Consider the following 139,965-nt stretch of genomic DNA (forward strand, 5'->3'; position numbering starts at 1 on the left):
TTTTCTTTCTTCTTTTTTAATATATTTTATTGATTTTTTATAGAGAGGAAGGGAGAGGGATAGAGAGTTAGAAACATTGATCAGCTGCCTCCTGCACACCTCCTACTGGGGATGTGCCCGCAACCAAGGTACATGCTCTTGACCGGAATCGAACCTGGGACCCTTCAGTCCGCAGGCTGACGCTCTATCCATTGAGCCAAACCGGTTAGGGCTGTTTTTCTTAATATATACTTTTTATTGACCTGAGAGAGAGAGAGAGAGAGAGAGAGAGAGAGAGAGAGAGAGAGATACATCAACAATGAGAATCATTGATTGGCTGCCTCCTGCATACCCCACACTGCAACCCAGGCATGTGCCTTGACCTGGAATCGAGTGCATAGGTCATAGGTCAACGCTCAACCACTGAGCCACACTAGCCAGGCTGTCTGTTATTTCTTACCATATCCTCCATCTCTGAATGGGCCTATGCCACTCTCTCTCTCCCTGCCTGTTTTTCTGTGTGTCTATCGCTTTGTCTTCATCTCTCTCCCTCTGCTTCCCTTCCCAGCCCTCTGCCCCCCACGCTCACTCACTGTCTATCCATCCCTGCAGGTACAGGCTGTGGGTGGATAGCTGCTCAGAAATGTTTGGCGGCCTGGACATCTGCGCGGTCAAGGCCGTCCACAGCAAGGATGGCAGAGATTACATCATCGAGGTGAGGGCGGCAGCAGAGGTGCTCCTGGCCCGGCCCAGCCGCCCGGCAGGCTGCGGAGCGGAGGGCTCCAGGTGTGCTCCCGGCATGGCCAGCCCCGTCCGACTCAGGCCTGGGCACCTGCAGCCTCACACATCCCCACCCCCACCCCCAGCTGCATCTCCAGCCGGTGCCCGGGGCCTCTGAGCTGGGCCCCCACAGCCCCCGGCATGCGGTCTGCCGGCACCGCCGACCGTGGGCCCACGGGAGGCGAGAACATCAGCCTACGGGGGCAGGTTCTCTCCCATCGGGCCGCTGACATGTTCTCGGTGTCCAGCTGTGTAGTCGCCATGCAGAGTTCCCATCGCCTGTTCACTCGGTAAACATATACTCGGGGGTCAGGGGCCAGGCACGGCGGCTCTGGGGACAGACAGACACCGGGTGTGCGGCTGGCAGGGAAGGAGGATGATAAACAAGCGGCGGGGCGTTGACGGGTAGGAAAGGGGACACCGCTGTGCAAGCGTGTGAACGGAGGGAAAGCTGTTGGGACATTAATTGTAAAACAGAAGTCCGAGAGGGGCCGTGGGTCCTAGAATCCCTCCCACAAACCCCTGCGGTCCTCTAAGACCATCACTCCACGCCTTCCCCCAGCTTCCCCTCCGTGCTTCTCCCATCCCACAATCCCCTTTACCACCCACAATCCCACAATCCTCCTCTCTCCTGACTCCTCCCACGTCTCTCGTGCTCCCACAATCCCCCTCTACCACCCACAATCCCACAATCCCCCTCTCCTCCGACTCCTCCCCTGGCTCTCCTGCTCCCACAATCCCCCTCTACCATCCACAATCCCACAATCCTCCTTCACCACCCACAATCCCCCTTCACCACCCACAGTCCCACAATCCTTCTCTCTCCTGACTCCTCCCACGTCTCTCATCCTCCTACAATCCTCCTCTACCATCCACAATCCCACAATCCCCCTCTCCTCCGACTCCCCCCCTGGCTCTCCTGCTCCCACAGTGTTTCTCTGCCCCCCACTCCCCTGCCCGGTGCCCCTCCCCACCAGAGCTCATGCCTCCACTGCTTTCCCCTGAGAATGCCCTTTGGCCTCAGCTCTCCCTTCTCTCCCACTTCATGCCGCGCTCGCCCCTCCTTTGAAAGCACCTTCGCAGACGCCCACTCCTGGGGCTGCTCACCGGGCAGCAGGGAGGCCCGAGCTGACCCAAGGCCAGGACAGGAGAGGGAGCCCCGCCCCGCCCGCCCAACTGGGCGCTGCGGCTGCTGATGGGAAGCACGTGGCCAGGAGACCGCGGGAGCGGCTGGTCCTCCAGGCCTGGCGTCCGCCACTCCCTGGGCCCACAGCGAGCAGGACTAGGTCGGGGCCTGATGCGTGGGAGCCCTGCTGCTCTCCCCCAGCTGTGCCGGATGTCGGATGTCGGATGTCGCAGCCCTGCCCAGGGAGTGGCTGCCCTCGGAGGTGAGGGGAGGAAGCGCCCACGAGGAGCTGCGTGTGTAAGTGCAGGCCTCCCCTGGGAAACAGCTCCCCTCGGGTCCAGGAACGGCTTCCCTCTGGCTGTCTCCACACCTGACAGCCCCCCAGTGGCGCCTCTCGGGGCGGGGGGGGGGACATTGAAGGTGCACAAGTACTGGCCTGCACACTGGCTCCCAGGCCAGAGCCACGCGGCTCCAGGGGCAGCGGGTCCCCTGCCTGCTGAGGTGCCCGGCGAGCTTCAGACCCAGGTTGGCCCCCGGACCCTCCTGCATCTCTTGAGACCCCCTCCTGGCCCTCCAGCTTCTGCATCTCCTCCCGGGGCCACCAGACATGAACTCAGGTTTGGCGCACACAGTGTTCATGCCTTCACCACTGAACCCCGATCCTGGGTGCCAGCCCTGAGCCAGGTGGTGGGGACACAGCGGGGAGCGCTGCCCCCTGAGCTCCCATCCAGACAGGGGTGAGGACTCCTGGCCTGCGCTCCCCTCCACCCTGTGAGTTAGTCCCTTCGCTGCCTTAGCATTCTCTCTGCCCTAAAGCACCTGCCTCTCTGTGTTTCCTCAACTTCCACCCTTAGGGGGAAAAACCTGCACTCTGGGCCCAGGCTCCCAGCCTCCGGGCATTCAGGCTGGTCAGAGATGAAGGACCTTTCCCATTTACCCAAAAAATCACAATAGTGAGTTTGGACTTAAAAAGAAAACCAAGAAAACAACTTTTCAAAAAATGTTCCAAAAGGGAAAAAAGATGGCTTTTCAGATTGTTGTTTTTTTCTCTGAGAAACATTATATGGTTGTTTCCCTTGCTCTGAGTTTAGGGTGGGGTCAAGGGAGATGGGGAGTCTGCTACCAGGAAGATAAAAGGTGTTTTTCCCCAGATCCAAAAATACGGTTCCCTTCAGCCACCTCTGTGGTGAGAACATAAGATCTGTGTGGTGCGTTTTGTGAAGATCCTCACAGTGGAATACTCGAGGGAAAGACCCTTGAACTTGTCCCCCGTGACCTGTCCAGGGAATGACATTGCTCACTGGAAAAATGCTTCCCCTGGGAGGCCAGTGTCCACTTCCTTTGGCTGTGTCCACCCTGGGGATTCCAGAATGTTCTGATCCCAGGTTCCTGTGGGGGCTGTTTTCCACTACAGGGAATGTAGGAAACAGAAACAGGTGGGCAGGGCAGGGGGAGAAGGGACAGGCCTGTGCCCATTTAGACAGACTTCACAGTTAAAACTCAGCTCGACCCACGCCGACCGAGACACTGTCCGCGTGCCAGGCATTGAATCTGGGGTACCAAGGACCCACGCCCAACCGGGAGGAGCTCACTCACAACCAGGTTAGAATCAGCACGCACAACTGTGAGCTTCCCAGCTTCCAACTGCAGTGGGTGCTTTAGACGCACAGACCTCGACAAGCCTCAGCTGCAAGGGTCTTCACAGCTGCCCAGGCCCCGCAGTTTACAGGTGACTAGATCAGTGGGCCACAGCCAGTCCGGAGCAGGACCTAAGCCTGGAACTCGGGTTTCCTGTTCCCAGTTTTTACCACCGAGAGCTGTTCCAGTGCTTAGGGAGAGAGAAAAGGACCTCGGTTTGCTGGCCATGTGTCCTTGAACTTGCCACATCTTTGACCCTCAGTTTCCTCATGCTTAAGATGGGATAATAGTAGTACCTGCCTCACAGAGCTATTCTGAGGTTTGTGTGAGATCATCCACACCCAGTGCTGAGTACAGTGCCTGGCACATAGTAAGGGCTCAATAAATTATAACACTTATTAGTGCCCTTATCATTATGAGCTGGACTTTTCATGCCTCCATCAACAGGTAAGTAGTGAGGGTGTGCCTGTGTAGCAGGACACAGGGCCCAACCCTGACGTTACTGTGGAGACACCAGTAAACAGGACATGACATGCTGTGGGGTAAGCTCTCCAGTGGGATGACCGAAGCGAGGATAGCAGGAGGACATGGGATAGGGGGCTTCTCGGAGCTCGCTCGCTCAGAAAAGGCTTCCCAGAGGAAGGCTAGGCAGGTGTTTCCTGAAGGTGAGAACCAGGGGAAGAGTGAGCTGAGGGAATGACGGGCACAAGGACTCGGATAGGAGAGAGAACCTGGTGAGTCCAGAGCTTGGGAAAAGGGGAAACGAGACAGTGATTTTGATGGAGGTTCGGTGGGTGAAGAGGGCTGGACAGGAGTGGAGGAGTAGAGAGGACCTACCAAGGCCTCACTCCCCTTCCAGACCTTCCACAGCTGCTCATGCCTGGGGAGCCACCTGGATGTTGGGCCTGCTGGTATGTGACTTTGGGCAAGTCCCTGTGCACTTCCCGGCCTTGGTTTCACAGCTTCAAAAATAGCAGGATGGGTAAATCTGATCTCACAGGCCCCTCCAAAAATACGTGCTTCGTCTCCTTTGAGAAACAGCCCACTCCCTGCGGGATGAGTTTCACTCCAGGCTTCTGTTCCTCCAGAGCCCAGAGAAAAGGCCTTTCCTCTTCCCTCTTCTTCCTGAACCCGGGGTCAGCTCAACCCGTGTCATTTTTTTTATTTTTTGGTCATACTCGAACCCGCACTTCACTGCTTCTGGCTTTGTGGAAAGCCTTGACCTTGGGCCAAAGTTCAGGAAGCCAGCCCTGACCTTGGGAAAAGAGGGGGTGGAGACCAGTTCCCCAAAGAAAAGAGCAGAAAAGGTCAGCGAAGGCTCCGGGCCCTCAGTCACGCTTCTGTAGTCCAGCGAATGTAGGCTGAACTGAACTGAATGCAGGGAGTTGGTTTACCAAACATGTTTAGGCAACTGCATGTTTCCAGGGGGTGGCTCCCAGCTGGAGGCGCTGGGCTGGGTGTTTGCATGGAGAACATCGCCATCTAGTGGTCAATTCTGTTTTGCGCGCTGAGCCCGCTCTCCTTCCTGCTACTCTGGCATGGGTGTCCCTCAGGTGTCATTTCTCCTGCAGGTGATGGACAGCTCAATGCCTCTGATTGGAGAGCATGTGGAAGAGGACAAGCAGCTGATGGCCGACCTTGTTGTCTCCAAAATGAGCCAATTCCTGATGCCAGGGGCCACAGTGCCCTCACCCCTGAGGCCTTGGGTAAGGTCCGCAGAAACAAAGGAGACTGTGTTGCCATCAGAAATGCCAGTCTGTCTGAGAATGGGAGGCCTCTGGATCCAAAGGAGATACCCCCAGGAAGGAACCAGCATAGGGAGAAAGGAATGGGTTGTGGACGGAGGCTGGACATGGGGCACAGCTTCTACACCCTGCTCCTGACGGGGGGGGGGGGGGCGGCGGGGGCGGGTTGGGGCGCTCCAAGGGGCCCTTCGTCCCTCCATCCTGGGGAGAAAAACCTCGCCTCAAATGGGCTTGGGGGTCTGTGGGCAGAGATTATTGTGAGAAGTCAGTTGCCCCTTCTGTGCCCTCCATCCTGGACCTGAGCAAGGGGCAGGGTGTGTGTGTGTGTGCAAGTGGGTGTACACACATGCCCTTTGTGTGATCTCAGCACACTCAATAGAGACTATTGTGTCTTCCGTTTCCCCATCCCCCAACCTGACAAGCTCCCACAGAGCTCCCCTCCACAGTCCTCACCATGGATTACCAGGTCATTCTCCAAAGAATTTGCTAGTTTCCCAGCTTTCTGGAAAAACAAGTGTCGAAACCAGCTCCCCCCTTTGCCCACAAAATCTTGAATCTGTGATAACAGGCATGGGAATCATGGTTATCCTTGAAGGGGTTGCTGGCTGGGAGGGGCTCAAGCAGCCTTCTCCACAAACGTTCTGTCCTGACCTGGGTGGTGGTCACGTGGTTGTCGACACATGTAAAAATTCACTGTGCTGCACACTTGAAAATTGCACACTTTATGTAAGTTTGACCTCAGTGATGAAAAGATCTTTGTAAACTCTGTCCTCCCACCCAGGAAGTAAATGGCTATGGTGATCACAACAGGCTTCTCTTCTCTTCTCCTGCTCTAGGCTCCACAGACTAAACCAGCAAAATCCCCTGGGACAGCCCAGCTGGGACCTCCACTGGGACAGCCCCAGCCACGCCCACCCACGCAAGGTAGGACCACTGACAAGCCACCCAGAGAAAGCGTCCAGCAAGGATGTGGAAAGGCACTGAGGGGTCTGTGCATGATGGCCAGGGGACAGGCTGGAAAAACCATCTAATCCTCTAGCCCAGACTCTGTGCCCTTACTCTGTATGTGGAATGAATGAGACTGTGAGGTTTGCCACCCCAGAGTCAGGAGAGAAGGATGGAAAGACAAGGTAAGTTTATTAAGTGCCTAGTATGTGCCAGGCACTGTGCTAGGGACTCCCCCATCTATTTTCTCATTGTTGGCCTCCCAGTCACTCCAAGGGGAAAACATCAGTGTTTTCTATTTGCAGAGGTAGATTTTGAGACCTTGTCCAAGGACAGATCTCAAGAAAGTGGCAGGTTGACAAGTCTGCGGTTTCAGATCTTCTAGAAAGTGTCTTGTTTCCCAGCCACCAGTGGTGCCTGACCATAGATACATGAGCCAACCAGCCAGCGTGAGAAAGAAAGAAAAAGGGAACATTATATATAACCTTGTCGGCTGAAATTGTTCTCAGAAAATAGTGCAGCGTTACTGTTTAAATGACACCATGTATTAAGGAATGGAAAAACTACTGATGGCACGATGAAAAGAAATCATAGCAGTAACTTCCCTCCAGAATGCCAGCTGCTGGGTGTCCTCACCCACTGGCCCGGGAGGAAATCTGCCCCAGGTCCCTCTTGGCACACTTGCTGCACTGGTGCCGGCTTGGGGCTCCAGAGCAGTGTTGCATCAAGAAGCCAGGTCAGGCAGTTTTACAACCATCTTTGAAGGCCCTGCTGTAAAACCTATTGGAAAGAAAGCATTACCTCCCTGGCCAGGGTCCCAGTTGATTGGAGCATCAGCCCCCACACCAAAAGGTTGTGGGTTTGATTCTCAGTCAGGACACATACCTAGGTTTTAGGTTCAATCCCTGGTCAGGGCACATAGGAGAGGCCACCAGTCGATGTGTCTCTCTCACATCAGTGTTTCTCTTTCTCTCTCTCTCTCTTTCCCAGAAAAACAAACAAACAAAAAAACAATAAAAACATATCCTTGGGTGAGGATTAAAAAAAAAAAAAGAAGAATCCTTCTTTAGGCAAGTTACATCCCCCCTCGGAGCCTCAGTTTCCCCAATGTTAAAGGAGGATATTACAGCTGCCCTGTTTAGTGATGGGGAGTTGTCCATGAGATGATGCAGGTGAAGCAGTTAGCAAGGCCTCCTGGTTCAGCACAGAGGTGGTGCTTGGTAGGTGTTCCCGCCTAATAGCTGACTACTAATAACAATTTATATAACTTTTACTTCTAAAAACTTACTATTAATAACTTGTATCTTACAAACAATTGTAATATACATGTTGTTCTTAAAGATTATCATTAACAATCCTTATAATTAAAGCAGCCCAGCCTGGCGATAGGTTCTAAGTTATAAATGTTCAGAAACGTCATCTTCGTCACCCTGCCAGGCTCCTGGCTGTGCCTGCCCTACCCTCTCCGTTTCCCACCCGGCCTCGGGGCTGACGTTTTACAACACATTTGAACAGAGCACTTTTAAAACAGTGAGCCACTGTACTCTGGTTTCCTCCTGGGCCCAGAGTAGAGACATGCTCAATAAAGAGAGATTATTTTAAGGGACATGAGGCTAAACACACTTTTAGTGAATTGAAAAACTGTCCATTTAAAACCAATTAAGATAATTAAAGAAAATGCTCATTGAATTAGCATTCAGATTAAAAATAACAAGGCTAATTTAAAAACAATGCTTTCATTGAGTTCCCGAAATAACAAGATCACATTATTAACTTGTTTTTGAACTCGTGTGTTTTCAACGCGGTAAAAGTGAAGTTTTCTTCTAATAAGCCTTATCATTTTTTAGCAGCAATCCTGTGCTTAGGAAAATATTTTATATATGTAAGATAATATTTTTTGTGTAGGTGCAAATAAAAATAGTGAATTGTTTGCTTTGCCAAGAAGCTGAAAGAAATAACTATAGTGTCTCTTGATGTGTCCCAGGAGTATAATAGAGACTCAACAAATACTTAATAAATGAATCAGCAAGCATCCAGATTTCCCAAGATATTATCAGCGGGGGTGGAGGGCAGGAGACTGAAGATAAAAGTAGAAAACAGATGTTTTCTTTGAGCTGCAGTAGGTCTAACACAAAAAACAGCATTTTACAATCAGGAGCTTTTACATCAACGTGTAGATTTGCAGCTTCTCTTGATTGCAGGAGCCTTAGGAACAATGGGGCTGGATTCCTCAGAGCAGCCGCCCTGACCGTTAGTCACGGCTACTCCCTGGGCAGGGCAGGGGCTCACCGTGAGCCTCAAGTCCTCCTTCTCCCTGTTGTCACTGCACCTCTTTAGAGAACTGGGTCTCTGGACGATATTTCTACCTAAAGTGGAAAAAAATGTAAAGCCACATGATTTTTCTGACGCTCTCCAGCTTTATGTACCTGCCCGGCCCTGAAGGTGTTAGTTTTGAGATCAATGGGTCTTCCAATCTGCTGGGACAGAGAGTGGTGAAAGAGGTCAAGACTGAATCAAAGCCACGTGGACCCGTTGCTAGATTGTTGCTGCCATTCCATTCAACTTAGAACGTGTTGTGCAGACTCACAGAAGAGTTCCAGTTGGGAGGGATGTTGGTGGCCAGTCCAATGACCTCGTTTTATAAAGGAGGCTCCGACGCCCAGAGAGATGTGACTGACACAGTTACACAGCAAATTAATGGCAAGGCTTGACTCAGGACCTGGGGCCCCTGAGGCCAGTATGATGTCAGGGCCACCAGACATGCAGGCCTTGCCCTCTGCAAAGGTGACCAGCTGAGATGACATCTGAGGGGGAGGTCAGCTGAAATCTAGTCCTTGCTCCCCATGAACCTGGCTCAGAGCTGCCTCCACTGGAGGAAGCCACCTTTTCTCAATTTGTACAAAGATATGAGGACTTAAGGCAGCCTGTGTGGTATAAGTAAAAATAACAATAAAAAAAAGAAAGGACGGGAGGGAAGGAGGATGCAAAACAGGACTTTTGAGTTGAGTCAAAAAGACTCAAAAGTTTGAATCTTGGCTCTTCCCTTGACTCTGATACCTTGAGCAAGTCAGAGTATATCTGGGACTCCGTTTCTTTGTAAAAATGGGGGTGTTAGTAATACCTAACATGCCCTGACTGCTGTGGCTGAGTGGGTTGAGCATCATCCCATGCACTGAAAGGTCCCCAGGTCGATTCCCAGTCAGGGCACCAGAATTTGCAGTGTGTAGCAACAAAAAATAATAATGCCTACTCCTCAGAGCTGTTGTGAGGATGCCCACGGCCAGAGACACAATTGGTGGTCAGTAGAGTAGAAGCCATGTTTTGAAAGGGCCACAGAGATGGGCTGCAGGCCCTTTTAACTCTCCATCTCCTGCCCTCACAAAGTGTGGTGAGCATCACAAGGGGCAGCCCCTCTCCCAGAGCAGGTGGAGCCAGGGAGAGGAGCAGCAGGCAGCCAGCACACACAGTGGTCCTCACGCCCCGGGCTGGAGGTGAGGAGAGTGCACCTGGCGTGGGGCCTTCAAATGCCAAAGTCACCTCTGGGTGCCTGAGACATCCCCCAGCTTGTAGGTGACTATATGCTCTGTACGGTAACAGGGAGAAGTCAGGATTCCCTGTGAGCTCTGTGGCTACTCCTCCTAGTTATGACACCTAATGAGCCTTGGTTTCCACCTGGATGGGGTGAAAAGAATGGTCCCTTTCCCACTCCCGGGATGGTATCTACAGGCATTCACAATGGTCCAGTGTCTACATCAGGGGTCCTCAAACTTTTTAAACGGGGGGCCAGTTCACTGTCCCTCAGACCATTGGAGGGCCAGACTATAGTTTAAAAAAAAAACTATGAACAAATTCCTATGCACACTGCACATATCTTATTTTGAAGTAAAAAAACAAAACGGGAACAAATACAATATTTGTATTTGCATGTGGCCCGCGGGCCATAGTTTGAGGACCCCTGGTCTACATACTGTTGGAGGCTGTGCTGCAATACAGCCTCTGACAAAATTAGGCACCCATGCCCCTGGTACCAGTAACAGAATTATTCACCTTCGTACCAAAAAGGTTGGGAAATACCAGAGTCTGCATGTGGCCTGTACCCAGACAACTCCAGGAAGTCGTGCTGTAGGATGTAACGTTGTAGTGAATTTGTCTAACACGAAAAACATGTCAGTTGGGCCTACTGTGGACCCAGGTGCTAAATGTGTCCCCAACAGGGGACAGGGGCAGGCGTGCTTTCTTAGGAGCAGAAAATCATCAAAGTGTTAAAGGCACAAGCACAGACTCAACTGAATTTTAACAATGAAACTCTTTTTGAGTAATAAAAAGAATGAAAAGGCTTATTCTGTTAAAAATAATAATAATAATAATAATAATAATAATGGCATCTTCCCTACCAGCCTCCCTAGAGCAAATGCTACATTGCTTTTCAAAGTCCTTGGAAAAGTAGAGAGAGCTGTTCAAAAGAAAGGGATCATTATTTCATTTCCAAAGTGACCCACCTTCAGTGTGGAAAATATCAGTGAGCAAAGGAAGAGAATTAAACCCCTTCACAACCCCAGCACTTTTGTAATCACAGACCCTGCCTGTTCAATCGGCTCGGCTGCCATAACAGAATACCCGAGACTGAGTGGCTTCAACAGCAGACGCGTATTTTCTCAGGCTGAAGTCCAAGGCCAAGGTGCCCACCGGGTTGAAACGTCTCTCCATGGCTTGCAGACAGCTGCCTCTCACTGTCTTTACATGGCCTTTCCTGTGTGTTTCTGCCCCTGGTGTCTCTTCTTGAAGGACGCCGGTCCTGTTGGGTTAGGGCCCCACCCTTATGGCCTCATTTAACAATAATGACTTCCTTTGAAGTCCCTATCTCCAAAAACAGTCACATTGAGTATAGGACTTCAAAATATGAGTTTGGAGGGGACACAGTTCAGAATCTTCATTTTGACAGGATCCCTCCAGGAATTCATGTACACATTAAGGCTTGAGATGCCCTAGTTTTAGTGTTTAACCTTCCCATCTTTCTTTTTTACATAGCTTTACATATATACCAAAATGCAATAAATCTGTATGTACTGTTTCATCAATTGCTTGTTCAGCTTAGCAGTATTTATTTGCATGTATCAACAGTATCCCATTTAATGTCATATTATTATGTAACATCATACATTATGACCAGAGAATATTCCATTACATGGATGTATCTTAATGTTCCTAATCAATTAGGCATTTATGTTGTTTTCCACTTTTTACTGTTATTTTTTAAAAAAACTGTAATGACCATCCTTGAAACAGCATTTGTGCACAGCCATGTTATCCTAAGAAAAACTTCAATGTAATAACTTTTGTACCCTGTAGGGGGCCCTCGCCAAGCTCAGTCTCCTCAGCCCTCGAGATCTGGAAGCCCCTCCCAGCAGAGGCTCTCCCCACAAGGTCAGCAGCCCCTGAGCCCCCAGTCAGGATCCCCACAGCAGCAGAGATCACCAGGTTCTCCACAGCTGCCCCGGGCATCCAGCGGCGGCTCTCCAAACCAGGCCTCCAAGCCAGGTGCCACCCTCCCCTCACAGCCCCGGCCCCCTGTGCAAGGGCGCAGCACCTCCCAACAGGGTGAAGAGTCCAAGAAGCCAGCACCACCCCACCCCCATCTCAAGTAAGTACCTCCGGATCTGATCAGGAAGGGTATACGGTGGGGATGGGTGTGGGAGCACTCAGACAAAGGAAGACCCGCTGAGGCCTCACCCAGATTTGAATTGGGAATGAGGAGGCCTAGAGGATGGAACATGGAGGGCAGGTAGGGCCCTGCAAGGTGAGAGTATAGATTAGGCCCTACCATGACCCTTCAGATATATACATGTATCCGTTAGCTCATGCTGCATAACAAGCCACCCCAAAACTTAGAGGCTTAAGGTAAAACCATTTTCTTGGTTCAAAATTCCTCAGTTCAGCAGTTTGTTCGGAGTTTGGCTCAGCTGGGAGGTTCTTCTGCAGGTGCCTCCTAGAGAGTTGCCAGATAAAATACAGGATGCCCAGTTAGATTTGAATTTCAGATAAACCACGAGTAATCTTGAGTATAAGTATGCCCTCACATATTGCATGGGATGTAGCTATACTAAAAAAGTATTTGTTTTTCATCGGAAATTCCGATTTAAGCCTGTATTTTTGCCTACTAAATCTAGTAACCCTACCCCTGGGATCACTCATAATGCTGTAGGCATCTGACAGCGTCGCCGGGGCTGGACAGTCACCAGGGCCTCATGCACACATCTGGCACCTGCTGGTTGGTGCTGGCTGCCAGCTGGGCCTCACTTTCCCCACCGGCCGCCTCCAGCGGTCAGGCCGAGCTTCCTCATACGGTAGAATTACATTCCAAAAGGGCACAAGCAGCTCAGGGCCTCCTGAGGAGCAGTCTTAGAAGCTTCACAGTGTCACTTCATTCCATCCCATGCTGTTGGTCAAGGCCAGTCGCTGGCCATGCCGACTCAAAAGGCAGCAAAACAGGCTCTTGATGGGAGGACCTGCAAGTCATAGGGCAGAAGGGTGGGTCGCAGGGATGGAGGAATCTGTGCCGTTGTTTCTCGGTCACAGTACACTGTACATTCCCTCTCCTCTCAAGCCCATCTCTTGGCTTGAGGTCAGAAAGAGGGACTCCAAATGTGGGGGTCTTTTGCAAAGTGGCTCCCTTCAACTCCAAACACTAGCATTGATTATCATAGTTGTACACTAGTGTCTACTACCTCCTTAGTATGTGCCAAGCACTTCAGCTGGTTGGGTGTGTTTTTTAATTCTCACAAGTTCCAACAGGAAGCACCAGGAGCATTCCAAAGGGGGCTGGAATCAGCAGGAAGGGCTTCAGGGATGAGATGGGAATGGAATCCCAGACACAGGCCTCCCAATTCTCCAAGCGCTGGTTAGTATAGGGGAGCAACCACAGCCTGGAGTGGCGACAGCACTTTACAGTTTGCCAGATGGGTTTGCACACACGGGTGGAGAGCAGTGACTGTCTGGTGACGCCTGCTGTCTGAGCAGCCTGGGCTGGTGGACAGACTGTGAGCCTCGGGTGCTCACCACTAACCACCTTGCAGGCTAAGTCATGTGGGTGTCATATCCAGGATCACACAAGCCTTGGAATGACTTGTGACAATGGGGCTCACCCACCTGGCTTCCAGGCAAGCCCCCCCCCCTCCAACACATTTCCTCAGGAGCCCAGGCCTGGTCGTCCCCAAACTCCCTGCCTTTGTTTCAGCAAATCCCAGTCCCTGACTAACAGCCTCAGCACATCGGACACTTCCCAGCGTGGAACCCCAAGCGAAGACGAGGCCAAGGCCGAAACCATCCGCAACCTGAGGAAGTCTTTTGCCAGCCTGTTCTCTGACTAACGGGGTCCAGCCTGGGAGAGGGTGCTGTTACACTCTCCCCTCTCCCCACTCATCTTCCTTCTCAGCCTCGATTTCTAATGGGAACAGAATGGAGGGCCTGAGACTATACTTTCTAATGCCTCTGACCCAGGAACTGGGTCTGTATGTGTCCCCTTCCCTTCTCCACGACATTCAAGCTTTGTCCGGCTGAGACTGGGCCTTTGAGAGCCTCCAGGTTCCTCAAAACGAGCCTCAATGGTGGACATCCATCACCCCTCTCCCCCACAGATGCTTGCTTCCTGGCCACAGATAACCCCGTGAGGTTTGTGTGTGGCTAGTTTTCATACCTGTTAGTGTTTTGCTTGCCTTTGGGCAAAGGCCCCCCTAGGCCTGCCCACCTCCATCAAATGCAGACACTGTAGTCGGACCTCAGCAGTATCGGAGGCAATAATCTACTGACAGTGTTTTGCAAACAAAAGGAGAAAAGCCGGGCTAGGGGAGCCTCTCATCCATCTTCCATGCTAGTTTCATCGGAGACCTCACCTGACTTGCAGGCAAGGGCCCATCACAACTGGCCACCGGTGGGATCTTGATGACGAGGGAAAGCCACGTCCTGTGAGACACGTGGGGCCATGGGGCCTTTCAAGTCACAGCAGAGACCCGAGGGGAGACGGTAGGGCTGCTGCTCCCACTAGAACAGACAGCCAAGAGCAGAGCACAGGTTCTTTCAGGAATGGTTTCTAGTTCCCAGATGAGGACGACGCCCTCACTTCCCGAAGAAGGAGTTAGGTTAGGGCTTCTCCACCCACTATTACTAGCATACCACCAGGAATTCTCTGTGAATTCCCACCAGGAATGTTGTTTACTCCTCAAGGATTTATGAGGAACCAGAGAGAATCAGATTAATGTCACAGGCTCAGAAAGTTGGGAGGAGGATAACCTCCAGTCGGCATTTCACAAACTGCACAGCAAGATGCTGGCAGGTTTCTCCATTACAAAAGGGTCCCATGGCCAACCATGTTGGGGAAACACTGTCTATATTTCTTTTTGAGGTTGGTCATACACATTATACGTCGACTCTTGAAATTCCTATGTAAAGACATCAGACTTCGCTGTTTAACCCAAACCTATTTGAACAAGTCGACTGCAGAGATGAGAACACAGCCCTCATGCCCATCCCAGGCTCCTTCCCGTACAGCACACGACCTCCCGTGATCACCGGTCAGGGCTGTCCCACATCACCAAGCACCTGGTGCTAGAAACACTCCTGGTCCAGAACAGAGCCTTGTGATCCCTTTGCAGTCCCCTTTGTGACTTGAAACATGCCTTCCCCTCACTATTCACAGGGAAGGGACAGAGGAGGTAAAAATGAAAGTGTCCGTGGCCTAGCCTGCATTCTAAATAAAAGATAGAAAACTTGAGGGCAAGTGTAACACCGCAAAGCCCACCCCCACCATTTTAGGAGCTTAAGAACACAGAAAATACCTGAGGCAATCATCACGCTTATACAGACAAACATTGAAAGAAGTCAATCAATCTCACCCACTTCTCAGTAATAAAATACAGCTTGAAACACACAGCAAAGGGACACTAGGCTAGTTTCTCAAAGTGTGGGCCGTGGCTGTGCACAGCTAGCTTCATCTCAGACCAACGGGGTCAGAATTTCTGGTCGAGACCCAAACCTCTCTTTGTCATCTCCCTGCATGCATGTGGGAGTTAGACTGGCACCCTGAGCTGAGATGTCTGGGAAAGCTGCTATTGAAAGCAGGATTGTGTGGATTCATAACAGACCCAGGTCCCACTCTCGGTGAGCAAAATTAGTGGCTCCATAAACAATGACTGTGGCTTAATTTTCCCATTTTCCTTTATTCTGTCCCTTGTCCATAAAAACATCTCAACATTCAAACTATATCTCCCAGATAGTCCAAGTAGAGTAGCACAAACTCCTTTGTATAGCCATACACAGATGCTCCATGACACAGCACTAGTTTATAACCAACACCTAAGGTTCCTGCTGGCCTGTGTATGAAAGTTGAGACCAACAATGGTCTTGTGGAGACCAGAGACTCCCCCAAATGGACTGTTTTCTCACTTTTAACTTTAATAACTGACATTTTTTTTAAATGGGAAAGGACAAAAAGCAGGGGTGAAGGTAGTCACTGTGGCAATTCTAAAAAGTGGTTGGTTGGTTGGCTTTGTTTCACCGTTTTGATCCAAAGAAAGGCTTGCATTCCCCCTCCAAGCTGACTTGGTGAGGCTGAAACATGCCAGATGCATGTGTATTGTGGTGAAGTACAGCACAAGGAGCAGGGATTTAAACAGCCTCAACAGACCGCTCCACCAGCCAGACAAAATACCTTCTTCCAGATTGTCCTCGAAGTGTGTGCAAACAGTCCTGTTTGATTAAATGTCAAGTCAGCCTTTCCGGGACATCGACTATACATCGTTTCTCCTCCATTAATTCCCTGTGTTCTCTGTCATTCGACATTCGCTGCCAACCTTCAGTTCCTGCTCAGGGGCACTTAGTTCTACCTCTCCAACATTTCAGGGGTGACGAGCCTTCACACACGGTAACAAATACAATAGCAAACCCCAAGAGCCCGAACATCAACCACCTGCTGGCAGTTCTCACTTGAATTTGCTATGAAAGGTTTACAAGGGGAAAGCAAGTTAGTGTAGGTATCTCATCGTGAACGACTAGGTGAATAAAACACAGAGCACTGCTTGATACACAGTAGGTGGTCAGGACATGTTCAGGTTGGAATTAATAAAATGTAAACATATGTTAAGACTGAAGAAAAAGTCTGTTTTATTTTTAAGTGTATCAATGTGAGGAAGTCATTTGCCCAGGAACAGAATCAAACCAGCATAGGGATTAGTAAACTGAGATAAGCTAAAGAAAATCTGTAGCAGTTTTTTACCCTCAGGAAGAGGTTGCAGACTCTAAACTGAGTCTGAAAAGGAATGGGAGCAAGCAGGCTCAGGGGTCACAAGACCACCCCCTGGTGAGCACAGCCCAAAGAGGTGAGTTCCTGGGGGTGGGGGTGGGGGAGATGAGGTGCCATTGTCAGCATCAGTCAGAAGAGGCTGGGGCGAGCAGACCAGGACAACACCAGAGTTTGCACAGAGAAGACCCAGGACCTGGACTCCCATCCTGACCACACCCTGCACAGAGGCCCACAGCAGGGCAGAGCTTTCCATAGCAGAGCCCACTGTAGCCCTGCCCCTCCCTGCACTGGAGCAGCGGAGCTCCCAAAGCAGGTGGTAGCTCGTTCTGTTTTAGAGTTAGCTCAGCATTACAGATAACGCCAGGATTTCTATTGGAGGACTAGGCCATGGCCTAGGAGCACTTCCACATGTTCCAAATGTTTTATCCTGGAGCGCAGGCTGGCTGGTTACTAACCTAGCAAGTGTCAAAGCTATCTTTGACTCCTAAGCAGCCACTGATTAAATTCAGGGTTTCACCAATATTTAGGTTCTCAGAGAAGGCGGCACTTGTGGGTTTGGTCAGTGACAAAATGGAAGGTTAGACAAAAAGCAATCAAATCAGTTCATTAATCCAACACAATGCACACAGGGCACAGAAGCTCCCTGTTTCCAGGCAAACACGCAGCCAAACTGATGACACCTCGACACTAGTCCTGTGCCCAGGGCTCTCAAGCAGCAGGCCAAGAAAGGGACATGGCTAGAAACAGTGAGGCATTCCTTAAGGGAAAACCAATCTACAACTAACACTCCTCCTACAATGTTTTCCTTTAGAATTTTAAATACCCTTCAATTTTATTCTGATCGGTCCTCCCATTTTTAATTTCAATTTCCAAACTCTCATATTTTATGTATCTACTCTTCATGGTCTTTCACTGAGTCTAGAGAAGAAAGTTAACATTGTCTTGCCTCTCAATATTTCGCTATGGAATAGCAGAAATTTAAGTGCCAGGACCTATTGGGGGATCCCAGGAGACACTGAGATTAAATCTTGATTTCAGGTGACTTACCTAGTACTTCCCAATAATCGTATCCACTCCACATCTAGTCAGCTGGAGACTGTGAAGGAGCATGAACCATGCTTACGGCCCAGCAGAGAAGTGGGACCTGCCGGCGCCTCCTCAAGGAGCTACTGCCCCGGGCAGGAGGGAGGCAAACCTTGACACTGGGCCCTGTGTATAGAGAGCAAAGGGAAACGTGTCCAGCTCCGTCAGAATAAGAATTAGAGATAGATATTCGACTAAGCGGTGATCTCAGGAATTAGAGGCAAGAGTAAGAGGGCAGAACTCAACTGTCTTCCTTAAGGAATTATAAAATCTTAAGCTGGAAAGAGAGGATACATTCCATGATTGATTTCCAGTCATGCCAAACCTTATCTTTCATCTGGAACAAAGAAAGGGGTAGGAGGGGAGCAAGCTCCTGTTAAAAATAACTAAAGAGGGTCACAGAAAGTCGTTCAGACTACAAGCCAATGATATAGAACAGCATCGTACTAAAATGTGTAACCGCAGTACTCTCAACTGTCTTGTTTCCATTACAATATATCAAAGTGATGTCAGAAAATCAGGGACTGGGCTACCGCCAAACCATGATTTCCTTCTCATTACACACCAGCAATATATAAAGCTCAACAGCCCAGGCTAATGAAAAGAACATAGATTTTACAAGCTTCTAACTATAAATTTAGCTATTCAAGAGGAAAAGCTTTGGGAGTTGTTTTAAGAATAAACTATTGTGAGAGGACTGCAAATTTAGGCATATGGCACATTGCCCATACCTAAACTGAGAGGGGCTGTAACTCGGGCCGGTGAGGCCGAGGTGAGGCTGGAAAGCAGCGCCATCTCTCTGGGACATCAGCACCGGCACAGACCTCTCAAGGAACATTCAAAAACTCTGGATTTGAAAAACTCATTGTTTTATAGTATCTGGTGCTTCACTGTGTCCTCCCACGCCAGCTACACACATACACACCACGTGCAACCTAACATCACAAGGGCAGAGAGGAGAACTAGGGTATATTTGGACCCATCAACGCTTCAAGGTGACTCTTTCAGCCCAGATCCAATTAAAGCCATATGGCGTCCAGTGGACACTTATTTTTAAAAAGCTGTCCTAGAGCTACCATTGCCCAGTACCATGGAAATGTCAACAGCCCCAATCCTTTGCCTACACATTAAGCTATTAACGGTGACATGGCTCTGGATAATTGCATTAGTGACTGAATTTTCTTCACTGTGATGAAAAAACAACACTATTATGTGTAGCAAAACATAAAAATAAAAATATTTTCACATGTATGTAGGACTCAAAATATTCTTGCAGCACATAACATTTCAAACCATTTCCTTATATGCAAAACAGATTTTTAAAATCACGAAGACAGTGGCAATATTCCAGTATACTTTCTGCAGATACTAATAATGTTTAGTTCCTGTGTTGTGATTCAGATTTTGTCACTATAGCATGTTTCACAGTTGTTTGTATGATAAAACATTTCTGTTTGACCTTTTTCTTGTAGGAAAAATAAACCTTGAATTTTGTGTATTTTAACTCTTAAAAAAAAAATAAATGTTCTTCAAATAAGAGTCTATCTTTGAAAAACAAGTACCTGACCAGCATTCAAAGCAGTAACACTTTGTTGTTAAAAGAGGTCATCTAGTTAGATTACAAATTAGGCACCAAGTGTCAAAACACAAGGGAAAAAAATCATAATTCCACTCCAGAAGAAGCCCCAAACAAAACAAGAGTCCCTATAACCCAATGGCCGCCAGCAGTGTTGCTGCAGGGCCCAGAAGTTCACCCCACACTCCGAGTCCCTATAACCCAATGGCCGCCAGCAGTGCTGCTGCAGGGCCCAGAAGTTCACCCCACACTCTGAGGAAGAGCTGCAGGGCCAGGGAGGAGGTGGACTGAGCTGGTGGGTGTCCAAAGTTCAGTTCAACCAAACTAGCTCTGCTTTAGTCATTTTATAAATCAGCTTCTGCAAATGATTTCATTTGGAAAAAGGGGCCATGAAAATGTTTAAAATCCCTTGCAACAATTTGATGACACTGAATAGGTTCTCTGATCATTTTTAAATGTCCAAGTAATGTTGTAAAGCTGTTCTGAATATTTATTACATATCTTTCTGTAATAAAAGTCGAGACGGCCATGTAATTTATACTTAATTTTTAAAAATCTGGTACAGAACATTATCGGTGAACAACCTTCATTCTAGAGGGAAGTCAGCAGCCAACTATTCCCAAGGCCAACCTTGTCATGAAGTAACCTTTGGGCCTCACCACCCCTGGAGCTTTAAATACATCTACTGAAAGGCTTGTGTGAGTACATTCCTCACCACCACAATCGGAAAACACTAGAGGTCAACAACCCGACAAGATGACAGCTGTAGTTTTAAGAAACAAAACCAAACAAGCTCCAGAGTGGGGTTACAAGTCAATCACATGAATGGTAGCCGGCTATCAGTTGGCCGACCCCTGTTGGGTCTGAAGGGAAATCTGTCATTGGGGCCACCGCGCCCTGGCAGGATGGGGTTAGGTCCTGGAAGTGGGCCAATTGGATCAAAACGTGGTCTGAGTGGAGGGAACTGGCCGGGTGCCGCCCCCGGCCCAGGGATGAGTGAATTGATTGGGTTCCCAACATAGGGAAGTGTTAGTCTTTCATCAAATTCACCACCAATAATTCCTGGAGGAAGGAGCGAGCTGGGAGGGAAAGGTCTGGGGTGGAAGGGATTGGGGTAGAATGGGTTGGGGTGGGGTGACGACGGCGGCAGGAACATCATATGCCGAATTCTCTGAGCTTCTTTTCTTTGTTTGTGCTTCTTCTTGTACAACTGAAGAAAAACAAGAACAGGATCTGGTAAGTGATTGGGATGTCTCCCCAAAGTTCCAACCTGCTTTCACTGTACAGAGCTGTCCTTTCCTTTTCCCACACTATCAAGCAGACCAAAAACCAGTGCACAGAAACGAACTTTCACCATTTCTTTGTAAGCGAATAAGGTAGTGGCTCTGAATACAATACCGATGAGCTCTAGTCTTTACACTGCAACCGAGCAATTGTGCCAACCTGGAGCAACAATACATCCAAAGGAGGGCTAGCTGAGTGGCATGTACTTTCAAGACTGCAACCCAGAGTGCCCAAGCTAACATGCAATCTTAAGTCAGCCTTTTTTAAAGTAGCAAAGTTAAATATTTGTTGAAAATATCATGCCATAAAATATAAAGGTGTTGGGGGGTGAGGTTATTATTTTTCACTTAAATTGTGTCCCTAATAGATCTCAATTTAAACAAGATGAAACAGATGCCCATTTTAGAGGATGGAGCATATTTTGTACATATTTGAATACTTTCATTGAATTTTATTCTTCTCTAGTCCTTCCTCCCAAGTTTTTCTCAGTCCTATCAACGTCTTTTATAGTAGGCATCAGCAAATAAAATAACATCACTTTTTCTTTTCTTAATGTACTATTCTAACTAGCAGAACAGCTAAACACTATTCCAGCACAAAAGCAACTCACTTTAAAAAAATCTTCTTTGAAACAGAAGAAGGGAGAATGTTTTATTAAGGTGAAAAATAATCATTGTGTTAAAACTTACTTCCTGTGTAATTACAAGAAAACGGACTGAGTTTAAAGTAAAAGTTGAAAACATTTCCATTTACTGAAAATGAGCAATAAATTTAATGAAAACAGATTACTTCATAAAAAAGTGAAAACTGCCCATAATATACTAGTCCACTAGTTATTTCTGTGTTGTGAACATTAGCCTTGATATTTGCAAACACTTACTTCTTTCCAATCTGTGTCTCGAACTCTAACAGTACCATCTACAAAGGAAAAACAAAAAATAAGGGTTTAAAATGCTTCATTCATCCAGCATGAAACAGCAAGTTTGCTTCTGTCCTAAGGAAACGAATCCATCCTTGGTTTAACACACACTACCATTTATACTTTCTTGAACCTAACTCAGATCCTCTCTGGACGGCTGAGGGCAGCCGGCACTGCTCTGTACTACGTGGCTCAATGCAGTGACTCCCTCAGGGATGCAGAGGGCTGCACAGCTGTTCTCTCCTGTGCTAACTGACCCACACTACACCGTCTCCCACTAACTCCATCTAGTGTGTCAGCTGCTTCTGACCCCAAGTCTCATGTCACACTAACCCAGGTGACAACCTGAGTGTCTGTATTACAGCTCATGGTCATTACTGGAGGTCAAGCTGGTAAGGTTTTCTTCCAGAATTGGGTTAGATTTTCTCCCAAACATGTTCTGAATGATTCGACTCTCAGAAATTTGATCATAACTAAGTAATTTTCAATGTACTTACTTAAAATCTGTGAAATGAGGAAAAGAACTCCTTTTAGTGACGAGTTTGGATAAAAGATAGTGATGTCTTCTCTAGATGTTATTACATTGGCATGGAAGAAAAAGTTATAAAAGCTCCAGCCCCATAACATTGTATGTACAGGGAAATTCAAGAAAAAAATATGGGCCGAAACCGGTTTGGCTCAGTGGATAGAGCGTCGGCCTGCGGACTGAAAGGTCCCAGGTTCGATTCCGGTCAAGGGCATGTACCTGGGTTGCGGGCATATCCCCAGTAGGAGATGTGCAGGAGGCAGCTGATCGATGTTTCTCTCTCATCGATGTTTCTAACTCTCTATCTCTCTCCCTTCCTCTCTGTAAAAAAATCAATAAAATATATTTAAAAAAAAAAAAAAGAAAGAAAAAAATATGAACACTCAGCTTACAAATGAGCTTGTAGACCACAATCTGGAAATGAGGTAGAGACTGATTGTATTTTAAACCTGAACTCAAATATACAAGTAAAAAGTATTTGTTCCTTTCATGGGTATTTTTATCATAGCCTGCTTTTTTTTGGTTGGATCTTCCATATATGTTGGTCATTTTGTCTTTTCATTTTGACTATAATTTTTTAAATTTCTGAGATGACATTTCCTGCCTCCAGGGACAAAATAACATTTTAAACTTTGGATTCAGGAGCAGAAACAAAGAATGAGGACCTCAGGAATCAAGAAGGAAGACAAGGAAAAACCAGGTCATTTGCACTTTCTACATTTTGAAGCTTTAAAAGAAAAAAATTTTGACAATCCAAATGACTCTACATGTACTTTTAATTTTAAAAAAAAAAGAGGAAGGGAACCTACCCATACATGTTTACTAGAGTGGTATATTATCATATATAGCACCATCATTCAAACTTTTTTATTTTACACTGTAAGATGTAAGATTTTTTTACATTTATGTATCTATATAACTAAAATATAAGTTTACTCCTATTTTATAAAGTGCTGCTGACTTTCCTGTCTTTTTTTTGTAAAATGACCCCTTAAATTGATTTTGTGACCCACCCAGAGTCAAACCACAGTTTAACACTGATAGGTAGTAAAATGGTGGTGACCGAAAAGAAGTTCCACACTCAGGCTTCCAGCCTTGTATCTGGAAACCCTGTGACATTTTGGAGAATTCTCCCCAGCCCCAAGTTCCAGTCATCACTGCTGCAATGATGACCAGGTCACCTTAAATGTGACAATGCAGAAATACAGCTTCCCCAGCAACACGCCTGCCACAGCAGAGCAAGACTCTGTCCACTTGTACTCTGGTCACAACCTGGAAGTAGTTAGAAATGCAGTGGATTTCTAAGTCAGACACTGAGGGTGGCCGATAGAGAATAAGCCTATCTCACGTCCATTTTTCTATCCTGACGGTCTACTTAGTCTAAGTGGCTATTTGAGGAGAGTTTTCAGGACATAGGCAAAGGTTTATGAAGCTTAGAATTTCTTTACTATAGGCTGTATGTTATGATTATTTGCTACCCTAAAAAAGAAAACCTATAACTAAAAACTTCTGGCAAGCTGAATCATTAAGAACTAAGAACTCAGTAAGAAAGAGCCCCTTTCTTGTTAACATGTCATCATGGAAATCACCTCGAAAGTCCCGCAGATATAAACACCTCCACAGAAGTTGGTCATTTGACGCGATAAAGAGGTCACGACAAACTGCAGACAAAGACAGGACAGAACGAACGTCCAGAAGTCGGAAGATCCGTAGTTTCAGCTCCAATGGAAGGACTACCAACCCAAATACATCTGGGAGGTTCAGTGCTAAAAGGAGAAAAAGAACAAGTGTCTCTGAGTAAAGAACATCCAGCTTTCCCCACACATTGAACAAAAGCGGGCAACTCGTTCCTTTATAGAGAGGTAACAAACTGGGTGGTGGTCTCAATTATCCAAGCACACACATCTACAACAAATGTTTAACCCCAGGTTAACTAGATTACTACTACTAAGCCCCTTCCTTGTTCCCGTTTTAGTGGAAAGACAAATACTGTTTAATACAGATAGAAAAAATAATTCTGAAAATTTGTAGATATTAGTCAATGGCTTCTTTTAATTCTCTTCTCAACTACAGAAAATGGATAATTCACTGGCTTTTATAACTGGCTCCCAATGCTGCCACTTATTAGCTGTGTGCTTTTGGACAAGTTACTTAAAGTCTGCCTAACTCAATTTCCTCATCTGTAAAATGGGTTAATAACATTATCTACCTCACTAAGTTGGGAATTAAATTTATTAATACATATAGTGCTTAGAACAGGGGTGGGCAAACTTTTTGACTCGAGGGCCACAATGGGTTCTTAAACTGGACCGGAGGGCCGGAACAAAAGCATGGATGGAGTGTTTGTGTGAACTAATATAAATTCAAAGTAAACATCATTACATAAAAGGGTACGGTCTTTTTTTTTTTTAGTTTTATTCATTTCAAACAGGCTGGATCCGGCCCGCAGGCCGTAGTTTGCCCACGGCTGGCTTAGAACAATGTTTGGCACACAATAAGCACTCAGGTGTTAGCCATTACTATTAGGCAGGCTTAAAAAAAGGAGGTAGAGCCCTGACGGTATGGTTCAGTGGTTGAGCGTCAACCTATGAACCTTTTGGTGTACAGGGCAATGCTCCAACCAACTGAGCCACACTGGCCAGGGCAAGTCACTGCGATTTTTAAGTATTTTTTACTACAACACAAATAAGAGAAAGCTGACTATACAAGAATCTTGAGTGAATATAAACCTCACTGAATTATTCAGTTTCACCATCTATAAAATGAGAATAAAAGCTACTTCAAAGTTGTTAGCATTAAGAACACATGTGAAATATACAAAGTACCTAGCATAGAGCCCCAATAAATATTATTAAAAAAAAAACTTAGATGCAATTTACAGGCTATACATTATTTATTTATGTGTTATTGAACGTATTATGGGCCAGACCCTGTGCTAGGCCATGAGAATACAAAAGTGAATAAGGCATATTCCCTGCTTTCAAGTATTCACAACCTTGGGTGGAAAGAAATTATATCAACAATTATTATACACTGAATAAAGAGCTACAATAAAGATATGTACACAATGCTATGGAACTACCAAGAGGGAGTGAATAACATTTAAGGAATTAACATTTAAGCTTAGTCTTAAAATCAGAGCAGAATTTCACTGGGAGGAGAAAGGAGGGAAGAGTCATGAGCACAGTGCTTTAAAGTTACTATTCTCTCTAGCCATGTGACCTGGGATCATTTATCACCTCTCACCTTGTCGGGTAAAAGCCAGAAGAGGATACACCAGCTGGTCTTTGAAGAGGCGAGAGAGTTTCTGAAGATCTTTGTAGATGTTGGCTACATTTTCCCCTAGAATATTTAAAATAAAAAATCAAATAGAAAATCAAGTGGAAAAACTTGAAATGGTATCCTCTACTTCAGCCAAACCAATCAAAGAGGTAAATAAATTTTCACAAATAATTCCAACACAGATATAAATCAAAATCTCCAATAGATTAGGGAGTATATAGCGTGAGACTCTGAAAGCTAAGATCCCGTATCAAATGAAGTGAGCTGTACCCATCTATACAGCTCATAGGCTATCATTTGGTAGGGAACACTAGATATACTGAACTAGAGGCCCATGCACGAAATTCGTGCCAAGAGTAGGCCTTCCTTCCCCCGCTGCCGGCACCGGCTTCCCTCTGGCACCTGGGACCCGGGCTTCCCTCCTCTGGCTGCCAGTAGGCACCTGGGACCCGGGCTGGCTTCCTTCAGGCCACCTGCAGGCACCTAGGACCCGGGATGGCTTCCCTCCACCCCGGCTTCATCAGGAAGGATGTCTGGAATGACTTCCGATCTAATTAGCATATTACCCTTTTATTATTATAGACTAGAGGCCCGGTGCACAAAAATTTGTGCACTCGGGGAGGGAGGGGGGGTCCCTCAGCCCGGCCTGTGCCCTCTCCCAGTCTGGGACCCCTCGGGAGATAACGACCTGCTGGCTTAGGCCTGCTGCCGGGTGGCAGAGGGCAGGCCCAATCCCTAGGTGCAGCCCCTGGTCGGGCTCAGAGCAGGGCCATTTGGGGAGTTGGGGCACCGCCCCATGTCATGCACAGAGCAGGGAGGATCAGGAGGTTGCGATGCCACCCTCAGTCACGCTCAGGGTAGGGCCGATTGGGGGGTTGGGGCACCGCCCCCTGTCACACTCAAGGCAGGGTCGATGGGGAGGTTGCGGCGCAACCCCCTGTCACGCACAGAGCAGGGCCAATCAGAGGGGTTGGGGTGCCGCCACTCTCACACTCAGGGCAGGGCCAAAGGGGAGGTTATGGCTCTACCCCGTCACACACAGAGCAGGACCCCTTGGGGGGGGGGGGGGGAAGGGGTTGGGGCACCACACCCTGTCACACACAGAGCAGGGCCGATCAGGGGGTTGGGGCACTGCACCCTGTCACACACAGAGCCGCAGAGTGATCAGGGGGTTGGGGAGCTCCCCCCTATCAGGCACAGAGCAGGGCTGATCAGGGGGTTGGGGCGCCTTCCCCTGTCCCGAACAGAGCAGGGCGGATAGGGAGGTTGTGGCCCCGCCACCTGTCGCACACAGAGCCGCAGGGCGATCAGGGGGTTCAGGGGGTTTGGGCACTGCCCCCTGTCACACTGATGCCGGTGCCGGGAGGCCTCGCGGCTCCGCTGATCCCCGTGCACTGGGTGTGTGTGGGGGGGGAGTGTCCCTCAGCCCAGCCTGCCCCCTCTCACATACTGGGAGCCCTCAGGCGTTGACCCCCATCACCCTCCAATCACAGGATCGGCCCCTTGCCCAGGCCTGACGCCTCTGGCTGAGGCGTCCGGCCCGGGCAGCGGGGACCCGCAGCTGCAGCGGCCCCACGATCGTGGGCTTCGCTTTAGGCCCAGGCAAGGGACCCCTAGCTCCTGGGACTGCCAGCTTCGACAGTGCCCAGCTCCCATCACTGGCTCCACCCCTACTTCCTGCTATCACTGGCCAGGGCGGAAAAGGCACCTGATTCTCTGATCATGGCTGGGGGGCAGGGCCAAGGCGGCCCCAGGGCCGCCTTGGCCCTGCCCCCCAGCTCTTAGCTCCCCCCTGGGTTTCTGATCACTATCAGTGGCAGGGGGCTTCTTCCTGCTTTCCCTTTGGCCTCCCTGCATTGTGCCTACATATGCAAATTAACCGCCATCTTGTTGGCAGTTAACTGATTAGCCAATGAAAAGGGTAGCTCGTACGCCAATTACCATTTTTCTCTTTTATTAGTGTTGATATCTACCAATCTGCTCTGAGCACTGGGAATGCAGTGGGGCACTGCTCTTGTGGAGCTTAGATTTAGTAACAAACAGTGTTTATAACATGACTACAACCGTGTCGAGCAGTTTTCAAGCCTTCTTTAGAATCAGCAATTCTCCCTCAGAGATAAATACTATTATTCCCACTTTAAAGACAGGACAAGATATAGAGCCCATCCAAGGTCTTAGAGTAAGTGGCAGAGCAGGGTATAAGGCTAAGTAGGGCTCCTAAGCACTCACATTAGCCACTAAACTGCTACCAAAGTGTGGTCCATGGATCACCTGTATTGAAATCACCTGGGAAATGTTTCTACATATTGAATCTCAGGACCCACCACAGACCTACTTAATCAGAACCTGCATTTTAATAAAATCCCCAGGTGATTTTCATGCACATTACAGCATGTACACTGTCAAATTGTGCCTAGAGTTCCCACTTCAGTTTTGCTATAAATTTACCAAGTGTATAACCTTGAACCTTCTGATCTGTACCTGTTTGCTCACCTGTTTAAAGAAGACATCACCACTGCACCAGTTAAGTGTAGTTAAAATTTAAAGCTATATACACAGTGCCTAGTATTTATCAGTAGATAATCAATTTATGCTTGCTCCCTCCCCAGTCCATATGTATGCAACTCACTATTCTATATAATAAAAGCATAGTATGCAAATTGTCCCCTCAACCGGGAGTTCCTCCAGGAGTTCACCAGGGAACTAGGGGGCAGGACCAGCTGGGGGAAGGGAGGGAGGACCTGGCCGGCAGCCGCTAAGGACCCTACCAGTGCACAAATTTCATGCACTGGGCCTCTAGTCTATAATAAAACATGCATAACTTGATAATGAATAAAAAAAATATGCAGCTAAACTCTACATCTTTATTGCATGAATTACAATCTTGAGTTTAAATCAAATTTCAAGATATTTTTTTAATATATTTTATTGATTTTTTACAGAGAGGAAGAGAGAGAGTTAGAAACACCGATCAGCTGCCTCCTGCACACCTCCTATGGGGATGTGCCCGCAACCAAGGTACGTGCCCGCAACCAAGGTACATGCCCTTGACCGGAATCGAACTTGATACCTTTCAGTCCCCAGGTCAATGCTCTATCCACTGAGCTAAACTGGTTAGGGCAAATTTCAAGATATTTAAAAAATAAATTTGGTTTAATGTGAAAACTGATTTTCTATAAAAAGAAAATTTCCTTCAGTGATCTATAATAAATATAATTAGGGACTTAGAACAAAAGGATAAATAACAGTACCTAGTATATACGGATACTATAAGCCACAGTAAACATTTAAATGACTTGTCAAATGAACAGCATATTCCTAACATAAAAAGTGCTACATTAGAAATATTCGATTAATATAGTCCATAAACTTGTAATAAAACTGTATTAACTTTTTCCCTCCCTTTCATTTCCTTTTTTCCTTTCCTTTCATTTCCTTTTTAACAGAAAGCAAATAAAGAAAATGAACTGAGCTACATTTCTATAAAAGTTGTTTTTAAAAAAAGGCATAGGAGTCAAATCTATACGGATCCTAAATTCCACCATTTATTAGCTCTGTGACCTTGAAGTAATTTAACCTCCTCTAGACCTATTTCCTGATCTATAAAATGGGCATAATAACCTCTACTGCTATAAAGTGTAGAGTATTTCTACTCCCCATAGCATAGAAGTGAATATACAGTGTTGTAGCCAAGGAATTTCTGGCCCTAATGGTAAGATCATCTTTAAAGATTTAATGAGTCAGTTCATGCATTCGCAACAGGACCAAGATTGCCCCCAACAGGGCAAAAATTGGTTCTTGGGAGGGCAAAAAAATAAAATCCTAGTTATGACATTGGTTTGGCCCCTCGCAAGGGTCACAGTATACAAATACAGATATCTATGGTATTAAATTTTCATGGGGGAGAATGACTAGGGGGGTAAATGTGTAAATGGCTCTTTCGGGGACTGATAAGGGAAAAAAGGTTAGGAAACACTGGTCTACTATGACATTATATGTTCAGAGACCATTATAAATATGTACAGTTGACCCTTGGGCAACACAGGTTTTAACTGCACGGGTCCACTGATATACAGATTTTTTTTAATAAACCACAATCAGCCCTCCATATCCCTGGTTCTGCATCCTCAGATTCAACCAACAGCAGATAGAAAATAGTGTTTTCCATCCGCAGTTGGGAATCTGGATGCAGAGGGCCAATTGTATGCATTGGTCTATATCATTTTATAAAAGGGACTTGAGCATCCGTGGGTTTTTGGTATCTGCAGGGAATGTTGGAACCCATCCCCCTTGGATACCAAAGGTCAACTGTAGTTAAGTTTCAGGGGAGTCAAAAGTTCTATGTGTATTTTTGACTACATGGGGGATCAGCACCCTAACTCCAGTTTTCCAATGGTCAACTGTATTCTGATGTCTGCTTTCTCTATCAGTTTCAGTTCATATACGTCAGTCTCTCAAGGCTTGATCTCCCCTGGGAACTAACAAGACTAAGTTAGGCCTTCACAGCAAAGATCTAGATCTACATGGTCTTCCCTTAAAAGACACTGCTTTAAATGTCATCTCCCCCCTATACCACACCACTCTCCTGGATTTTAAACCCTCAAGTTTACTATGAGGATGAAATGGAATAACATCTGTAAAGGCACAAAACAGTACTTAAATATGATACTTCCCTCTCTACCCCATCTCTTCTCCTTCAACCACCTACCCACATCTCATCCTTTGACTTAAGTTAAAAAAATAAAAACTTAATTTCTTTGTGTCTACTAATAATTTTATAGAACATAAATGAAACCATGCATAGAATGCAAACTTCTGGTAAAGGTCCAATCTACATCAAATTTATATAGGTTTAAGCAAATATCTTCAATAATGAGGTTCCATTATACTAGTATGGTTCCCACAAAACATAGCTCCTCTCCGTACTGGCTAACCACAATGCCAGAAAAATCCACAAAGATTAATTCAGAAATTATGAAGCATCAATAATGTGCAAAAAATTACATACTAGTGTCATTACATAATGGCAATGTAAACATAATCCAGCATTCCAAGATCTTAAGAATAACAGGAAACAGAAACTGCATCATGGTCTTGAATTTGCTTTAATCTCATTCAGAAACTCAGTCTTTTGAACATTACCTTTCAGGTTTTTAAAAGTGAAGCTCTCAAAATGTCATCCCAAAAGTTACATTACCTAGTTCCTCTTTGCAAATAAAAGATTCTGGCAGCAGCTGCAATCTTTTCACACTTCTAATCTCACTGTTGATTTTTAGTGTAGCTGTAAATAAGCAAAAGAAAGATGAAAATTTGTCACTTCATCAATTGCCTTCATTTTCCAGTATGGGACTGTATTTCCTTGCCCCCATATACAAAGGACACATTATACAAAACAAACTGCTCTATGCTTACATCCTTCCCTCACAGCGAAGTCCAAAGTATAAACATGCCATCGCATGAATTAAAAATCACTCTAAAACACCCCTTAAAAACTACAGTAAGCACCTTTATATAATACCTATATAAAAAGTATTACCAATAGCAGCTCATTAGTAACTGGAAGATATGCAACAAGGTTAATAGAAGACAGTTAAACACAATAAAATCATTATTTCTACCAGTATCACCAAAACTCCATTTATTTTTTATTTAACCCTTGGCAATGAGTCTTCCCCATGTTTGTTAAATGAATCCTCAGACCCAAAAGACCAATATTCTTGACATCACCAGAGAGTTCAATTTCATTCACATACACAAAGACATACTTCATCTCATTCTATGAAAGAGCCAGTGATGTGCTTATGCACATGTGCACCGAACAGGATGTCTTCGGTGAAGGAGAGATTTAAGGACACACTACTCCTTTCAAAGAATCAATCCTGGAATGGCTGTCTGCCATGCAAGTCTGCAAGCAGGTGACTTGCCAAGAATGGTAAATAAACGAAGTATCGGAAATCATTAGACATTTAACAGCTATTCTCTAAGTATCTTGAAACTCTAGTAAATAGAGGTTATTATACAGATGTTGTTAAAGAGTTTTAGTAAGAAACTGAGACAAAAATTACAACCTCACATTTACCATTTGGTAACTTCCACCTTGCAAGTTATGCTTAAATGGAGGCAGCAACTGCTGATCTGGGTGGAACATCCAACTAAAAGTTACATTTGTAATTGTCATGAATTGCTGAAAGGCATTACTAGGTCCTCGTGCCGTCAGATAGTCGCGTCCAGACAAATGTGGAATACCACCAAAGCTATTAAAGCTGAAATTTTGAGACTTTTAAGTAACATGTCAAAGAATCGAGTCATTAAAAGTAAATAGCAGAAATTACACAAAAGGGCACCTAGAACTGTCTTTCAGCAGAAAAAAAAAACATTTTAAAATCTTGTAGGGACCCCAATAAGTGAAATAGACAAACATGTTGCTGCTCAAGATTTAAGTGGAGATAGTTCTACTAAGCCTCCTCCTTGCTTCGTCTCAGCAGAAACTAGGAGCTGCAGAACAAGTTGAAAACCACTGAGCTAAGACACATCAAAGCACCTGCTGCCTTTGTTATACAAAGATGAGCTGTACTGAAAAAGGAAAAATGCAGTCATTCCAATATTATCCTTAACACTAGATTGCCCAAGGAAGTCATTTTGACTGCTTTTTAATTTCAATTAGAAAAACAATTATGTATATAAGGACACAATGTCTTAGAATTTTGTGACTTTTTGTACAACATATAAATGCGTTTATTAATAATTGTAGTTACCTCCCCCTCCTTCATTTCCAGTATATATATATGTGTTATACCTATATTGCCCAAAAGCAGTCATTTTGACTGCTTGGGGAAATTTTAACTCTTATTACTGAATTGAGTAAATTTCTTATATGACCAGTTCGGCTCTGTATTGAAATAACAGTTTTCATTTTTTTTCGATTACCATCACATGATAACATACAAGTACATGATAAATTGTCGATACTTGATAAGTTGTAGTTGCTCAATAAGCTAAACTAGTACTTGTTATTCGAATCTTTATGCAGTGATACTTGTTCTAATAAGTTGTTTATTTTATTTCTTTTGCGCCCTAAATTCATGAAAGAAATGTCGAATAGAAGTGAGTTATTGGAAAAGCTAAGGAACATAAGTGAAGAGTGCTCCGATATTATTCTTTCACAATGCAGTCATTTTTACTGCTTTTGGGCAATATAGGTATATACTAAATTTCAGTCTTTCTAGTGTTAAGAGGATAAACCTCAAAAATCAAAATGCAGCCCTAACCGGTTTGGCTCAGTGGATAGAGTGTCGACCTGCGGACTCAAGGGTGCCAGGTTCAATTCCAGTCAAGGGCATGTATCTTGGTTGCAGGCACATCCCCAGTAGGGGGTGTGCAGGAGGCAGCTGATCGATGTTTTTCTCTCATCAATGTTTCTAACTCTCTATCCCTCTCCCTTCCTGTCTGCAAAAAATCAATAAAATATATTTTTAATTTTAAAAAATCAAAATGCAACAAAAATGCAAGATTCTAGTCACTCAAATGGATCTCCAGAATGTTATGAAACTGTTCCAAACACCACTGATAGTTGGTATGGACATGCAGGTGGCATCTGAGCTAAAATGAAATTGGGATGTATTGCTATCCCAGTGAAATTTTCTTAATACTGAAGACAACTAGGAAAGAAACCATTAAGAGCGACTTTCTCAGGGTGCGGGAGAAAACACACACAGATTAAAGCCTCAGAACCCTTAGTGTTTGTGGGCATTTACATATTGTTCAGTGGTGCTAAACTGAATACAAAGGGACCCAGCTCAATCTCACCTCTTACCATCTCTCAGTTCGAGACCTTGATTTAAAAAAAAAAAAAAAAAGCCATTTATAGTCACAAAGAAACGTATATTCTTCAAAGAGTTCATCTCACTCCTATTATAACAACTCCCACGGGAGCAAAAAATAAATTATAAGGTTAAAACAGCAAAAGAGTAGAGTTGCTCAAAGAATGAAGGCTGCTAGCCTAAAACAACCCGTAATTCTCTTTTTTCATATAAATATATTCTTATTGATTTCAGAGAGGAATGGAGAGGGAGAGACAGAAATATCAATAATGAGAGAATCATTGATTGGCTGTCTCCTACACGCCCCACACTGGAGACTAAACCCTGACCTCCTTGTTCATAGGTTGATGCTCAACCACAGAGCCACACTGGTAGGGCCAACCCATAATTCTATAACCTTTCAGACTCATGTTATCAGCGGTACAGGGATTAAACAAAGTTGAAAAAAGACTCATAACTATATCATAATGGGCAATTAATGAACTGGCTATAAAACATTTGGAGAGAAAGATGTCAGTATTCGTAAACTATTGACTGCAACTATGCCATCCAATTACCATTTATGACGACTAGGTTTCCCAAAGGCACACAGGTGAGAGCAGCAAAGCCGCCCTCACAGAGAGGATGTGTGTACTGCAGCTTATACACTCCTCCTGATTTCCAGTTCTCTGGCATGGAAATAGCTTTGGTTTCAGTCCCCTGGGGAAGGAAATTAAAGGGAAACAAATATAGAAATATATTACTCTCAAAAAGATTAACCATCCAGGAAGTCCCTAACTTGTCTAGAAATAAGCATTCCTTACAATCCCCTTAATAAAATTTGTCAAATCATTAACATTGCTATGAATAAAATTTTGATAGAAAAAAAGTTTCCATATATTATCCTCCATCAAAATTTTTGTTCAAATAGATAAAATAATATCAGAGATGGAGTTAATTTCTCTCTTCAAAGACTCACTTCTCTGGTTACCAAGGTCATTATTCAAGAACCCAACGTAAATATCACTTTATTTGGAAATCCCTTTTAAAAGAAAATATACATAAATACATGCTAAGCGAAGTCAGTCAGAAAAAGCTAAGAGTTACATGATTTCACTCATATGTGGGATATAAAACTGAAACTCAGAGACACAGACAGATAACAGTATGGTCCCTACCAGACGGAAGGAGGTGGAGGAGTGGCAGAGAGTAAAGGAGGCCAAATATATGGTGATGGAAGATGACTGACTTTGGGTGGTGGGCACACAATGCAATATACAGTAAGGTACACTTGAAACCTATTAACCAATGTCACCCCAATAAATTTATTTTTTAAATCCTGCCCTGGCCATGGCTCACTTGGTGGGAGCTTCGTCCCAAACACCAAAAGGCTGTGAGTCTGATTCCCAGTCGCAGCACATAACTAGGATGCTGGTCGGGGCAAATATGGGAGGCAACCAATTGATAGTTCTCTCTCACATCAATGTTTTTTCACTCTCTCTCTCTCCCTTCCTCTCTAAAATCAATAAAAACATATCCTTGGGTGAGGATAACAAGAAAAAAATCATGTTTGTCATCCTCTTTCTTTTATCCACTAACGTTCAGTTCATATTTCCATTGTTATGTACTTCACTGTTATTTATCATAATATATTCTAATTTTCATTTTATTTATCTCCCATATTTGTGGACTCCTGAAAAGGACTGTCTTTATATCTTGATTCCTGGCTCAGTGCATGGCATGGTGCAGGTGTTCAGTGATCACTGAATTACTGTTACTCATAATACCACCAGTTGTGGCATCGCTATTGTGTGAGACTACGCAGAATCTCAGGCTCCACCTTAGACTTATTAAATTAGAATCTGCATTTTAATAAGATCCTCAGGTATTCTGTGCACATTAAAGTTTAAGAAACTCTCCCACCACCACCACCACCACCCCCACCCCACCTCACCAAAAAAAAAAAAAGTTTAAGAAACTCTACTCTAAATGTTCTCTGTGAATCTCTGGCATCCTATCTATGGCTAAGTCTCTCCGAGAATTTAACCAATACAGTACAATGCTTTGTATACTTGTCTCTCTCACTCTTGGACTATAAGCAACCTGGGAGCAGAGACAAAGCACTGCACCTGACAATGGAGAATGAATGAATGAATGAATGCAAGCAACTACAGCATAAGAACAATGTCCTCTTCCTAACTGAATCTTATTAAATTATTGGCAATTCATAGAGCCATTAATATAAAAAACCTAGTGTGTCATCATCTGTCTAGTCACACCCAATCCACACTCACTGAACACATTTTACCTACATATTATCCTACATACTGTAATCTTGTGGTTCTTTTAACCCAAGTTGCCATCACTTTTATAATATTAATAAAAAACTAATAAAACGAAAAAAAGAAAAGAGAATACTTACTGCTTGCCTACTGTATGCCTATCACTGTGTTCAGCATATTACATTTAATATCCAACCACATTTAATAAAGAAATCTAGAATACACAACACAAAAATCTAGGGATATTTACTGATATACCTCCTTTCCTAATAGAAACGTAAACCCTAACAAGATGCTTGTCTTCTCTTGTCATCTTACCTGAGGTATGTAACCCGACTCCAACATGAGAAGATGAATGCATACTATCAAGGCATCACTGGGACTAGAACAGTCAGCTGACTGATACAGGGTCTCTAATGAATGGGGCACTTGCCCTTCCTCTGATTCACTGCAGAGCATTGGTTCTGAGGGGTAGAAACCTGTGTCTTCATCCATATCCACAATATCTTCAATTGACTCAGCTTCAACATTTTGACTAGGCCCTGGCTGAAAAGGATAACAAACAATGAATTCATTAAATAGACTTTTATACATGATATTTTGTATCCTAAAGTGAACTGAGATTAGTGCTCAAAGTCAAAGCACATTATTGGGTTCAGAAATGGGACACATTAAAGCAAGCCCTCCTACATAAATGAGCCTGCAATCCACTCCTCCATTCCAAATTCCTTATCTCCATTAACCTGGAAATCTTCCTCGATTTCTCAGTCTGCGTTACTAAACCCTACCCCAAACTGACCATACTGCAAAGTTCCACTGAACCTACCTCCTAAGTATCTCTAAAATCTGCCCCTTCCTACTCCAACAGTACTTCACACTCATTTATCTCCTGACTTCCAGCAACAGCCTCCCCAATACACCTGACTCCACTTTTTTATCTTCCATACATTCCACCCACTGCTGCCAGTTTTCTGACAATTAAGACTCCAATTATGTCCTATGTCCCAACTTAAACCCTGTCAGTATTTCCCCAATGTAGACAGCAGCATTTCCCTAAATTGTGCCTTGAAATGTGACCCTACATGTTCTTAGGAAAGAAAGAGGCTGACAATAAAATAAGTTGGAAAATGCTACATGCTATTGCTACCTAGCCTTCCCTCCCTACTCACCAAGTGTGCTGTGGCATTACAAAGCTCTGAGAAGCCCAATAATAACGAGCGCATAACCAAGAAAGGCTACCCTCCTTCCTCACTTACTTGTAACCTCATGAAACAAGTCTTTCATGGAGGACATGCTGAGAAATGCAGGCCTACGAATAAAGTACAAACTCCTAAACTCCTTAGCATACAAGGCCTTTCGTCACCTGATCCCTGACTCTGTATCAAGTTCACTTTCTGCCAGGCCCTTCCTCCCCACTCTAGCAGTCTCCACCTCTTCGACAGAAGTGACACCGACTACCCTCTGCTTTGCAAAGGCTTTATTACTCCGCTTCATCACACAGTATTGAAATTTTCTAATTACTCATCTACATCCTACCATGACCACAAACTTAGAAATGAGCAAACTACATGTCACCTATTTGTATAACCCCAGTACAGTACCTAACACATAGTAGACACTCAGTAAATGATGAAGGATATCTTACAATTCATAATGTTTTGTTTTCAGTGTTTTCTCATTTGCAACATGCAAAAATGCTATAAAATAGGCATGACAAATGATGTCACCTTTTTATACATGCTGTAATTGTGACTCATATTAAATAACAATCGAGGTTACCAACTAATAAAACTTTGAAGTGAACAAGCTCACCAGATTCCCAGTTCACGGCTTTTAAACATAATATGCTCCTTCAATAAGACTACGTTACTATGTTAACTTTGCTCAAAAAGTTGGTTTTCTAGGCTTGTGCTCAACTCCTAATGCAAAGCACATGTTTCTTCTTTTTCAGTTCATGTTTCCATTAAAGAAGGGGCAGAGGAAATTAAAATTACATACTATGAGTCCAAGGGTGGGAGAATGTCAAGGAGCATGAGGCTATTCTAAAATCCCTGGTGGCTTATGAAAAACATCCAAATTCACTTGTTAAAACCTAGAGGACAATGACAACTCACACTACCTAAAAAAGGAGGTTCCAATGGACACAGACACTGGGGCAGTGGGGGCTTGCCCAGAGTGGGAATGGCTGGATGTAGGGGGAAGGGGGGAGGCAGTCAAACGGGGAAAAAGGAGACATGTAAAATTTTAGACAATAAAAAAAAGGAGGCTCTATCATATTTTGAACAAACAGAAATTACTTATTAAAAGCACTTAACACCTAACTAAATTATAAAGTGTACAGGTTCTTTGCTTCTTATCTACTAGAGGCCTGATGCACAGAATTCGTGCAAGGGGCTTGGCCCTCGCAGCCCCTAGCAGCCTCAGCTGGCCCTCACAGCCCCAACTTTGTCCGGAAGGTCATTTGGAAGGTCATCTGGACAGTCATTCTGCTATTCAATCTAATTAGCATATGAGCTCTTTATTATATAGGATTATGCCTAACTTTGGGCCATTAACTACTTACTGACAGTTGCATGGGAGATATATGTGAAAAAAATATTGAAAAGGTTGCCCTAAACTGATAATGACATAAGAGGAAGATATCAGAATCCCCTGGTGAACTTATCAAACCTTACTGCCACTCAATGAGAACCACTGGCATTCACTGAGCCATTCTGATATGATGAGAATATTTATCTTACTCTTCACGCATGGGGAAGTGAAAAAAAAATGTTCAGCACCACCTCTCTGAACAGATCATTTACTAGTATCATATGTCATTTACAAATGACTGGAACAAGTGACTAAAATGCAGCTTATAGCTAACATTAGGGTCTGATACCCAGTGATCTGTTTCCCATTAAAGAATCAACAGGTACTAGATGAGTTCCCAAATATAACGGCATCTAAGAAAATTAATTTATACTTAACTGCAAGAGTAAAATTTTCCTATTTTCATTTTCTAATGCTCCGTCCTACATTTAATTAGCAGACCCTACTGTTTCAAGCACTTAATGCATTATTTATGAGATTTCAAGCTGTTTCCACACGAAGGTTTTACAGTCGTCCTATACAAGTCTTAGAGCACAAAACAGCTTGCTTTTGGAACTTAAATTACTAACTTGAGGTAATATTAATTTCTCAAAAGTTTCCAAAAGAAAACTAGTAAAGTAACTATTACATATACTATGAAAAGTTCCATTTTACTGGACAATTTTAATAGTACACAGAGGTAAAGGGAATGGGCCCTTCCACCAGAATCTCTGAAGGGGTCTATCAGCAAAAATGATTCAGAAATGTAATTTAAATATGTGACTGAATATTCTTACTCATTCCCTAGATTACCTCTATGAAACAAAAACACAAAATTACATAATAATTTCTAAAAAAAAAAAAAATACACATAAAAGTAGGTACATTAAGCTTTATAAAAGCCTTTATTAACTTGCTTAATCTCTCTGGATACTATTACTAAAAATCTGAACATAAATGCTTTTCATAATTTACAAACCTGTTAAAACGTATTTTTTAGTATATGTATATACTGAAAGACACGCTAGGCACAATGAATAATTATAAATGTTTAAGGACCACGAAAAAAAATTAAGTTGAAGAGATAAGTACATAGACAAAACCATTAACAAGCTGACATATATATTATTAATAAATTAAGTAATAAAAATGATCACTTGAGACCTACAAGAAATCAAAAGGCAGGATAAAAAATGAGGTGTTTCCATAGCAATAGAGATAATAAAGATAAATTAAAGTATTATGTTTGGCAGGGCCTTAGGACGGGTAGAGATACAGACAAGAGGGAGAGGAGAGGTAGTGAATTACAGGCTGGGTGAGCAGCAAGAGCAAAGGTGCGAAGCAGTCCTTAGGTAGTGTGTACGTGTGCCCATGTTGAGTGTGTTGGCTGGTACAGGGGGAGAGACATTCTCCTCCTCTGCACCTGACAGGGTAGAACTAGAGATATGTGGTCTTTTTCAATTCAAAAGTGTGAGCACGGGTATATCTGTGACACAGAGTAGTAAAGAGCAAGGGAACAACATAACCAAAAAGCTGTAGAAAGAAAATGAACCTAGAAAGTGCACTGAAGAACAGACACTGAAAGCCTGAAATGGAAAGGAAACACTGACAGGGCTTGTTAAGGGATTGGGTATGAGGAGTCAAAAATCACTCCAAAGTTTTAAGCTCAGGAAAACAGTAGTACCACTGACAAACAAAAGAACATCAGTGCACATATTTTCAAATTTATGTTGGCATAGAGAATATTAAGTAACAATATTTTTTGAGGTGACAATTTTTAACACCCAGGTATAAATGTCCAGCAAATCATTTGGAAATAACTGGACTATGTATAGCCTTAACAAGGGGAGCAGACCAGAGAAGCAAAGCTGGGAACATGAGCTTAACCGGTTAACTGACACGATATCTTGAATTAAAAAAGGTCCGCCACTTGCATCTATAGACGCTTATGGCATTCAAATAGTTAAAGGCAGCGATAGAAGCCAAGGGGCAATTTATCTGAAGGGGTAAATGAATATCTGAACAAAATAAATAGGTAAAAACTGGGTTCTTCAGAATGCCCAATATTAATCCAGGCATTTAGCAGTTTCAAAAATGTTTCTATAAGAATATAATCTGCAGTCTTACTGATGATAATGATCCTGACTGGCTCAGAATTCAATCAAGTATGATTTGTCAACTACCCATTTTCTGCCTGAATAGTAATACCCACCATACTGCCATCATTCCAGACATCGGACTGGGCTGCCTCTCCTTGGAATGAATCAGTCCGCCGTTCATCCTGTATGCTGGACTGACTGGAGGGGGTGGCCAAAGAAGGTTGGTCATTATTCTGGAGTGAGGAATGCTCTGAATCTGTGGATGAAGGTAAGTTAGGTGCTGGAATGGCATCTTCAAGAATCAAACATATCAAGTCCCCAGAAACAATCCCATATGAAGTCAAGGTCTCTTCATCTCCAGTGAGGGCATCCTTGTTGTTCAATGTAATTGCAAACCGGGTATCAGAACTGCCAAGAAAGATGGATAAGGATGGTAAGAGCTACCTACCTATTACCATTATCCTCAACAATAATATATTTGGAACATATATAAGGTACATGGTCTGACCCTAGACCAGCCGTGGGCAAACTACGGCCCGCGGGCCGGATCCAGCCTGTTTGAAATGAATAAAACTAAAAAAAAAGACCGTACCCTTTTATGTAATGATGTTTACTTTGAATTTATATTAGTTCACACAAACACTCCATCCATGCTTTTGTTCCGGCCCTCCGGTCCAGTTTAAGAACCCATTGTGGCCCTCAAGTCAAAAAGTTTGCCCACCCCTGCCCTAGACGAACTAAATAATGAAAACGAAACAAAAATAAGAAGGAAGCCAAAGTTTGGAAAAACAACCAAATTATTTTTTCTTATCACCAAATGCCTAGGTTACAGATTTCTAATGGCAACAATTCTAGCCTGTGGGACAGGATACAGTAATTATCTATCATTAATCCATATTTTCATACTTTTTTATATGTATGAAAACATATATAAAAAAAGTATGTTCTAAGACACATACTTTTTTATATTTTGATCTTTGAAATAAGGATGCTTCTTAAAATCTATGACATATCACAGCTTAACAGACAGCATTTTTTCCTTTAGTGTTACATAAAACAATCTCTTAAGAGTGACAGCAACTGAGATTCAATAAAATACAGTCTTTTCAAAATGTAAATTATAGCATTCCTCTGCTGAAAATCCTCCAATGGTTTCTATTGAACTTGGAACAGAGTCCTTAACATGGCCTCCAAGCCCAAGAGTTGACCCCAACCTGCTTCTCTACCTCACCCACCTGTGCCATCCTTCCTCTCACGGACTGTTCTCTATTCACATGAGCTTTCTATCTGTCCTCAAAACAAATCTACTTCATTGCAGACTTTGGGTCTCTGCATTTGCTCTTCCAGCTCAACTGACTCCCATCATTCAGGTCTCAACTCAGAAGTCACCTCTTCAGAGATGCCTTCCACCAATCTCCATCACTTGATTTCATTCTCATGTTTATTTTTATTGTAACGCCGTTATTTGAAAATATACTTATTTATATGTTGTCTCTCTTTCCAAACCCCCACATTAGAAGTTAAGTTTCATAAGATCAGGTATCTTGTCTGTCTAGTTCAAAACTGTATCTGCAGCACGTGGCAAATAAAAATATTTGTGGAATAAATGCAACCAACATTGGATGAGACTGAAATCAGGCTACCCATTCAATGCCCTTACAGGACAGTTAGCTTATGTCGGTTCCAAAATACTAGACCCATGTCCTAAATGAATATTCGTAATCACAAAAAGCTGGACGAGCATATGTAGATGACTGAATGCAAATTCATTCCTCCTACTGGTAAGTGTAAGTTCTCTTCATTCTGATGACCAGCTATGATGTCTTTTACAGGGAAGACAGCACAAATCCAAAAAATCACTGGTAAATAAGCTCAGAGCTCAAATTATCCTAAAGCAATGAACCCCGCGCCCATTTGGGCCTCTGTCTATGTGATACATAGACAAAACCATTAACAAGCTGACATATATATTATTAATAAATTAAGTAATAAAAATGATCACTTGAGACTTACAAGAAATCAAAAGGCAGGATAAAAAATGAGGTGTTTCCAAAGCAATAGAGATAATAAAGATAAAGTATTATGTTTGGCAGGGCCTTAGGACGGGTAGAGATACAGACAAGAGGGAGAGGAGAGGCAGTGAATTACAGGCTGGGTGAGCATTTGGGCCCATTTCTGTATCACAGAGTATCTGACCTGAAAGAATAACCATCATTTCACCATGTGGTGGAAAGCAATAATTAACAATTGCAGAACATTTTATAAGACATCTACACACAGCAATACTGACTTCATTAACTTCTTGAAGTCAAAGGATGAAGTCCTTTGAAAAATCATGCTGTTTATTCTTTCTCACAACGCTGCATTTTCAAAAGTGCTTGAAATAATTCATTGTTTTTCCTTTCACGTTTCTTCTTACCAATTAGAGTGTCTTTGGTTGAGAAATTACTGAAGTTTTAGAAACTACTCCTGATGACCTTTTAAGCTCATCAGGAAATTCCCTCCTAGAAACTTCAGGCCTTTTAAAAAATGTTTTATGGCAACTCCAGATCCACTTACTCAGCAAAGACATTTTAAAAAATAATGTCATATGGACACATTTTACAACTGCCCATTATAAAATGAACATATATCCAGAAGCTACAGTCCTTCCAGTTAACCAGCCTCTACTATGAAAACAAACTTGAAAGAGAAACTAACTTGGGCTCTTGGGTAAAAAAGGAGTCACACTGTGTTGCACATCCGTTTAAGATCGCCCCTCCTAATTAAAATAATAATAGTAATAATACACACATGAAAATACCTTAAAAAGAGAGGTTAATTTTGAAAATTTGTGGGTGGGGTAATGAAGTCAGCATCAAAACTCTTAGGTTTAACACCAAGAAATTACAATAGGCATGTCACTTAGTATGTTTAAAGGGGGTTATGTCAATACCTCATTTTCTATTTTTGTCTTAATTTGGAAAAAAATCAGGCCTACTTTTAACCTGAAAAATGGAAGGATGAGTAGTTCATAATATGGTCTCATTTTTCTGAATTCCCCACAAATAAAATGGAAGTTTGCAAAAGGAGCCACGTAATTAACAGAAAGGTTTTCTTTTTAAAGAATTCCTCTAAAAAGCCCCAGCGAACATTTTTTTTTCTTATCACAAAATTCCAAAATTGAAGAGTATCACCCTTATGTCCCTCTATTCCCAGAGTATTGTCCCCAAAAGATACCCTCAGTGGAAACAAAGCTGCCTCATCTGCAGCCCCATAAACAAGACTTTGATCCTTTCCTTCTCAACGTCACTGCCTCCAGAGTCATCATAAGGCCCACGTGTACCTTCGTTTTAGCAAAAAAGCAACAGCTCGCCCAGGAAAACAGGATGATCTGAAACACCCGGACACGCTGCACTTCGCAAAACTTTGCAGCGGGCCCTGGCCGGGTAGCTCCGTTGGTTGGCGCGTCCTCCCCAAAGGCCAAGGTTGCAGGTTCAATCCCCGGTCAGGACACATACAAGAATCAACCCATGAATGCACACACACGTGAAACAACAAATCGATGTTTTTGTCCCTAAAATCATTTTTAAAAAATAAAAATAAAAACTTTGCAGGGCGCTCACTGCGGCGCCCGCACGTAGTAAACACCCAGTGAAGCCTTCCGATTATTGCAGCCTCAGCGCAGCTCAACAAGGTGCAGGTGGCCTCGGAGGCGGGGCCCACTGCTAACTCCTTCTAGTACTTTCCAAACTTTTTCACTGAAATACCCCGGCAGCTGGAGAGGGTGAAGTTACATCCCTGGGGGGCCTGATACGTTTTAACCCAAACCAAACCCGTAATTTCCGACTTGACGTCTCCAAGGGCGGGGGAGCTCTGGGCGCCGCCGGCCTATCCCCCGGTTCGTTCACTGGAAAAACGGAAGCGACAGCTCACCCTGGAAGGGGACGGAGTCCCCCGGACGCCGGGCCATGTCCTCCGAGCCGGGACCCAACGCCCGCTCCCCGCCCGGCCCGCGCGGGACACCGTCCCGGCGACGCCCGCTCACCGTCCGCCTCACGTGACGGCGGGGCCCGCGCCGCCCGCCACGCCTCCCGCAGCCCCGGGCCGCCCCAGCGCCTCCCCGCCCGCGCCCGCCGGGCCGCGTACCTGTACCCCCAGGTGGGCAGCAGGGCCTGGCTCAGGTGCGCACGCAGCTGCCCCAGCGTCGGCTCCTCTATCGGCATCTCCAGGGGCCAGGTCCGCTTCTGAAGCCGCACCCGCAGCTTCATGGCGGCGGCAGGGCCCGGGGGCCTGGACCCAGAGGCGGAGACGGTGACGACGGCGCGGCCTGACGGCTTCTGCCTCCAGCGGCGGCGGCCCCGGAGCGGCGACTACCGGAGCTGGGGGGAGGGGTGCTGAGGGGTCACGGGGAGACACCGCGCAGCTTGCCGGACTCTGCGACGGGACGCTCGGCCCCTCTCTGGAGGGCGCCCCCTGCAGCCCACCCCGCGAGCGGCCGCTGACGGCTGCGCGAGTCGGGCGCGCGGGGACTAGCGATCCATGACTCGGCGCTCAACGGCGCCACCTGGGGGCGCGAGGAGCCCACGGCGCAGGCGCAGGCGCCGGGACTGCAGCCGGGCGCAGCTGCCTTGGCTCTGCCCCCGCCGTGGCTGTGCAGACTCGCGCCACGTGGTCCTGGGGAATGTTCACCCTGAAGCGGGGACTGCAGACGACGCCCCTGCCGCGCCGCAAAGCCCAGGTGTGCCTGGTTCTTTCCCGGGCCCTTCGTGGCGCCCAGCGCCTGCGTCATCTGCTCGGAGAACCCTCAGTGGTTCTCAACCTTCCTCATGCCGCGACCCTTTAATACAGTTCCTCATGTTGTGGTGACTCCCAACCATAAAATTATTTCGTTGCTACTTCATAACTGTAATGTTGCTACTGTTATGAATCGTAATGTAAATATCTGATATGCAGGATGTATTTTCATTGTTGGGAACCCATAGGTTGAGAACCGCTGCAGGTGGAACCCAGGCTCAGGTAGTTTCCTCCCATTCCAGCAAAATGTAAAAAAACAGCTTGTAGTCAGTGATCTGTGTCGGAGAGTATGTTAGTATTCTGTTGCTGCATAACAGTCACGCCAAAGCTTAACACCTTAAAACGACAAATGTATTGCCCCACAGGTTCTGCAGGTCGGGAACTAGAGCCTGGCTTGGCTGGGTGGTTCCGGCTTGGCTTCTCGGGCGATTACAGTCAGGATGGAGGCCAAGGCTGCAGTTATCTGGTCTTTTTTTAAAATATATTTGTTGATTGATTGATTTTTATTCATTTCAGAGAGAGGAAGGGAAAGGAAGATATAAACATGGATCAAATGCCTCCTGCATGCCCCCTTGGGGGTGGGAGGGTACCAAGCCCACAACCCAGGCATGAACTCGGACCAAAACCGCGACCTCCTGGTTCATAGGTTGACTCTCAACCACTGAGCCGCACTAACAGGGCCATTTATCTGAAGTCTTGACCTTGGGCTGGAGATCTGCTTCCAGCGTGGCTTGCTCACATGACTGTTGGCAGGAGGTCAGTTTTATGCTGCACGGACCTCCACATGAGGCCACTTGAGTGCCCCTGGCTACAGAACCTCGCTGGAGATCCTGAGCAGAACCTCTCTGGAGATCCAGACCAGAACTTGGCTGGAGATCCTGGCTGGAGATCCAGGCTAGGCTGCTGATCAACTGAACCCTGTCTCCGTGTCCTTCCTTCTTCGCCGACTCCGTCCACGCCTTTGGGGACCCCTGGACACGCTGGGGTTCGACCCCGGCATATGGCGCCCCAACACCCGAACAGGGACTCCTAGGTAAGCGCCCCGCACTCGGGACGGATAGGACTCCACCATAGGAAAAGGGTGGATAGTCTTCGCCGACTCCGTCCACACCTTTGGGAACCCCTGGAAAAGGATTCCCCTAGGTAAGCCCCCACCCCATTGAGAACCCCCACACTCGGGACGGATAGGACTCCACCAGGGTGCTACAGACCCCCCTATAGAGGATAAGTAGGGTAAGAAGGTGGATAGTACAGAACTTAGATTGAGAAGATGTGCCATACTGAGTCCAAAGAAAGAAGACTCTGTATTGATTCTTAGGTTGAGAAGATGTGCCATACTGAGTCCAAAGAAAATAGACTCTGTATTGATCTTTAGATTAAGAAGATGTGCCATACTGAGTCTAAAGAAAAAAGACTCTGTATTGATCTTTTAACATATATGCTTGCTAGCAGAGGAGTTAAGGTTACTCCCAGTCAGATGGAACATTTTATACAAGAAATATGTCCATGCTTTTCTGAGGAAGGAAAGGTGCCAGAAAGGTAAATGTAGAGGCATGGGAGAAGGTAGGCCCAAGGAGCCTTACCCTTAACCCCACTGCAGCCTTTCCACCCCGGGAAAGTGCAGGATTGGCAAGCTCTCCCTGGGGTGATAGATCAGGACTCAGGTAATAGCAGAAAGCGCCAATCCTACTCTTAAAATGGATACAAGAGAGCGTTTCAGGTTTTTCTTTTTAAATGCTTGCTTTTAAAAAATAAAAAAGGGGGAATTTGCCGGGAGCCGGTCCATCCTTGCTGTTTCAAGGGACCTGGCATATATGGCATACGGTTCTTAATATGTTTGCTCACCTTCTTGGCGCTGTGTTTTAACCAAGGTCACCTCTCCGAGAAAGGTTGAATCCCCAGGTAGGGATTTTCCCCTGAAGTTAGGGAGGGAATAAAACCCCTCAACTAAGTGCCAGGCGGGTAATTAATCCCTTTAACTACGAACAATCATGCTTAAACTACATAATCTTTTCTCCCTGGAATGGAGATAAGAAACGCCCTAACCTTTGTAATAGAGATTGATAGGATTGAATCAACTGGTATAAATACAGTTGTAACAAGACAGAAACACTGAGAACTTAGAACAGAATCAAGAAGACAGAACCTACACGGAGCCTAGAGACAGAAGAACTTCGCTGGAGAGAGCATGCCGGAGGATCCTGGAGAAGGACTGGCCTCGGAGCCTAGAGACAGAGCCTAGCGGGAGAACATGGCAAGGGATCCTGGACTGAACCTGACTACAGAGATTGGCAGGAGAACCTGACTGGAACCTGGACACTGAACCTGACTGGAGAGCCTGGACAGAACCTGGCTGGAGAACCTAGTGAGGGAACATGGCTACAGAACCTCGCTGGAGATCCTGAGCAGAACCTCTCTGGAGATCCAGACCAGAACTTGGCTGGATATCCTGGCTGGAGATCCTGGCTAGGCTGCTGATCAACTGAACCCTGTCTCCGTGTCCTTCCTTCTTCGCCGACTCCGTCCACACCTTTGGGGACCCCTGGACACGCTGGGGTTCGGCCCCGGCACCCCCATGGCCTGGCATCTGGCTTCCGTCAGTGCCAGTGATCGCTGGGAGGCCAAAGCAGAAGCCACGGTGTCTTCTTGTGATCTAGCCTTAAAAGTCAGGCACCAACACTTTTGTCATATTCTATGGCTCCCAAACCAACCCTTCAGCGTGGGAAGATCAACCCAAAGGCATGAATACAATCAATAGGCAGGGATCCTTGGGAGCCCTGCGGGAGGGTCTGACAATAATGAAGATGAAGATAACCTAGAGGAGGGAGAGAGTATCCCAGTTTCATCCTTGTCTGGCAGCCACTGTCCAAATCATGAAACTTGAGTAAAGTTTCTCCCCCTAGGTGGCAGTACTTGTCCACATCCTGGCCTTCACTAAGGAAACCTGTGTAGATCACCTTTGTGGCAGACATGGTGCTAGGTGCTCAGGTTGAAAAGACGCAGTTTACAGTAGAGTGAATTGACTCTTGTAGTAAAGCATAAAAATTGTTGTTGTTTTTATGAAAGAGATGAGAGAAAGCCCTGGGGATTAGGGCACTTAGAGGAGGGTTGCTGTGACAGTAGGGTTCTTTAGTAGCAAGCAATATGGGATTGAGGCAAGGGTGGCAGGACCAGGGTAAAGGTCAGTGGGTACCGCCCTGGATCAAAATTAGCCTTGGGCTAAGGAAAGGATTTTGGGGCACATTCTAGAATGTATGGGAAGCCATTGGAGAGTTTTAAGCAGGGGTGTCTTTAGCTACCAGGGATCTTAGTTCTGAGCTATAGAAGCTGACTCTGGGTGATTAAGGGGAAAAGAGCATGTTAAAATGATACTGGATAGCTCAGGGAATTCTGGGAAGGATTGGAGAAGTGGCTCCAGGCTAAGCTTCCAGGAATGTAGCTCAGAACCATGCTGAAGAACTGGCCTGATGAGAAAACCACCATGACTGGGATTGCTGCTGCCACCCACCCCACCCTGGAGGTAACTGCATCACTGCTGGGGAATGGCTGCCACCTTCAAATGCCACACACTTTTGCAGCCTCCTGCACCAACAAAGTGCCAAGCTCCCAAAAGAGCCTGTTTCCTCACCTTGCTCACCTCTAAATCAAAGGTTCTTAGGGACATATCTGACTGAGAGAGACCATGTCCCATGCCTGAGTCCTGGCTGCAAAAGAGACTGGAATTTGGGGTCCGAACTCCTTTCCTGAAGAGGCAGGACTTAAAAAAATATATATTGGAATTTCCCCAAATATAGGAAGGCTGTTTAAACAATGATAGGAAGCCAGGAGTCTGACAGGTGTACACAATAAGGGGCATGGGTCAGATACGAAATGTGAACCTGTCGCAGCAGATATAATAGACGAATTAGTGGGGGATACATTAGATCAAGGTTTCTCAACCTCGGCGCTACTGGCATATGAAGCCTCCTAGTCTTTGTTGTGGAGGACAAGCCCATACGTTACAGGATGTTAGCAGCATCCCTAGTCTCTATTCACAAAGGGCCCGTAGAACGCCCCTCCTGCAGTTGTGAGAACCAAAGATACCTCCAAACTTTGCCAAATATCCCCTAGGAAGCAAAATTGCCTCGCGAACCATTGGAGTAGAGACTGGCTCACTTCGTAGGCTCTTTTGGTAACTAAGAGAAGAAAGAAACGAGTGGAATGCCAGTGGGATGGACAGGAGTAATGTTACAGAGGTAGAAATCATAGAACTTGGAAGATGACTGTATTTGGAGGCTATATTAGGATATAGTTTCAGCGGCTCTAGCAGAGATCTGAAATAATAGTGGCAAATGTAAGTTTATTTCTCTCTGAAATAACATTCTTGGAGAAAGCAGTGCAAGGCTAACATGGTGGCTTTGGAGACCACCCACCACATAACCAGCTCTTAATACAATGTAAACCTCAATAAGTTACTATCTGTAAAAATGAAAAAGTAACAGATATATCAGACAGCCTAGCCCAGTGATGGCGAACCTTTTGAGCTCGGCGTGTCAGCATTTTGAAAAACCCTAACTTAACTCTGGTGCCGTGTCACATATAGAAATTTTTTGACATTTGCAACCATAGTAAAACAAAGATTTATATTTTTGATATTTATGTTATATATTTAAATGCCATTTAACAAAGAAAAATCAACCAAAAAAATGAGTTTGCGTGTCACCTCTGACATGCGTGTCATAAGTTCGCCCTCACTGGCCTAGCCAGTGTTGCTCAGTGGTTGAATGTCGACCTATGAACCAGGAGGTCACAGTTCCATTCCTGGTCAGGGCACATGCCCGGGGCTCGATCCCCAGTGTGGGGCGTGCAGGATGCGGCCCATCGGTGATTCTCTTCGTTGGTGTTTCTATCTCTCTCCCTTCCTCTCTGAAGTCAGTAAAGACCCAGTGCACAGGTAGGGTCCCTGCCTGCCAGGGCCACCCTTCCCCAGCTGCTGGCCGGGGCCTTCCTTCACTCCTCACCAACCCCTGGTGGTCAGTGCACGTCATAGCAAGTGATCGAACTCCTGGTCGGTCGAACTCCCAAGGGGACACTTCGCATATTAGGCTTAGAGAGAGAGAGAGAGAGAGAGAGAGAGATCAGGCAGGTGTGTTATAAAGATTCGGCAAAATAACAACTTTTGTATTAAAACACTAAGGTTATTATGTCAGTAACAGAAAACTAATCCACCAGGGATTCTTATCACAGTCCTTTGCCCAGCAGAGTGTAACCACCGGATGGCCGAAGTGATCCAACCAGGGAAGTGCATGAGGGTCCTGAAAGAGAACCAGAGCATTCCCAAGGCACGGCCAGGAATTAAGGTACCCTAGAGGACTACACCCCAACACGTTAGAGGGCTGTAAGAATATTATATACCCCTCTCTCAACCATCTCCCTCGAGATTTTTTTTTTCTTTTTTGCAGGATGTCACCTTAATGTCTGCAAGCAATGGGCACTACAACTTTCAAAGAGTTCAGAAATTTAAATTATTTTTTGTAGTATTTCACACAATACTACATGATGTCACTCTTCTGTGGGACTCCATTCATTGGCTCCCTGTAGGCTTTTTTAAGTAAACATTTTATTTTAGAACAGTTTTAGATATACAGAATTATTATGAAGACCTACATACCACATAGCCAATTTTTCCTTACTAACATCTTATATCAGGGTGGCACATTTGTCACAATGAATGAGCCAGTATGGATCCATTTTTATTAACTAAAGTTCACTTCATTCAGACTGCCTTAGTTTTCACTGGATGCCCTTTTCCTGGTCCAGGATCCCATCCAGGACACCGCGTTACGTTTGGTCATCATGGCTTCTTAAGCTCCTCTTGTTTGGGACAGTTTCTGAGACTTCCATTGTATTTTAAGACCTCGACAGCTTTGAGGATCACTGGTCAGGTATTTTGTAGACTGTCCCTCAATTGGGACTTGTCTGATATTTTCTCATGATTTGACTGAGGTGACGTGCTCCTGGGAAGATGACCCTTTATGCTAGAGCACCATTCTCCTCACATCGCATCAACAGTACATATTTTCAATATGACTTCTCACTGTTGGTGTTAACCCTGATCTCTTGGCTGCTCCACTGTAAATTCACTCCTTTTTTTCTCCTTTTCATACTGTAGCCATGGACAGCCCACATTTAAAGAGAGGGAGTTATGCTCTACTTCCTCAGAGGTGAAGTGTTTACATAAATTATTTTTAATTTCTTCTGCACAAGATGTTTGCCTATTCTCTACTTATTCAATCATTTGTTTATATCGGTTTGTACTTATTTGTTTTATACTTTGGCTTATAATCCAACACTACTTTATCTTGTTGCTTAAATTGTTCCAACTTTGACCATTGGGAAGTCTTTCCGTTGGCTACTGTGTCCATTGACATCATTGCCAGTTTTTGTGCATTTGATTTGTTCTGTTTACAAGCACTTTCTGGCACTATAAGATGATACATTTTGTAAATATCTTGCCCCAACCCTAGGATCAGTCATTTTTCCAAAGAGTCCTAGTTCCTTTCATTGGAGAAGGGTATTAGAAACCAAGATCTGGGTGCTAGGTGTGCTCATTGCTATTGGGGTGTTGTTGCTTCCAGGCCTTCTCAGCTGACAGAGCAAGGAGATACATGTGTGTATATATGCATACACATACATAGTCAATTTGCATGCCTTTGCACATGCCAGTCCTTCTATCTGGAATATCTTTCCTTCCCTTCTTCCAAGCAGAATGTGTGTCTCTTTCTTTTTGCTCCAGGAGCACTGGGAACACACTTCTTGGTGTTACCCGTCACATCACAGTGCAATTACTAGTACACCAGGCTTTCACTCAAGTATGAGTTTCTCAATGGGAAAGGGCAGGTCTTCTCTATCTTCAACAACCCTCAACCTCCATGTCTAGTGTAAGGATGGTGAACCAAGATTTAAAATGAAGTATTCAGCCCTAACCGGTTCGGCTCAGTGGATAGAGCATCGGACTGCAGACTAAAGGGTCCCAGGTTCGATTCCAGTCAAGGGCATGTACCTTGGTTGCAGGCACATCCCCAGTAGGAGGTGTGCAGGAGGCAGCTGATCAATGTTTCTCTCTCATCGATGTTTCTAACTCTCTATTCCTCTCCCTTCCTCTCTGTAAAAAATCAATAAAATATATTTTAAAAAAATAAAATGAAGTATTCATGCTTGTCTCTGAGTTCTTACTATCTCTATTTGGGAAAGTAAGATCCTCACTCTGTCTCTACCAGGGCAAGTCAGGTTGGCCTTAGTTTGGGTGTTTTCTTACAGATTCCGTTTACTTACCTGAATCTTGAGCTTTTATCTACTTACCAACAGTTCTCACATGTTAGTCTCAGAATCGCCCAGAGAGCTTTTTGAAGCTCAGATTGTGGAGTCCCAGCCCCAGAGTCTCTCACTGAAGAGAGTCTCTCCTTGAACAGGTCTGGAGAGGGGCTTCAGAATTTGCATTTCTAATGATTGTCAGGAGAGGCTACTGTGGAAGCACACGCGGGGAACCATTGGGCTATACCGTGTGTTCTTACTGAGGTTGTTGGGGATTTTTTTTTAATTTATGCAAAGTCTTTGAGGTTTTAGATTTATAGAATTATTATAAAGACTTTGATTATAAGCCAAAGTATAAAATAAATATCTGCAAGTCCAAACTGATTTAAACAAGTGATTGAATAGAGAATAGGCAAATCTCCTTTGTAGAAGAAATTTTAAAAGTTTGTAGATATTGTGCTTGGTGAGAATTTGAAATGGGCCTTTAAAAAATGTTGTGGGTTGAAATTAGAACCATGCAAGTTAAAAAAAAAAAAATCTCCTTATTTGTTGAAATGGTTAAAATCCTCCCATGGACCAAATGAAGATGTTTGGAACCTGTTGGAAGGAAGAAATAAAAATATTATTGGAAAGCAAATTAGAAAGAGGCAGACAAGAGACAAGGGTGAAGTCAGAGGGAGCGTTCAGATTTTCACAGTTTGATCTGTAACTCGGTACTGTTTGCATCTTTTACCAATGTATTCATATATTTATTGGGTAATTAAGAAAAATATTTTTTAAATGTTAGAAGAATGTCATTTTCTACTGCAAAGTCTAGATAGAATACTTTCATATACATTCTGCTGGCGTGGCTCAGTGGTTGAGAGTCGACCTATGAACCAGGAGCTTACAGTTCAATTCCCAGCCAGGGCACACTTGCCCAGATTGCAGGCCCAAGCCCCATTGTGGGGTGTGTAGGAGGCATCCATCAGATCAACAATTCTCTCTCATCATTGATGTCTCTCTCTCTTCCTCTCCCTTCCTCTCTGAAATCAATAAAAATATATTATAAAATACACACACACACACACATATTAGTTTCCTTGGTTCTCAGCTGAGGCCTGTCAAGGGACCTTTGCCATAGTCACAACTCAGGTAGGAGAGAGTGGTGCTGCTTAGCATCAGCGTAGAGACCAGGGATGCTGCTAAACATGCTACGAAGCACAGGACAGCCCCCTACATCAAAGTATTATGTGGTCCAATATTGGATGTCAACTGCAATTGGAAAAAAAAGTGTTTCATAGAAAAAGTATTCTTAAAAAACAGAAAAAATAATTCTGTGGCCCAAAGTGTCATTAATGCCAAGGTAGACAAATTCTTATTTGTTTGAGTTGGGCTCCCATCAGTGGTTCTCAGACATGTCAGAGTTGTATCACACGATCTTATTTGCTTGATTTCACAATACCCTCCACTTCTCACAAAAGTCATGTGTGCCCTGACTGGTGGTTGGGCTCAATTGGAGCGTCTCCATGCACCAAAAGGTCACCAATTCGATTCCCAGTTAGGGCACATACCTAGGTTGTGGGTTTGATCCCTGGTCAGAGCATGTATGGAAGGCAGCGGATCAATGTGTCTCTCTTAAGTTGATCTCTCTCTCACTCCCCCCTCCCCCCTCACTACCTCCCCCCTTTCTCCCTCTCTAAAATCAATAAAATTAAATAAAAATTAAAAGTCATATGTATATGCATTAAAATTTAGCTTGAATTTAAGCTCACTTTGAACTGCAAATAATAAAATGTAAGTCCCTTTTAGATAACTGATAATAAGTGGAGGTAAGCAGGCAAGTGGGTGTGTTTATTTTTCAAAACCAGTAGGGAGTCACTGCTGTAAATCATTCCAGAGTGAGACTGGTGGGTGGGAGAAGCCACGTTCCGAGTCAGTCATCGGTGTCCACCCAGAAACATCATCACACAGACTTTAAGGGAGTGTGGCCTGGAACAGAACTGGGAAGAGACGGGGAGATGCTGCCAGGTGGTAGGGTGATTCTGCCAGATGTCTCCCCCGCCCTTCTGGATGAACTGCAGAGTCATTTGTCTCTATCAAGAGGCACATAAACTCCAGGCAGCTTCCTCTAGTCAGGAATACACCAGCAATTTCAAACTAGCAATTACACTGATTCGATCAGCAGCTTGAAAAACCAGATGTGTTGCCTGGCAACAGCATCCTTCTCTCTCCTCACCTTCCACATCCCCTAGACTTTGGATTGCCCTTTAGTGACCTTCCTAAAAAGGCTGCTTAGCATAGTAGTTAGGAGTGACTTCCAGAAGCAGCACACCTACCCACCTGGGCCCTGAACCCTGGCTCTGTAACTTACTGTCTGAGATGCCTAAGCTTCGGCAAAACTACCTAACCTCTTGGTTTCCGCATCTGTAAAATGGAGATAATATTAGTACCTTACACAGTCTTGGTGGAAATTTAAAGAGTGCATATATAGATAGTGCCCAGAACATAACAAAAAAATGTTACCTCTTATTTTCCTCTACCCCTTCTCTCCCTCTTCAGGGGTTCCATTAACCAGATTTTGCCAACAAAAAATGTTGGGGGCAGGGCGTGGTGGGCAGTGAGGGGTCAGAGCTCAAAGTGTCTTTTGTTCTAAAATTGCCCTCTCTGGTTCATTCCCCATATACACCCAACCCCTGTCCCCTCCTACTTTTGTCTGCCATAAAGAATGACATAGTTGTCTTCCAAGTTAAAAAAGAGCCTGATATTCAGATAGGCTTTTTTCTACATGGAAACAGCCCAGACATTCTGGAAACCAGGAACTAGGATGCTCACTCGGTTCCTTAACACTGTCTCTTGGCATCTTTCTTTAATGAACAGTTATTCTACCAAGTTCATGAAGGTTTTTCTTTTGGGAGTTTTAATTAAAGGTGCCCCTTAATCTGCAGAGGCTAATGCACTGTCAGCCATCAGTAAGTGAAATAATTCAGTTTGCATTCTGGATAAGTAGGTATTCCCAGCAAATCAACAGTTAAACTTGAAAAACTAAAATAAATAATCAAACTGGATATAGTGCTGATGGCTTTTGTTGTTGTTTTTAATGATGAATTTGGCAAATTTGCCCTAAAATGATTCCTTGAATAAAAAGGAAAGCTAATGAGCTGATTTCTATAGCCCCTTTCTTTATTTTATTTTTATTAAATGTATTGGGGTGACACTGGTTAATAATATATAGACCCTTTCAAATGAAATGAAACAAACTAGCTACACTCTCTTCTTCAGTCTTAGTTTCCTACACTCTATTTATTTCAGCCCTTTTCCCAAAATTATTCCATGTCCCTCATGAGCTGTATTGTTATTTACTTTTCCCCCCTATAAATCAGCCCACTTCTTAAACTGTATATAATTTATTTAAAGGGGGAAGCTATATAAAGGGAAAACTTCTGTTAATTTCCAAATAGAGGGTAAATATAAAAAAAAATACCATGAAAATTGAACACATTTCTTAAAAATAAAAATTGTTTAGAAGATCTTAAATTACTAGTGTAAAAATAGAAATAGAGGAAATGCAAGTAATAATGTATCTAATTTACTGACACCATATAAAAAATTTAATATGTGCCAGCTCTTTTAGTTTAATTCTCATCATGATTCTTCAAAGTAAATGTGATCTCCACTTTTACAGATGATGGCTCTGCGCCCCAGAGGAGTGAGTAAATTGCCCAGAGCCGGGGAGGGTAGAGCAGGTCCAAGTGAGGCGAGAGCCCTCGAGGACTGCAGGGCAAAGCCCCCACACCCCCCCCACACACACACCCCCCACACCCCCGCATTCACCTTCTCTCTCCTCATTCATCCAGGCCACCCTTCCTGAGAACTCCTTCCAAATCCTGTGCGGAAAGTCCCAGGATACACAACAGCGACTCAGGTTTTCACCAAGATATGGTTTGACTTTCAGGTTTTTTGTGACAAAAAGAAAAATTACTATTTGCATCAGAAAATATTTGCAACTGTCATTTTACAGTTTAAAGTCTAGCAGATCCTATGCAGCTGGTTAATTGGACATGAAATGCAAATAGGAGGCTGAGCATCTAAATCTTTCTGCCAGAGAAAAGGAATGGGGGTAGAAAAGGGGAGCAGGGAAGGGAGAGTGAAGAAGCTGCTTGGTGTGAGGTGAGATAAGGGTAAACCTAGGACCAGAGAGGGGGAGGGGGAGGGGGAGGGGGAGAGAAACTGGTGCCATCCAGGGAAGATGCTGAGGAAAGAACAGAATGGGAGGCATTTTATAAAAATGTTTCCCACGTGATGTATGATGTCATTCATCTTCTTCCATGTCTGGTATTTCTTTTCTAATACACTAAAGATAATCACAATACAGTTTCAGGTGTTCATCTGTGTAGCACCTGAAATGATTCCCTATCCCTCCAGGCTAGCACCTGCACCATGGAAGCTGCCTCAGATGGCATCCACTTCTGCGGCTTTCATTCCACCTCGAGGAGGATGACTTAGGAACTCGTATTTCCCACCAACCTCTTCCCAGAACAACCGACGGCACCATTTGAATGTCTAACACCATTATTTCTGCTCCTGCTACATTACAGATGCACTGGCCCCCATTTGCTGTTCCCTCCGCCTTTCCTTTCAGAGCTTTGCCTGTCCTGTTTCTAATGCTCAAATGTTACCTCCTCAGAGAAGCCTTCCTGGACCAGCCTAGCGAAGTAAGTACATCTCCCCCAGTTACATCGCCCTACCAATTATAAGACCACCCCACAAACTATATTCCTTTATCCCCTTCATAGACGCCATAATCTGCACCTTTTGTGGATTTTGTTGTTTGCTTATTTTCTCTCTCCATCTGCTAGAACATAAACTCCATATGGACAGGGATTCTGTCTTTTGTGTTGAAAGGGACCTTACACGTGGTAGATGCCCAATAAATATTTGTTTATTTGTTGATTTAATTAGTGGATTAATCTGTGATGACTGCCAATAAATGATTCTATGAAGAGAAAGTCTACAGTGTCTCATGTCACCATTGATAATGGCCACATACGAATGAATAAGATTTTACTGCACTTTATAGTTTTGTTTTAATTTTTTTTCAAATCCTCACCCAATGATATGTTTTTATTGATTTGAGAGAGAGGGGAAGGGAAAAGGGGAGAGAGAGAGAAACATTGATGTGAGAGAGAAACACCAATTGGCTGCTCCCTGAACACACCCCAACCAGGAATCAAATCTGCAGCCTAGATATGTGCCCTGACCAGGAATCGAATCCAAAACCCAGTGGTGCCTGGGACAATACTCCAACCAACTGAGCCCCCAGCCAAGGCAGCACTTTCTCATAGGTTATTACTATGGTCTGAAAGTTTGTATCCCCAAAAAATTTACATGTTGAAATCCAAATCCCCAAAGGTGATATTAGTTGGTGGGCCCTATGTCATAATGGGATTAGAGCCTTATAAAAGAGGCTCCAGAGAACTCCCAACTCCGAGCACCACATGAGGACATAGCCAGCTATGAACCTGGAAGAGAGTCCTACCCAAAACATGACCATGCTGGCACCTTGACCTTGGACTTCCCAGCCTCCAAAACTCTGAGGAACAAATCTCTGTTGCTTATAAAATGATGCGATCTTAGCATAAAGCTTAGCTCAGTTTAGCTTAGACTGTTCTATAGTATTTTGTTATAGCAGCTCAAACAAGCTAAAATAGTTACTAACCTTTTTTTTTTTCACCAGAACCTAACTAAGGTAGATACTATTTTTATCTTCATTTTGCCCCTAAGGAAACTCGGCTAAGTAGGTAAATGTAACTGGAGATACACTAGATGAGAAAACTGATAAGCTGTCAGAAGTGCAGACAATGCCAAGTGAACATGCCTGCTTTTCTTGCTAAGGTGACCCATCCTCCTAGTTCTCCTAGGAATGTCCTGGTTTTCGTACTGAAAATCCTGCATCCTGGGAAAACCAGGACAAACTGTCACCCTGTCCTACCCAGAAAACTGTAAGTAAGACATTAGACACTTCATGCAATCAGATCCCTGGCCATCGAAAATGCAATGACCAAAACCTGGGGGATGGGGTTTAGAATCTAAAGCTATCAAGTTACATAATACCTGCTTGATGCACCCACCCAGCTTCCTTCAAAGGAATGCTGAAACAGGAAGTCATTAATAAGCTGAAAAGGAGCCGGCGCCCAGAGATGCAGTCCCCAGAGATGCGGTCCGTGGTCTGACCCTGGGAGATAAAGATGGTAAGTAGGTCAGCCTGGCTATCAAGCTCATGCTTTCAGACTGAATCTGATCCACTAAAAGCCCAGAAGGTATGCTGGGCAGTAGTGGAGCCAAGCCCTGCAGGCACCCTGACCAGGAGAAACCAGCTTAGTATTCCAGAGAGGAAAATTCCTCCTCTCCCAATTCAACATTTTTTCTCAATATCATTGGAAGTCTTGACTTCATTATTCTGGTAAAGTAGCCATCACTATTTCACATGTGGTGTGCGTGTGCGTGTGTGTGTATGTGTGTGTGTGTGTGTGTGTGTGTATACGCCTGCGTGTTGCGGGGAGGTAATTACTGCATAGGTGGCATTGTCTGCTCATCTAGGTAGAAACTGTAGTGTTCATTCATGCCATTGGGTAATTGAAGTGAAGCAATTACGTATCATATTTTGAAAGAGGCATTAAAAAAATCCACCACTAGGTGATTCAGACTTAATTATCTTGTCTTTGCGGCAGCTGGGTTCAAAGCTCAAGTGGAGAACACATCGACTTCAAAGGCAGAGGGAATCGACGGTGCTCCCCAGCTTTGGGCTCTTCCTCTGCTGAAGGTAAGAATCATGAACAAGCTTCAGGTCTCTGCCAGTGCAGGATCTCCGGATGGGGATTACCCTCCCACTGGGAGAGGTCCCAGATCTGGTCGGACACCCTGAGGGGGCAGCTGTCACGTATTCTGAGTTATTGTCTGCCTCGGTTTTTATGTTTTATTTGCTTTTTATGTCACTCACACTCACCCAGAAGACTGTGAACAGCTCTAAGAAAGAAAAGAGAATTGGCTGGGACTACCTGTTCAGTTTTGTATCGTTCAGCAGTGTTAAGAAGGTTGCTCAAGAGTCTGGACTTCTTTTTGCTTCCATTTCAATGGGGAACCCAGCACAGTGGCAGAAAAGTCTAACTGGTGTCTCAACCGGTGTGGTTGGGATTAAGGAGCTGCCTTGACCTCTCTGTTTGGGGGCCAGGTCTTCATCAGTAACCAAGACCCTCCCACTTGCCTGACAGTTTTAATGTGTCCGTGTTGTGTATGGAGTTTGGGGAAGAAAGACTTGGTGTAAAATTTCAAGGCCCTCGTCATTAGAGATCTTGATATAAAATCAGATGTGTGAGCTGAATCCCTTGAAATATTCTCCAGTTCTTCCCCTATCCCATACCTATTGATTTCTTACATACATGTTGTATTCACCATTAGGTTGGAATAGTATTATACTCTAGGCTTCTTTAAACCAACTGAACTTAATTTTTCCACCTTTGCCTCTGTGTTGAAAGCTACATTTCATTCACTCATCACTTCTTTAATCAATTATTCAAGTCTGTCAGAGCTCTCCCCCATGAGTAGTAATGGCAAATTGATCTGTCTCGGGAATTTTCTCAGTTTTACCAGTTTTCTTATTTCTAGTCATCAGAATGGCTCAGGCAAGGGCCATCTAATTTAGGAGTGGTATTCCGCCCATATGTTGGCATGGAAATGTCATGGGTTCTGAGGCTTTGAATCTTAGAAAGAAGCAACAAGATAGGTTCCATGGCTGGCAGGGTGTTAAAATCATCTTGGATCCCTTCTTTTAACAGGCTACTCACCTTGCCCTTACTTGTCAGCCAAATGACTTAACCTTTTAGGAGTCATCTCCTTGCTTGACAAGGTTCCTTTCCTCCCCGGCCCATAAATTATCCTCCTAGCCAAACAATTCAACTGAAAATTACATACAATTCATCCCTTTATAGCCCAGTAATTTCATTCACTCATAAAAAATTTTAGAGGAAAAATATGTTTTTCTATATGCAGTGTTGAGGTCCTGGATCTCCATCAATGTGGACCGCTTCAGAAACTTTCTTTAACTAAGAAGGGAAACAGATTTTTGCTGTTGGAAGGGAATTAAAAACTTCACTTGTGCCCAAGGAAAGACAAAGGGACTTGCACTTGATGCTTAAAAATTTCCCGACACTTAATATATTTTTTTCCACATAGAAGATGGCATCAAGAAACTCCTATTTAAAATTCCCAAGTGAAAATTAAAATTCTAGCATTTATCAAGTCATTAAATGAAAAAAAATTACAAATAGTAAAAGGAGGAGCCAGAAGAACAAGGTTTGATTCCCAGATACTTGACTTACTGTGTGGCCTCAGACAGATCATCCAGACTCCCTAAGCCCCTGCCCACATGTCCAAAACAGAGGTCGGATAACATCCACCTCAAAGCATTGTTCTGAACTTCTTAGCAAGTAGTATCTCTGCTTTGGTTTATCGTGCTTTTTTGCTATAGAAATGGAGAGCTATTTATATGATGGTTTGGTTTTTCTCATTTTTTCACCCTGTTCTAGAACCTTTCTTAGTTAACCAGGATCTTGTAAGTCAGTCAGTTGGTCAGTTAGTAAATATTTACTATGTTCCTACTATGTGCTGGGCAGATACATCATTTCTACTTTAATTTGCACACAATTAATGGGTATAGTTTTTTTGGTCTAACATTTTTTCCCATTGCTTTCTACTGCTATGAAAAATGTTTTCCTCTTTTGAAAAAATTGTCTTATGCCTGCCTCGGTATGACACATCCATTTATAGTTCTTTGCCTACAGATATTAGCATGACTACACGTTCATATTACCTCATCTTTTGTTAAAATGTAGAAACACTTCTGTACCAGTTGATGAGTAGCCACAGACCTGAGCCCCAGGCGTGTTTTGCTTACTCCCATAGTCCCATTCATCTCTGCTATCCCCCAGGTCAACTGAAGGATTAAGGAAGGCCTAGCACAGATGGCAACTGGACCTAGCTCCTGAGTCCATCCTGAGTGTAAGATGTGCCTCCCAGAACGTGGAAGAGCTCACACTTGCTTACCCACTCCTCGCATTTCTTCCAGCCCTCAGATCACTCATTTCTTGGCCAGAGACCCTCCTCTCCTACCCAAGTCCCTTCTCCTTAACTCTCAGTCTCTTTCCTCTGTGCTTCCCTTAGTGTGTTCTGCACCCCGATTGTCCTCCAGCCACCCCTCCTTAGCCCTGCCCCCAGCATTGCTGCCCAGGTTCTTTCTGTAGATTGTCCTCTATAACCCAAACCAACTCCGTAGGGCTGAAACATCACACTGAATGCATACGGCCATAGCAGTGTTAAAATACTGAAATAACTGAGTAATAATAGTAAATAGTCACTACGCTGAGTCCCCATGCCCAGTACCCCAACCACACTGACCACTCCTCCTCCCCATGATCCAGTGCCTGGCCTCCCTGACTGTGCTCCAGGACTATGGCCAACACCTGCTCTCATGGGTACCTGTGCTCTGCTAGTGTATAGGTGTTTTTTCAATCACCTCTGCAAAGAACTATAATGTAGAGTGAGGTAAGGGCTATTCCTTCATTTATGATTCACTGATTAATTATACCAATACTTATCCATCCCTCCTATGTCCAAGACACCAAGCCAAGCTCTAGGACCTCCAAACCAGATCAGGTCTGTGCCCTTCTGGTACTTCCATTCTGGTAGGAGAGACAGATAATAAGCAAGAAGGTAAACATACACCCATGTTTCAATATATGTTTTGACTGAGGGTTCCAAAGGAAGTGAGATTAGCTTTGGGAATTCAGAAGTGGTTTCAGAAAGAAGGCTGTGTTTAAAATGGACCTTACCCTAGCTGGTTTGGCTCAGTGGATAGAGCATTGGCCTGCGGACTGAAGGGTCCCAGGTTTGATTCCTGTCGAGGGCACCTGCTCGTGTTGTGGGCTCGATCCCCGGTAGGGGGCGTTCAGGAGGCAGCCAATTAATGATTTTCATCATTGATGTTTCTATCTCTTCCTCTCCCTTTCTCTCTGAAGTCAATAAAAATATATTTTAAAAATATAAAAATAAAATGGACCTTTGGATGCACAGGGTTTCTGCAGGCCTACGTCAGGGGAGCAGCATAAACATAGGCATTGGGCAAGAAGCATGGTCTGTATTTACAAACCAGGAGTCCAGTTTGTCTGGCCAGTAGGGTACACAGAGAGGGCTCCTGGGAGATGAGGTTGATTGAGCCAGCCTTTCCTCACACCTGAAGGTGGACTTATGCTGTACAGAACAGACACATAGTAGATACACCCTTTTCAACCTCATGGCCGTCCGTCAAAATACCTGCCTGAGCATTCACTAATCTGAGCGTAGGTCCACTGTATGAGTTGGGCAGCTTGTGCACTGGACAAATGCCAGCCCAAGGGGTGAGTAGGGCAGCCCTTGCTCGCCCCACCAAACTGGATACACTGGTGTGGGGTTTTCCTAAAACACTTTTCACCAGCTCCACATTGTGCCAGAGGCCACCTTTACCCATTTCACACAAAAGCCAAGATAAGCTAGCAACAGCCCTTTCCAGATACTCCCTTCCCTGGTCAAACTGCTCTATTCCTTTCAAATAAATCCTTTTGTCTGTGCCACCCCAATTCCCACTTCTATGGCCTTACCCATAAGCCCACACAAGCCCCTTTATCAAAGCTCTCACTTATCTTGGCCATGCACCACACACAGACACTCAAACACACCTCTTACAGTAACCCCTTTTCCTTCATCCAGATTGCTTCTGAACCCCTTTTGAATCCTGTCCTGCCCTACCCCTCCCTCTGTCTAAATGGCTCCCACAACTTCCTCTTCTTTGATTACCCCCACAAATGTTTCTCTGATCTGTTTCATATTTTTGTGTTAACTCGGTGGGCCTCTGTCACCTGTGGGTCTTTGGCATGTGTGAGAATGTGTCCAAAACCCATTGGGCACAGTGAAGAATATGTGGTCTCTTTCCTTAAAGAAGATGTTTATTAAGATTTCTTGATGTATCTACCATGTGCCAGGCATCGTACCAGACTTTGGAGATATAAAAGTAAGACAGTGCCAATGATGAAGGGACAAAGACAATCAGAATACAGGATGGTGCATATCAAGATCAGGGACTGCTCCAAGTGCTGTGGGAACTCAGAAGGTTAATCTGGCCCACTTCACAGTCTCCAGGAAGAGACATTCATTCATTCAACCAATCAATCGTTCAGTATTTACCCATTGCCTACTGTGTGCCAGTTGCTGTTCAAGGTGCTGAAGTGATGCAATGCTTCTGCCATGAAACCTACAAATTCCAGCAGGAGAGACAGGCAATGAACAAATGAGTTACTATAGACTATGCTAGATGATGATACATGCCTAGAGAAAAATAAAGGAGGGGCATAGTGAATATCAGGGTCTCGGGGGTGAGGCGGTTTAATGATCCTTGTTCTGTATAGAGTGGTTGGGAAAGGCTTCAGTGAGATAACACCTGAGATACCTGAAGAAAGTGAAAGACACCCATGTGGTTATCTGTGAGGTGACTCTACCAGGCCGAAGGAACAACAAGTGCAAAGACTGAGGATACAGGTCCCAGAGCGTGTTCAAGAAAGATAAAGTCAGCCAGTGAGGCTGGGGACAGGTGAGCCAGACAACAGTGTTAAGGAAGGAGGTCAATGAGAAGGTAGAGGTGTGGAGTAGGGCATGGCCTTGCAGCTGGTGGAAGGGCTCTGGATTTTATGCTGAATAAGATGGGGAACCACTCAAAGACTTGATGGGGTGGAGCTGACAAGATCTGACTTCATTTTAGGAGGCCTACTCGGCTGTGATGTGGAACATAGCCAGAAGAGGACAAGGGAGGCAGAGAGACCAGTAAGGAGCTGATTGTGAACATTCATGAAGTGGTACTGGCTTGGTGGAATGATTGGAGGTATAGCAGTGGAAATAGTGAGCCTGCCTGAAAGCTCATGATGTTTCAATGCATGCATGCATATGTATTGTACAAAGTGCAGTGGAAGCACAGGGGAGATGGTGGTGAACCCAGTGCAAAATGACATGGTGAGGGAAGCTTTCACAGAGCGGACATTGGAGCTGGCCCTAGAAGATCCTAAAACTATTCTCACTCCCACCCCAGTATCTTCCAAGGCATATCCCAATCATTACATGTACTGTAAGGCTCTTGCATTATATTGCATTGCATCATCCTGTATTGTGTTATAATCATCTGTATGTGTGTGTCTACGTGTGGGTGGGTGTGACTCACCACTAGTCTATGGGAAGCAGAGGTCAGGGGCCACGCACATGGATCATCTGTACATCCTCAGCATCTAGAACATGTTCTGGTGTGTTTAACAAATGATTACTGGATGGATAGATGTACGGTAGTCCTGGAAGTGAACAATGAAAATGAGAAAGCCTAGAAATTCTGGGTGGAATTGACCAATGAGAAAGTCAAGAATAATAAAGGAGCCATAAATGTCGGTTAATTGCAGATGTGTACAAAGATGGTCCAAGTCCTTTGGGGATGTTTCCTCCTGTGGAATGTCTACATCTCATCTGCGTGGACCACACACCCTGGAATCAAGGCAAGGGCTACTCAGCGGGCTCTGGACTATGGTGAGTTGGATGCTTTCAGAAGCCAGGCTGCAGCCCCCCTAGGTAGAGTCTGTGACCCAAAAGCAGAAGCTCATAGAGAACTGTGTCATAACTGAGACAAGCTCTGCTGTGTGATGATCTAGTCCCTTATGCAGACGGCTGGGAAGAAAGTGTTGCCGAAAAAATAATCACCTTAACAGTTGACATATACAAACACTGCCACAGATTCATATTCTCTCTCTCTCTCTCTCTCTCTCTCTCTCTCTCACACACACACACACACACACACACACACACACACACACACACACACACAGAGTGAACATCTCAGAGAATTCATTATAGGATAGGGGGAAGAAGATTTGTAGTAAAAGTAATAACTTACAGTTTCAGAAAGGGTTTGATTCCGAAAGAAACAGAGTTTTCTAAAATTGTGTGTGTAAAATTTAATGGGAATGATGATCATGCATTTTTCTTGGGGGAGGCTCTGTACATATATTAGAGGCACAAAGGCGTCTGCAAGACTAAGAACAGGCAGAGGAAAGTGTTGGACTGAGATTTTCTTCAAGCTAAATTGGGATAAGGACAGATTATGTAGAAGAAAGGAACTGCAAAATCAAAGTCTATGGGCCTATTCTCACCTGTGAATGTTGGTCTAAGATTAGCTAAATGAAGGTTGATATTCACTAATGTCCCATGTTACAGATGAAGAAAGTTCGGGATAAAGAGATTTTATAACTTGCAGGGTCACACAGGCTAGTAAGTGGCAGTGTTGGGGTTCCGCCAAAGCTCTTTGATAGTGCCTTCGGTTCCATCTTTCCATCCTTACATTCGATCTTTGCATCCTGTATTGCATTATTCACGGTATTATAGAGGACAAGCTCTTTCCTACTTCCTGTCCAACAAGGATAGAGTAAGTAGAAATGAGCTAAAGCTGCAAAGTAAGGAATAAAGGCACAGCTTCCTCCTTGACAAGGTGAAGATGAAAAGATCACTCTTCATTGCTGTGTAAGTTACTTTTCTCAAGCTCTTTAATGGGAAGCAGCCTCTTTTTCTCCCTGAACTCAGAGGAATGTGTTCTGTGGTGCTACCATATTAAGACAGGTCTATTCCCAAATAAAAAGCAGTGGTTTTCAACCTTTCTGGAGTCCTGCGATTCTTTGAGAATTTGATGAAAATGTGGGCCCTCTCCCCTGAAAAATGAGATACATATAGGGTGGGGCAAAAGTAGGTTTATAGTTGTATGTGACACACAGTTTATTATTTTTAAAATATATTTTTATTGATTTCAGAGAGGAAGGGAGAGGGGGGAGAAAGATAGAAATATCAATGATGACAGAGCATCATCAATCAGCTGCCTCCTACATGCCCCCTACTAGGGATCAAGCCCACAACCCAGGCATGTGCCCTGACCGGAATCAAACTGTGACCTCCTGGTTCATGAGCCACACCAGCTGGGCCAGTTTATTCTTATATTACTATTTATTAATTATTTTCCATATGAACCACTGTAAACCTACCTTTGCCCACCCCTTTAGGCACATGCACAACCAATCACAGTCTTTTATTAGAATTTCAAGAGGTCCAAAAGTTCCCAAAGGCCCATGGACTTCAGGCCAGAAATTCCTGAGCCTGAAGAATCTAGGGCTGGGGGGAATGACTTTCTGGAACTGACTATAATAAGGCATAGATTCTGGAGCCAAATTGCCCAGATTTGACTATTGGGTCCCCTAGTTCTTTGCTGGGTGACCTAGGCAAGGATTAACCTATTTGAAGTTCAGTTTCATCATCGGTAAAATGTGGATAATGATAACATTTTATACTTTTCCTATCATACTGTCCTGTGGTAACGTTCCTTGGCCCTGGCCAAATAATGAAAATCTCTCGTGCTGTTAGCTCTGGGATTTTGAGCAATTTTATTAGCCCCTCTGAGAACCAATGTTTTCATATGTAAAGCAGGGACCATAATACCCACCTTGTAAGATTGCAGTTTTCTAAGCATCTAGGAGAATGCCTTATTCAATAAACTTCACTTTGAGAGAGCGCCGAATCCTAACCACTAGACCACCAGGGAACCTAACTTCACTTTGTTTGGTTCTTTCACAGGCGTTCAAGCTGGGATGGAGATGATTGAGCAAATGGCCAAAGAAAGAAGCATTCCAGATTTAAAAGGTTCTGAATCTCTTGAATTTCTGAAGGTTGATTATGTGAACTACAATTTCTCAAAGTAAGTAAAAGAGCAGAGCAATGTCAGCAGTGAAATTCATCTTTAAACTCTCAGGGTTGTGGACATGCCACCACCTGTTCTGCTGTAACATCAGGCCCTGCAGAGTGGAAGTTAACCAACCCTTGGCAAGAGGATTATCAGAAAATAACCAAAGGAAAAAGGGTCATGAAGTTGACAAAAAGTGTGACATTTGGGTCAGAACACCTGGGTCCAGGTCATGGCTCGGCTGCATACTAGTTGTGCGCACCTGGCGAATCTGCTCAGAGTCTGAGTGTCCTTATGTCCTTGTCTCTCTCCTAAAATGAGAATCCTAATTCAATACAGTTGTCAGCTGCAGCCACCTTATCCCTCGAATTCTAAAGGAAATTCCTGCTCATTCCATTGCTACCCTCACCCCCATAAACCTAGAAGCAGAATTCAGCCACAGTCCCAAGAATAACTACTCCATCAAATGTTCTCTAATTTTCATCAAGGTTAGTCACGATTTCAGAGGTCCCAGGGCACATGGCCTTCTGCCCTCTTGCTCTCTTGGCCTTTCCTCCTCTGGAGCAACACCAGTTTCTTCCACTGGCCTCATGCAAAGCAATCCCACCCACAATGCTTTGTCAATCCAGTGATAATTCCCTGCTACCCTAGCCCTTTAGAGTAGTAATTTCCCTGCTATGAAGGATGACATTCTATAAAACCAAGAGTATTTTGTGAAAGAAGAGGGGTGGTGTTCTAGGGAAAGTTTCTTTATCACAGTTGTTCTATTCTGTGATAAAGCCAGCCATTCAACAAGTGTTTATTGAGCATCTACTATGTACTAAGGCTTTATTCTAGGCATAGGAGATACTGTAGTAAATGACACAGATAAATCCTCTGCCCTTGATGTCCAGTGAGAGAGATGGACAATAAATATATATTTATAAGATTAATTATTGCCCTAACTGGTTTGGCTCTTTGGATAGAATGTCAGCCTGTGGACTGAAGGGTCATGGGTTCAATTCTGGTCAAGGGCACATGCCCGGGTTGCCGGCTCAATCCCCAGAAAGGGGAGTGCAGGAGGGAGCTGATCAATGATTCTCTCTGATCATTGATGTTTCTGATTCTCTCTCCCTCTCCCTTCCTCTCTGAAATCAATAAAAATATATATTTTAAAAATTTTTAAGATTAATTATTTAAGTAATTTGGGGGGAATTCCGTATTTTTTCAGCTTTATTGAAATGTAATTGAAAAAAATGTTAAGATATTTTTAAAAATATTAATTATTTACATATAATGACGGGAATGCCACAACAGAAAAATCCAGGGTGAATCATATAACATCAAGGGTACCTGAAAATGAGGAGAAACAAGAATTCTCATGAACTACTGGTGGGAGTAGATAAGCTGGTACAAGAATTTTAGACCCATGCTGTCCAAACAAATAGCCACTAGCCACATGTGCTGTTGAGCAATTGAAATATGACTTAATTCCAAATTTATTTAATTTTAATTTAAAAACCGATACTCGATTCAGTTATTGGAAAACTTTTAAGTATGCTTGGGACAAGTTGTAAGTTTACTTTTTCAATTGAAAATTTTATGCCATCTAAATACGGGTCAGTATTTCTGATGAAAATTCAGTGTTTAAATTGAGGTGTATCATGAGTATAAAATATGTACTATATTTTAAAGACTTATTTTGGAAAAAGGAAAATTTATCGCATTAATAATTTTTATATTGGTTACACATTGAAATGATATTTTAGATGTGTTGGGTGAAGTTAAAAATGATAAAATTACTCTCGTTTCTTTTCCCTTTTTTTAATGTGGTTATGGAATATTTTAAATTACATATGTGGCTCGCATCATATCTTTATTGGACAGATTTACAAGGGCCTTTTTGTTGTTGTTGTTAATCCTCACCCAAGGATATTTTTCCGTTGATTTTTAGAGAGTGGAGAAAAGAGGGAAAGAGAGAGAATCGTCGGTGTGAGAGAAACATATTGATTGGTTGCCTCCTGTATGAGCCCTGATCAAGGCCCAGGCTGGGGAGGAGCCTGCAACTGAGGTATGTGCCCTTGACCAGAATCGAACCCAGGACCCTTTGGTCTGCAGGCCAACGCTCTATCCACCGAGCTAAACTGGCTAGGGCCAGCGGCCTGTTTTTAGGCATACCCTTCTCGGCAGCCTCCATAGAGAAACATGTGCATAAACTGCATGTATGAGGATTTTCAGGGTGGTTTAGTTTACAATACAGAAACACTGGAAACACCCTTGTTGGTGGACACCAACAAAGAAATTACTGTTGTTTTAATGACACCAACAAAGGAATTATTGTTGTTTTAACAATACATCCACAGCTTGGGATACTCTACAGTAGTTACAAAGAATGGGTAAAACCCATAGTATCAAAAGGGAAACATTTCCAAGATTTCCTCTTCCCACAGTGGGTCTCAGGCTGTGTCACGGATAATAAGCAGGAAAGGATGCAAAGTAGATGAGATAGCAAAATAACCATTTCTTATCAGCTATCACACTTATGTCTTGCAATCTTCCTGATCTTAGCTCACAACAATGCCTTCCTGCTAAGCAACAGTGATGCACAGGTGGCCTCATTTTGTCTCCGTCACTTGCCTGTAACACTTCCTCTGAGTGATTAACTGAAAAAGGTGACGTGTCTTAGCCAAGGTTGCACCGCCAGCACAAAACTTGTCTCCAAGTCGAGTGCCCTTTGCACAATAATGAAGTGGCATCGCCTCGTGGATAAGAACACGGTCTGAAGGCAGACTGAGGGGGTTTCCAGATTTGGTTCTACCACTTATATATGACTTCGGCCAAGTTTCTTGTCTTCCCATCTCTGAGTTGCAGTTTGCAAAAACAGCAACAGCCTCATAGGATTATCGTGAGGGTTAAAATGAGCGAATACATGTGAAGTGCTCACCACAGTGCCTGGCAATGAGTACTCACATGTTCATAACAATAACCTACCATAATGCATGTGGCCATCTACCTATGTAGATTACATGCAACCCACTGCCTCCTAGTTGCCTGTTTGACAGATCAGAGAATCTTAGGGGGAAGTTAACTCTATAAAATAAGTTTCTCAACTAGGGAAGACAGTGTCCACATAGAGGGCATTTGGGAAGAGGAGGAGACACCCTTTAGATTCTCTCAATGATTGGGGGGGAGGAACACTACTGGCATTTAGCTGGTTGGCACATGTGCCAAATATCCTGCAATGTGTATAACAGCTCTCTACAAAAAATTAGTTGTCCTAACCAAAATACTAATGACCCCTATTTAGAAACACTGGAATAGCTGAAGGAAAAGGTATGATGGCAAGTGTACCTCTTTTTGTCTTTAAAGAAGTTTAAAAAAAAGTAGATTGATTATTTGCAAATTTTCTTTCAAACTTGCTCGTTTCCCCCCTCAGTGTGGCACAGGAGCTGCCTGCCCAGAGTTTGAGGGGAATTAGAAGGCAGTGCCTAGAGGCACCACTGCAGACCCGGGGTTCCTTGCTCCCTGGGAGTTCACAGTCACGATTTCTACAACTGAATTTCCCATCTTCCCTTACTTAGCGATGTGTCTCACCAACTCCTCTGTTCCTTGTTTTACAGCATAAAAATCAATGCCTTTTCATTTCCCAACACGTCATTAGCCTTTGTGCCGGGCGTGGGAATCAAGGCCCTGACCAACCACGGCACGGCCAACATCAGCACAAACTGGGAAGTCAAGTCGCCACTTTTGTGAGTATCCCCTAAAAAGCCTGCTGCCGCTGTGGGGGGAAATGGAGCAGAAATCCCAAGTGAGGAAATTTGCTAATGTTTTTGATGTCGGGCTTCTGTCCTCAACCATTAACACTCTTTTTCAAGAGCATTTTTCCAGGAGAGAATTAAATCAGAATATCTCTGCTGGGTGTCAGAGGGGAAGGTCTGAAAGTCATCTTTACCAGCAAGACAGAGTAACTGGTCGAAAGGTCCTTTAGGATTTCCTAAGAGCTAAAAGACGGTTGGAGAAACGGACATGCGCTCAACACTTGAGATGCCTCATGGGTCACTGTATGATCTTAGCCAGTCATTGAACACTCTGTGCCATCTGTGGGGCCTTCCTACCTCACAGGGAGGTTGGAGCCTTCCTGTCACAAGGAGGTTGGAGGAGGATAGTCAGCTTGCGCCCAGTTCTCCCCTAACAAAAGGCCTTTGCACCCTCCTTAGAAAGGAGGGATCAAATCAAGGTATGCTTACACACCACCCACTAGTACAAGTTGCTATCCTAGGTATGATGTGTAGGTCTGCCTTGGTTGGTGCCCCAGAATAACACATTCGTTCACCCACTTGGTCACTTAACAAACATTTATTGAGTGCCTACTGTTTACCATTTATTACCATCTCAAGAACTCCAAGAACTCTTATGGACTGGGGAGAAATGACATATCCTCCTATAAGTAGCATGGATTCATGTATTTATTCTTGTTATTCTTGTCTTTGCTGAGTCATCAGCTTTACATTGCATGCTTATTTTGCATCAGGCCACCAGCTAAGTCCTGGGGACATGGACATGAGTAACACACACTCCACTCCTTCAAGGAGTTCACAGACTACGTGTCCCTTTCCCATCCATGCCCCTCCTACATAACGTGTGGCCAACTCCTCCCCCCCCCCCGCCCCCAACCATGTTCTCTCTCTAAGCAAGCATTGCATATGAATGGTGCTCAGTATGTGCTCAACCACTGGGGCGGGGGCAAGGCACTGAGGATGAAATAACTGCAAGGTCCCTAAAGCTGTCACCATTCCCATAATTCATTACTTCATTTGTTCAGCAAATAGTCATTCAGCACCTGCTCTGATCCTACCTGTTGTAGGTGCCAGGAATCCAGAGGTGACAAGGGTCCTGCCCTCCAGGAGCTCAGAGTCCATGGATAGAGAACTGAGCCATCTCCTCCCCTGCCGAGGCCTGGTTAACCTTGCACTTTTTCTCTCAACAGCCAAGACTCAGGAGGAGCTGATCTGTTTCTCTCTGGGGTCTACTTCGCGGGTATCCTTACCCTGACCCGAAATGACTTGGGTCAGCCAAACCTGGAGCTCCAAGACTGCCACGCCCAAGTGAGCCACGCCCACGTCTCGTTTTCTGGAGAACTCAGGTGAGGGAGAGTGCCCTGGTGGACGGTGGCTAGCTGGGGGTGGTCTGGATTCTCGGGCAGCATGTAGGAGAGGTTAATAACCAACAGGAACAGTCCCTCAGTAAGCCCTTTCTTATTTCCTTTTTTTCTCCAGTGTCCTGTATAACTCCTTTGCTGAGCCCATGGAAAAACCCATTTTAAAGAACTTAAATGAAATGGTAAGTCTTTAGAGGTTACACAACCATGGTCAAATGCCATCAGCAGCAGGTCTGCCATGCTTGAATTAATTCTTGGTCAGTAAACCTTTATTGAGCACCTACTATGTGCTAGGCACCATCCAAGGCTCTTTCACACTCATCATTCTATAGAATTCCCTTCCTCAAGTTCATGCCAAACAATCAACAAGAATTTATTTATTGTGTACCCACTGCATGCCCAGCAGTAGGCTAGCATCTGTTGGGATATGAAAAAGAAGTAAACTTACCATCTTTTTAGGAAAACCAAAGTCAAGCTTGTGAAGCAATAACTGGATGAGGACTTGAATTTAGGACATACTTATATGATCATTAGATTGAACTGAAGAGGTTCAGAGAAATGGGAAAATTAAATAAATAGATCCTGGAAGTATCCTGGGAGACATTTTTAGAGGATGCAGGACTTGAATTGGGCCTTGAAATATAGGTAGGATCTGGATAGGTAAGGAATGGGAAAGAAGATAGGCTATTTCCAGCCAATAGAAACAAAGTGAGTTAAGATGGCTTCCAAAGCTACAAGTAGCTAGATTCCAGAAGTCCGAGTTTGAGGAAGGGGAAAGACGGGATTGGCTGTGTGCCCGCTTTCCAATCCTGACCAGACCTTCCCTGAACCCTTGACCCGTATTTGTGGGAGACAGAGAGAGGGATGAGGAAGAGTGGGAATGAAGGGAGACTCCTTTCTGGAAAAGGGGTAAGGACAGTGTCTGGCTATCTCCTCTCCCTCGTGCTCAGCTCAGTGCTTAATGAATACCAGCGAGGAAATCAACAGGTAGAAATAGTAAGCAGCCTGTCCAGTGAGGTTGCTGGCTCATCAAGGGACTGAGGCTTCTCGGTCTTTCTCCACCTTACCTGACAGGGGCTGGGGGCCAGTGGATGTGCACATTAAAGAGCGACTGGGAAATAGTGCTGCCACCTTCAAGGACCTCATAGTTGACCATTCCTTTGTTCAGAACGAGGCATGGTTCTTCGCCAACAGTTACGTTGGCCTGGAGTTTACATACAACTTAGGAATCATAGATGCTTTGCCTCTAGTATTCCCTCTGAGCCACTGGAAAATGAAGAGAATACTGAGACCACAGCTGTCGAGCTGTGATGTGACACCTGGTGACTCTGCCAGCCTCCCTTCTTCAGTTTTCCCATTTGTAAATAGGGGACAGTAGGGCTTACCTCCCAGAGCTATAGCGAGGATGAAATTGGGGTTAAAACAACAGCTAACAAATGCTGAATGCTTACTCTTAGTAACCTGATGAGGTAGGTGCAGTTGTCACTCCCATTTTGCAGATGAGGAAACTGAGAACAGAGAGTACAGGTAACTTGCCAAGGGATTCAACCCAGGCAGCCCACCTCCCGAGCCTTTGCCCGTAACCACCACCCTGAGTGCGTAGCACACGCCTGGCACACAGCAGGTCCATCGATGTCTTTTCTTCTTCCTCCAGATGTGCTTGAGTCTGATTCAAGGTTTATTTTCTAATTCCAAGCGGGGTTCGATTGAAATAGATGCCTGATCTAATGGATCTCGTCGAACCAGCCCAGCGGGGAAGTAGAGGCCCCAGCTGTGTCCACGCCCGGCAGCATGGGGATGACAGAGCAGGGGAAAGGCATAGCAGGTTCCTCAGGTGGGACACCTCCAGCATGGACTGGGGCACATGTCCTGTCATGCACAGGAAGAAAAGGCAGTGGCTCATTCTTTTATGGGCCTCCCTGGGTGGAGTCCCAGCGGCTGTGAAGTTTAGTCAGCATTCAGTGACTTGCCGCCCATACATACGTAACTAGAGGCCCATAGACATCAACTAATTTAAAAGAAAGTCTTGATGGCCGAATGGAGACTGTCTCCGAGCCGTGTGCTGGCAGGGTCTACGCCCATAAATAGAGGTTTCCAGTATCATATGATAACCTGCATTTTTTAAAAATTCCTTTTATGGCCAGCTCTGTCCCATTATCACGGGAGAGGTGGAAGCACTGAATGCCAATCTCAGCATGCTGGAGGGTGAGTCTCTGAACCGTCTCTTCTGGATGGTTCTTTCCCCACCTTCCCACTCTGGTGCTCTCCAGGTTTGCTTCTCCACACAATACAGCTCCACCTCTTCAGTCTGCTTTCCACTCTGCAAACTAGAGCCTCGGGAAGGTGGGGGGCCAGAGGGGCACAGACTGTGTATGGGGCCTGCTCTTTGCTTCTGCAACCAACTTCTCTGCAGGCGGGGGTGGCTTCAGGAGACCAGATGCCGTTCAGAGAATTAAACTCTCACAAGCTTTAATCCCAGCTCTGGCACTAAATGCATCCTCTTCAGAATGGTTAATGCTAATCTGGGCCAGGTTATCCCCTTCATTGGCTCCTCGCTGACTTCGGGATCAAGTCCAAATGCTTTAACGTGGACTGCAAGACCCACCCGCCACGCTCTGGCTCCTACTTCTCTCTGCTTCATCTTGCACCTTTCTCTGCTCCAGCAATCAAACTGCCTTTCCTGACCTCACACCCCTTACCTTTGCTCATGTTGTCCTCTCTGCCTAGAAGAGCTTCCCCTCCCTTCACCCATTCATTCATTTAGTAGATATTATCAGTGCCTGTTTCGTTGCCAACACTGTGCTAAGTGGTGAGGGATGCAGTCCCTTCCGCTCGCTACCCCTCGGCCATCCCTTGTCTTGTTCACTTCTCTTTATCTTTTCAGGCTCAGCTCAGGCATAGTCTCTTCCAAGAAACCTTACCTGATGTCCACACCCTAAAATTCCGCCTCCTCTATACTCACATGATACTCTGAAAGTGTCTCTCTCTTTCCAGTCCACCCATTCATTCACCAATGGTACAAGCCAAGTGCTGCTCTTGGTGCTGGAATGCAACAGTCAGGCTCGGAAACAGAAATCCCTGCCCTCATGGGACTAGTGGGAGGAGACAGACAGCAAGCAAGATAATAAGTAAAATCTATGGCATCCTAGTGATGAGTGATGAGAACAAAACTAAAGCAGGGGAGGAGCTGGGGAGTGGTTTTCATTTTAGATAGTGTGGCCAGGGGTTGCCATTTTAGATACTGAGAAAGTAACATAGAGTGCGAATCTGAATGAAGTAGGGAGTGAGCCACTCCTAGATCTGGGCAAAGAACATTTCAAGTAGAAGCTCACAGGTCCTGAAGCGGGAACATGCCAGGTGTGCTAGAGGAACTGTGAGGAGGCCATATGGGGAGCAGAGGGAGTCGGGGGTTGTGGGGGGATAGCAGGAGATGAGGTCAGGGAGGAGAAAGCAGATGGGTAGATGTCCAGGACTCTGTAGGTCATTGGGAAGCCTTTGGAGAGTCCTGAGAAATGCTTGCATGATCTCATCTATATTTTAAGAATATCACTTTGACTTCTGTCCATTAATAATAGACAGGAGGGAGGGGCAAAGGTGGAAGCAGGGAGACCACTTAAGAGGCTACTGACTCCCATGAGCCTAGATGAAGAAGGCGAGGCACATTCAGGTCCTGGATGTAGCTTGCAGGTAGAGACAGTGGTATTAGCTGACACGCCGAATGTAGGTCATGAGGGGAGTCAAGGATGACCCCAGGTTTTTACCCTGAGCAACCAGAACTTTGGGAGAATGGAATTACCATTTACCCAAATGGGGAAGACTGTGAGAATAGGTTTGTAGTAGGACCATCAAGAGCTCAGTTTTAGATCTGCTCTTACTACCCTGTCTTCTGATTCCCCGTTTATATGTCTGTCTCCTCCACCAGACTATGAGTTCCACGAGGGCAGGGACTGTGACTCATTTCTGTGTTCCCAGCACCGGGCACAGTGCCTAAGCCTCACTAAGTTAATAAATATTAGATTGATGAGGGGATGACAGGAGATGGGCGGCTGGGCAAATGGATTGATGAATGGATCCAGGTGGATGAAAGAAAATGAATGGATTGGGGAGGCAGGGAAAGAGAAAGAAGGAGTGAAGAAAGAACTGGTGGAGGAGTCTCATGTCCTAGCTTGCCTTGGGCAAGTTTCTGTACCTCTGGGAACTGCACTCCCCTCACCTGTAAAGTGATCACGGTCCTGCTTCCCTCATAGGCTGATGGTGGATCCATGGAGATTGTGAATTTGAAAACAGATTTAAAACTGTGGTGTCATAGGATAGTATTGCTCCCTCACCTTGGCAAATCGCTTCATCTCTTCTTCCTTCGCATCTCCTTCTATGGAATAAACCAAGCATGACGTGCAGGAAGGGAAGCTGTGGTGCTCAGGGCCTGCCTCTAGGGAGGAATTCTTCCCCTCGCAGAGCACAAGGTGGTGGTCGGGAAAGCAGCTCCCAGGCCAGGGCGGGAACTGAGCACCGCACCACCGCACACATAACCTGTCCCAGACACTGACGTCCATGCTTCCTGAAAGCCATGCCCACTGGCCCCTGGCCCCGGGCTCCCTGCCCGGCCTTCCGCTTGGCTCTGAAAACGATAGTACAAAAAGGACGTGAATCAGTAGCACTGTGCCTGAGAATGTTCTTGGCCTCTCCAACCTAGTGGATTTTACTCCCGTCTGTCTCTCTTGATATTTCTTTTTAAAAATTATTTCTAATTACAACAGTGATGCCTGCTTATTGTGAAAAAATTAAGTTCTAACTACATAGGAGGCTTTAACATAGAACTTGAAAGTCTCATTATACCAACCTGATACGTATGGCTTAATGTTGACAAGTTGACTTGTTCGTCTAATTCCTTCTTTAAAAAGAATGCCCTTACTGGTTTGGCTCAGTGGATAGAGCGTCAGCCTGTGGACTGAAAGGTCCCGGGTTCAGTTCAGGTGAAGGGCATGTACCTTGTTTGCGGGCACATCCCCAGTAGGGGGTGTGCAGGAGGCGACTGGTCGATGTTTCTCTCTCATCGATGTTTCTAACTCTCGCCCTTCCTCTCTGTAAAAAATCAATAAAATATATATTTAAAAAAAGAATTTATGTACATTGAGAAAAAGAGAGAGAGAGAAATAAAAAGGGTATATACCGAAATTTTAAGTTTCTCTCAGGGTAATGTGATTTAAAAGGGTTTTTACTTTCTTCTTTTGACTTACCTACTTTTCCTGGATCTTATAAAGTGAGCATGACCTGAAACTAATATAATATTGAATGTCAGCTATTACATAAATACATAAACGAATGAATAAATAACAAGAAAAAGGTGAACGTGTATTACTTATGAAACAAGGTAATTATTCTTTTAAACAATATAATTTTAAATTCTTAAATTTTTAAAAATTTGTTTTAGATATACATTAATCATACATTATGCTTTTAATGAATGTAAATTTTATTTTTGCTTTATCTGTTTTAGTTTTAACCAAGATTGACAACTATACCCTGCTGGATTATTCGCTAATGAGTTCCCCAGAAATTACTGAGAACTACATTGACCTGAATTTGAAGGTAACTTTTATCATCATCATCAGAGTCCTCATCCTGGCTACCAACAGCCAGTACAAGCACCCCTCTGTGTCCTCCAAGGATTGGTTACGGGACACCTCCCCAGAAGACCAAAATCTTCCATACTCAAGTCCCTTACATAATGGCAAGGTGTTTGCAATTAACCCAGGCACGGCCTCCTGTATACTTTAAATCATTGCTAGATTACTTACATAACCTAATACAACATAAATGCTAGGTAGATGGTTGTCAAAAGGAAATGCACATGCTCCGTGCGACACAACCATCAGAGGCCTGACTACGTAGTGCCCCTCAGCAACAATGTAACTTTGTTTTCAAGTATTTTCGTCTGCGGTTGGTTGAAGTAGAACCTAAGGATACAGAGGGCCGACTGTATTCAGGGAACAAATGTGTGCAGAGGAAATATACCTACATGCTCTTCAAATAATTTTCTTTGAAACAATCCCTGATGTTATGCTCTTTCGAAAGACTCTTGAACATTTCCTTGATCGGTCAACGATGGTTTGGATTGCACAAGACATGTCTGTCTTCTTCAAGAAGAGTCTCATGCTGCCTTTGCCTCTGGGAGTGGGGTGAGGCTAGGAGGCAGCGAGTAGAGTGGTCTGCAATTATTAGAACTTACCGCATCAGTGATTGTACATGTTAGTACTTCTATTCCTCTCAGATTAGTCCATTTAACTGCGTGCTGCCGATCTCTACTGGGGCTATTAGCACATGAAAATGGTGTTTGCTGATTCTGGGAAAGTGACTAACTGCCCTTATGTTTAGTTTTACCCCAAAGTTAATATCATTGTTTTTAAAAATGCATAATGGCTTATATTTCAATCACTCAGAGTCCTTCACATTAGTTAAACATTACACAAGACAACCAGTGGCTAATGAGGGCCATTAGAAATGCCATGGATTTTCTCCTAGACTTCTGAAACACATGGTGCATTCATGAACACGTGATGCAGGTGCAGTTCAAGGTGCCGTGTTCAACCCAGTTCAACGCAATTAATATTTGCTGAATGCTTTAACTCATATAGAGTTCTGGAGCCTCCTGAGTCTTTCTGTGACATCCCAGACACTCAGCAATCACAGGGTTTGAAGGTCAGGGGTTGACATCTCTACCTGGCACCTCAGGAAGTATTCAGAGCTGTCACCTCCAGCTAAATGCACCTTCCTTTCTTTCCTGGAGAAGAGGACCAACAAGGAACTTCTCACTAGTTTACACCCTAGAGTGGACAGACATGCCCAGATGTACGCTCAAGAAGTCGTCAGAGCTTTGAAACATGGTCACTAGTCAAGGAGTCATAAGGCCTTATCGTTTTTTCTTCTCTACTGAGTTTCTACAATTTTTCTTATTCTGACCTGAGAGGGTCCACCTTCTTGTGTCCTGCATATTTGAGCCTTCACCTAACACACTGGCCTCTCTCTCTTTTCCCACAGGGCGCATTCTACCCACTGGAAAACCTCGCCGACCCCCCCTTCTCCCCAGTGCCTTTTGAGCTCCCAGAACGCAGCGACTCTATGCTCTACATTGGAATCTCCGAATATTTCTTTAAATCTGCTTCCTTCGCTCATTTTGCAGCTGGGGCTTTCAATGTCACTCTCTCCACAAAAGAGGTGAGGAGAGCTAACGGGTGATGACAGTCGGCTCCCACATTTCATGTTATCATAAGTATCCCAGTTGGGGGCTTCTATGTTATAACTTCTATTCCTAGGCTCTGTAGACCAGCACTCCTATCAGGACAATGAGTGAAGGAATTGTGGCATGAATGTTAATAGTTGGAAAGTTGTTGAGTTTCCAGTTCTTCTAATTTCATTTTTTTATGACTCCAAGTCACTGTTCTAGATGACAGGACCCCCTCCATCACTTATTACCTGTGACATTGGGCAATTTCAGTTTATTTAACTTCTCTGTGCCAGAGTCTCCTCATTTGAAAAATTGGAATAATAATAATTCTTTAATATCCATAATAACCCATAGGTTGATGTGGACATTAAAGAGATTTAAATATATTTAAAGCATTCAGACCAATGCCCAGCACAGAGAAAGTATACTATAAGTGTTGCTGGTTATTATTATTATTATTCCTTATGTTATGCCAACATAAATATTTCTTCTGCAACTGACCTATCTGCAGTGACTGTGAGAATACAGATACTCACTGATTCTCTCTGCCATGCCCCTCCCTTTTACATATGAGAACACTCTTTCCAGCCAGCCAACCAACAACTTTTACCGAGCATCCCTTATGAATCTTCATTCCGAAGGTCTTAATTATGCACGTTGTCATAAACCTTATGTTCAGAATACTAAGTTGGCCATACCAGCTACCATGTGCTGAAAATTAGACACTTCTAGCTTCAAGACTTAAAAACCACCCATCCGTGAAGATAAATTACTTAAGCCTTCTATGTCTCCATAATGGAGACAGTAGCATAAAACGTGTTGTTAACCACCATCGAATATTTATACACGGACCACACATAGTATATGATGGACACAGTGTTCCCACGGTTAAAAGCCACTTACTCAAAAGGAACATATCTCTCTCCCGGGGGACTCCCCATGTGCAAGTCACTTCCCTTCCCCGGGCCTCATGTTTCCTGGGGTTGGTCTATAAAATGGTAAGTTGCCTTCAAACACTTTTTCTGGTGCAACAGCTTCATAATTCATACAAATTATAGGGAATACTATACTTTCCCTGAAAAGACAACCTGAAGTACACACCGTACACTCTGACATGATGGGCTTCATTTTCCAGATTTCCAGCCATTTGGTTCGAAACTCTCAAGGCGTTGGCAACATTCTCTCCCGGGTAAGTGGCCAGGATTTGGATTTGACTCCTTGATAGTGTATTTGGTTTCGTTGGAATTACTTCCAGAACACTTGGGGTTCTTTTGTTGTTGTTTTTTTTTTTTATTTTGGGGGTTCTTTTTATTCCTTTTTGTTGCAAGCCCGAGTCCATGTTTACATTCTTAAGGAATTTTTTTCTTTTGTTCAAGTATCCACAAATATTTACTGAACATCTTACTATTAAAAGATTTTAAGTTCAAAAGATAAATCATCTGTTGCACCCACAAGGTTCCACACACTGGAAATAATTAGCTTAAATGGGAAATGAATGGCTAGTGCCCTTGCTTGTGCCTTTCATCAAGCAACGATTAATGCCATGCCTCAGAGCACCTGAGTGCTGGACCAAGTGTATGAAAGGCTCAGGTTTGCCCCTGAGGACAAAGACAGACATGCTGTTTTTGTTTTGTTTGTTTATTTTAAATATATATTTTTATTGATTTTAGAGAGGAAGGGAGAGAGAGAGAGAAACATCAACGATGAGAGAGAATCATTGATTGGCTGCCTCCTGCACACCCCGCACTAGGGATTGAGCCCACAACCCGGGCATGTGCCCTGACCAGGAATCAAACCATGACCTCCTGGTTCGTAGGTCTATGCTCAACCACTGAGCCACGCCAGCCGGGCAAGACATACTGTTTCTAGAGCATCCTGGATTTAGAGTAAGGATCTTGAATCACACAGACCTACATCTGAACCCCAATTCTACAACTGACTCACCTGGAACCTTGAGAAAATGACTGAACCTCTCCAAGACTGACTTTTTTTATTTGTGAAATGGAGAGAACTTGCCTCACAGGGATTTTGTGAAGATTAAATTAGATAATACAAACAGCCTTGGCATGGTGCCTGGCACACAGTGTGTGTCTGATAAACCTCAGCCATTATTATTTGTTTTTGGCATGTTGTTGTTGTTGTTACTATTAAGGAGCGTTTCTTCTATTCTTACTGTATGATGTAAGATTTAGTCACCCCAAATTTGTGACTTTCACTCATCAACTCACAACCCCCGGTCTCCATTTATTCCCTGAACCCGGGCAGATTGCGGAGATCTACATCTTGTCCCAGCCCTTCATGGTTCGGATCATGGCCACGGAGCCTCCCGTGATCAGTTTACTACCAGGCAACTTCACCCTGGACATCCCTGCTTCCATCATGTTACTCACCCAGTCTGAGAACTCCACTGCTGAGACCATCGTTTCCATGGACTTTGTAAGTCTGTGGGGACAGAGGGCAGCCTGTGGATGCCAATGCTCTCCTGTAGGAACCACTGGCCAGCAGTGGTCTCCTAAGTGCTTGGAGGGCTGGGAAATGGTATATCAGGAGTGAGGACAGGGTTGAGATGGCGTGTGGGGAGCTATGAGAGGCCAGTGCTCAAACCCCATACATTATAAAATAGCTCTGCGCCTTTCTCTGCTCCCCGTGTGCCCTTCCCTCTGCTTCAGTTACATTGACAGCCAACCTTCTTTTCCCTTGAAATAAGTTAATCAAGGTGGAATTCAAGTTTATTTGAGCAGATAAAGGCCAAATACGATTCAATAGAAAGAGACTAATACAATGAACCTAAGTGAAATACCACACACACACACATATGGTACATAGAGAGGAGAGATTAGGAGGGGGGAAAAAACAGTTTAAAGGAGATCTTCAAGCAGAAGTCTTTATAGTTAGTTTTCATACCTGAAAGACAGTATTTTTAGAATTATTTCTTTCAAATATCTCTCAGAATGAGAGGGAAATGGAGCTTATGATGTTTCCACTATTGGGAATAATATCTATGGCCAATTTATGGCCAGAGAGCTTCACTCTTAGCAACCCATGCTTTTCTTGTCTGCAGGTTGCTAGCACCAGTGTCGGCCTGGTTATTCTGGGACAAAGGCTGATCTGCTCCCTGTCTCTGAACAGGTAAGATCAAATGATTTGACTGTTGGGAACCTTCACCATAAGTGAATTAACAGACCATAGAGACAAACACAACAAGTGCAGTTACCGAGTTACCGCTGGATAGAACAGGAATCACTTACACACTTCTCCTGCAATAGTCCAGATCATTGCAAAGTAGGGACTTAAAAATGTGTTGCGAACATTTTCTTATTTCCTTCCCATTAAATAATATTAAGCTAAAATAGGCAACATGGTAATATAATTATTTACTATAAATGCACATTCTAATGGTACAGCCATATAAAACTAAAATACCTCTTTAACAAATTCAGAAGCCATGCCATCGAGCAAAGAGCATAAAACTTGGAGGTCAAGGAATGAAGTTTCAAATCCCTGCTCACTGCTTCCATATCCGTGATCAAGTCTATTGACCACTGGGTCTCAGTTTCCTTATCTGAGAAATAATGAAGTTGGACTGAATCATTCCACAGATACCTTCAGGCTCTGACACTCGGATCTCATTACTGTAAGGTAGAGTTTAACAAGCCTGTGCCACATGGCCTGGCTGGCTCTCCGCTGGCTCTCTTCACATGCGGTGTGAAGGGGCTTGAGCAGGTCATAGACACAGATGGTTGAACACTAATGGCCATTTGGAGGAACAGCCCATTTTCCTCAGCCCTATGAAGCCCATAGTAGAAGCCATGAATCAGACTACCTGTGCGGAGGAGATACAGAATGATCAGATGGTCCAGATTACACCTGTGAAAGGAAGAAATAGACAAAGAATAAAACAGACAAAGAAGGCAGAGTCCAAAAAGAATAGGAATAGGAAACCAACAGAGGGGAAAACTAAGTCAATCACCATCAGTCAACTTGATGGTTATCAGGACTATTGTAGAAACACGTTTTCTTTCTTTTTTAAAAAACAAACAACTTTATTGTTTAAAATATTGCATATGTCCCCATTTTCTCCCCATTGCAAGATGTTTTCAATAAAATACCTGTAATAATAAGTGAAACAAGTAAAAATATGGAACTGCATGAGCACATGGGTCAGCCCTGTGAAAATGAAAATGCAGACCCCTTGTTCAAAAATTATGTAGAATTTCAAGATGGAGACAGCAGGGCATTTAACCGAGCAGGGCCCTTGTGAGCAGAGGCCCCTCCTAACTGCACAGGTTGCCTGCGTGAGTCTGAGGGTGGCCCCTGCAGGGGGGACTGTAGCAAACCTCCGGCAAGGAGCAGACTATGGCCCAGGCGAGTGGGCCCGGCTTCACTCAGACTTCAGGCAGCCAACGTGAGAGGCAAGGCTTTGCCAAGGAGCAGAGGTGGTGCTGGAAGAGTGGCCTTAGCCTTTGGCAGCGAGAACGGTAGCCCCGCCGCCCACACAGGCCACCCCAGCCAGTGTCTCCACTCCTGGGCTTCGCAGGCAAGCACGGCTTTTCAGGATGGGCAGGTTTCATCTTTGGTGATGTCAGAGAGACAGAGCAGGAAGGAGAGGAAAGCGGGTGGGGATCAGGGAAACATCTCTGAGAAAAATCGGGGGACACAGGGTCTCCAAATACAGCTCTCCAGAACACCCCGCCTTTCTAACCATCCCCTGCCTGGAGCAGTTCTTTCCGGAGCTGCTAGGGGTGGGCTGCATAGAGATGAGCTGCGGAAATCAGAGGCACATCCAGAGGGGAGGGGGCTAGAGAGGTAGTGAGCTCACAGGCTTTGCAGTCGGACTTGCTGGTTCAGATCCCAGACTACCAGGCGGGTTTCTACTTCAGGGGTTGTTGTGAGGAATACATGAGTTAATACATGTAAGGTGCATGTTATGTGTTCAAGAAACATCAGCTGTGGCTATTATTTAAAATTGGGGGCTGGCCTCAGCCAGCAGAAAGTGGTGCTCAGTCATACAAGATCATTTCAAGAGTTCCCTTATTCAGAAAACACCTCACTCCCCTGTGCTGGGATGGTGCTTAGAGAAATCGCTGTTTGTTCTACTATTCATGACTACTCTGTGTTAGTGAGGCTTTACTGTCTACTGGTCCTATGCCAAGCACTGCACATAGGTTATTTCATTTCAATTTCACAACCCTGTATCTCCAGGACCTGACACAGCACTCAATAAATGTCTGTAGATTGAATGAATACCCTGGTGGTAGGTGTTATTATCCCCATGGTTCGGTTTCTGGGGGTAATATGACTTACTCAAGTCACAGAGCTATTGAATAGCGGAGCCAGAACGTGAAGCTGGGTGAATCTGTTTTCAAAGCCTTGAGTGTTTCCTTACTGGATTGTAGTGCCTTTGGTGTAGTGAAGAGTTGAGACTTAGAAAATAAGACTTAGACCTAAGACTTAGAAAATAAATCCCCTGCCTAGAAGCGGAAACCCACGAGCATGGAGTCACACTGAACTGAAACAGGGAGCATGCCCTTCCTCATTGATAAGTAGTGATAGAGGAGACACTGGAATTGGACTTCTCGTTGCATTAAGGAATTGAGTAAAGGAAGGATAACGAAAGCCAAAGCCGAGAGTAGAAATAACAAATTTGACCTCTTTGGATTTGTCTGTTAAGAGCACAGGCTCTAACGTCAGACATATGAGAGTTTGACCTCTGCCTCGGTCATTTGGAACTGTGGGGCCTTGAGCAAGCTAATCAACCTCTCCAAGTATCAGTTCCTCACCAGCAAGACAGAGCACCTCTCCACAGCATCGCTGTATGGGTAGGTCGATGAGCTAAAGTGTGAAAAGCACAATACCCAACACATTATCAGCGCTCAAGAAAGATCTGTTCCTACTAGCGGTGCTATTTCATTCTCTTTCCCCATTCTAGCAGCAAAGTGTGACCCAGATGGTCTTAAAAGCTATGGAGTTGGCACTCGGTCATACATCAGATTCTTACTGCTCTATCTACAATAGAGAATTTCATTCCAAACACAGTTCTATTTGGCGGTAACCCCAGCACAGGTTGGCCCACATAGTAGACATTTTGCAATTATTTCTGAGGCCAAATTAAACAACACTTTCCCTTATTTGGTTCTCATCCAGATGGTGCAAGTCTAACCCTCTTAATTGCAAGCAAAGCTTGAAGCAATCAAATGCACATTCGTGTTGAACCATTTAGAGCTTTAGATCATTTTTTGACATTGCTATGGGGTTGAGGCTTTGGATGCTTCCAAACTGCACCCCACCCCACTACATTAGCACACACACACATGCCCGACAACCCCTCCCATGCAACACTGGCAGAAAATGCAAATATAGCTGACGACAAGCAGATAGAATCACCACCTAACTCCACTCCTCAAGCCTGGGCAGATAAACATTTCCCCAGGTGAGCCATCTGGAGAGAAACCCAGAGAGGAAAACAGGTCCGGGAAGAATGGATTCGGTTTCTGTTGGAACAGTGCTCGGACAGGTCAACAGAGCTCAGACTTGGCATCCTGTTGACCTCCATCTCCACCCTTCCTCTGAGCGAATGTTGAAGCCACTGTGGGGGGAGGGGCTCCATCAGAGAAGGGAACCCCAAATGACTTCTTCCCCTTCTCCCTGACTCTGGGGGAATTTCCAGGTTGCAGAAGGCAATCAAGTGAAAACATTGGGGAACTCTTCCTCATCTAGAGGATCCTTAAATACTGGAATGGGCTCCCCTCGAAATCTTTCATAGTTGGATTGAATCCACAGCCTGGGGTTTCAAGCCCTTCAGTTACTGGTTCTACCTTTCAAGCCAGCCAGCCTGACTACCCATTGTTTCCTAAAGTGAACACTCTGCTGGTGCAATGACACCCACACTGGCTCACCCTCAAAGTGACCTCAGTTCCAATAGACACTCTCCCACCCTGCCCTTTATCTGCTCATTTATCCATAATATCCACTCATTGAGAATTTATTAAGCACCTATTATGTGCTCTGCCCTGTTCTTAATACAGCGAGTAGAGAGGACAGTGGTGTCGACCTTCCAGATCCACAGTCTGGAGAGAGAAACACTCAGTTTCAGGCAATTACAGTACTGGGTGCAAAGGGACATGGTAGTGTACAGAATGCTTCTCTCAAAGGGCAGTTTATCCCCCCCACCCCCGCTCTCCTCCTCCTCCTCCTCCTTCTCCTTCTCCTCCTCCTCCTCCTCCCCTTCTTCTTTTTCTTCTTCTTTCCCCCCCCCTTTCACACACACACACACACACACACACACACACACACACACACACACACGCTGCCCACGCTGGCTGTTTTACCTTGTCCCACCTTCTCAGACTTCCTGCAGCAACTTACGAAAGAGCACCTGAATACACACTGCTTTGCATTGCTCTCTAATTGCTTCTTGCACACTCAGCAGCTTCTCTCCTTCCCTCACATAAATAAAATTCTGCACGTTGCAAACCACATCATAGACTGAGCATAGACTGAGCACCTGGGAAACCTCTCACCTGCCAGTCTTCCCTCCATGCTGCAGCCAGAGTGATCTTTACAGAAGACAGGCATCACCTCCCTTCTTAGAAACCTTCTGTCGACTCCTTGCTCTGAGGATAAATATCAAAATTCTCACATGGCCTGAGAAACCTAGCCTGGTCAACCCCGTCTGCCTCTCCAGCATCATCTTGCCCTCTGTTCCCTCCACAGGGCCTTTGCAACTTCTGCCCAGACCCCTTCTCTCTCCCTTCCCCTTTTGCCTATTTAACCCTGCTCATCCCTTACATGTTAGCTCAAGGACATTTTTCCGTGGTTTGGAAAACTTCCCGTAACCACCAAGTAAGATGAGGTTCCTTTCTCATTTGCCTCCATGAATGTATTTCTTTCCACCAGAGCAGTTATCACAATCTGCAATTACACCGTCATCAGTGGATCATTTGATTAATGCCTGCCTCCCCACTGGGCTATAATAATCTGCATGAGAGCAGTGGCTGTGTCTGGTTTTGCTCACAATCTATTAGGTATTCAGTAAATATCTGCTGGATGAATGAATGAATGAATGAATGAACGAACGAACAGTAAGTGCCTAAATGTGCCATGCCCTGTACTCAATCTGGGAATACAAAGTTAAGACTGAATCTCTATCCTCAAGGAGTTCACAATCAGGCAAAGAGATAAACAATTGTTATAGGGTAGATATTGAGTGCAGGATTGATTTTCAATGTCCGCTGTGGCCACAGGGTTGGAGGAATGGCTTTGTGAGTGCCTGTGCTTTGCTGCACTTGACTTTCATTGTGTCATATTTGCTATATTGGCTCAGATCATAAAGGGCCTCTTGCCACGCTTCAGAGTTTGCACTTTAGCTCTGGTTTTCGGTCAGGACAATAAACCTTCTCCAAAACTTTTAAAATAAGGTGTATTCTTATATGTCTGCAAAGTAAGGCTATTTGAGCTCCCGTTTTCCCCAAGAACTCTGTGGTTCTGTCATAAAAATTAGTTCCTAGTGTCAAGGCTTTCCGTAGCAGGCTAGGGGCCTGGCAGAGAATGAAAGGTCAAAGGACTGAACTGAGTCGCCACCTCGTGGTCTGAGTTGCACTTGCGTGTTTTTCAGAAACAGAGGAGGGAGAGTTTGCTCTTTGCTCCACCTGTTTCTCTGCAGACAGTGAGACGTGCCCATTAGTAAGCAAACCTGTGAGTGTGCCTAGAAAACAAGGAGAGAGACAGAAGATGGTCTTACGAGGAAAGGACAGTTGGTTTGTGGGACACCCCAGATGAGCTCACTCTAGCAGGTGGTCCTGAAGCGGCCAATCATGGCTTGGGGTTGTGATGAAAGAAAAGAAGGACAACTCACAAGTGTGTCCCACCTTATGTGGCCAGATTTCCAACCTGGTCTGCCTTGTCCATAGGAGGTGGTGTGACCCAGGGGAGGCATCCCTCCCCATGTCCCAGCAGCGCCTTCACAATTACCCTGCACTGCCTGTGACGCCAGACAGCTGTCAGAGCTGACGCTTCCCAATGTGTTGTGATGGAACAGATAAAAAATGGTATAGGTGATACCGCCTCCTGAGAGCTGTGGCCTCGGCCGGGCATGGACTCTAGAGCAGGGATCCTCAAACTACGGCCCGCGGGCCACATGCAAATACAAATATTGTATTTGTTCCCGTTTTGTTTTTTTACTTCAAAAGAAGATATGTGCAGTGTGCATAGGAATTTGTTCATAGTTTTTTTTTTTAAACTATAGTCCGGCCCTCCAACCGTCTGAGGGACAGTGAACTGGCTCCCTGTTTAAAAAGTTTGAGGACCCCTGCTCTAGAGTCAAGTAGAGTGAGATCCATCAGTTGCTAACTCTGAGACTTGGGTAACTTAATTCTCCTCTCTGATCATCAGTTTCCTCATCTGCAAAAGGGGAAACAATAATTGCATCTATCACAGGGTTATTGTGAAGTTTAAATTTAAAAACTTTTAGCCCTGGCTGGTGTTGCTCAATGGTTAAAGCATTGGCCCATGCACCAAAGTGTCGTGGGTTCGAGTCCTGGCCAAGGGCATGTACCTGGGTTGCAGGTTCACTCCCCACCCCTGGTTGGGATGAGTGCTGGAGGCAATCAGTTGATGTGTTTCTCTCACATCGATGTTTCTCTCTCTCTCCCTTCCTACCTCCCTCCCTTCCTTCCTTCCTTCCTTCCTTCCTTTCTCCCCCTCTCTCTCTCTCGCTCTCTCTCTCTCTCTCTCTTTCCCTCTCTCTCTCTCTCCCTGAGAAAATATCCTCAGATGAGGATTAACAAAAAAATTATTTTTAAAAAAGTGTATAAATCTCCTAAACTAGGACATGTCATATAGTGTCACCATTATCACCATCATCATCATGTTTATTAATAAGGTACCAGCCTGGATCAGAGGAGTTATGAGGTTGCGTTCAGAGCAAGAAGACCTGGAACTGTTCTCCCAACCCAGTACTACCCAGGCCTAACCCTGCCTAGCTTCAGAGATCAGAGGAGATTGGGGCGGCGGGGGCGGGAGGGAGGGGAAGGGGGGGTTGTTATGGCTGTTGACTGAAACTATTAAGGTTGTTCTGCATTCCAAGTTGCCAACAGACTAAGTCCCACAGAGCAAAAGCACTTGGGGAACCCAAGCCTTCTGCTTTTCCTGCCCTGCTTCTTAAGCAGCGAATATAGGGGTAAAGATGCAATAGAACATCATGTCCTTACAAGATTGGGTGGTGTGGGGTTTTTTAAATAGTAATATATTCAGCTAAAAAAAATTTCCGACCCCTTTTGTTTCTTTCTATTTAAATGGTTGTTTTAAAATATTCCTCCTTTAACCTGTTGGTTTTTGTGGTTTTGTTTTCAGGTTCCGCCTCTCTTTGCCAGAGTCCAATCGCGACAATATCGAGGTAGGAATCAGAGTCTCATCATTCCCTGTCCCAGGAGAATGTGAATCCTCCTATAGAGTAGCTGGATGACTGTTTTCTATGCCTTGAGGAGTACTTGGTCTTCCCAGGAGTGTAGGTTTTAACTTTAAAATTCTTTATGTAGCTACTGGTCAGTCCACCAAGCCCATTAACTATTAAACAAGAGAGGAACTTTCCAATTCACTTTTATCTACTCAGAAAGACTTTAAAAGGAACTTGAAAGACTGTTAAGACACTGTGTAATGTTGGGGGGGGGGGGGTGCGTCTTCAGGAGGATTTTATTTTTTTCTAAAATAATCCTCTATAGTTCAATTTAAGATCCAGACTCAGAAAGAACGAGGCCCCATGTCAGCTATTAGACCATGATCAAGTTTGCTCTTTGAAGGCTTTCTATCCACCTCTTAAAATTAGGTCAAGGCTGGTTGTATAGATACCTTGTGGGGGGCGCAGCCTGGTGACCTCCTGATTGGAAGAGTATATCCCAACATGCAACTCGGAAGCCCCCCTCCCAAGCTTCAGGAAGATCAGCCAAGTCACTAGTTGGCATCCAACTTCATGGTGCTTATATTCTAGAGCAGTGGTTCTCAAGTAGGGTCACCCTGGATTAGCACCTCTGTGGCATAGCCATTCGGTAGATGACAGACAGTAGTCAGTGAGAATGCGTAGCTGACTGTCTTGTAAATATTATTTCCTGAGCCCTGAGGAGTCAAAATGAGTCCAGGTCTTCCAGGAAGACCCAGAAAAACTGCTCACTACCAACAACAGATTGTACTAACCATGACATTTCTGGGGAGAAAAACTGACAATAGTATATACCAGGCATTATGTTAACTTGTATAATCCTGACAACATCCTATGCAATTAGTACTGTTATCGTCACTTTTCAGTTGAGGAGCTTGAGGCACAGAGAGGTTAAGGCACTTTCCCAGCATCACACAGTAAAGTGGTATAAACAAGAGGTAAAGCTAGGAAATCTGCTTCAGAGCCACCGTTGTTAAGCTGCAAAGAGGTCCTTATTATTGCTAAACCTAGAGGGTGTTCAAAAAATATTCATTGATTGAATCCATGTTTATCATAGTCCATTTAGTTCTTAATACTTGAGCCTTCCCAGAAATCAGCACTTTGCTAAGACTATACAACTACCATAATTTATTAAAGATAAATTGGGCTTCTGGTGATGTCATTAACCATGGCGCATAACATAATGCTGTGGCTGGGCTTCCCAGTAAATTAAGGAAAGACTACGCATTGGGATATGTGTTAGTTGTCCAGGATTGTCTTACTTGGTAGATATCTAAGCTGCCATGTTTGCTGCCACCAGATGGTCCTTCGGCATTTGCTGTCACCATGATCCAGGGTAGAGGGGAGCAGAAATGTCCATCCTCAAGGAGGAAAAGGGATTGGGAAACTCTGTAGTGTGGTTTCCCACAAAATAGCTTTCAGAGTCTGGAAGCTAGAATACGTATCTCTATGGGGAGACTCTAATCATAGCTCTCTATCCCGGTAAGGTCTGGGAAAGTGCAGGCCTAACCCAGGCATGGCTCTTTCACAATGCCCAAGTGATTTCATTTCCCCTTTCATTTCAGGTCTTGAGGTTTGAAAATATCTTGTCCTCCATTCTCCACTTTGGCGTCCTCCCACTGGCCAACGGTAAGAGGTCCTTGGGAAACCATGTGACTCTGACATTGGCCAAATGTCGGGGATTGTTTGGGACTTTCCACCCAAAGCTTGTACTTCTCAGGTGTTATTAGGAATCCAGGCCAGTGCCACAATTTGCAAAGTTTGTACCATCAAGGATACGGTTGCAAAATTAGTTATTCCAGATCCAAGCCTTGTTAGCAACTCTGCATGAAGACTCAGCAAGAAAGGCTGTCTCTGGTGGAGTGACGAGATTGAAACCATTCTCCTTCCACACTGAAGAGTCGCCTTCAGCCAGAAATGGCATTATTCTCCTTAGCGGTCGGTGTCTCTCTGGCTCTTATGCAAAGACCACCATCTGGATAGACACAGTTTTCATGAATGCCAAATGTTCACACACAGCAGCATCTTGAGTTTGGCTTAATTAAATTATACTTTGTATTAGAGACCAGAATGTTCTCAGGACCCAAAAAGTAAGGTGTTTTCAAAATATAAATTGGACAAGCTGCCAGCATGTTTCTGCCATCCAAATGCACATAATTACAGGTGCATTTCTATTAAGAATGGATTAATTAACCACTCTTCCGGGGCAATGCTAGGGACACGTCGGAAAAAATGAAAACAAAGGACCAGGGAGAATGAAAAGATAGATTATTTAAAAGCTGCCTGTTAGTCTCTTACTGAAAAGCTTGACAAAACTTCTGTGCCCGTGCCCAATTATGTTACATCTTGTTTTATATTTTAGCAAAATTGCAGCAAGGATTTCCTCTGCCCAGCCCACACAAAATCTCATTCGTCAATTCAGACATTGAAGTCCTTGAGGTAAGAATGTGAACAGTCTCTTAATTGCCCCATTGCTGGTCATAGTAGAATAAGCCTCCTTCTACTTGCTTACCTTCTGTTTTAGTTTGTTCTGCTTTGTTTTTTTTCCAAGCCCAAGGACTCTCATAAACAAAATGTTTAGCTCTTGAAGCTTGCAGTTAACAATGAAGAGCATTTAAACTTGAATTTTAGAATCAGGCCAGGTCCAAATTCCCTTTGCAGCCAAATTTATTCACACCACAGAACAAGAGGCACTGTAGTGCACTTTTATTTTCTTTATTCCATAAGACAGCCTGGAAGGCTGGGAGTATCCATCCCATTTTATAGATGAGGAAAGTAAGATTCAGAGAGGTGAAGTGGTTTATGGAGCTTGCAAAAGGCATGGCTGGTGCGTAGGGAAGGAGAGGATGTGACACAATAGGACCTGGTAAGAAACCACCTCTTCCTCACCCCTCAGGTAAACCCAGACATCCTATGGCTGTAGATGCCTCAAGTTTCACCTTATCGTCATTGTTACATCTTTTTCAGCATTTCCTTTTGATTTCCACCGACCTGAAGTATGAAACGCCCTTAAAACGGCAACCAAGTTTCTACGGTTGGGAAGGTCTGAATCTCATAAATGGACAGTGGATGGACAAATCAGTGCCCTGATTGCTGGTTTGGAGTCCACTCCAGGAAGTCACTGGCGCTTAATCCCACCGACTGTCAACTGAGAAGGAGAAAACAGTGCACGCTGGAGTCTTAAAGTTCCTGTGGAGTGCCTAGGTTGAAAATTTTCCTTCTCGAGCCCTCTGCGACAGAGGGAGCAAACTGGGTTAAAGAGTTAAACCAGGATGTGTGTGTCTCTGTGCATGTGTAGGGAGGATCATTTGAATGTGTGTTCATGTTTCAATGCATGTTGTGTGTTTCTGTGTTTATAAGATTCTGTGAACAAGAGCTAGGCCTGTGCTTCTGAAGAGGTGTGTGAGAAACGTGTAAGGACAAGATTTGAATTGGTGTCGTCAGTGGAGATCCCTTCAGCCCTTTCAGCTCTCGAGGGTTCTCCCCCTCCCTGTATGTTGGATTTTGTGTTTTATATTTACTGCTACTGTCCCCTGTATTTAATTAAAATTGTTTTCTATCGATGTCAACCTTGTCTTTTTCTTTGCAAAATTTCCTGTCCCTTTGAAAAATAAAATAAGACAGAAAAGAGGGAAGAGAATTTAGCATCTTTAATGTTGATGAAAACTGAGGCTGTGCAGATTTCAAGGCTTGATTTTGCCTCTTAGGTGTCTGGAAGTTGTATCACTTCCTTAAGTTTTAGGGTGTTTTCCTTCCCAGATTAAATTAAATGGCAGTACCGAGTCCTAGCCCTGGATAACTCACACTTGATGATGATGATGATAATGTTGTTAGAGCACCTAATCAATGGGGTGTAATTGGGACAAAAGAGGAGGAAGGGGAGACTGGCATGGAGGATGTAAGAAATGAATAGAAACCACAAACTTTGCTTTTGTGTTGTTTGTAATCTAGTGGGGGGAGGGAAGAGAGCAGTTGATTGGAGGGCTAACCACATGCTGCCGGGGTCCAACCCCAGCGGGTCCAGGGGTTCCCCATAGGTGTGGACGGAGTTGGCGAAGAAGGAATGACACAGAGATAGCGTTCAGTTGATCAGCAGCCTAGCCAGGATCTCTAGCCCGGATCTCCAGCCAAGTTCTGGTCTGGATCTCCAGAGAGGTTCTGCTTCGGATTTCCAGCGAGGTTCTGTAGCCATGTTCCCTCGCTAGGTTCTCCAGCCAGGTTCTGTCCAGGCTCTCCAGTCAGGTTCAGTGTCCAGGTTCCAGTCAGGTTCTCCTGCCAATCTCTGTAGTCAGGTTCAGTCCAGGATCCCTTGCCATGTTCTCCCGCTAGGCTCTGTCTCTAGGCTCCGAGGCCAGTCCCTCTCCAGGATCCTCCGGCATGCTCTCGCCAGCGAAGTTCTTCTGTCTCTAGAGAACGTTCTGTGTAGGTTCTGTGCCTAGGCTCTGTCTCTCTTGGTCCTGCCTTCCAAGCCCTGTGTCCTTAGTTCTGTGTTCTGAGTTCTGAGTCTTTCTGTCTTGTTACAACTGTATTTATACCAGTTGATTTAATCCTATCAATCTCTATTACAAAGGTTAGGGCGTTTCTTATCTCCATTCCAGGGAGAAAAGATTATGTAGTTTAAGCATGAGTGTTCGTAGTTAAAGGGATTAATTACCCGCCTGGCACTTAGTTGAGGGGTTTTATTCCCTCCCTAACTTCAGGGGAAAATCCCTACCTGGGGATTCAACCTTTCTCGGAGAGGTGACCTTGGTTAAAACACAGCGTCTAGAAGGTGAGCAAACATATTAAGAACCGTATGCCATATATGCCAGGTCCCTTGAAACAGCAAGGATGGACCGGCTCCCGGCAAATTCCCCCTTTTTTATTTTTTAAAAGCAAGCATTAAAAAGAAAAACCTGAAACGCTCTCTTGTATCCATTTTAAGAGTAGGATTGGCGCTTTCTGCTATTACCTGAGTCCTGATCTATCACCCCAGGGAGAGCTTGCCAATCCTGCACTTTCCCGGGGTGGAAAGGCTGCAGTGGGGTTAAGGATAAGGCTCCTTGGGCCTACCTTCTCCCATGCCTCTACATTTACCTTTCCGGCACCTTTCCTTCCTCAGAAAAGCATGGACATATTTCTTGTATAAAATGTTCTGTCTGACTGGGAGTAACCTTAATTCCTCTGCTAACAAGCATATATGTTAAAAGATCAATACGGAGTCTTTTTTCTTTAGACTCAGTATGGCACATCTTCTTAATCTAAAGATCAATACAGAGTCTTCTTTCTTTGGACTCAGTATGGCACATCTTCTCAATCTAAGAATCAATACAGAGTCTTTTTTCTTTGGACTCAGTATGGCACATCTTCTCAATCTAAGTTCTGTACTATCCACCTTCTTACCCTACTTATCCTCTATAGGGGGGTCTGTAGCACCCTGGTGGAGTCCTATCCGTCCCGAGTGTGGGGTTCTCAATGGGGGGGGCTTACCTAAGGGAATCCTGTTCCAGGGGTTCCCAAAGGTGTGGACGGAGTCGGCGAAGACTATCCACCCTCTTCCTACGGTGGAGTCTGATCCGTCCCGAGTGTGGGGGTTCTCAATGGGGGTGGGGGGCTTACCTAGGGGAATCCTGTTCCAGGGGTTCCCAAAGGTGTGGACGGAGTCGGCGAAGACTATCCACCTTCTTCCTACGGTGGAGTCCGATCTGTCCCGAGTGCGGGGCGCTTACCTAGGGGTCCCTGTTCGGGCGCCAGATGCCGGGGTCCAACCCCAGCGGGTCCAGGGGTTCCCCATAGGTGTGGACGGAGTTGGCGAAGAAGGAATGACACAGAGATAGCGTTCAGTTGATCAGCAGCCTAGCCAGGATCTCTAGCCCGGATCTCCAGCCAAGTTCTGGTCTGGATCTCCAGAGAGGTTCTGCTTCGGATTTCCAGCGAGGTTCTGTAGCCATGTTCCCTCGCTAGGTTCTCCAGCCAGGTTCTGTCCAGGCTCTCCAGTCAGGTTCAGTGTCCAGGTTCCAGTCAGGTTCTCCTGCCAATCTCTGTAGTCAGGTTCAGTCCAGGATCCCTTGCCATGTTCTCCCGCTAGGCTCTGTCTCTAGGCTCCGAGGCCAGTCCCTCTCCAGGATCCTCCGGCATGCTCTCGCCAGCGAAGTTCTTCTGTCTCTAGAGAACGTTCTGTGTAGGTTCTGTGCCTAGGCTCTGTCTCTCTTGGTCCTGCCTTCCAAGCCCTGTGTCCTTAGTTCTGTGTTCTGAGTTCTGAGTCTTTCTGTCTTGTTACAACTGTATTTATACCAGTTGATTTAATCCTATCAATCTCTATTACAAAGGTTAGGGCGTTTCTTATCTCCATTCCAGGGAGAAAAGATTATGTAGTTTAAGCATGAGTGTTCGTAGTTAAAGGGATTAATTACCCGCCTGGCACTTAGTTGAGGGGTTTTATTCCCTCCCTAACTTCAGGGGAAAATCCCTACCTGGGGATTCAACCTTTCTCGGAGAGGTGACCTTGGTTAAAACACAGCGTCTAGAAGGTGAGCAAACATATTAAGAACCGTATGCCATATATGCCAGGTCCCTTGAAACAGCAAGGATGGACCGGCTCCCGGCAACATGCCAGACCCTATGGCATGTGGTTACTTCAGGAGTGTCGGTTCATTTCGTCCTCACAGCCTCTCTATGAAGAATTATGATCCCATTTTATAGATGAGGACACAAAGGTCAAGAGAGATTAAGCACACAAAGCTGGTAAACAGCAGAAGTAGAAACTGAATCCAAGTCTTTCTGATTCCCAAGCCGTTGTTTACAAGAGGTAGGACTAGAAACTGAAATCACTGAAAGCACACTTACTACTCTGAACGAGACACTGCAGACAAAAGCATGATCATAGGGTACTGAGTCGCCAAAGAAAGTCAGACTGCGCACATCTGGCCATAACAGCTGCCCCTTGGGTGCTTGTTGTAATGAAACTGGCATGTTTAATGCTTTGGGGGTGCTCTTTTGCGATATAAAAGTTACTCAAGGTATATCCACAAATTCATTCTGAAACATTACAAATGTTCAGTGGTGGCATTTATTTAAACATGTTCATCTTTCTCAGCTGGTGGGGATGAAACTCCAGGCTGATTTATTCATTAGAGCAGCGACCCGACCCAGATTCAGCACGTTTTCCAGTACTGCAAGCACTTCCAAAGGCAAAAGGTAGCTAGGTCGTGCTAAAAACTGCTGGATTTAGCTCGCTTGGCTTTAGCCTTGGAGACAATGACTAGTGACTACCCAAAAAAGGTCAACACGGGAGGGCAGTCTAACTTACCTGAGAGAAAAGCGGTTGTGCGATGAATTTGGGGCCTCGGCCCTTGCCGTAGCCCCTCCGTAGCGAAGCCGACCGCGCCTGCGCGCTGAGTCCCGGAAGTGGCGCTCGGGACCCCGGGACAGCGCGGCAGCTCTCTTCAAAGCGGCGCCGGGCGTTGATACCCGTAGTCGCCGCCATGAGTCGCAACTACAACGATGAGCTGCAGTTCTTGGAAAAGATCAATAAAAACTGCTGGCGAATCAAGAAGGGCTTTGTGCCCAACATGCAGGTGAGACGGGGGGAGCGAGAGCCGGTGGCGGGGCCTTCCCGCCGGGGGCTCGCGGCGCCTCAGCCTCCCGCCGGGCCTCCTCGCCCTCCCGTTGCCCCACGAGCGCCGGGGCCGCCCCAACCCCGTCAAAGCCCCTCTCACCCCACCCTCTGGCCTCGGGACCGGGGTCCCGACCCCGTCTCCCCGCTGAAAGGTCTCCAGACCACGTGGACGAGCAAAGCGGGGTTTGTCTAGGCGGGTTCCCGGCAAGTGCGAAGGCGCCGTTGGCAGACCCTTTTCACACATGAGTGTCAACGAACGCACCGTACGAGGCGTTCCATTCCCGGGCTTCGGGGACGTTGGTTGCCTTGGACGAGGTGGCACGGCCAGTCCGGGGTGGAGTTGCTGGGAGTGGAACTCCATTCCTCCGCGTCCTGCTGGTCATGTGACCTTTACAGAGGGGTGTTCGCCCGAACCAGATGGTAGCATTCGCTGCTCCGCGTTGGTTTTTAATAAAGCGGTTTTGTTCCTCACGGCAGCCTGGAAAGTTCACAGGGCAGGCATGGGGGTGAGACTGGTTAACAGAGGGGTACAGGTTTCAGGTGCACAATTCTACCCGTCATCTGTGCCCTGCATTGTGTGTGCACCACCCCAAGTCAAGTCTCCATCTGTCACCATTTGTCCCCTCTTTACCCTCTTCTGCCTCATTGCCTATAGCCCCTCCCGCAGTCACCACACTAAACCCATCGATATTGTACAAGCACAAGAACACTGAGACCTTTGGGCGTAAGAACAACTGAAAGACTTCTATCACCTGTACAAAGTGTTTTACCTGTTACATTCTTAAATGTGGCTTTGAGAATAGGAGAATGAATAAAACAATTGGTGAACCTTTCAAAATACTACATTTTTAAGATATACCGTTGACCCATGAACAACTCAGGTTTGAACTGCATGGGTCCATTTATACATGGATTTTTTTTTTCAATAAATACTATAATTTCCTATTCTCTAGCTTACTCTACTGTAAGAATATAGTACTAGTACATATACAAAGTACATGTTAACTGTTCATGGTATCAGTAAGGCTTCCAGTTAGACTATTATTCGTAGTTAAAAGTTTTGGGGGAGGGGGTTCAAAAGTTATACACAGATTTTCAACTACTTGGTTGGGGGAGGGGTTTGTCAGTGCCTTAAACCCCCACGTTTTTCGGGGGCAACTGTGTTTAAGGACGGGAACATCTTGTACTTTTTTATAGGAAATTTTCTGCTTGTTTAAGGTAATGTGAAAGTATTTTATAAAGAGTAAAGCAAAATGAATATTGCATACGGTATTTGTATTCTATCCAGTGTCTGTATGTCATGTACATGTGCTCAGACATAGTTCTTCATTTTCTTTGGTACCAGGTTGAAGGAATTTTCTATGTAAATGATGCTCTGGAAAAATTAATGTTTGAGGAATTAAGGAATGCGTGTCGAGGTGGCGGTAAGTGCATTAGAATTTTATATGTGGTCATGTAAGTAATGTCTTTCCTGTAGCCTGAAAAATATGGTAATTCAGATAATTATTTAAAAGTACAGAAATATTGTCAAGAAACGACCAAGACTTGAAATGAGACCCAAAAAACAGTTTTTAATTTGTGCTTATATTGTTAGCTACCTGACCTTGTAGAAACCATTTGGAGTTGGGTGGAACTGGTTGGTTTTGAAGCCAACTTTGGATAATAATAAGAGCTATCATTTATTGTGCATTTACTGTGGGCCAGGCACTTTACCAGGTGCTTAATTTAGGTTATCTCATGTAATTCTTAGAGGAATTCTAAGAGGAAGATACTATCTCCAGTTTAAAGATGTGCAAGTCAAGGTTCAGTGAGGCTAACTAATTTTAATTGTCAGAGGTTGCACAACCTCTTGGTGACAGAGCCAGATTTCAGACCCAGAAGTAACTGATTCCAAAGTCAGTATTCTTAACCAGTACACTGATTAGCCTTAATTAACTTCAGTTATCTCATCTGTAAAGGACATTTTATTACACCTATTTTGCAGGATTACAGTGAACTTATGAGATAAATGTAAAAAGCTCTAATAGTAATGGTGGAGTTGATATCTAATGTTAATCCTTTTATTTTTTAGATCAACAAACTTAGTCCCACCTGCCTCCTGCCACAGTATGTTCACTTGCCTAAAATGACAGCGACCAAGGGACAGAACTGGAGCTAGAATAGAACCCCAGTTCCCTGACTCTTAATCCCGTGTTTTTTCAACTCTACATTGCCCCTCTTTGTCACTTAGAGTAAAACCAATATTGATGTTTTTTGATAAATAAGGTGAACTATGAAAGAATACATTTTTTATATTGACAACATAATCTTTAATAATTGTGTTTTACATTTCCCAGTATTTTGCAAACAACCTTCCCTGGTTTGCACAGAACACTGACAGGTGTTTGTCATTAGTCTGGTCGCCCTTGCTACCTCTCTGCGCAGGGGTCCTCAAACTTTTTAAACAGGGGGCCAGTCTGCTGTCCCTCAGACCGTTGGAGGGCCGGACTATAGTTTAAAAAAAAACTAGTCGGCTGCTAAGCAACAGGCAGCAGCAGCAAAAAGACCCGGCGGGCTGGATAAATGTTTTCCCCTGGCCGCATGTGGCCCGCGGGCCGTAGTTTGAGGACCCCTGTCTCTGCACATGTGCTGCCATCTGAAGAAGTTGCCTTCACACTTCCATCTCAAATGTCCTTTTATATTGTTTTAGTAGCCTTATCACTTCCCTTCATGTAACGCAACCTAGAAATGTACAAATATACTTCCTAAAAAGCAAATGTGTCCTCTAATTTTGGATTTTTGTCTTCAGGTGTTGGTGGCTTCCTGCCTGCCATGAAACAAATTGGCAATGTGGCAGCCCTGCCTGGGATTGTTCATGTGAGTCCATGTTCAGAGCTTTAATCATTTATATTTTCTCTTAGTCTAAAAGTTTGTTGAATAGATAAATGACCATGCCTAACTATAGTGGTGTCATTTAGACCAGTGGTCGCCAACCTTTCAGACCTCGCAGACCACCGGTTGGCGACCACTGATTTTGAACATCTAGAAATAACCCTGGGACATAAATAATGGGCCTGAATAATATCACAGATTCTGGTTGCAGCCTATAAGCGTTTGAGAACTTTGGAAGTAGTTTTTAATGTGTTCTTGTTTTTTTTTTTGTCATTATCGTTTTTCCTGGATTAGTATACACCACAATTGTAGTTTTCACTGGCCCCATTTAAGAGAATGATCAGAGAAGGAACGGAAAGAAGTTTAAGGGTTGGGATTGAGAGGGAGAGAGGACAGTATAGCTTTCTGGACATGATTGAAAAAAAGGGTAGTGATGAGGCAGAAAATTAGTTACAATACAGAGCAACCAGTTGCAGTCCAGGAGCCAGGGGAACCAGAGAAGGCTCCAACCCAGGAATGAATGAGGGGAGTGAATTAATGAAGCCCCAGTGACCTGGAGCTCAGGCCTCAGGCCCCAACAGAGGTGTTCTTACTCATTCTCAAGATGCTTGTTCTGGCCTTCAGGCTGTGGACTGGGTGGGGCCTCTCACATGACCCTGACCTCTCGCCCCAAAAGCCCAGAACACTACTCTTCCCCTCCAAGCCATTCTGCGCAGACAAGGGGCCAGACCAGCATCCTGCTCAGGTTTCCCGACCTGTGCCACCTTAGGCCTCACACCTGCGTCTCCCTGTCTGCTGAGGGTATCACAGGGATGGTGGCCTGGGCCTCTTGCTCCTTTTGTTTAAGGGAACAAGTAAAATGAATGTTATTAGCTTATACAGGAAAAAAAAGAAAAAAGAAAAAGGGTAGTGAAGGCAACAGAGATAAAACTGGATGGTATAAGTGGGCCCCCACTGCAGTCTAACGTTCAGATTCCATCATTACAGGCAGATGTTAAAAATGAATCCATTCTACAGACATTTTTTGAGGTCTTAATGCCAGTTTCTATGCTGGGCAATGGGGAGGCAGGGATAAAAAGACAGGGCTTATGGATATGAAGAACTCACAGGTGTCTGGTATCTCCATAAATCCTCACCCTGTTTTACCTGCATTCCTCCTGGATCAGGATCCCTTTCTAGGTCCCAGATGTAGAAAGTATACAGTATGCATACCATTAAATGGATTACATTTGTCTGTGATTGCTTAAATATCAAGGACCTATATAAATAAGATATTTCTCTCCTTTTAACCTGACATGACCACAACTTGTCAGTATCTATCTTTTGATGCCTTTAAAATGTGATAGTACATCAAAGGTAGTCTGTGGTCCACTTGTTGTCATGTTATACTGAGGCTTTTCTGTTTAGGTTTCCTTAGTTAATGGTCAGACTTTATAAGAAGGATTTTCTCCACTGTATTAACTTCGTGATTAGGAATGTTTACACCTAATTTTCACCAATAGAGAATATTTTATGAAAATAGGATCTTGATTTGGGGAAGGCTTTAGCTTGCAGCCTCTCTGAGAATTAGTATCAGGATCATCAGGCGACCAGAGTGCCAGGTTAAAAAAGCTGTATTTCATTCTCTCTCTTTCAGCGATCTATTGGGCTTCCTGATGTCCATTCAGGTTATGGGTTTGCTATTGGGAATATGGCAGCCTTTGATATGAATGACCCTGAAGCAGTGGTGTCCCCAGGTAAGGTGACTGCATGCTGCTGTCAAGTGTGTAGCTCCTCTCAGCGTATCATCGCCTCGGTGAACTAGAGCATGGCTGCTCCCTGTGTGCTTCTCTGTCTCACCCAACACTATCACTTCTTTTCCTCGTTTACTGAGAGAATTAATTGTGGACACTCAGAGGCTCTTAAAATAACAAGTAAAGCATATAGTTATGAGAATGCTTCAGGCTCTTACTATATGCCAGGCGCTATTCAAACATTGGCTACAAAACAAACACTTTCCTGGCAAAGTATGTATCTTTATGTCACAGTTACCTCTTGGGCAAATTGCAGCATCACTGTAAGGATTAAATGAGTTAAGCTGTGGAAAATACTTAGAACAGTGCTAGGCACATAGCAAGTACCTGGTGTTTGCTTTCATTGTCATCATTATTCACCTCCAGTGGTATATGTCTTTCCTGCTGTGTGTGCTTTCACTGAAAATAATTCACATCAGAATCTGAGGGGGGGGGGGTATAAATTACATCTTGAAAGTTTTGCCTCTGGCACTGGTGAACATGGATGTTTCAGATAAATCCCTTGCTGGGAATAACAAGGAAGGCTGGATTTAAAAATTTTTGAAATCTCTTTGAGAGCTTGGGAAAGCTATTATGGCAGCAAGGATTTGTGAGGCTACAATCCAGAGACAAAAGTACAAATGCATGAGCCCCACATTAAATACTATTTTTCTCGAGGTAATGGCAGCTTTCACTCAGTAAGGATATAGAGCAGGGTGGGCAACCTTTTTGTGAGTGCGTGCCAAAACCAGCAAAATCTCTGACTCAAAATTCTTCTGCGTGCCAACCCTAATTTTTTGAGAATATGTTATGCCTTAAGGTGTACGTATGTGAAGAACCTTGAAGAAATAATAAAATTCATTCGAGGGACAAAAACACAGTATATGATGATGAAAGATACACTTATTTTTTAATGTATACATGTACACTGATAGTCCGACAGAAAACTTTATGACTTCGTTTGATATTATCAGTGGGACTTTTGCTGCTGCATCACTGATGACAGATTTTACATCAGGTTTATATTTCATGACCTTCAGAGATATGCACGAGCTACTACTTTCATCCGTCAGGCTACTCCTATTACGAGACTTAATAGAATTCATCACTGAGAACAAAGATTCACAAGCGTATGTGGATGAAAATATAGAGAGTAACGCTGTTGCAAAGTTTTTTAAACAGAAAAAAATTTCTGGAATGGCATTCCAAGTCCTCAATAGTTCGTTTTCAACACTATTGAAATTGTTCTTCCCCAATCTCGTCAATCCATGTCTATGGTCTTTAAGATAATTGTTATGTAAAATTATTTATTTATTTATCTAAGATGCACCTACACTGAATTTATGTGAAAAATAAAAGAGTCTATATTAAGAAAAAAATTGTAAATGGAAGATTATAAGAGAGGGTTTTGCGTGCCAGCAAAAGTTACTGGTGTGCCATTTTTGGTATGCGTGCCAGGGGTTGCCCACCCCTGATATAGAGGGTTTGAACAATGCAGTTGACAAATTTGACACCTTGATCTCTAATTTACATTCATGGTTGTGTGTATACAGCCATTCCAGTGCATCTAAGAACCATAGAAAACACATTTTTTTCAAGTGCACACAACAAGGAATCTAATGAAACAAAATAAACTGGTGAATAAAATAGAACCAGAGGCAGGGAAACAGGGAACAGACTGATGAATCTCAGTGGGAAGTGGAGAGAGGAAGGACGGGAAGAGACTAACCAAAGAATTTATATGCATATATGCATTACCTATGGACATAGATAATAGGGCAGTGAAGGCCTGGGGCAGGGCAGGATGGGGGCAATGAGGGGGGGAAAGAAGGACATTGGTAGTATTCTCATCAGTAAAGATTTAAAAAAAGAAAAGCAATAGAATTCATAAACTTCAAACAAGAGTGATCAAGGAAAGAAACACAATCCACATTTTAATCTCTGGTCTAGATGTTATTCATTGTTCATTATTGCCTCTCTGGCCCACAAAGTACCTTTAGTATGTCAGTTACTTTACATTGTTTTGGTATCATCAGACTTTACCCATAGAGAACCCCTTTATTGGCCACTATAAAAACTTACTTTTAAAAGAATGGCTGTCTTTAAACCCTCATCAGTGGTGGGCAACCACAGGTCACAATGCCCAACTGCCTGATTTTCTTAATAGTTGACTGACTTTTCTCTGTTTTGTAGGTGGTGTCGGATTTGACATCAATTGCGGGGTTCGCTTGCTAAGAACCAATTTAGATGAAAGCGATGTCCAGCCTGTGAAGGAGCAACTTGCCCAAGCTATGTTTGACCACATCCCTGTTGGCGTGGGATCCAAAGGTGTCATCCCAATGAATGCCAAGTAAGCGCACAAGGTTCTAATAAATGGAGTGAGAGAAATAATGCCCATAAGACCCTCACAATCATTTCCAATTCAGGACACTTAGGAGGTGGGGATTGTTCAACCTCTTTATAGGAAGTGGTAATGAATTGGTTTTTTAAGCATAAGGTCTAGCCCACTTTGAAAAGCATGCCTGGAACATATAAATAAATACTCATTTTTATAAATTTTTAGATAGGAATTTTGTCCTATAAATAATGTTTGGAGTGGGCTGTAGCAGGCAGGAACATTGAACACTGCAATTTTTCCTGGCACTGTTTTGGAAGACATCTGTACCTTAGGTGAAGATCAGAGAGAGCTTTTTCCTTCTAGGGGTTTTAATGTATGTGCATCTTGCCTTCTAAATGCAGGTGCAGTAAAGCCATATTGTACTTCAGTGAAGGTAGGAATAGAACTTAAAACCTGTGTCGCCTAAGGACATTTAGATAGTTTTATGTATTATTTGACTAATTTTCCATAAATTATTAATGAAGGCAGGCAGCTGTGGTAAAGTTAATGGTAAATAGTGACATCTGAGTATGGTCATAAATCTTTGGCTGCTTGATTAGCACCTCATGGAATGCAGGATCAGAGAGGCAAATCTAATGTAAATAAGATTTGAAAACTATAAATAAAGGGCTATGTAAATGTCAAGGAAGAACTGTAATCATCTCTGATGTAGCATTTACTGTTTTATATTGCAGTTATTTATGTAGCTGCTTTCCTCAGAAAACTTTAAAGTTGCTGAGAGCATAAACTTTCTATCTGGCACAATGCCTGGTACGCAGGCGATAGTTGGTAAATGTAGCTTTTCCCCTACCCTTTGAGATTTTCATCATCCCTAGTTTTGATCTGCCTTGAGTGTGAAATGACCAGCACCTTGTTGCTCACTCAGAGACTTGGAAGAGGCCTTGGAGATGGGTGTGGACTGGTCGCTAAGGGAAGGCTACGCCTGGGCCGAGGACAAGGAGCACTGTGAGGAGTACGGAAGGATGCTGCAGGCTGACCCCAATAAGGTCTCCGCGAGGGCGAAAAAGAGAGGCCTTCCTCAGGTAACACTCACTCGGAGGGGACATGTTCATATTTTCCATAGTATTTTTTTGTTGGTGGAAAAAAATGTGTCTTCTATGTAGGAAATGCACATCCCCAGATTTTTTCAGAGTATATCAGAATGAGCACAAATTTGTTTGTGCTTCATTCTTACTCTTTTAAAAAGTTATCAGGATCTTGCCAATTTTCATAAGATAAAACAAGATACCATGAATCAGTGGATGGGAAAAAATGGGATCAGGCTTAAAATGTGTGCTAAAATTGCTTTGACAATCTAAGATTTGGCTGAAAGTTTTCTCATATCTAAGATGAAAAGAGATGCCTTGTCAATTATTGGTATCCATGAGATAAGAATATACCAGATATTACAACTAATTTTGATGGCTTTGCCAGTAATTCACTGTGACCTTGGGCAAGTCTTTTTTACCTATTTGGGTCTCATTTTCTCATCTGAAAATTGGGATAGTTAAAGCTAGGCAACTTCTAAAAACTCTTCAAGCACTGCCATACTCTGGTTTCCTAAATCATCTATTAGCTCCAGTTAAGGGACATAGACTTTCAATGATGGATAATGATGTCAGTGAACTCATAGTTGTTCATCTCCAAACTTGACCCTTCTCCCAATAATGTTTAAAATGTCATTTGAGCCACTTAATGGTATGGTTTTTGGTTTATGAAGCTTTTGATATGTGTGTGCCTCAAGCAGATAATGATACAATAAACTTCAGGAGCTGCTCTGCCTTATCTCTGTTGTGTGGACTATTGCTTAAAATGAGTGAAGCATTTCAAAAGCTTAGAAATATTTTTGTTACATAAAACACTATTTGTGTGATTGTTTTCTTGTTTTGTTATTGTTTGTTTTTTACCTATCTACTTTTAAATGGATTTTTTATCAGATTAGAAGCTATTTTACCAGACATTCTTATATTTTCAGTTGGGGACCCTGGGAGCAGGTAACCACTATGCAGAAATCCAAGTTGTAGATGAGATTTTCAATGAGTATGCTGCTAAGAAGATGGGCATCGACCATAAAGGACAGGTGTGCGTGATGATCCACAGTGGAAGCAGAGGCTTGGGCCACCAAGTAGCCACAGGTATATTCTGGACCTAGTTTTTTTTCTTTTTTTAAAATATATTTTTATTGATTTCAGAGAGAAGGGGGGAGAGAGAGAGAGAGAGAGAAGAGAGAAGAGAGAAACATCAATGATGAGAGAGAATCATTGATCAGCTTGCCTCCTGCATGCCCCTCTTCCCCCCCACACACACCCACCCCGCTACCCCCCCACTGGGAACCTAGCCCACAACCCAGGCATGGGTCCTGACTGGGAATCGAATTGTGATCTCCTGGATCATAGGGTGATGTTCAACCACTGAGCCACACTGGCTGGGCTGGACCCAAATGTACGTTTTATGGGGAACTATATAGAGATTTAAGAAAGAAAGCTCTAGAGCTATCCTGTGTAGATTTTTACTCTGGTTCTTCTAACTAGACCTTGAACAAATTAACTTCACTAGGCCTTAATTTCCTTGTCTGAAAAAAAAAAATGGGAATAATAATTATTTCATATGGTGTTTTCATAGGAGATTAAATGAAATCTATGTAAATTATTTACATCAGTGTCTGATGCTTGGTATTCAGTAAATGTTGGCTCCAGCTGCTTTGTTGTCCTCTTAAAATTATTATCTGGCCGAGAAAGAGCAAGAAGGACCTTAAATGGGGAATTTATGTTGTAGACATAATACAACAAATATGTCTTAAATTTACGTACTGATTAGGTGTTACAGTGGATTCTGTGATGGAATAGGCAAGAACTCTGTCCTCACATTGTCTCATGAGAGAGATGTGATGTTCATTACAAAGAAAGGGTAAAGACAGAAGGTAGTGATGGATTAAATATTATAGAAGAGACAAAGGAAAAACATGCCAGTATTTCAGAAGTGGCTTCATGGCCACATAATGTTTGCAGTTTGGACCGTCATAAACAAAGGACGCTCATGACCAAAAGGCAGCATGAACAAAAATAGGAAGCAGGGAAATAGGAAGATCGCTCTGAATACTTAATAGAATGTTTGAAAGGATTTATGAATATATGAAAATGTATAGAGATATGGAAATTATTGTGAACTTTAAATTGCATATTATAGTTCATCCTTATATGTACATTTCATCCTATGAGAATTTAATAATTTGTGCCAGCCTGACCCCTTAAAATATTTCATGTAGCAAATATATGGAGCATTTACTAGAATTTTTTAACTTTATGCTGAGTTCTTCTCTACACTTGTCATGGATTTGATTTTCCTCCAGGTCTGGCAACTTGTATCCAGTTCTTTTACACTAAGTCACTAAAAATTATTTTTAAAAACCATGATGATATAAAATGTTTACTACTTCTGTTCTTATTCGTTTACATGGCAGTAAAGGAGTAACTAGTACATGTTGTTGCTGTGCGTGTACATACCTTGTTTCCCTTATAAGTCCCTGGAAGGCAGATGTTGTCTCTGTAGCCCACTTAGCTTGTGTCACAGTCCTGATAGAAAATAGTCTCAATAATATATCTTGACCAAGCCAAGAGATGAACTGAGAAACACTTCAAAGGGAAAGTTGTATTTAACTTCTTTTTTTTATAGAATGGGTTTGAATGTATCGTACCTTTCTGTAATAAATCTGAATTATTTCGTGAAAGCTGGCTGGTTTGGACTTGCTACTCTCTTGTTCCAGATGCCCTGGTTGCTATGGAGAAAGCCATGAAGAGAGACAAGATTATAGTCAATGACCGTCAGTTGGCTTGTGCTCGAATCGCTTCTCCAGAGGGTCAGGACTACCTGAAGGGCATGGCAGCAGCTGGGAACTATGCCTGGGTCAACCGCTCTTCCATGACCTTCTTAACCCGTCAGGTACTTGAAGTTGCTCTTCTGTTCCAACTTACTCATGATGAAGTTAAGTGCTTTAAAGTGTAGTCAAATCAGGGTTTTGGAAAATGTGGTTTTGGAAATTTATATAATAAATATTTAAAATATTGGCACTGTAAGCTTTTGGTATCTCCTTAAAATAAATAAGCAGACTATCAGGTGTGGGGAATGAGGGAAGAAAGAAGCCAACATTATTCCTGGAATTTTCCTTGAGCCTAGAGAGGCTAGAAGTACCATTCACTACGATTCAGAAGGCTGAGGAAGAGTCAGTTCTGAAGGGAGGGGTCAAGAATAGTCAAGAAGCTTTCCAGCCAAACTTGGGATTTATGGAATGGAATTCCTAGGTGGTCTAAAAGACAGTTTTTACCTTTACGTGAAGATGAGTAATACTACTGTTTTTGAACTCTTAAATCCCTCGCTCCCTTCCGGAACAGACTCGCTGGGATCAGTAAGATGAGTTTTGAAGAGCTGGTTCTGGCTGCATTTAACTTAAGCTTTTTCTTTTAGGCTTTTGCCAAGGTATTCAACACAACCCCTGATGACTTGGACCTACATGTCATCTATGATGTTTCTCACAATATCGCCAAAGTGGAACAGCATGTGGTGGATGGAAAGGAGCGGACCCTGTTAGTACACAGGAAGGGATCCACCCGAGCTTTCCCTCCTCACCATCCCCTCATTGCTGTTGATTACCAAGTACGTGCTAAGCCATTTGTGGTTTCAGGCAGTGGGTGAATGACTTAGGTAGTTCTAAAGATGGTTAATTTAAATAGGAAAACAGCAGTTATGAAAAGAAAATCTGTCATCCATGAAAACTGATTTCTAATATCTGAAGCAGACTCTCCCCATCATCTATACTTTAGATTCTGTTTTTAAGTACTTTGAATGATTGGAAGACAGGATTAAGATTAAACTCAATCTGTTTCGTTCTTTTTATCTTTTTGGTGTCTGACTGTGATGGAGTTAGAAAGACCTTAACCTACTCCCATTTCACAGATGAGGAAACTGAAGCCTGGAGAGGCAGGTGCCTCACTAGGATGGTTCCTCCTAATGACCTTTCCCTGAATGCTTTGCTCTTGCATTCAGTCTGCCCTCTGCTGCCTTACCGGTCTTCCCATTTTTATTCCCTTCATCTTTCCTCCCTTCTCTATTATCAAAGAATCAAAATAATGTCAATATAGTTGTGAGAGAAATGCAATTAGAAGCCCAGGTTTCTCCCACAATCCTCCAATATAAGAGGCAATTTAAATCTCAGGCATAAAAAGCTCATGCTTTTCTGAATTTTAACATGTTTGATCTGTGTGCATCCTCAGCTCACTGGACAACCAGTGCTCATTGGTGGCACCATGGGAACCTGTAGTTACGTTCTTACTGGCACTGAGCAGGGCATGACTGAGACCTTTGGGACAACCTGCCATGGAGCGGTAAGGAAAATAAAAACTTACTTAGAAATGCTCTCTTCTGTTTAGTCATTGTTTTAAATTTTAACAGGTAAATGTACTTGATTGAGCATTAACTAAGTTGAGGTTTGGGTCTTGTCGTCTACCTGAATTTATCCCCATAATACATACTGTCTGGTGAACCAACCGAAGTCATCTATTATCTCTACTAGCAGGGTCATTGTCAGGCCAGCAACTATTTCTGATTTCTGCAAGTCCGCAAAGTCCAGACCTCAGTCACACTAGCCTAATTGGTACAACTTTACCTGATGCAGGTTTACCTCACAAGTTATCTCATTCACCGGACCTAGTCATTTGCATAATTTGCCCCTTACGGGTGGGTCCAGTCAAGATTTGTGGGATATGTCCTATTTGCAAATCAGAGCCTTTGGGTAGACTGCATAATTATATCAACATATTGCCTCTTCTAAGCAAGGCATTGGTAAACTTTTTTCTGTAAAACAACAGACTAAATATTTTAGGCTTTGGGGGTCATATGGTCTCTGTGGCAGCTGTTCCATTTTGCCATTGTAGTGGAAAAGCAGCCATAGACTGTACATAAACAAATGGGCATTGCTCTGTTCCAGTAAAATTTTATTTACAAAAACAGCTGTGGTAGGCCAGATTTGGCTCGCAAACCAGTTTGCCAAGCCCTGTGCTAAGCCATTAGCGTGCTTAGCTAGTGCTGTAGTAGAAAATAGAAGCTGTCTAGAATACCTCACATAGCACAAACTGTCACAAATATGTTTTAATCCTACTCTTTTCTCTAATCCTTTTTCATTTCCAGCTGCCTCCCAACTCCTAATTTTAACCCAGTGATCAAAACCAGTATTACGTGTCATACACACAAGCATCGTCTGGGGTATTTTTTATTGTCACGCTTGGGGAGGGAAGTTTTGCTCTTGGCATCTGGTGGGTGGAGGTCAAGGATGTTGGTAAACATCCTACAATGTACAGGACAGCCCCCACAACAAAGAATTATCTGGTCCAAAATGTCAGTAAGGCTAAGGTTGGCAAACTTTTAAACCATAAAGAGTACAAAGCTTTTGTTACAGCAGACATACTGTTTACAATTAAAAATTAATGTGTTCATATTGAGTTGATAATTAACAGTAATGAGAAATACAAAATTAAATTTATAAAGTGAAGTTCATTTCTTTCCCAATCTAGGGTCGTGCATTGTCCCGAGCAAAATCTCGACGTAACTTAGATTTCCAGGATGTCTTAGACAAATTGGCAGATATGGGAATTGCAATTCGTGTTGCCTCACCCAAACTGGTTATGGAAGAGGTAAGTGACAAAACCTTACTTTTTTAATAACTTTATTTTTTTTTCTCTTATTTTAAGAACAACACAGGTTTAATTAAGAGATTTTAGAGAATACAAAAAATCTAGAATTCCACCAACCAGAGATAACTAACTACTCTTAGTATATTTTTACCTGCATATTTTACAATATTTTTATTCAGTTATTTAGCTAATACTTATTAAGCATCTGCTTTAGTTAGGTACTGTTTTAAATGCAAGGAATACTGCAATGAAGAAACTAACATAAATCCCTTCCTTATGAAACTTTCCAAAATAGTAAAAACAATAGTGCATTAGATAATAAGTACTACAAAGTAAAAATAAGGAGGGAGTTACGGAGAGATTGGGAGTGGGTGCAGTTTAAATAGGGTATGGTAAGGTGATGCTTGAATGAAGAGATGAAAGGAGTGAGGAACAGGCTATGTGGGTATCTAGGGGAAAGCTTTACAGGCATAGAGAACAGCAGGTGCAAAAATCCAAGTGAGATTACGCTTGGATGTTTAAGAAACAACAGTTTTTCAGAGTAATAGGAAATAGGGCCAGCAGCTGAGAGTGAGGACGAAGGAGAAAGTATGACATAATTAACTAAAAGAGAGAGAAAGTAATTGGTCTAGTGAAATTTTAGGTAATTTGCCAGGACAGCACCGAGGACACACTTGAGCTAAATTCAGTGGTTGGGCGTTGTCAAGTGCATTCAGATGTAGAAATGCAGGCATAAAGTAGAGGTTGGGTTACCTTTTATATGTTTACTAGAGGCCCAGCGCACGAATTCGTGCACAGGTGTGGTCTGGTCAGCCCGCCCTGATTGGGGCCTGTCAGCTGGGGGGAGGGGCCATGGGAGGTTGGCAGGCCCCAGCCCTGATGGGGTTGCAGGGGCCAATCGGGGACAGGAGGACCGAGGGAGGTTGGCCGGCCAGCCCTGCCCCCATTGGGTCAGTTGGCCAGCCGCAGTGCGCATCATAGCGACCAGTCGTTCCGGTAGCTGGACTTTTATATATATAGATTTTTTATTTTAGATAGAGAGGAAGGGAGAGGGACAGAGAGATAGAAAACGTTGATCAGCTGCCTACTGCACACTCCCAACTGGGAATCAAGCCCACACCTGGGCATGTGCCCTGAACAGAATCGAACCATGACCTCCTAGTTCATGGGTCGATGCTCAACCACTGAGCCACACCGGCTGGGCCAACTTGGGTTACCTTTAATCAGGGTTGCAAGTGCAGCACAGTGAATAAGAAGCAAGATTGTTGAGGGTGTTGCTAAGAGATTGTAGGTCTCATGGGTTTGCAGGATTATCAGAGATGGAACACGATGGGGAGTGAGCTGGAAACCTAGGCTGTAATCACCAGCCTTGGAACAGATAATGAAGGCCTTGTGATCATTGGTAATAAATTCTGGGGTATGACCCAGGGAGAGAATGGCCAGGGTAAGCATTGAAGGAACAGAAGTCAATGAACTAAGAAGCCAGGGTACTGAAAGGATCCTCTTCCCCAAAACTGAAGTCACTCAGAATTATAGCAGAAGGGAGTGACAGTGAGCAAAGGGCTAGAAATCTTCACGGAACTATGGAGAGTGATTGAGACTAACAGATAATTGCAACAAGAAGAGGTAGTAGATGGTAATAAATGCTGACTGCAAGATTCAAAACTGGTAGTGTTTAGGGAGGAAGGAGGGGGAATGGTCTGTAAAGAACCAGGAAGAGCAAGGGCACGTGTCCCACTCCTCAGCCTAATGGCATGACCTAGTCTGAGAAAAGACAGCTACCATTTCAGAAAGTTGGAGGCAGAAGTAACATCCTCAGGGGAAATCCATGATTCAGCAAGAATGAAAAGGTGAAGGGAATGTTAAAGAAGGAAAGAGGGAAAGGATTTTGCACTTGACTCAATGGAAGGAGTTGCAGAGGCCACAGTGGAAAAGTCTCAGAAATCAGAAGAGAACAGAGATGGGCCAGAAGGGGTATGTACGGAGCTGTGTACAGAGCTCTATGCGAATAGGTCTGGGAGACCTGAGCTGCTGTGTTGACGTAAATGGAGATAAAGGGTGTATGTGATGAGATTCATTCTAATGGTGGCAAAACAGTGAGTGTGGGTAGGAAGAAAGGAAGGGAGGTCTTGCTAGAATTCCACAGAATTTGTGTGTGTACATATATACACATATATGCAAACACATACATAGTGTTAGTTATATATATGAATTTTATAACTCTCCCTTCTTATGAAGATAATACATGTTAATTCCAGGAATTTTGACAACTACCAATAACTCCACCATATAAAGATATTTACCACTAATAGGGTGGTTTGGTGCATTTCCTTCCAGTTGGGTATTAGTGTGCATGTTTCAGTTGTGTTTGCTGCTTTTCTTAGTTATTCAAGTGATACATGTTCTTTAGGGAAATTTTTTTGAAAAAATGTAAAACAAGATGAGAGTGTTTATCTTACTACCCCTTTACCAACATGAACTTAATCATCTTTTTAATCTTTGCTTATTTGATAGGGAGGGAAAGTCTTAGTATTGTTTTAATGTGCATTTCTTTAATTACAAGTGAAGTTTAACTCCACTCCTGCAGGCTCCTGAGTCCTATAAGAACGTGACGGATGTGGTGAACACCTGCCATGATGCTGGAATCAGCAAGAAGGCCATTAAACTGAGACCGATTGCTGTTATCAAAGGGTAGAGCCCTGACTGTGGCCATGGACTCCAATGCCATTACTGAAGTGGAAGTGGACCGGAATGCTCTTCAGATATCAGAACTCAGAGACCAGACAGGTTCCAAAGTGTGTTGCTGTAACCGCCCATTGCAAGTGGCTGATGGGGAGGCTGATGCCTCGAGAGCCAGTGTTATAAAATCACCTTCTGGGAGGAGTCACATGGTCCCCATTCGGAAAGGGATGCATACGCTTCCTCCCTGGTTGTCCACAGATTTTTAGGGAAACCTGTTAGTGGATGGGGGTAGTTCAAGAAACCACCTTACTCAGTCATACTAATCTGTAACCATCAGAATGAACTTCTTTACACCAAGCTCTTCTCTACATCCTGAGAGGTGTCATGAAGAACATTCTGTTAAATGAGAAGGTTTTAGAATGTTTCTCCCCTCCTTTTGCCACTTTGTCCATTTATCCACTGTCTACCTCCTTCCCCTGCGCTGAGCAAAATCCTACCACTTTCACTGGGAGAGTATCCACAGGTCATGTCAGGATGTTAGATGATTGGCTGATGGGACACATTGAGGAGGGAATATGTGTGGCAGTGTGGGAATAGGGACCCAAAAGAAAAAGTAATTTTTCATAGAGTTGCTACCTCTCTCATTCTAAATATAAGGCAGAGTTTTGACTTAGCCTGCAAAATGGCATTGCTGGTATCTGTCATTAATTATGCCTGGTCTGGCAAACCTTTCTTAAATAATAACTTGCACTACAGCAGCAATACCTTTACATGGGTGATGGAATCATTATAAAAGCAGGAAACGGCCACATCTGTGATACTGGTTGCTCGGTGTTGACAAGTTTACTAGTTTTTTGCCACCTAATCACATTTCATGTTATGTACTGACACCTTCAAGATGTTAAAGTAGGTTACTAAGGCCTCAGTTGAATCCAAATAGCCAATAAAGAGAAAAATCTAATAAAGTTGTAATAGGTTGTTTATATTTTGTGTTTAATATTTTATAGCTTAGGACAATTAGTATTTGTACTTGTGTCACTTTGGTCGATGTTGATGTTTTCTAATTGTCTCCCAGGATGCTTTCAGAGACTCTGAAAATATTCTTAAACCTCATCCCGCAACTTAAAATAACTCTCCTCCCTCCCTCCCTCCCCCCACACCCCCACTGGACTATCTTCTAGATGCTATTTGGAAGGCTAGAGAAAAGCAGACTTCTTCTGTAAAATATATGATAGGAAATAACATAGCATGTCTTTACTCTGAGCACTCAGTAACTTAAAACATTTTTTATGGTAGAGCTTGAAAGTTATCAATAAATATAAGTTAGGAATCAACATAATAATTATAGGTTACTTATGCCTTCAGATGGGACCAGTAGCTGTACACAGAAGACTTAAGGGTACAAGTTACCAGTGAATGCTGGGGGGCCTTTAATTTAAAGATGAGAAACAGGCTCTTGGAAGGTGCTGGATTCTCTGGAGATGAGGCAACATTGGAGTGTCCATGGAGACTTCCTGTAACTGGGCTTGCCTAATGGTATGTCATTTGAGACTAATTTAAAGCAAGGTTTCCTCCCAAAACTAACTGATGTCAGTGCAAGAAATGCTGCAGATTAACTTAGATACTTTCAGGTTTTTTAGACACTTTAAAATTCTTGACCAACTGGTATGGCTCAGTAGTTGAGAGTCAACCCATGAACCAAAAGGTCACAGGTTCAGTTCCTGGTCAGGGCACATGTCCAGGTTGTGGGCTTGATTCCCAGTAGGAGGCATGCAGGAGGCAGCCACTCAATGATTGTCTCTCATTGTTGATATTTCTATCCCTCTCCCTTCCTCTAAAAAAGACAAATATGGGTGGGGAAAAAAAAAGGTTACTCTTCAGAGAAGGGAGCAGGTAAGGGGAAATACAGAGAATAGTTTATGCAGTGGTACTTCTGCTTTATTAGCTTCTCCTATATGTAGCATTTCCAGTGAAGTTGGCCCTATTAATGACCACAGAAAGTAATGGTTAATATTTTGAGTTCAAAAAGAAAGGTATAAACATTGTTTCCCTTGTTCTAAAGATGTTACTCTCCCATTTGAGGCAAAAAGCCACTTCAAAATAAATGTTCCAATGAAGCTGAAGTAGCCAGCTGTTTTTATTGCCCGGAATAAAAATACTCCATGCCTCTACATGTGCACGTAGCTAGGAGCGCCCTCTGATAAGCCCGTCGGGTTCTTTCAAGCATGAAGATGAGTCCTAATACTGTGCACATCTTGGTCCCTTTAAAAGGCCTCTTAAGTCAGCCGGTTTATAATTAATATTCTCAAAAGCACTGACATTCACACTGATGATGGGCTGTGGTATTCCTGTTGTCTGAATGTAGTTAGGAAAACAGTTCATGAGACAGACAGAATATGAACACCGATTTTCTAATTTTGTGAGTTTCCTGGAGCAACAAAGAAGTGAAGGTTTAAAAATTCAACAAAATCTTGCAGATCTTAAGACACTCCCACTTTAATCTTCATATAACCTTTGAAAACTTGAATACAAGATAACATGTTTTTTAACTTTTCCTATTTTTTCTGCTTAACACTTCATTTTTTTTTTTTTATGTTCACTATCAGGTTTTTCTCCTACTTCTGAAAATTGCTTGTCAGCATCATTGATGTTGCAGAAACATTGACAACCCTGTGCAAAACTCACACAGCCTATTTTGTCCTTATTTTCTACTCACAGTCCTTACTCTTTTTGCATCTGCTCCAATGCTTGACTATATGGTATTTTCATGTTGTCCAGAGAGCATGACTTGTGCCCATCTTGATCAGTTGAGTTATGAAGATGCTGTTAATTATCCATCAGGCACCTTGGAGCATGCCAAGTCATTATGATAGATTCTGATCTTAAAAAGTTCTTGCTCTAAAACTAACATCTGAAACACCGGTGATCTAAGAAGATAATGTTACTAGGGGGCATGTTATAGAGAAGTGTGTGGTGACTCAAGTTCTACCTTGCAGATAGGTAGTAAATGAACAAAGTGCCAAGCACTAGGTGATCACAGTTACCGTGACCAATGGTAGAATGAGCCATGTCTCTGGAAAGCAGAGAGCAACGCAGCACCATCTCTGAGATGTTCCTGTCAAGAGTGCATGGCCTGAGTCAGCAAACATCAGAGGGACCCACGTCGAGGGTCCTCCTGCAGAATGAAAGTCTGTACACTCAAAACTGTCCAGGAAAGGGAAAGACTTAAAAATTGTTCCAGAGTCTGAAAACACATGACAACTGAAGGCAATATATATTCTGGATAGTATCCTGGACCAAATGGGGAAAACTGACCTTGTTGGGGCAGGTGGTGAGATTAGAATAGAATCTATAAATGGGCCAGCAGTGGTGTGCCTTGGTTGATTTCTTGATGGCAGTTACGCAGGGTAGTGCCCTTGTGTTATATTGTGATTAGTAAATAATATATTTGGTTGTTTCTGGCACAGAATTTCTGAAACCCTTGGAATTTCCTAAGTGCTAAGAGGAATAAACGTGTCTCATTATTCATAGCAAGTCCCTTTCAACTATAACAGTTTATGCTAATGAGGTGATTTTTGGAAAGTCCCTAAGTATGGGGGCTGGTTGCCTAGAGAACCAACCTTGTGATTAGAAGGATGGAACATTCAGCCCCAACCCTGACCTCCAGGGAGGGAAGGACTGGAGATGGACTTCAATCATCAATGACCAGTGATCTAATCAATCATGCCTACATAATGAAGCCTCCATAAAACAACACAAGGACCAGGTTCAGAGAGCTTCCACAACACGTCCCAGTGCCTACAGGGTGATGCACCCCAAACTTAAGGCACAGAAGCTCCTGTGTTTAGGACCCTTTCAGACCTTTCTTCATGTGGCTGTTCATTCATATATATAATATCCTTTGTAATAAATCACAAATCTAGTAAGTAAATTGGTTTCCTTAGTACTGTGAGCTGTTCTAGCAAATTAATCAAATTAATCAAGGAAGGGGTCATGGGAACCTTTGAGTTACAGTCACTCAGTCAAAAGCACAGGTAACCACCTGGACTTGGATTGGTGTCTGAAGTCTTCTGGGACTGAGCCCTTTACCTGTGGGATCGGAGGCTATCTCTAGATCAGTGGTGTCAGAATTAAGTTAAATTGGACACCCAGCCAGTGGCCACTAAAAATTTAAGAAGTGCTTGGTGGTATTGGAAGAACACATGTCAGTCCTTGTTTGGAAGAAATGAGTGGCTCACTCATGTTTAAAGATTCAGAAAACAACTGATGATAATTAGTACTTAATTATTCAGAGTGGGCAAATGCGGTAAGGTAAAGTATAAACAGGGAATGTGGGTGAATGGGGGTGTGGGAGTTCTCCGTACGGCTCTGATAACTTTAAGTTTGAAATAATTTAAAAATTAACTTACAAATAATGATTTTTTAGAAGGATAATCTCCTACACAAAGTATTTATGGTAGGTCATTTGCCAGCAGGCCACCGCAGTTTTCTCCTATCCTGGGTTCCTCTGCAAGGTGGCTTTCCCCCATCAAGAGGTGGACCCTTCCGTCTCAGTCTGCACTGGCCTTGTGACTTGCTTTGACCAAAAGAATGCAGACCCTCCAACGGCCTAGCAGCCTCCATTCTTTCCCTCTTGCTGCTCTGAGATTGGTACTGAAAGAAGCCCAGACCTCCTTGGGGACACAGGACCATAAAAAGAGAGACCATCTTAGGCCATCCAGCAATTCTATTTCTCTGATAATAAATCATGGCTGTTGTAAGTTTTGGAGTGGCTCATTACACAAATTAGAAAACCTACTATATTACTGTTTCATTATACATAAGAATGTAATCAACATTAACTGCTGAACAGGAGTTTTCCTCATATCAATACAGTGGTTATATTTCTCTGCAAAGCTATCCCTGTCTTCCATTAGAGAATTGCTTTGCACATGGGTTAATAGTGATAGAACTTTCTAGTTGATGGAGATCTTACACCTATGTGGCCTCGTTCCACCTTTACTGTAAGCCTGTGAGATGGAATAGGTGTTACTACCCTGAATTCTACTGATGAAGAAATAAGTTCAGAGAAGTCATGTCACTTGTCCAAGGAAACACATCCAGGAAGTACTGAGGTCAGGACTGGAATCTTGGAATCTAGATCCTTTCTACTTTGTCAAGGTATAGCTGAAGTCGTGGGCTTTCTGTAAGAACACTTCCTCTCCCTCACATGTCAAACCAGAATTATATCAGGAAGTGCTCTCATGTTCCAAATCAACCTTGATTCCTGTGCAGCTAAATGGGTGTTGGGGGTGTGGGGGTCCCCTTAAATAGCCAAGACCCCAAATGTACTTGATTCTACTTGTCCCTTGCTTTGTTTGTTTTGGTTTTTCCTAGGTGGGTATTGAGCTGTGAGTCTTCAAATAGGCTGTTAGGATTGAAAGTGATGTAGTCATTTGAATCTGCAAAGGACTACTTGAGAACAGTGAAAGAAGAGATGGTGGTTGAAAATAAGGGTGAAAAGTAATTGAATTGCAGAAATCCTGGTTTTATTTTTCTTAGCCATGATCACCAACTGAAACATACATATTTATGCTTGTTTATTGACTCTTCCTCTTCCTAATATTAAGCTCCATGTAGGCAGTCAGTACGTGCTTGCTGATTGATGAATGGATGGATGGACAGATGGATGGATGAAGACCAACCAGACACAGTTTGCTACCACCTGTCTGTGTGATAAGTACTTCGCCTCTCTAAGCTGAATTCAGTCTCCTCATCTTTAAAATAGAAGTGATATATAATACCTACATCATAGGAATGTTGTGAAGATCAGATAAGAGTAGTACATTTAAGGCCCAGCCCGCCTTCTCATCGGTCCTCAGAAAATGTTAGCTAATGGGAAATTTCTGTCAATGGAGGTGTTTTAAGAGAGAACAGATACACTTCTGCCCTCTGTGGTTTAATCCTTCATTTCACTAAAACCCCCAGGGTTAAACCAGGTCATTTCCCAAGGCGCTTTCTGGTCCTATGACTCTGAGATAGGATTCCTTCCCCAGAGATTTCCACTGTCAGGGAAATGAGAAATGCCTTCAGAAGTGGCCCCTTCAAGGCTTGCTCTGTAGGCAAAAACCAGTTTGGAGAGTTTTCTCGTCTGACTGCACCTTCTGCAGCATCTGCGGTTTCGCTCTGGCCCTGGTTAATGACAGCAAGTAACCCAACATGAAAAGGCCGCTGACAGGTTTTCACAAAAGGACGCAGCTAAATAGCTACGAAAGGATTAAAAACCAATCTCACCACCCAGACAGCCTGGGCATCAAACACACACATAACTCAGCGATAATAATCAAAGAGCTGGAAATAGTTCTATGGTTTCATGGACCAATAAAGAAAATATAAAGCAACTTTAGGCCCTCTGCCCTCTCCCAGCAGCCGGTCGGTCCGCCTGATGGGATGAAAGGGTTGGCAATGGCTGATAGGGCCTAGGGGCAGAGCCTGCCTTTTTAGCAATCACTCTGCAGGGAAGGATTCCATCTCAGCCCACATTTCCATCAAAAGTCATTCCCAGCGTGACACGTGGGCTTGTTACCCATTTCTGCAGATGACAGTGATAACCTCGAGAGCTTTGAAGAAAACCTTTGTCTAGACAGAAACAGCTCAGAACGCTTTTGAAAATGCACCATCTGATACATCTTGGTTGGCGTGCTTATAGCTGAGTAACGCTGACTCATCCTGTGAAATGCCTTTCCAGCTTGATAGGACTTCGCTCTCAAATTCAAGTCAAGGCTTATAGCACCTGGAGTCAGAAGAATGACAGTTCAGCGCAATGGTCCAGGGATCAAGTTATGCTACTGACAGATCAGCAACTGCTGACCATAGAAGCAGACGATCCAGATGAATGAAGGATGCCTCAATTCCACTCTCCTCCAAGCACTATTCTTTCCTAGATTATCCTGTTCTTCCCTTGCCCCCAGAAATTTCACAAAGGGAAGAAAGTACTAAGGTACTATTTTCTTTCTCTCCAGCCCTTAATTCTTACTCTGCACTGGTTGCTCTGTTGAAGTTTTTCTATATGAGAAGAGGTTTTTTGTTTTGTTTGTTTTGTTTGTTTGTTTGTTTGTCTCAGAAGCCACACACAAAAGGAAATAAATTATTGAGCATCTATTATTTGCTGCCAGACTCTTGGGCAAGGTGTATTGCATATATTACCATTATCTCATACAATGAACACTGTAGAACTTTCCAGAGTTAGCTATTGTCATGAAACTATAAACTATAAAATATAAATGAGTCAAATTTAAAATTGTGTCATCACAAAGGAGACTTGTGCCAACTTTTTAACCAAGTCATTAAAAACTGTTAATACTTGTGAAACCAGACATTACCTAAGGGACAATACTAAACCCATAGAGTCATACTTTTCATACAACCCTCTTCTCACTTTTTTCCTTCATCCATTTTTTAATCAGTTTGTTTTTTGTAGTTCTTTTTTAAATTTTTTTTTCAATTACATGCCTGGCCAGTACATGCCTGGCCTGTGGTTGAACATCAACCTGTGAACCAGGAGGTCGAGGTTCAATTTGTGAGCTTTATCCCCAGTAGGGATCATACAACCCATTGATGATTCTTTCTCATCATTGATGTTTCTATCTCTCTCTTCCTCTCCCTTCCACTCTCTGAAATCAATAAAAACATTTTTTTAAAAAAAAATTTTTTCAATTACAGGTGAAAAGGGTGGAGGGATTGAGAAGTATAGATTGGTAGTTACAAAAGAGTCATGAAGATGTAAAAAGTACCGCATAGGGAATAAAGTCATAATACTGTAGTAACTATGTATGTATGTATGTACTAACCTGGCAAGGTGGGTACTGGAAATATCAGGAGAATACTTTATAAAGTATATGATTATCTGACGACTATACCATATACCTGAAACTAATACAAAATGATATGGAATATAACCTGCAAGTGACAAACCATGCTCATCTTCCTGATTTAAACACCTGCCTCAGTCTTTACCTGAACCTGTTATCTTCCCAGTTCCTAGGACCTTCACCTCCACTGGACTTCAGACTCCTTGAAGCCTCATCATCTATGAGTCTCTGAATCAACTAGAACTTTCACCTAAGACCTCAGGCTCAGAACTGTCTTTGATATACCATCCTTTTCTCCAACTGGTTTCCCTTTGCATCAGCCCAGCTCTCTTTATTCACTGTGAAGCATCTCAAAAGAGCAGTCTTCACCTTACCTCTGCCTTCTCACCCCACCCCTATTATGCTCTGACAAATGTCTCTAGTCATCTACACTAATAAAAGAGAAAAATGGTAATTGGCGTACGACGCTACCCTTTTCATTGGCTAATCAGGGCTATATGCAAATTAACTGCCAACTAAGATTGGCAGTTAACTGCCAACAAGATGGCGGTTAATTTGCATATGTAGGCACAATGCAGGGAGGCGAAAGGGAAAGCAGGAAGAAGCCCCCTGCCACTGACAGTGATCGGAAACCCAAGGGGGAGCTAAGAGCTGGGGAGCAGGGCAAAGGCGGCCCTGGGGCCGCCTTTGCCCTGCCCCCCAGCCATGATCGGAGAATCAGGCGCCTTTGCCGCCCTGGCCAGTGAGAGCAGGAAGTAGGGGTGGAGCCAGCGATGGGAGCTGGGCCTGGTCGAAGCTGGCAGTCCCAGGAGCTAGGGGTCCCTTGCCTGGGCCTAAAGCGAAGCCCACGATCGCGGGGCCGCTGCAGCTGTGGGTCCCCGCTGCCCGGGCCGGACGCCTCAGCCAGAGGCGTCCTGAAGGGGCAGGGGCGGAGCCTGAGCGATCGCGGCGCCCCCCGCTGCCACTGCGGGTCCCCACTGCCCGGGCTGGACGCCTAGGCCAGAGGCGTTAGGCCTGGGCAGGGGTGGAGCCTGTAACCGCGGGGAGCTGGGGGTCCCCTGCCCAGGCCTGACACCTCTGCCAGAGGCATCAGGCCTGGGTGGGGGGCGGAGCCGGGGATTGGGGGGATATGATGGTCCCCTTGCCCAGGCCTGAAGCCTGGGTCAGAGGCGTCAGGCTTGGGCCGGGGGTGGAGCAAGCGATCAGAGGGAGATGGGAGTCCCCTGCCCAGGCATGATTCCTGGGCCAGAGGCCTCAGGCCTGGGCGGGGGCCAGAGCCAGTGATGGGGGGAGATGGGGGTCCCCTGTCCAAGCCTGACACCTCTGGCGGTGGCGTCAGGCCTGGGCAAGGGGCCGATCAGGTGATCAGAGGGTGATGGGGGTCTACGCCTCTGGCCGAGGCATCAGGCCTGGGCAAGGGGCAGAGCCAGCAATCGGAGGGGTCTGGGGGTCCTCTGCCCAGGCCTGATGCCTGGGCCAGAGGCATCAGGCCTGGGCTGGGGGCAGAACCAGTGATGGGGGGAAATGAGGGTCCCCTGCCCAGGCCTGACGCCTCTGTCAGAGGCGTCAGGCCTGGGCAAGGGGCTGATCCTGCGATTGGAGGGTGATGGGGGTCAACGCCTGAGGGCTCCCAGTATGTGAGAGGGGGCAGGCTGGGCTAAGTGTCCACTCCCCGCCCCCCACCCAGTGCACGAATTTTGTGCACCGGGCCCCTAGTGTATATATATATATACTAGAAGCCTGGTGCACAAAAATTTGTGCACTGGCGGGGGGGGGGGCATCTCTCAGCCCAACCTGTGCCCTCTCACAGTCTGGGACCCCTTGGGAGATAACCACCTGCTGGCTTAGGCCCGCTCCCCCGGTGGCAGATGGCACGCCCAATCCTGCGGTTCCTGCCCCATCTCCCCCAGTTGCACACGGCAGGCCCGGATCCCGCGCAGGGTGGCACAGCGGGAGCAAATTTTTTTTTTTTTAATTAAATCTTTATTGTTCATATTATTACATTTGTTCCTTTTTTTTCCCCCCCATAACTCCCCTCCTCCCAGTTCCCGCCCTACCCTCCGCCCTCACTCCCCACCCACTGTCCTCATCCATAGGTGCACGATTTTTGTCCAGTCTCTTCCCACATCTCCCACACCTCTTTCCCCCCCAAGAATAGTCAGTCCATTCCCTTTCTATGTCCCTGATTCTATTATAATCAACAGTTTATTCTGTTCATCAGATTATTTATTCACTTGATTCTTAGATTCACTTGTTGATAGATGCATATTTGTTGTTCATAATTTGTATCTTTACCTTTTTCTTCCTCTTCCTCTTCTTAAAGGATACCTTTCAGCATTTCATATAATCCTGGTTTGGTGGTGATGAACTCCTTTAGCTTTTCCTTATCTGTGAAGCTCTTTATCTGACCTTCAATTCTGAATGATAGCTTTGCTGGATAAAGTAATCTTGGTTGTAGGTTCTTGGTATTCATCACTTTGAATATTTCTTTCCACTCCCTTCTGGCCTGCAAAGTTTCTGTTGAGAAATCAGCTGACAGTCGTATGGGTATTCCCTTGTAGGTAACTGAGTTTCTTTCTCTTGCTGTTTTTAAGATTCTCTCTTTATCTTTTGCTCTTGGCATTTTAATTATGATGTGTCTTGGTGTGGTCCTCTTTAGATTCCTTTTGTTTGGGGTTCTCCGCGCTTCTTGGACCTGTAAGTCCATTTCTTTCACCAGGTGGGGGAAGTTTTCTGTCATTATTTCTTCAAATAGGTTTTCAATATCTTGCTCTCTCTCATCTTCTGGCACCCCTATAATTCTGATGTTGGTACGCTTGAAGCTGTCCCAGAGGCTCCTTACACTATCCTCGCATTTTTGGATTCTTTTTTCATTTTGCTTTTCCGGTTGGATGTTTTTTGCTTCCTCGCATTTCAAATCATTGACTTGATTCTTGCGCTCCTCTGGTCTGCTGTCGGGCGTCTGTATAATATTCGTTATTTCAGTCCGTGTGTGCTTAATTTCTAGTTGGTTCCCCAATATAAGATCGAGGGTCTTATTAGTTTTCGTGTAGAGCTCATTAAGTTTATCGGCAGCTTCTAAACAGTTCTTGAGAGACCTTAAAAGTGTGGTTCTGAACTCTATTTCTTCCATTGACAATTTTGTCCTGTTTCTTTGTCTCCGCATTTTGTTATGCTTCCTTGGTGCACCCCCTAGTGGTCTTTGTTCGCAGTCTTATAGATAAATCTTGATTGCTGTAGCTAATTCCAGGGAGGGTTTGACCTCCAGGCCAAGTGGCTATGAGATTCAGCTGTGTCAGCGGTGAGAGAACTTCTGTCCTCTGGGGAGGTGCTAATCTAGCCTTTGCCTGAGGCTATCTGGCAAATGCCTGTGTGCAGGGCTTGGGCGGGGCGGGTCGAACAGGATCAACAGGGTGGGCCAGAGAGAGCAGTTATGGCGGCTCTCAGTCCTATCCCAAGGGGCTCTGCCTCTCTGAGTCCCAGCACCCGCTGCAAAGCTCGGAGAGAAAGCTGCACTCGCTCTGACCGAAGCCAGACAGTCCCGCTTCTTCCGCCTGAGTCTGGGTCCCTAAAGACTCGCCCGGATCTGGAGCTCAGAGTCTGCGACTCCCTCCCGATTGAAAACAACAACCGCGCCCTCCGCCGCCAGCCTGCTCCGCGCACTCCGCACCTCAGAATTTGACTTCAGCACTGCGCCTCCTCTGAGTGTCCGTATGCGTTTCTCTTTCCTCCTAGTTGTAGGACTTCCACTCAGCCAGCACCCCGGTGGTTCTGGGTGATGTCCCTTCCGTTTTTTGGTTTCACTTTTGAAGTAGTTGTTCAAAGCAGCAAACTCCGGCGTTAACCTATGCCGCCATCTTGGTTCTCAGCGGGAGCAAATTTAACGGCCATCTTTGTTGGGTTAATTTGCATACTCTTCTGATTGGCTGATGAGAGGAACAAAGGTATGGTCAATTAGCATCTTTGTCTTTTATTAGTGTAGATATATATAAAAAAATTTTTTCCCAGAGGAAGGGAGAGGGAGAGAGAGAGAAACATCAATGATGAGAGAGAATCATTGATCGGCTGCCTCCTGCATTCCCCTCACTGGAGATCAAGCCCACAACCTAGACATGTGCCCTTGACCAGAATCGAACCCGGGACCCTTCATTCCGCAGGCTGACGCTCTATCCACTGAGCCAAACCAGCTAGGGCTCTAGTGATTTTTTTTTTAATGGCTAAAACCAATGGGTTCCTGTATGCTGTCACCTATGACACCATAGGAAATTGTCAGTCACTCCCTCCTTATAAAATGACATCCACACTCAAGTGCCATGATCTCATACCAGCCAGATTCATCCTCTCCAAAGACATTTCTTCTGCACTCCTTCAGTGTGGGCCCACCCCCGTTTTCTTCTCTTGTCTTCATCAACATGGTCCCTGGGAGATCTCACCTGTTCCTATTCCTCTCTGTATGTGTGGCTCTCAAGTCTACAGCTGTTCTTGACTTCCCTCCTGACCTCAACATCAGTATTTCCAACTGTTTATGGACTGGAATAGTAACCTGTCAGTATTTCAAACCCAGCACCTCCAAAATAAGACTTGTACCTTTTTAATCTGCTTCTCTTCCTGTGCTCCCCATTTCATTGGATGGGGACTTAGTAGAGATGTCTTTAACTTACACCACTCCCCCCACCCTCCTCCCCATCTTTTGAGTTACCAAGACCTATCAATGCTATTCCCACATGGCCTCCCAGTCCATCTCCTCCTTCCCATTCCCACTGCCACTGCCACAGGCTCTCACTTCCTCTCTTAATTATTGCAATATCCTATTGGCCTGCTGCTTCCTGCCACTAGAGTGATCCTCAACCACAGTGCTAAACGGTTCACCCTCTTTCCAAACAAACAAAAAGTCGTTTTTTCAATAGTTCCCCATTGTCTAAAAAATAAAGTTCATGATTTTTTTAAAAACCTGGCTTTCAATGCCTTCTAGAACCTTGCCTTAGCCATCCTATTACTCACCACCCTATCTGCTTATCACCGTCTAGGCCAGCGGTTCTCAACCTGTGGGTCGCGAACCCTTTGTGAGTCAAACGACCCTTTCACAAGGGTCGCCTAAGACCATCGGAAAACACATATATAATTACATATTGTTTTTTGTGATTAATCACTATGCTTTAATTATGTTCAATTTGTAACAATGAAATTGGGGGTCACCACAACATGAGGAACTGTATTAAAGGGTCGCGGCATTAGGAAGGTTGAGAACCACTGGCCATTATGAGGCCTAGGTAAGATTTGTTTGTTTTTTGTTCTTCCTCACCAGAGGATATTTTTCCCATTACTTTTCAGAGAGAGTGGGAAGGAGGGAAAAAGGGGGAGAGATGGAGAGAGATGGAGAGAGACAGAGAGAAACATCGATGTGAAAGAGACACATCTTCATCCTCTGGTTGCTTCCTGCATGCACCACAACCAGGGCCCTTGACTGGGAATCAAACCTGAGACCCTTCTGTGGGTGAGCAGATGCTCTAAGCACTGAGCACACTGGCCAGGGCAAGAATTATATGTAATATAAAAATGGGAGTAACTGTGAAAACTTGTCAATGAAGAAATGAAACCAAACTGACAACTAGCTTAAGTACATTAAGTCCACTGAACACAGTTGATTCATCAATGCGGAAATGAAACCAAACAAACAAAAACCCAAACGGTCAACCAGTTATTTTATCTTTTATACAGCAAGATTGCCTTATGGTCAATTAGTCATGTGGGCAAAATGTTTGCAGCAAAAATGATTGTGGCACGAATACGATGGTGAAAGTACCTAGAACCAATTTTCTTCTTTTTGAGAATCAAATGGTTCTATGGTTAATGAAGCATTCATTCACAGGAAAGGGGGAGATTGAACATTTTAAAAGGTCTCATTCCTGGAATGGTGCTCCTCCTGTAAGCCATCAGGAAGGTTCCAGAAAAATGCCTGATTTTGTTTTTTCTTTAAAAATATGTATATAATTGAGCTGGGATTTTATTTTTTTCAAAAGGTTTCTCAAAATGATTGCCTTATTCTTAGTAGGCTTCAATCAAAACCACATTAAAAGTCTCTCAAGGCATTTTATCCAAAATAAAGTTCCCTTTTAAAACTGACCTGCCCTCTTTATAAGGCACTTATCTCATCAAAGGATATTTATTCACAGACTTTATACAACTATTTTAATGAATTAAGTAAAGAAAAAGTATTTTTTTCCCTGCAGTTAGAAAACAATCACATAGTCTGTGTAGATTAAACAAAATATACTCTTTTTTATTATTATTCCTACTTTTAAAACTTTTATTTATTGATTTGAGAGAGAGAAGCATTGATTTGTTGTTTCACTTATTGATTCTTGTCTGTGCCCTGACTGGGGATCCAACCTGGAAACTTGGCGTATCAGGATGATGCTCTAACCAACTGAGCCATCTGACCAGGTTATTATTCCTACTTTGGAAAAGAGAGTAGAATAAAGGAACGGACATTGTGATTACTGCCCCACTAGGACCCCTAGAAAAGTCTCTCAAGGTTTTTAACAACTTGGTTAATTAGCATTTCCTCTAAGTTACCTAGGAAGGCAGCATGAATGTTTTCCCTTTTCTTTTTTCCTAATTAGTAAATATACCTCAGGTAGGCTGGCTTCACTGAAGCCCCCCCGCCCCTGCCCTTATAGAATAACAACCTGCCTGAAGGCTAAAGTGGGTATGTTATGGGAGTGTGTGAGATTAGAGAAAATGGCTCATATATCCTTTGCTCCTTCAAACTCAAGAGCTCCACCACTGTTCTTGGGAAAAAAGAAAGCTTGGCTGTGAATCATTGCACAGCATTTGCCTGTGCGGCTGAAAACAAGAGAATACCATTATACTCATAGTTATAAATATTAGTAATTATACCGTCTCACATGGATTCAGCATTCCACAGGCCAAGCAACGTTAGCTGAGAGCAAGGGAAGGCATGATAAGGGAGACAGCAAGTTGGGCGTTGGGGTCAGACAGACGCAGGACTGGACCTCGGCTCCACGAATGGCAGCAACACTGGTCTGGGCCAGGCAGGCAATCTGCTTGAGCTTCTTTTTTTTTTATCACAAAATATGTGTAACACCCACCTCAGAGAGGTATGAAAATTAAATACAACAAAATGTAAAAAAAAGCACAGAGCATGGTTCCTGGCATGTGAAAGGTGTGCACTGGCTATTAGCTTCCCTCGGTTGACTCATCTGTAAAAAGGGGGTAATACAACCCACCCAATGAAGCCAGTGTGGGGGTCAAGTGAAACAGTTCCCTGAAGGGGCGCACCCTTGTCAGTTTCCTCTCCGTTTATTTCCTGGCCCCATTCCCCACCCCCACACCCCAGCTACTTAGGAGGAAAGGGCAATTCAGCATATTAGAACTTTTGAGAGAGGAAGTTTATCTTATATCAGTTTTTTTTTTTTTTACTTATCTATGGTTTTCTAATTGTTTCTCAGAGGAAAAAAAAAATAAATGACCAGAATTAAGTATTTTTAAGAAACTAGGAACAAGCTGGAGGCACTAGATCAGTGGTTCTCAACCTGTGGGTCGCGACCCCTTTGGGGGGTCGAACGACCCTTTCACAGGGGTCGCCTAAATACATCCTGCATATCAGATATTTACATTATGGTTCATAACAGTAGCAACATTACCGTTAAGAAGTAGCAACGAAAATAATTTTATAGTTGGGGTCACCACAACATGAGGAACTGTATTAAAGGGTCGCAGCATGAGGAAGGTGGAGAACCACTGCACTAGATAATTGGGAGCCCTCGTGATGAAAGTGTGAGAATGGACCAGCCCCAGCCCATCCCGTTCAACCATCTAAGCATTTACTTGAGACAAACAAAAAGGTCACAGTGTCACTTCAATTAAACCAACAGTTGAGTAAGAACTGCAAGGGGCGATGCAAAGAAAGGGAATAAAACACACACAACAACAACAACAGAGAGGAAAAGTAAGTTTTCACACAAATCTGAGCTCTCTTCCAAAAGGTTCATGGACGCTAACATGTTATCTGCTGACTCCTGTGGAGTTTCCAGAATCGCCACTTTCTGATGAGACGGGAAGTGTCGAGGAGACATGCCTTCGCCGGCGCCGCGGCCCACCCGCTCGGTCAACGGCACAGGCCGGCCCAGCAGCGCCGCGGGCACACGCGTCCTCGGGTGTCACCTTCACCGAGCAAGGCGCGGTGCCGCCCAATGTAATTCCTAAGGGGAGGGACGCAGGAAAACGTGCCTCTCGCCTTGAGAGCTGTCCTTTATTTATTTATTTTTGGGAAGTTCTTCTTTGGTTAAGGTTGGATTTATTTCGATATTTATGTACATGATTTACCCACACCGAGGACGGAGGGAAACTCCCACTGTCACTGCTCTTTGGGTTTCCAGGACGAGGTGCTCCGAATCTGGTACCGTTTGCATGTGAGAAGTCCAGAAGTTCCCTTAAGCAGGCACCTAATTAAGTTGGAGGCACAAAGCCAATAAAAGGGGGAGGAGGAAATCCAACCAGAATGTCGGAATATCTTTTTTCCTTTAAAGCACTAATTTCTTTTTTCTAAGATTTTTTTTCCCCCTCTGGAGGAGAAACCGGATTAAAAACGCAACCACCTTCGGAGAGAACCTTAGACCAGAGGGCAAAGGTGCGCGGTGCACGGGCGCCGGGGTCCAGGCCAGGGTCCCGGCGGGGGTCCCGGGCTCGCTAGCTGCCCCCTTCCTCGGGCTCGCTGCAGGGCGAAGGCGCGGACGAGGCCTTGGACTCGCCGTCGCTGTTGCAGTCGGACCTGCGCGGGGGGCCGGCCGGGCCGTCCTGGCCCCGCGCGTGGCGCTCCAGCAGCTCCTGGAGGTGCTTGATGTAGCCGATGGCGGCGCGGAGCGTCTCCACTTTGCTCAGCCGCTTGCCCGCCAGCTCCCGGGGCAGGTGGTCGCGGAGGCGCGCGTACCCCTCGTTCACGCAGCGCACCCGCTGCCGCTCGCGCTCGTTGCGCTTGCGGAGGAAGGCGGGCTCGAAGGCGCCGTCCAGCGGCAGGGGCAGGTAGGGCCGTCTCGGGGCGCAGCACGCGGCGTCCAGACGCAAGGAGACCCTGAAGGGGTCCCTCAGAGGGAGGCGGGGCAGGGTCTCGGGCAGGCTCAGGGGCCCCGGGTGGAGGGGGTACGGCAAGGTCAGCAGTCCGGCCGATTTCCGTGTCTCCATCGCTCGCCAAAAAACAAACAAACAAACAAAAAAGCCAACGAACAGATGAACCAAGAAGTTAATGTCTCGGCAGAAAACGAGGCTGCAAATCTTCAAAGCAGAGAGGATGGTCCATTCAGACTGCCTGGCACAGAAGGTCTGTGTGGGGAGACGTTTCTGAGCCCCGAAGCTCAGTTCCAGAACACGCTCCCGGGAAACTGTGCATGATTCCCTAAAGTCAGTGCACGCCTCCGTCTCCTTATAAAGTTCCAGACGGAGGTGCCAGGCCAAGATTTAGGACCCCTAATCCGCACTTCAAACCTCGTCTTCCTCTCTGATCTTCTTCTTTCAAAAAGGTAACAAAAGGGGTTCCTCTGCTCGGTCCCCCAGCCTGGAAATGTGAGCGCACACCAAACAGAGTAATCTTCCGAAGCCACCCGAGGTTTGCAATTACTGTAATCCACTGATCTGGGTCTTCAAGAGCCGAGGAATCCTCGCGGATTCAGGAGGGCTCCTCCCAGGAACCGACAGGCCTCCTGGCGGCGGAGCGAAAGTTTCCCGGAGGCTTTCTCCTTGAAAATCACAACTTGAACTGCCCTTTGTGGTTTCCGGCGTCCAGGGCTAATGGAAAGGGCTTTGAGACTGTTTGCAAACTTGCACTTGCTCTTTCATTTTGGGGGAGGTGGAGAGAAGACCTCATCAAAAGAAAAGACTGCTCCCTTGTGGTTATACAATGTGTCAAATCCAGGAGGACCCCGAAGGAAAGGCTTGACGGTTTTCTTCTCCAACACTAAGTCTTTAAAAATACCCCATTAGGCACTGTTTGAAGGGGACAGGAATTGGAATAATACTTGAGCAACACTCACCCATTAGGCTCCCCTATGGCGAACGCAGGGTGCTCTGGGTAGCTGTGGCACTTTCCAGGAGCACATCAAAAGCCCGAGCGGTAACAAACACTCTTCGCCAGAGTTACATCTCACAGTGCTTACTGTAAACACAGTTTAAACACTGCTTTCCGACCTCTTCTAATCCCACCCAGGATATAAGGACATCAGCTTTCCATAGTGTAAAGAGTATATTTCTATTGTATTCTTTTTGTCTTAAAAAGGAAAAAAAAAGAGGCAATTTATTGTCTCCCTTCGGGGCAGGAAAGCAACATTTGAAAGGTTGAAGAGCCCCAATTCCAAGGAGGAAAGGATGAAGGCTTTGAAGACTTTTTAACACACACCCAAAAAACGAATAATTAATCCACCCGTGATGGTGAAGGGCTTTGAAGATGAAAGTGTCATTAAAAATCCAACCGTCCGGGTTAATGTCAAAGAATGTGTTATCACACCGAAAAATCAGATTTCCTGTTCTGCACACCAGCACATTAAAGGCAGCTTCTGCTTTAAAAGTCCAACTTAAAAACAAGAGAAGCAAAAACCCCCTACATTTACCATCAGACTTTCTGCCTATTCCTTGGGAGCCAAGGTGTCGCCCTAACATGTTTTTTTTTTTTTTTTTGACAAGTCCTTCGTTTCCCTGTTTACTCTAAATGGTCTGCCCCAAGCAACTGGAAAAACACTTCCATCAAGGCACATAATATAGAAATAATTATTCCTTTCAGGCATAAGTTAGTCACATTTTAAAAAGCGTAACGCCCTATGAGGCTTGTTCCGGCAAACAAGCTAATATGTCATTTTAATTTCTCAGTAGAGTTCGACCTGGGGAAGGCCCTTTCTATTGGGAGAAACGCCCTCCTGAGAGGCAGGTAGACCATTAGACCACAAGGTGTTTTTTTTTTTTTTTTTTTTTTTTCATGTCAAAGATATTGGCCTTTATTCTAAGAATGACAAAATAAGTGGAGAATTTTGAGCAGGGAGGTGATGTAGTAAAATTTGTTTTTCAAAACGATCACTATCTGCAGAGTGGAGAATAGATTTGGGGGGTGGGGAGCAAAGGAGAGAACGGTTAAAGGTATTTTTCATCCTCAGATTGGCAGAAATGAAAAAGATTTCTAACATCCAGGGCAGGCAAAGATTTGGGGAAGGGGCAGAAGCATAAACTGCTACAAGCTTTTGGGAAAGTAAGTACTGAAATTAATAGTGCGCATCACATATTATTGACCCAGAGATCCCTACAATTTGTCCAAAAATAAATGCACCAATATGGATTTCTACGTACGTTAATACCTATTGCAATATTGTTGGTAGTGATTTTTAAAAAGAAAAAAGGAAACAGCCTGAATGTCCACCGATAGAAAAAGAGCTAATAGTTATTAGAATATTATGCTATTATTGAAAGTAATGAATTAGCCTAATTGGTTTGGCTCAATGGATAGAGCATCAACCTGCGGACTGAAAGGTTCCAGGTTCGATTCTGGTCAAGGGCATGTACCTTGGTTGCGGGCACATCCCCAGTAGGAGGTGTGCAGAAGGCAGCTGATCGATGTTTCTCTCTCATCAATGTTTCTAACTCTATTCCTTTCCCTTCCTCTCTGTAAAAAAATCAATAAAATATATTTTAAAAAACAAAATAAAATAAAAGTAATGAATTAGATCTATATGTGAGAACTTGTAGATGTGTCCATAATGTGTTGAGTGAAAAGAAGAAATTGCAGAGTAACATATCCAGCTTGAAGTCAAAACAAACTATTGTACATGACACATGTCTTTATATGTACTTGTGTAAGCACAGAAAATTAAGTGGAAAGACAAACACTGAATTTTTAAAAGGGTGGCACTGGGGATAGAGTGTTTATTTTTCTTTATGAATCTCTCTACTGTTTAACTCATCACCAAAGAACACATTACTTTTGTATTTTTTAATCTAATGAAGTTTAAAATAAGAGAATGTAAAGAAAACTTAAAGGACACCCTATCTGACCCAAATCAGCAGGTTTATTATGACAATTTAAAGCTCTCGGACCAGGTTTTCCAGCTCTACAAATTTGTTTCTGAAGAATAAATACCTATAGGACTAAGGTCCACCTCTCCCCTACTACCCCACTAATACTATATTCTAAAACTGTCAGGTCCTGCCCTAGCCAGTTTGGCTCAATGGATAGAGCATCGGCCTGCGGACTGAAGGGTCCTGGGTTCGATTCTGGCCAAGGGCACATGCCCGGGTTGCAGGCTCAATCCCCAGTCGGGGGCATGCAGGAGGCAGACAATCAATGATTCTCTCTCATCATTGATGTTTCTATCTCTCTCTCCCTCTTCCTTCCTCTCTGAAATCAATAAAGAAATATATTTTAAAAAAAATAAAATAAACTGTCAGGTACTGATCCTGTAGTGGTCTTTTATAGGGTCCAAGTGATGTTATGATGTATCTACACGGTCACAAAGAATGCTAATGGGAGTTTTTCTTATGCTTTTGAAGGCATAAATGAATTGGAAATAATGTATTTTCCCGTGAGGAGCATTGTTTTACTCACAAGATGTGAAGGTGGGGAGTGGGAGAGGCCTCCTTCCTCAAAACAAAAGAGACCGAAAGAGGAGGCTCTGACTCCCAATCACTCTCCAGTCAGTTTTGACCCAGACAGATGTTCTCTGCAACTTGAAAGATGTCTCCCACACTGGCCAGATGGAGTAACAGGTATGCTAACCCTCCAAGGACACTGGGACTAGGTTTGTGTAGCCCAGCGGTTCTCAACCTGGGGGTCGAACGACCCTTTCACAGGCGTCGCCTAAATACATCCTGCATATCAGATATTTACAATTCATAACAGTAGCAACATTACAGTTATGAAGTAGCAACGAAAATAATTTTATGGTTGGGGGGCACCACAACATGAGGAACTGTATTAAAGGGTCGCGGCATGAGGAAGGTTGAGAACCACTGGTGTAGCCCTATGTGGATCTACTTATAAAGGGGGATGCAAGTCACTAAAAATCAGGTTCAAAGCCCTGGCGGGGTAGTACATTGGTTAGAGTGTTGTCCAATACACAAAGGTTTCGGGTGTGATCTCTGGTCAGGGCACATACAAGAAACAGCCAATGAATCAATGAATGCATAAATAAGTGAAACAACAAATCGATCTCTTTCTCTCTCTCAATAATAATAATAATAATAATAATAATAATAATAATAATAAATAATCAGGTTCAGTAGCTTTAAAGGCATCTCTAAGGTCAAGGAAAACTTCCACCCCTAAAACTCAGACAGGTCCTTCGTCACTTGCTTGAAACATGTGAGGTGAGGTGAAGAGACTTTGCTCCACTCTTGTGAAATGCCTGATGCCAGTGTATAGATTTGGGCTTCCCAGGCTCATGACACAGAGGTGTACACATACTCTGCTGCCCCCATATTTGCAACTATCACAAGAGGGAACAGGGAAACACACAGTATTATGAACTCATGATAGAAATCAGATTCCTCACAGGTGTAGTTCACACTCAGATTGATTATCCCACGTGATTCTATCCAATCAGCCTTTTTGCTTATAGCTTTTTCCATATAATAAACTGTATCACCACATGCAACATCCACCAGGGGTCTTCTGTGGTACAACTCAACATCGAGATTTGCTAAGACTACCATGGGCCACATGGAGCACCGGATTCATTTGGAAGGAACGACTGCTTGGAGCACAGCAGAATTAGGTGTTCCGCCTCGCCGGGAGCGCTTGTAATCATCTACAAAGCGATCACACAGCCGCTCCCTCACCTGCCTGCCGCCACGTGACAGCTCAGGTGCAAGGAAAGAGGACTTACACCCGGTCCCCTTGGCAGCTGCCCTGACTTAGAAGGCGCACAGCCCTCAGGAGCCGGTCTTTCTTTTTTTTTTATTTATTATTTATTTATTTATTTATTTTTATTGCTTAAAGTATTACAAAGGGTATTGTCTTTCTTGTACCCACCTCACAGGCAGAGCTTCCGGGGGCCCACCAGGGCCAATTAAAGAGTTTTCACACTCAGGAAAGCCCAAAGCTATGCTCTCCCATCGGGGTAATTACAGCTTTGCCAGGCCAAACGCAATTTACCAATCAAGTAATTGCTCTAATATGAGTATGTTGCCTAACTGACATAGTTGACAAGTCTATTTTATCAGGTTTTAGAGGAACAGATAACAGAAAGTTAACAGAAGGTCGAACTGTCATGCAGAAGGGTAAAAGCTTTATTAATCCTTTACTCACACCACTACATTCTCTTTTAAAGATAATATAACTTACAGCCGGACTTAAAGAACCACAAATATTTAGGTACAATCTAGTACTATTTTTTTTCTTCTGTTCTCATCTCAAACGCTATTTGCATTTTAATCTTGTCTCTGCAGTCTTTTATCATATGGAAATGTAAAATTTTGATGTAGTCAAATACATGAATTCTTTCCTTATGGTTTTTGTCTTTTCTTTCTTATTTAGGCTACCTTTCCAACCACACGTTTACAAGGTCTTTTCTTGTCTATGTGGCACCTTGGTGTGAATCAGAAAAAGGCACCAAACTCAAGGCTCGGAGAATGGGTGGCTAACGACAATCCACCTGGAATAACTATTGAGCAAGGATGCCCAAATTTGGAAAAGAAGAGCAAAAAAGGTGACATGCTTTTTTTTGTATCCAGGACAAACAAACAAATAAACAAACACATTTTGAGATTGTAATTGGGATTGTGTTCAATATACAGATTAATTGAGAGAGAATTGACTTTTTAAAAAAATCCTCACCTTGAGGATATTTTTTCCCCCATTGAATTTTAGAGAGACTGGAAGGCGGGGGGGGGGGGGGGGGGGGAGGAGGGAGAAAAACATCCATGCAAGAGAGACCCATCCATTGGTTGCCTCCCACACTCGCCCCAACCTGGGCCAGGGATTGAGTCTACAAGCGAGGTACCCCTTGACTGGGAATCGAACTTGCAACCCTTTGGTCCAAGGGCTGATGCTCTAACCACTGAGAAAACCAGCCAGGGCAAGCATGGACTTTTTATAAAATATTGATGCTCTCTTATAGGAACATAGAACTCATTAATTCAGGGCTTCTTTTCTGCCCTTTAATAAAGTTCCACAGGTTTCTTCATGTAGATTTTACATATTTCTAGGTTTGGTTGCTGGTATGAATGGGATTTTTTTCTATTCTTCAAAGCTACTGATTTATTTCATGTTAATCTTTAATCCAGACATTGCAGTGATCTCTCTTATTAGTTCTAATGGTTTTTGAGGTAAAAATCTACATACAGTTAAATGCACATATATTAAATACACAATTTAATGAGTTTTGCTAAATGTATACAATTGTAAAGCATCATCCCACTCAAGATAGTTCTAATCATTATTTTCAAAAGATGATTTTGTAGGATTTTAACTATAATCATATTGTCTACTAGTAATCATAGTTTTGTTTCTTCCTTACTATAACTCATTTATTTTTCTTATTGAATTTCACTGCCCAAGATCTTCAATCCAATGCTAATTGTAGTAGGAATAGTTAGCTAGCATCCTTGTATTTTTTACAGGAAAGCTTCTAATGTTCCACCATGTAGAAGATATTCTTTATCAAACTGAGGAAATTTTTTTCTACTCTTAGTTTGCTAAGAGTATTATCAGGAATGGCTGTTAGATTTTATCAAATGCATATGTAAAGATAACCACGCATATTTTCTTCTTTATTAGTGCAGTAAACTACAATAATAGGTTTGCTAATGTCGAGCCTTTTTGCATTCCTGGGATTAAATCTTGTGGAGTCATAATTCTTTTAATACACTGCTGGATTCAATTTGTTAATATTTTACTGAGACTTTGTTCCCACAGTCCCACATTATATTGGCTCATAGTTTTATATTCTTGTGCTCTCCTTTTGTGAAGTTTCAGCATTAATTTAAACTTTAAAAAAAAGTTGAATAGCTTTCCATCTATTTCTACGCTGCGGAAGCATTTGTAAAAGGTGGACATGATCTATTCCTTGAAGATTTGGTAAACCACATCCTCATAACTACATGGAAGTTCTTTAGTACTACATTTTCAGTTACTTTTTAATTTCTTTTATCCTTACTGTTGGAATTTTAGGAGGCCGCTGGTGCTGCTCTTATCTTTCCCTTCTGAGTTGTCATCCTCCTTCATTGGCAACAACTACTCCTTTGTGATCAGCCTAGAATCACAGATGGGCAATTTAATTTTTATGCCTTAAAACCCTAAAACAGATCAGAGCAATATGTTAAATTAACCCCAAAGCCTGGTGGTCCCGAGGCCAAAACCTCATTCTCGATTCTTTCCCTATTTCTAATGGAGATCATTCCAATATAGCTGGCCAGAGGTTATGCAATCAAATAATTTATCAATTCAATAATACTCTAAATTTAAAATTACACACCCCCCCCATAATCGAATTGCTAGGGATAAATTAAAACCTAAAGTTTAAATAACCTTACCCTTATGGGTTACAATGTAAAGATATCAGCATCAACATTTCCTTGGTTAAACTCCACAGATTGTTCCCTCAATTTCTAATTCTCCTCGGTCTCAGCGAGTGGGGTACTCCCCAGCCTGACAGAGTCAGGGCTCCTTCGGCTGTTACAGCCTGGGCGGGCCTCTGCCGAAACGATTCTAGTTCCTTCAGATCTGAGAAATCAAGTGCAACACCAGGTGTGCTCCACTTTTTAAGTCCCAAGACGTAACAGAACACACAAGATTATCCCCGTTCCAGCCCCACATCCGCTCCATTGAAAAAAACGAGCCCTTTTGCAGCCATTAGAGGAGCTAGTTATACCAGGCACTGAGGACGTTAGCCCAAAAGAAATAATGTTCCAAATACCAATGCTCAATCTTCGATGCCCATGTGACAGCTTCCCAAGGTCAGAGCAGAGTCAGAGCCTATCCAAGAAAAGGCAGGCTGCCTCATCAGAATGGCCACCAAACAAACCACCTCAAGATGCAGTAGCTTAAGACAACAAGCATTTGTTTAGTTCATGAGCCGGAGGGACAATGACGTAGGCTGAGTTTGGCTGAGTTCTAGCAGGTCTGATATGGCAAACTCAGGATCAAAGGGCAGAAAAAAAGTTCCACTTCTTCCTAGGATGACTTGTAAAGTCACCTTGCAAAGGGCATGGTTACCAGGAAGAGTAAAGAACTGGGGCCATTAACACCGTCCTTGTCTTTTACTCTCTCACCCTAAGATAATCACACTCTTTGAGCCAGGCACATGTCAGGGCTCAGTAACCACATGTGGCTTGAGGCTACCATATTGGATAGTACAGTTCAGTGTTCCTGGCCTCCTTGCAATTCCTCAAACCTGCCAGCCATTCTCCTTCCCTGGCACCTTTTCACCTCTCTGTCCCTCTGCCAAAATGCTCTTCTTCTAGGTGTCCACATGGATGACTCCCTCACCTCCTTTAGCTCAAATGCCACCTTTCAATGGTGACATCTCTGTCTACCCTACTTAAAATTGCACCGCCCCCCCCCACCCCCCATCTCTGAGCACTTTCTAGCTATCCTCCCTGCCACATTTTTTTTTTCATGGTTATTTATTGCTATCTGGTATATTTTATATTTAATTATTTGTTTATTATCTGTCTTCTTCTACTATAATGTAAGCTCCACAAGGGCTGGTATTTTTTGCCTGATTAGTTCACTGCTGTGCCCCCAGTGCCTAGAGCAATGCCTGGCACATAGTAGGCACTCAACAAATATTTGTTGAACAAACTCTACTCTTTCCAAGTTTTCTGCAAAATATTAAAGAAATGAGTCTGTTAGAATCTGATAATTATAACTGAATCAGATAAATTATAACTGTATCAGGCTTATGGAGGAGAATCCCAAGTATGTCAAAGAACAACTTTACCTGCATGAGAAGTCCTGTTTCCAGACCCTCCTTCACATGAGCAATTGGAAGCAGGATTAGAAACCATACAGAGTCAACTGAAAGAAAGATATCCTGAGTAGCCCAATCCAGGCCGAAACGTACCCAATACTGTCCTTGTCTTAGGGCTAGAAGATAATGTTTAAAGGTAATTTGTTCTCTACATCCGTTTTTTCCACCCAGCAAAAATGTCAATGGTTGTTACCTGGTTAATCTTATATACAGTTATCTCCACGGTCTACCCTACATCGTTGTTTCCCAGTCTTTCTGATTCTTGGGTCACTAATACTAAAAGGGCAGGTCACCCTACACGAGCTCCTCAGGGAACCTTCGGACATCCATTTGCTGTACATCTCCAAATAAATAGACATGTGAGTTAATAAGCATAGCTTAGACCTATGCCAGTTTGGCTTGCATTTATTGAGCACCTCATGTGTGCTAGGTATTGTGCTATGTCATGCAGCATTTAAATAAGATAGACATGGGTCGTCTCCAAAACTAAAAATCTACTTGGCAAGCCAAAAAATTAAACAATGACTTACAATAAAGACAAGAACGATGCGAAGG

General features: G+C 44.1%; 5 protein-coding genes across 8 annotated transcripts in view; 3 read left to right on the forward strand and 2 right to left on the reverse strand.

The window, feature by feature from the left end:
- Positions 1 to 16,204, forward strand: part of SYN3 (synapsin III) — a 387,944-nt gene extending 371,740 nt beyond the window's left edge. Inside the window, 5 exon segments of the mRNA XM_059681741.1 lie at positions 592 to 694; positions 5,095 to 5,229; positions 6,105 to 6,192; positions 11,563 to 11,854; positions 13,448 to 16,204. Coding sequence (XP_059537724.1) covers positions 592 to 694; positions 5,095 to 5,229; positions 6,105 to 6,192; positions 11,563 to 11,854; positions 13,448 to 13,580 — 751 coding nt within the window. The 3' untranslated portion in view covers positions 13,581 to 16,204.
- A 140-nt stretch (positions 16,205 to 16,344) lies between these two features.
- FBXO7 (F-box protein 7) lies at positions 16,345 to 44,399 on the reverse strand. 2 transcript variants are annotated; one of them, XM_059681734.1, is made up of 9 exons: positions 44,057 to 44,399; positions 40,042 to 40,336; positions 35,577 to 35,804; positions 33,555 to 33,696; positions 30,375 to 30,458; positions 25,142 to 25,237; positions 23,485 to 23,661; positions 21,331 to 21,368; positions 16,345 to 20,376 (listed from the first exon to the last, which is right to left on the reverse strand). In XM_059681734.1, exons 1-9 carry the CDS (start codon positions 44,176 to 44,178, stop codon positions 19,984 to 19,986), a joined length of 1,575 nt encoding a protein of 524 aa, XP_059537717.1. In that variant the 5' UTR covers positions 44,179 to 44,399; the 3' UTR covers positions 16,345 to 19,983. The 2 variants fall into 2 exon arrangements, with proteins under 2 accessions (XP_059537717.1, XP_059537718.1); XM_059681735.1 differs by lacking the exon at positions 44,057 to 44,399 and adding an exon at positions 43,844 to 43,950 and having other exon boundaries at positions 40,042 to 40,184.
- Positions 44,400 to 57,635: 13,236 nt separating this feature from the next.
- Positions 57,636 to 93,230, forward strand: BPIFC (BPI fold containing family C). 3 transcript variants are annotated; one of them, XM_059681736.1, is made up of 17 exons: positions 57,636 to 58,227; positions 58,708 to 58,799; positions 64,504 to 64,627; positions 66,713 to 66,833; positions 70,418 to 70,546; positions 71,785 to 71,940; positions 72,074 to 72,137; positions 74,100 to 74,160; positions 77,453 to 77,544; positions 78,994 to 79,170; positions 80,316 to 80,369; positions 81,446 to 81,616; positions 82,242 to 82,309; positions 89,531 to 89,573; positions 91,178 to 91,241; positions 91,975 to 92,051; positions 92,580 to 93,229. In XM_059681736.1, the coding sequence occupies exons 3-17, from the start codon at positions 64,504 to 64,506 to the stop codon at positions 92,700 to 92,702; spliced, it is 1,524 nt and encodes a 507-aa protein (XP_059537719.1). In that variant the 5' UTR covers positions 57,636 to 58,227; positions 58,708 to 58,799; the 3' UTR covers positions 92,703 to 93,229. The 3 variants fall into 3 exon arrangements, with proteins under 3 accessions (XP_059537719.1, XP_059537720.1, XP_059537721.1); XM_059681737.1 differs by lacking the exon at positions 80,316 to 80,369 and having other exon boundaries at positions 58,123 to 58,227; positions 92,580 to 93,175; XM_059681738.1 differs by lacking the exons at positions 57,636 to 58,227; positions 58,708 to 58,799; positions 64,504 to 64,627 and adding an exon at positions 65,245 to 65,614 and having other exon boundaries at positions 92,580 to 93,230.
- Positions 93,231 to 96,985: 3,755 nt separating this feature from the next.
- On the forward strand, positions 96,986 to 114,579 carry RTCB (RNA 2',3'-cyclic phosphate and 5'-OH ligase). Its single transcript, XM_059681726.1, has 12 exons — positions 96,986 to 97,168; positions 98,555 to 98,633; positions 99,998 to 100,065; positions 101,717 to 101,816; positions 104,046 to 104,202; positions 105,116 to 105,272; positions 106,205 to 106,364; positions 107,993 to 108,168; positions 108,691 to 108,879; positions 109,497 to 109,607; positions 110,793 to 110,912; positions 113,500 to 114,579. The coding sequence occupies exons 1-12, from the start codon at positions 97,076 to 97,078 to the stop codon at positions 113,605 to 113,607; spliced, it is 1,518 nt and encodes a 505-aa protein (XP_059537709.1). The 5' UTR covers positions 96,986 to 97,075; the 3' UTR covers positions 113,608 to 114,579.
- Positions 114,580 to 127,151: 12,572 nt separating this feature from the next.
- On the reverse strand, positions 127,152 to 130,987 carry ASCL4 (achaete-scute family bHLH transcription factor 4). Its single transcript, XM_059681727.1, has one exon. It carries the CDS (start codon positions 130,646 to 130,648, stop codon positions 130,157 to 130,159), a length of 492 nt encoding a protein of 163 aa, XP_059537710.1. The 5' UTR covers positions 130,649 to 130,987; the 3' UTR covers positions 127,152 to 130,156.
- Positions 130,988 to 139,965: the final 8,978 nt, after the last annotated feature.

Source organism: Myotis daubentonii, chromosome 2, assembly GCF_963259705.1.
Source record: "Myotis daubentonii chromosome 2, mMyoDau2.1, whole genome shotgun sequence".
Lineage (NCBI taxonomy): Eukaryota > Metazoa > Chordata > Mammalia > Chiroptera > Vespertilionidae > Myotis > Myotis daubentonii.

Bases quoted from the DNA above. Each gene is read 5' to 3' on its own strand.
- FBXO7 (XM_059681734.1), bottom strand. From the start codon at position 44,178: ATGAAGCTGCGGGTGCGGCTTCAGAAGCGGACCTGGCCCCTGGAGATG. The intron at 40,337-44,056 runs GTACGCGGCCCG...CTTTCTTGGCAG, and splicing joins CTGCCCACCTGGGGGTACAG to TTCTGATACCCGGTTTGCAA. The intron at 35,805-40,041 runs GTGGGTATTACT...TATCCTTTTCAG, and splicing joins TCTGGAATGATGGCAGTATG to CCAGGGCCTAGTCAAAATGT.
- BPIFC (XM_059681736.1), top strand. From the start codon at position 64,504: ATGTGTACAAAGATGGTCCAAGTCCTTTGGGGATGTTTCCTCCTGTGG. The intron at 66,834-70,417 runs GTAAGTAAAAGA...CTTGTTTTACAG, and splicing joins GTGAACTACAATTTCTCAAA to CATAAAAATCAATGCCTTTT. The intron at 70,547-71,784 runs GTGAGTATCCCC...TTCTCTCAACAG, and splicing joins GAAGTCAAGTCGCCACTTTT to CCAAGACTCAGGAGGAGCTG.
- RTCB (XM_059681726.1), top strand. From the start codon at position 97,076: ATGAGTCGCAACTACAACGATGAGCTGCAGTTCTTGGAAAAGATCAAT. The intron at 100,066-101,716 runs GTGAGTCCATGT...TCTCTCTTTCAG, and splicing joins CCCTGCCTGGGATTGTTCAT to CGATCTATTGGGCTTCCTGA. The intron at 110,913-113,499 runs GTAAGTGACAAA...CCACTCCTGCAG, and splicing joins CCAAACTGGTTATGGAAGAG to GCTCCTGAGTCCTATAAGAA.
- ASCL4 (XM_059681727.1), bottom strand. From the start codon at position 130,648: ATGGAGACACGGAAATCGGCCGGACTGCTGACCTTGCCGTACCCCCTC.